Source organism: Microtus pennsylvanicus, chromosome 2 (assembly GCF_037038515.1).
Source record: "Microtus pennsylvanicus isolate mMicPen1 chromosome 2, mMicPen1.hap1, whole genome shotgun sequence".
Classification (NCBI taxonomy): Eukaryota; Metazoa; Chordata; class Mammalia; order Rodentia; family Cricetidae; genus Microtus; species Microtus pennsylvanicus.
In genome coordinates this window covers 70,218,424-70,361,880 of record NC_134580.1, presented here as the reverse complement: position 1 = coordinate 70,361,880, position 143,457 = coordinate 70,218,424, and the positions used below count along the sequence as shown (strand labels likewise).

Sequence of the window (143,457 nt, the reverse complement as noted above, 5' to 3'; positions counted from 1 at the left end):
TGGAGGAGGCCTTGGAAGGGGATTTAGTTCTGTCTGCAAAGGTAATGAATTAAACCCGACTCTGACAATTTAGCTGGAGTTTTTCATGTCAGATGTTTTGACGCAGGGAGACTTGCATGCTTCCAATTACTGGCAAGCTTCTTAGGGTTGGTGCGGGGGGGAGGGGTCATGACATATCCCTTGTAACCTCAGGACTTTTCTGAGTGTGTAGCCAACCTTGGTATAAATGTAAAAGACTTCTGATATGTCTTTTTGCTGTTTTAGATTGTTTTAACTAAAAATTCCTTCCATCTAATAAATGAAGCATCCGTGTGCAGTAAACCTTCGCTTCTCCCAGCTACTTGGTTAGTGACTGTGAGTCTCATAGGATTTCAGCGGAAACACACACATCTAAGTTAATTACTCAATTGCGTTTTAAATCAGAATAATTAGGTCTTCTCTGCAATAGGATAAAACATCTCCGCATCACCAGTGAGCCCATAGTGATAAAATAAGATCCTCCCAATTCAACTCCTACACACCCAGCCACAGAGAGCTCGGAATCTTCCTGGAGTGAGAAAGTGCACACTCCGCTAGGGAAACCCTGAACCTGGGAACGAGGGTCGCCTAGCTGTCTGAGGGGTGCTGTGAGATGAAGCACTGTGTTTGAGGCAGCTCAGAACAGTGTGGAGTGTAGGGGTGGCCTGGGGATCCCCCAGACCCTGTCTAACCGTTCTGACTCTTGGGCTCTGCACCGCAGGAAAGTATCTCCCTTCCAGCAGCTGCTCGGTCTCTGGCTACCGGTGAAGGGCATGGACCCTCATTCCATTATGCAGCATGCCCTGGCCTGTGAACTCTGACCTCAGGAACATGTGTTTGTTTTGGTTTTATGTCTCTGGGGTCAACCCCCAGGACCTATACACATTAGGCCAGTACTCTACCACCGACCCTTATGCCTCTTAATGTTTTTGAAAGCATGTCTCACAATGATGTCCTGGCTGGTCTGGAACTCGTGAACTCAATTGATCTTTCTCTCTCAGTTCCCCATGTATCAGCTCGTCATAAGACAAGCTGCCTTTTTGGGCTTTTGGGGAGAGTGGAATCCCGCACCCTTAGGAACTTGCAACTCGTGCAGGCTTTTAGGATCTGCTCTAAGTACACAGGGCACCCTTGCTGCTGCCAGATGGAGTCAATGAACTGGGAGGCCAGTGGAGAAGCAGAGAGCTCTACTAACAAGGACGCATGGAGCACAGACTCTGCCTTCTACCTTCTCACCCTCCCTACGGCCCAAGCCGTCTTTCATATGACTTTTCCAAGGGAGGTTTTGAGATGCCCAGACAGGTGGCCATCTCAGCTCTTCATTGGTTTTCAAAGTAGCCAGGTGTTGGGTTTAGTGACACACATCTATAAACCCAGCCCTTGGGAGGTAGAGGTGAGAGGAGCTTGAGTTTGTGGCTAGCCTGAGCTACATAGAGAGTTTTGGTTTAGCCTGGGCTACAAAGAAAACCATTTCTTTAAAAAAAATCAACAGTCAACAACAAAATGAGGAGGAAGAAGAAAAGAGAGGGATGAAGAAGGAGAAGGATCTCAGGTAACTTGGGACAGGGGAGTGTCCAGGAAGGAGGGCATTTGAATCCCAGGCTAACTTCAGTGTGAGGGAAACTTGTGAAGTCCTTAAGCAATGGCAGTTGAGAGCAAGGAGAACTTGTGGAATTGGGTCTGGGGAATAGAGGTGTTAGCATCAGATTGCATTTTCTCCAGTGCAGCCGGGGCTGGGGACAGCAGAGAAGACATTTAAGCCTTTCGAGGACCGGATATGTTTCCTCTGCTCTCCTCCTGAAGGCCAGTGTCCAGCTCAACCTGGAGTGGTCTAGAAGGGAGACTTACCTCTTCCCAGGGCCTTCCCTGCTCATCCCCACTCCCCACTGCCCAGCCCCACTGCCCAGACCCACTGCCCAGACCCACTGCCCAGACCCACTGCCCAGCCCCAGCTCTCTCATTGCACCAGGCTCCTAAAGCCCTGGAGTCCCAAACACAGACGATGGCTCAGCCAGCAGTGGCAAGTGGCCAAGTCCGTGACAACCTGTGGGCCCAGCACAGCTGAGTACTCCCAGGCAGGCTCTCCCTGGCAGCCTCCTCTCTTGCGTTTCCACCACAGGCAAGCCATGTCTGTTTGGAAGGCACACTCCCAAGGCTCCTCATCATTTGCTCCCACGGTTTCCAGAGAGACTGGCCCAGGCAGGGAGACAGAAGGCAAAGTGACTTCCAGCCAGCCTGGCTTTCACTTACACAGCAGCAGTGTGCTCGCTGAGCACCACTGTGGGCTCAGAGTTCCTCATGCATTTGCTCATTTCATCCTCGCAGGCGCTCTCAGAAGCGGGCCTGCTGGTCCTGTCTAAAGAGGAGGAAGCTGAAGCTCAGAGAGGCGAGGTAAAGTGTGCAAGATCCAATGAGCTGAGCTACAGGCTGAGATTGGTGTGCACCCTCTAGTTGCCAGACCAGTCCCTAGCCCCTAGCTGCAGCCCCACTGGCACCTCCACACCCCCACCATTCATTTCAGCAGACTGCAGATGTGCAGAAGCCCCTAGCTGCACCCCACTGGCACCCCCACACCCCCACCATCCATTTCAGCAGACTGCAGATGTGCAGAAGCCCCTAGCTGCACCCCACTGGCACCCCCACACCCCCACCATTCATTCCAGCAGACTGCAGATGTGCAGGAGCCACTAGCTGCAGCCCCACTGGCACCCCCACACCCCCACCATCTATTTCAGCAGACTGCAGATGTGCAGAAGCCCCTAGCTGCAGCCCCACTGGCACCTCCACACCCCCACCATTCATTCCAGCAGACTGCAGATGTGCAGAAGCCCCTAGCTGCACCCCACTGGCACCTCCCATTCATTCCAGCAGACTGCAAATTTGCAGTAGGAGCCGCTCAGCGGAACTGAAAACCTTCAGGCTTCAGGCTCATTCTCATTTATTACGCCAAGCTTTTCTCCTAATTGAAAAGGATAAACAAAGAAAGAGAACCGATGCTTCCACCTTACAAACAAGGACTTAATGTCTCCTGAGTACCAGGAACCCAGAATCCTCCCTTCAGGGCCTCTCTGCCAACCTGCTGCCTCTGCCAGTCACAGCAGGTGGCACGCCTCTCCACATGGGCTGTGGAACCAACAGATCAGTCAGGCCCCTGGATCTGGAGCCCTTGACAGCCTGGCCTCAAGGGTGGGGTGGGGTGAAACTGAAAACTACCCCTTTAGCCTCCAGGGACTTCCAGCTGATAAGCTGACTGGGGACAAAATGAGTCCACACCTGCAGGATCACCTAGCAGCACTGTGCTTGGAACCCCGGAGGGAGGAAGGGTCTAGGTGGGCCTGGCCAGACTGCCAGATGACTCTCGCCAGGGTCAGTAAGTTCTTCCTTCCCTAGGTTGGTTTTCTTCTGTGAGGGGCCTTGTGGTTAGAGCTATGGGGTGGGGGGGACAAGAAAGAAGGGCATTTGAGTGGCGGTCTAAGTCATATTTGGACAGCCCTGTCTGGAGCTTTGAGGTGATTATAGGTGTTTGTCACAGGCCACACCAGCCTAACACAGTTACAGAGCAGATGGATGGGGGAGGGGCAAGTGCCCGGAGCTGGAGCCAAGGTGGGAGCTGCAGGGTGCGCGGAGTCTCCCTGGGGAATTATCTTGAGCTCCCGCTCTTTGCACTTGGCATTTGATAATCCCAAGTTGTGTCTTCTCTTTCTTCTCCTCCTACTTCATCTTCCAACCTAGCACGGCACAACACTACACCTCCGCATACGCGCACACACAGACACACGCCCACATGTACCAGGAACACCCAGACAACTGCACACGCTCAGATCACATCAGCCTCCAGCCAACGCTGATGTACAGTAACTCTGTGCCCCTCCACAGCACACAGCATGCTTGCACATACAAACACAGAATTTACCTCCTCTGTGCTCGCATATGCACAACCCACCATACATCACGTGTAAACATGTGCTCACAGACATGCAGGCACCCCCATCACCCCAAGAACCTGCGCATGGAGCCTCTTATCTCTCCTGTCTAGAAGGATCTACTCCCTTCTCTTGTTTACACTGGTGATGGTTTTGCCTTTATATACAGCTGTAAATTTTCATTTCCTTTTTACATAGAAAGTGACCAACAGAGTCCAGCGCTGTGCCCCGTGATGCTGGGCCTAGGGACCCAGAGGTCAGAAAGGGCTAGTGGCTCTGGCCTCTGTGAACTTTCAGACATCAGAGGAAAGAGACAGGTGTAAGCTTCAGATCTTACGAATGCCCACAGAACAGGCCCCTTACAGTGCGCCTGAGACCAATTGGGCCATGCTTGGTGGTCTTTCAAAACAGGGTGCTGTCAAACAAAACAGCTGGCCGAGTTTGTCCACAAGGAGGGTCCAGTGTGACCTACGACCCACGCTTACCTCCATTTCCCAGACGGCTACATGCAGATTTTAATGGTGTCTGTTGATGAGGTGGTTGTCTAAGGGTAGAGACAAGCTGAAAGTCGCCGAAGTGGTTGGGGAAATTGAGGTTCGGAAATAGAAGTCACTGGCTGTGACCTCTGTTGGCCCTTCCCAGGCTCTCGGGCCATGGCATCCTCTCTTGCCACCCTTAGCTCTCCCACCTTCCCAGGATGCCATGGCACTACGGCTGTACCTTGAAGTCTAGCCCGTTGGGGCTTCTGCCTTGGGGCCCAGCCAAGGGGACTTGAGCTTTTGAGGCTGAGCCTTCCCACCTTGGCCTTGCTCCTACCCCGAAGCTGCTGGCAGACTTCTCCTGCCTAACGGTGGCCTTGCTACAGTACCCCAGGTCCCACCCCAGCTCTCCTGGAGGCTCTCCTTCCCTCTATCACAGATTAGCTGTCCTCAGGCAATGAAGGACCTGAATCCCAGTCTCCAGGCTTTTCCCCATTCGAGTCATTTTCCTCAAAGTAACATCCTCGGAGGAAGCAGCTGTGTGAACTTGGCCTCAGTTTCCCTGATGTGCTCAGGCACATAGGTCCACAGCCCTCTGTGGGCTGGCCTCCACTCCAGTCCCATCTGCACTTCCTTTTCTATCCCTCGGCAATGGAGCCACAGGGCTCACTCCAGTGGTTCCTTGAGACATACCTGCTCAGCTGTACTGCTTAACCAACCAACAGCCTCTTTTCTGAAGTATCCTCCCCCCCAGCCACACCCCAGTTTGTCTCAGGCCATACTGCCTCCTGCTGTCTGTCCCCCGCTACCTCATATGGCGTCTGAAGCATGTATAGCTTGCAGGGACTAGCTGGTCCAAAGCTATACTAAGTCTGTCACCCAGCTGGGGATAATGGGACAAGCCAGGGAGACAGCAGGGACACACACACACACACACACACGCGCGCGCACACACACACACACACACACACACACACACACACACACACACACACGGCTCACTTAGGGCCTTGCTTCGCAGTTGGCTTCCTTTCTGCAGTTGCTGGGCCAACCTGCCATTCAGTGTGTCAGCATACCCTCTGAAGCCACTAGCTTGGTGGGCTGGGCTTTTTTTGGCATCCAAAGACAACCCAGAGGCCAGAGCTGCAGGCAGCAGCCATGACCTCGACATTGTTCAGCCTCAGAGCCGAGAAAGGAAGCAGCTCAAGGTGCCTGGGAGAGGCTTCTTGTGGGAATAAACAGCGAGCAAGTGTGCTAATCTCATTCTCTCCTATCTGAACCCTCAGCTTACGCTGAGTCAGGAGGAGGGGGTCTCAGTTGCTGAGGGATAATGTTCTTGTACACTGTAAAGATTTGTCACTCGTATTGGTTTAATAAAACGCTGATTGGCCAGTACCCCAGTAGAAAGTATAGATGGGGCAACCAGACTAAAAGAATTCTGGGACGAGGGGAAGGCAGAGAGTCAGTCACCAGCCAGACACAGAGGAAGCAAGATGAGAATGTCTCACTGAGAAAGGTACCAAGCCATGTGGCTAAACACAGACAAGAATTATGAAAGTCAGAGAAGCAGATGACAACTCACTCCTCCTGGTGAACATGAAGAAACCAGAGACAGGTACCCCAGAAGGAGGGAGGTGGACCCACAGCCACAGAGCAGAGGGGCCAGGGTTTGGGCAGAAGCAGAGGTTCTGAGATCCCTGCTCCTCCAGACCTCCTTCCCACTCTGTAAGTGTTTGTGTGAGAGTGAGTGTGAACGAGTGTGTATACATGCATGAGTGTGTGTGTATGAGGCTTGTGTGAGTGTGTGAGCAAGTGTGTGTATGAGTGTGTGTGAGCGTGCATGTGTGTATGTTTGCAGACTGCCCACAGGAGTTGTGGACCAGGACTAGGACTTCTAGTAGTTTTTTCAGCAGTAAGACTGACAAAGAGAAGTCCTCCTTATGAGACTGAGTTTACTGAGTTTAGATGGAAGTTTCTCTGCTTTCTTCATATTCACCAGGAGGAGTGAGTTGTCATCTGCTTCTCTGACTCTCTTTTTCTCTCCCCATCCCTCTCTCATCCCCCACCCTGTCTTCCTCTGCTCAGATCTCTGTCCACTTCCTCTGCACTCAATCTCTGTCTCAAGCCTCTGCTGGCCATGGTGTGTGTGTTGGGGGTGGGGTGGGCCTCAGCTGAGGAAGAAACCTTTGTTGCTTCAGAAAATGAACCAATTAAAGCAATAATGCTGCTCAAGCCTCTGAACAAGAAAGAAGTAAAAGTAGCAGCAGGGGAGACTCCCAGGGAAAGCAAAAGGCAGAAAGAGTGAGTCATCCCCGAGGAGAGGCCAAAGCTGCAGGCTTTCTGACCAAGCCGCTGCTAGGCCCAGGCTCTTGGTTGGGCCCTGTAAGCACTTGGCAGGGTGTGCCTGCTTGCCAATCCCCCATTCCTCAGAGTCATATTGGAGCCAGCCTCATGCTAGCAGACTTGCCAGGAGTCCTGGGAGTCCCGGGTTCCTGGTCTCCTGACCTATCTCATGCTGTCCAGAGGGTGGAGGTGGGAGCTGCCAAGTACACAGGGCTCTCCCTACTGTGGAGTGTAGGGTAAGAGCACCCCACTCTCCAAAAGCCGGCTGTCACTCACCCTTTGATTTCACATGAGCTGGAGACAAAGGCAGCATCATGGTCAGCTGTGCAGACACCACGCTGGTGAGTTGTGCAGACACCACGCTGGTGAGCTGTGCACTCAGACACCACACTGGTGAGCTGTGTACTCAGACACCACGCTGGTGAGCTGTGCACTCAGACACCACGCTGGTGAACTGTGCACTCAGACACCACGCTGGTGAGCTGTGCACTCAGACACCACGCTGGTGAACTGTGCACTCAGACACCACGCTGGTGAGCTGTGCACTCAGACACCACGCTGGTGAGCTGTGCACTCAGACACCACGCTGGTGAGCTGTGCACTCAGACACCACGCTGGTGAGCTGTGCACTCAGACACCACGCTGGTGAGCTGTGCAGACACCATGCTGGTGAGCTGTGCAGACACTAGCTCCTGCTGAGCTCACAGCCCTGAATAATCTATAGAACAGGAGACGGCTACAGCCTGAGTGACTGGGGCGGGAATCTTATGTTGCTTGGGTATACTGGCCAGTTTTTTTGTCAACTTGACACAAGCTTAACTCATTTTATAAGAGGGAATATGAACTGAGAAAATGTCCCCACGAGACTGGTCTGTGGGCAAGATTGTGGTGCATTTGCTGGATGATGGACTACAAGTTGCAACATGAAATAAACCCCCTCCTTCCCAAGTCGCTCTTGATTGTGGTGTTCTATCACAGCAATAGAAACCCCAATAAGGCACTGGGTGTGGTTTGAATAGGAATGGCCCCATAGACTCATAGACTCCTGTGTTTGAATGCTTGGTCCATACTGTTAGGAGGTATGGCCTTGTTGGAGGAAGTGTGTCACTGTGGAGGCAGGCTTTGAGGTCTTACACGCTGAAGCTATGCCCAGTGGGACGCATAGTCTCATTTTGTTGCCTACGATCAAGATGTAGAACCCCCAGCTCCTTCTCCAGCACTCTGTCCGCCCGCACACTGCCATGCTTCTAGACATGATGATAACGGATGAAACCTCTGAACTGTAAGCCAGCCCCAATTAAATGTTTTCCTTTATAAGAATTGCCATGGTTGTGGTATCTCTTCAAAGCAATAGAAACCCTAGCTAAGACACTGGGGATCCAAGAAAGTGTTACCAGGAGCTAAAATCCATTCTCAATATAAAGCCTTGGTGTGAGCTTGATTAGAGTAGGGCAAAAGAAAACTCAGGACCCTTTGAGGACTTAGAAAACATGTCCCATGCGGCTTTGGGGAAGGGGTATGCATAATGGAGGGTCAGAGCCCTGGGGAACCAAGGAAGGTTTTGTGCAGAGCAAGAGCCTCACAGTGTGCTTCTCTCTGCTGTTTCCATTGCCCTCTGGTAGAGGAGGGAGTCTGAGGCTGGGGGGGGGGGAGCAGGTGGAGTGCTCTACAGACCTCCAGGGAAGGTGGTGACAGCTGTGGAGACTATCTGAGGTGGGGAATCCAGCCCATGTAACCAGGCTCCTCCTCAGCTCAGAGCCCTGTTGTGAGCCTTGTGTAGGAGTGATGGTGGCCTTGTTGCCCTCTGGCAACAGGTGTCCATCTTTCTCCTCTAACACTCCATTTATAGCCAGGCACTGACTTACTCAGGCACCCCTCACCCTATCCTTACTCACCCACTCCACCTCCTCCTCCCATCCCATTCTACCCTGTACCTGGGTTCACACTGTCCTGTGTCTTTTCTCCTTTAAGGCCCTCCTTCTAGAATGCTATCTCCTCATTCCACACATCCAGATCCCACCAGGCCATTCAGGTGGCCCTTCCTCCCTGCACTCTTCTTTCTTCTTTCTCGGGGAACGAAAGCACATTGCCAGAGCCTCTCTACTGCAATGCCTGTTTATTTTCTGGACTGTGCTCTATGCCAGTCCCAGAGCAAGTAGAGTCTGTGAAGCTAAAGTGCTCAGGATGGGGCTGAGCCTGGGAGAGGCCAGTAAGAGGACTCCATAGAGGAACAGTGTTGGGGGAGGGGGAGTGAGGGAGATGCTGTGGGCTGCAGCTTGAAGGGGAGGCTCAAAATGCCTCAGCTCCTGCAGATGACTCATCCCACCCTCCTCTCCACTCCCTGCCTCAGTGCCCACACGTGGCTCTGACTCTGGAGATTGATCTATCCCCTCACATCAAATCTGACATTCACACCAGAAATCCTGCTTTCCTTCTTTCTTGCTAAAACTGTAACTTCCTACTGCAAGTTCAATCTCATCGTTTCCTCTATGCCACAGAATTGGACGGACACAAATGGTTGGATGGGCACAGACATGTATGATGGTTGGAGGATGAGTGGATGGATGAGGGGGTGGGTGAGTGGGTAGATAGATGGGTGGAGAAATAGATGAGTTGGTGGAAAGATGAATGGATGGATGGACTAGCTAGGTGGATGAATGAGTGTATATATGTATGTGAGGATTGAGAGTGACTGGGTGGGTAGATGGGCTGGTAGATAGATGGTTGGTGGATATGGATAGATGTGAGAAGGAGGCAGATGAAAGAGTGGATGGATGGATGGATGAATGGATGGATGGATGGATGTGTAGGTGAGTGGGAAGGTGGCTAGAAAGATGAATGGGTGGGTAAAATTGTGGGTAGGTAGGTGGATGATGTATGGGTGGATGGATGGATGGATGGATGAATGGGGGTGGATGGATGGATGGGTGGATGGGTGGGCGGATGGGTGGATGGATGGGTAGGTGGGTGGATGGATGGGTGGATGAATGGGGGTAGATGGATGCATGGATGGATGAGTGAATGAATGGGTGAATGGATGGATGGATGGATGGATGGGGCATGGATAGATGGATGGATGGATGAGTGGATGAACGGATGGGTGGATGGATGGATGGGTGGATGGCTGGATGGGTGGATGTGTAGGTTAGTGGGAAGGTGGCTAGAAAGATGAAAGGGTTGGTAAAATTGTGGGTAGGTAGGTGGATGGATGGATGGATGGATGGATGGATGGATGGGTGGGTGGGTGGATGGATGGATGGGTGGACAGGTAGGTGGGTGGATGGATGGATGGATGGGTGAATGAATGGATGGATGGGTAGGTGGATGGATGGATGGGTGGACAGGTAGGTGGGTGGATGGATGGATGGATGGATGGATGGATGGATGGATGGGTGAATGAATGGATGGATGGGTGGGTGGATGGATGGATGTGTGGACGGGTAGGTGGGTAGATGGATGGATGGATGGATGGATGGATGGGTGGACAGGTAGGTGGGTGGATGGATGGATGGATGGATGGATGGATGGATGGATGGGTGAATGAATGGATGGATGGGTGGGTGGATGGATGGATGGATGGGTGGACGGGTAGGTGGGTAGATGGATGGATGGATAGACAAACGGATGGGCAGATATATTGGTGGACATGTGTGTAGATTGGTGAATATATGGCTGGCTGGGTGAGTGGTTGGATAGAAAGATGGGTGACTGGGTGGACAGATGGGCAGATGGGAGAGTAGATGCATGCAGGAATGAAGGAGTAGATGGATAGATGAATGGAGGAATAGGTAAATGAATGGATGAGTGAGCGGGTGAGGTGATGGATGGACAGATAAGAGGATACATGGATGGATTGATTGGCCAAGATAATAACTAAGAGAAATGCATCCTAGAAGTGACGGTGACAGACCATGAGTGACAGACTGTCAATGTTCTGCTGCAGGACCCGTCAGAGCTCAGCCACATTCTGCCTGTGCATTGCTTTGCTCTCCTGGCACAGCTGAGCACACATTACCCTTCTGACCTAGGATGACTGCAAGGGCCGCACATCAAGCAAGCACACAATCTCATCCAGGAGTTGGATAGGAAGAAAGGAAGTAGGTTTTCAACTTCCAATCATGGCCCAAGTATTCTGACAGACAAAAATGGTGGGCAGCTCCCAGGCAAGAAAGAACTTGGCTCCTCCTTCAGAAGCACAGGGGAAAGCTTTCTGGAGGAGGAGGGCCACATCCCACCGAGTCAGTGGAGAAGTAGGAGTCTAGTATAGCGCTGGAGGAGAAGCAAAAGGAGTTAATGATGGGCCTGGAGCTCCAGCATGAGTGTAGCAGCAGACAGGCCGGCAGGGAGCAGCAGACTCACACTGGAGGACCTGGGCTCCTGCCTCTTCCATGGTCCAGGTTTGGCCTGAGGGCCAAGGGTCCCTTGAGAGCCTTGAATAGGGAGAGAGCTGACTGCAACCTTGGGGACCTTTTAACTAAGTAACAGCTGTATAAATTTCTTCTGGGGATACAGAAAGATGTTTTTCTCTTGCCATCTCCTTGTAAATAGTGTCATGTTAAATCTATATGTCATCTCAGACATTAGACAGCATGCAGGGGGAACCCATGAACCACTGCTCTTGGTGATGGCAAAAGTAAGAAATTGTCAGCACAGTAATCCCACCCTGTATGCTCATGGTGACCAAGCTGAGATGCCCCTATTTCCATGTCGTCTAAAAGTGACTCCAGTTTTATTTATAAGCCCAAAAGTTACAGAGTCAGAAGTCAAAGCTCACGACTGTCAACTATTTCAAAACTTCATTGAGGAAAAGTAAGCAGAGTGTCAAAACTTAGTCTCCTGGGTAAAGAATACATTCTCTAGAAAGGTTCTCCAGTGCTCACTGGTGTTGCCGTGAACTCGATGAAGGATGGGCGGTTCACATGTCATATAAATGACAGTGTCAAACTGCTTCATCCAGGAGTCAGAGTTGCTTTTTCTGGTGCAGTTAAAAAGAAAACAGAGAGAAGGAATTTCTATGGAGAAGGAAGATGGAGTGTCCCAGGCATTGGCCATGCTGCCACTCTGAGGGTGAGCTGGACAGCACGCAGGGATCCACACTGTGGGTGCATCTCTTACCCCAAGGTTAGGAAAAGCCTGGCTTGGGAGGTGAGGAGAATATGGGCTGCTGGTCACTAGAGGGGCAAGGAAGTGTGTTCCTGCCAGGTGTGGTGGAGCCTGCTTTTAATCCCAGTGCTTGGGAAGTAAAATCAGGAAAATCTCCATGAGTTCAAGGCCAGCCTAGTCTACAAGGTAAGTTCCAGACCAGCCAGGGCTACACAGTGAGACCCTGTCTCAAACAAAACAATAAAAGAATTGTTTTTCCCCCTCTGGGAATCTGCCCTTCCCAACCCCTCCTGGCCAGTTTGTCTTCTTGGAGCCGTAGGCTCTGGATGTTGGGAAGCCTGCGGGTAGCTCAAGGCAAATATGTTTTTTAAAGCCTTCCATTTAAGGAGATTGTGTCCCTAAATAAACACTCAAAGCCACTGTATTTGTCCCCATGGCTAGGAGCACAGAGCTAGGGTCAGAGGTGGGCAAGTGTCCCCAACTTCCAAGTCCCATCAAGCCTCTGACTGTTCCTTGGCTGTCTGCCAAGCTGTGCCAGGAAGAAGGCCAGAGTGCCTCCTTGACTGGTCAGCAGGAATGTGGCTTCTATTTTCCTTCTTGGGCCTCATTTTGTTATTTTTACTTTTTATTAGGAAGGGAACATTAGGAAGAATGTGCCGACATAGGCACATTTTAAAGAATCTGTTGGTTCCTGAAATAGCAAACGAAGACGTGCACACTCCCCTCATCATGAGGAACATGACAAGCACCTTCCAAACACCCCATGACCTGCCCAGTGTGACACTGGGTTGCGTGTCCACTAATGGGAGCAGCCTGAAGACCCAGGGATGCCACTCCAGCGGGAAGAGCAGCCCGGCTGCACCAGTGTGTGGCTTCTACCGGGAGGTGCTGAAGTTCCAAGCAGTGTGTTGTGAACAGAGGCCAGTGAAGGGTTTTCCAGGCTTGGGGGACCCGAGATGCCAGTCCTCTGTATGGTGCTCCAGGTTGATCTAACAGGCTGAGGCTGTGGCAGCGAGGAGCGCAGTGTGTCTTCTGAGAAAGGGACTGGAGTCGGGGCATTCACTCAGTCACGGGGGGGGGGGGGGGGGAGCTGCGGGATGGCTGAATCTATCTCAGCAGGAGGCTGTTCGCCAGCTGCTCTCCTCTCGCTCAGTGTTAATGGTGCTGTTTCTTACAGCTTGCCTGGACATCTGTGTCAGCTGTGTCTACACTACGGGACAGTATGCTGGGTATCGCCACCCTCTCCCCAAACTGTGCCCAACCATCTCTGCTGCCTCTGCCAGACATCAACATGTCCATGTCCCCACACCCCCACAGCCTCGTGGGAGGTCACGTGCTCTGGGTGCTCCTCTGTAGGCGAGCGTCTGTGGGTGCAGGGCTGTGGTTGGGGAGCAACAGGAGGCTATTTAAAGAGTGAAGGTCTAGCAGCCCAAGAGCTGAGAAGCTGCAGAGCTGGGCTACAGGGGAGCGTGGTGAGACCTGTCTGCTAGGTCCTGCAGGAACTCCCAGCCTGGGCCACCCAAAGGTGGGGTATCCAGAGACCCAAGGGCCCAGGGACTCAGAGCCAGGGCAGGACAAAGACGAGCAGGACTAGTAGAGGCTGATCCTCAGGACCTCTCCCAGCCAGTTTCAGACAATCTTGCCTCTCCAGGCCTCAGCTTTCCCAACTGTAAAATGGCAATAAACAGTAGGTGACTCTGGATCTGGGAGAAGACCCAGACCTAATAAAGACAGGTGGCTGTGCGCAGCTGGAGCTTGGTAAGTCTCAGTCCCTTTGTTTCACTGGGGAGTGCTGGAGCCGTCCGTTGGCAGGAGGTAGGTGCTGATCCCATAGAGGTGTGCCATGATCTCGCCTGACCCCTAATGCTGAACATAAAATTAAAGAGACCAAGAAACAGGTGACCTGCCTAGGCTACCCCCCCCCCATTATCCTCTGACCCACCAGGGTTCCCAGACAGAGTAAGATCTGGACTGTGGCAGAACAGAAGGGTTGGGGGGCAGGAAAAGGGGTGAGCTGTTCAGGAAAGGGGGGGAAGGACAGAAGAGAGAATATAGGAAGGAGAGAGGAAGAGGTAGGACTGGGAAGGAGGCGACAGCAGGAAAGATAGACATTTGAAGAATCTGAGAGACTGGGACATGGGAGGGGGAGGATGAGAAGAGGCCCTCCCTGCTCAGTGCTGTCTAGGAGACAGAGTGACCAAGACAGAGCCACCGGAAATACTGCCCTTGTCTAGCTGACAGTACAGGGCTGGAGGGAGCCCTGGGGAAGAGCCCAGGCAGACCTCTCCAGCACTGGCATCCCCTGATCTCACCCTCTGCCACAGGGGGATCACATCAGCCTGCTCTTCCTTCCACTGGGAACAACGGGGAGCCATCCAGGGATAGGTGACTAGCCCCTGCCCAGGAGAAGGTAGCAATGATGAGCCCTGACCCAGTTCTCAGGCCAGCTGCCACCCTCCATGCCCACCTCCTTCCCCTGTTCTGTCAAACTCTCAACACTTTCAGGCCCTCTCCCCAGGGTTCCCTCTACATTGGCTCTCTCTACTTCCTGCAATTTGCTGACCACACTGGGACTGGGCAGTGAAAAGATCCAAACACATGGATTTCAGCCCAGATTTCCTCTCTATGGTGGGCATGGCCACTTGTCCCTCATTGTCTCTTCTCTCCTTCCTGATGAATGTCATGCCTGATTTTGGGTGAGGTACATAACTTGTCAGATTTAAAACTACATTTTCCAGACTCCTTCGAAGCTAAGTATAAGCATGTGACTAAATTCAGCCAACAGAAAATAACTACAATTCTGGGGACACGTCTCTTTCCAAAGGCCAGGCTTGATGGTTGCAGCTGGGGCAGACACCATGGGTCATGTGGTTAATGGTAAGCAAATTGAAGGAACTGGGGTCCCTGGTGATTGTGATACTTTCCCACTACCCCAAGACCCCGCCTCTCTTTGTGTCCTGGAGAGAAAAGCTAGTTTGTTTATGACACTGCCTTTGGGTATATTCATAACTTAACTGGCAGCATCTTGAGCTTGCTATTTTCTGTTTCTAGACCCCAGATGACCCTCCAAACAGTGGGCAGTACTCTCTTTAGGAACCTCCGAGGGCCCTGCCTGTTCTGATGTTTTAAGGCTGGGGATGGGGTTCTAGGTTGACTTCACAGATGAAGAAGAGTAAGTGCACTTCACAGGAGCTCAGAAGGCTCGGCCTGAAGGGGCCTGCTCCCCTCTACCACCCAGGCAGCCCCTCCTTCCCAGGGCCCTGGACTCCTGACCAGCACACGACTTCTATACCCTCCTTCCCCAGCTACCCCAGCTAGAATGTTCTTTCCTAACAGCACCCAGGTCCATGATCAGCCCCTTAGGAAGGTCCATCCCAACTCTCGTTGTCTCGGCTCCTCTTCCCTTCCCCACCATAAAGCTGGGTGCTGTTTTGAGACAGCCTCTCACCTTTTAAGTGAGGATCCTCTTGTGTCCACAAACCAAGTTCTGGGATTACAGATGTGTACCACTATGCTCAGTCGTGCATTGCTGGAGAGCCAGCCTGGGACTTCACAGATGTCAGGCGACCATGCTACCAACTGAGCTACATCACTAACCCTAGAAGGTTGCCTTTGCTTCTGTTTTATACTACTTGATGATAACTAAAATTCTCCCACCTGTTCATTGCTTCTCTTTTTGGACTTTTCTCAGTAAAATGAGACTGGGTACAATGATTTCCCACCTAGCCTTAAGAATCTGGTGCACACTGAGTCCACGGTAGCGTTTGTGACTAGGCCCAGGTGGCCTGGAAGGACTGGGCAAGCACCGGAACTGATAAAGCCAGAACTGGCACTGCAGAAGACTCACACTACCCTCATGCCCTCTGGCCTTGCTGCTCCCAGTTCTAGAATCCAGATACAGAGCCCTGATCACACCACCCCTGAGCTCTGAGCAGTGGGGCTGAGACCTGAATTCAGGGGGCCTGAAAGGAATCCAAGGGACCCCAGTGTTCCAGTTAGACCTGGAGAGGCTCTCAGATGTCCAAGAACCCCTACTCAGCCTTTTATTTGCCTACCACATCTCTGTAATGGTCCTCTCTTCCTGCTCCACCCTCACACCCCAGGACCCTGCTTTCTCCACACATCCCACACTGCCATGCCTCCCATGGTTTTGCTATCTCCCACAGCCCCCCCTAAACCTTTCTCCCCCCCTCCCGACTTCTCCATGGCCCTGCTCTCCCCCTCACCTCCCAAGCAATCAGTTCTTTGGTTCTAGTGTTCAGCATCATCCGTATCTCACAAGATGGTACTCAAAGCCTGCCAGAATCAGAGGAATCATGGGAATGGGGCTGGATTCTTCAGGAGGGAGAAGGGGACACTGCCATTTCCCAGCATGCCCCTGAGAAGCAAGCTTTTTAGCTATCTTCCCTCCCATGGCACTTGCCAAGCCTACAGGGAGACACTTGGGACCATACCCCAAACTCTAAGGTCTTCAAAGCATAGATTTCTCCTCAGGAAAGTGGGATATTGATGACAGAAGCCTGGCGGTGTGGTTGCAGAGAGAGGAGCAGAAGAAGAGATGGGAATTCAGGGTTCCAATCAAATGCGTGTCCTTCAGCAAGATGGAAAAGAGTGTGGCCCCCATGCCATGGGCAACCCCATGCTCCAGCCACATTAGATATCTTAGACTAGCTCTGTCTCCTGGACTCTAAGGCACCCCCATGCATCGGCTGTGTGGTAGTTAGCAAATCTCTTCTCCTGGCTGACCTCAGTTTTCCTGAACACAAACTTGGGTGTACACCAGATTATCTCAACATCTAAAGCTCTCCAGCTTTTATTTTTGGCAAAGGAAAATCTTCACTGAGCTTCACTTGAGAAACAGGCACTCTCCAACACCAATGCCATGAGGACTTTACTATAGTTCCATTTACCAGATGAGAAAACGGAAGTTCAGATGAAAAAAATTCACCTAAACTCACACAGGGGCGGTGGGACTTGAATTCAAGCAAGCACTTAAGCCAGTTAACTCCTATGAATACAGAAAGCCATAGTTTCTTTCCTCCTATCCATGGTCAGCATTCTGCTTGGCCTGAGATGGAGCCATGGTGACTTCCAGGGCTGCTTGTGGAGACTGCAGAGAGGGTGACAGGCAGTGGGGCTCATGGTCTGTGATACGGTCTCTCTCATCGCCAGCTCTGGAGGAAGCATTCAAGTGTGTGTGTGGTGGTGGGGGGGCGCCCACAGAGGTGGAAGGATAGGGGATTGGCAGGACAGCTGTTCAAGGGATTGGGCACGCAGGGGAAAGAGCTGTGCAGACAACGTCACATCACCGGCAGAGGGCCAGGAAAATGTCAGAACAAAATGTGCTGGCTGAGGCTGGAGATGAAAATTCATTCCTGGCTGCCCCAAGCAAATCTTTTTACTTCCCAGCGGCCAGCACAGGCGGAGGGATTAGTCACTGAGAGAGATCTTCAGCACCGCGGACAGCACCCACCTCCCTTCCCAGTGCTCACAGCTTCAGGCTCAGGGACCGGCACCTCAGCAAACACAACGCATGGCCTTGCTCCACTCCCTGACTCAGCCTCTGGTTCAACCAGGACAATAGTCAGTTCAGGGACTCTCACGCGGGTAGAAGAGTTGTTTCAGCCAGTGCTGAACTTGATACCCATTCACACTCTGGAGTGAGACGGAGGTGACCACTGTGTGTCTTCTCTCCCAAGCCACCATCCACGGAGGGTGCAGATACTAGAAGGTCTTTTTGAAAAGCTCTGTTGATGTCGGAGACTGGAAGGCAAAGGCTGAAAAGTTGCTCACTGGTTAGCAGTTGTCGGGCACTGGAAACATGGCCCAGCCCGGGGTGACAAAGGCTACTCCTTTGAGTCTCATTGTCTTAGATAGGAATTAACAGGTCACTGACCTGTCCAAGGTCCTGAATCCAGGAAGAGGAATAGCGGGGGTGGGGTGGGGGCTGTGTCTTGCAGCTGAACTCTGGGATTTTGTCACCACTACCAGGGTGAGAAGGTCAGAGCGGGATCCATGGGCCCAGCTCAGAAGGGGTTCTGAGGAGGTGGAAAGCAAGGCATTTGGAAAGAGCAGAGAATAACGGAAGTCCAAGGGACTTAGTACACCATGACAGGTATGGGACAGGGTTGGCGAAGGTGAGGCCAGAAGATCTTGAAAGGTGAAACCTTGGTGGTGTTGCATGAAGCTAGGGACTTTGAGCCTGAATCTGCCACTCCACAGAGGAGCGCTGAAGTATGTTCTTAGGGCTATCTGTTGAGAGGAGCCACTGTGTGGGAAAGGGACCACATGGGAGGTGCAACCAGCAGGGGCCCAGTGAAGGAGGAGCTGGGATATACTGGTGTGATGATATGTAAGAGATGACCATAGTCCTCTGGAAGCTGATGTCCCGGGGTGGGATTCCATCCTGGTCTCAGGGGAGACCCCAGAGTGCTCAGACCCCGTTTTACATATCATGCTTACAGAAACATGGTCTCAACCACAAACCTGAACAGGTAAAGGCAGCAGCTGCACCATGGCGCAGATTCGCTAGTGGGAGCAGCAAGGAGAGGAGCTGCCATCGAGAGACCAGGATCTTCTTTAAAAAAATAAAATAAAATGGCATCATTTGGCAGACTTTGAAATTATCAACACAGAATTTACAGAGTTATCCTGCTTAATAGAGTAAGGGATTGGTCATGTTTAAAAACTATTCCTATTCAGAGTGCAAACGAAGGGGGTGCAAGTGGGGCGACTCATTTAGTAAAGTGCTGTCCTCACAAGCACAGGACCCGAGTTTGGGTCACCAGAACCCATGCGAAAAGCTGGGTATGGCAGTGCCGTGTGTGGCTGTAATCACAGCAATGTGATTACAAGATGGAAGGAGACAGGTGGAGCATTGGAAGCTTGTGAGCCTATGGCAAAGCTCCAGGCCAATGAGACCGTGTGTGTGTGTGTGTGTGTGTGTGTGTGTGGTGTATTGTTTATATGTATATGAACAATGTCCCCTGTCCCCTGAGGACCAATACCCCAGGCTGTCTTTTGACCTCTCTACCTGTGTTCCATGTACACACACCAATGCTCACACACGCAGGTGTACGCACACACATACGACCACCTCCACACCAGCAGCAACAAGTTGCAAGTGAAGTCTGAGAGTCACTAAGAACTAGCATCAGCTGCCCAGATCTTGGCCTGCCTACTCCACAGGAAGACACTGGGGAGAACTTCCTGACAGGCAGGCCACACAGCATAGACTTGCAATCCTTGGGGCCCTGTATCTCCTGTGGGCCTTCTGCAGCCATGGGCTGAGATGAGAGACACTCTAACCAGGCTGGATGTGAGCCGTGGTCCCAGGGGCCTCCTTCTATCCTAGTTCTGCCCCAGGAGTGGTGGCGGCAGCTGCAACCTACACAGATGAGAATTCCCCAGCCCAGTCCCGCCACACTTTCCATGGGGTGATGTGGGCGTGAAGCACCACAGCTGGGGTCCATCCAGTCACTCTTGGGAGCCCCACTGTCTGCCTGGGAAGCTCTGATGTCTGAGGCAAGCCACAATCTCCCGGTCCATTCCTTCCATTCACTAGGTCTCATCAGACTGTTCCACACACGTAGGCATACAGCTCCATAGGAGCCCTGGCAGCTTCCCAAAGTGCAAAGTGGGCTCTGTCCACAGAAGCTCAGGGTGTCCCTAGGGTGAGTAAGAAGGTAACTAGAGAGTGTGGCAGAGTTAACCACGAACGCATGTCTGTTTCCCAGCTCAGAGTCCATTCCATGTCTGAGTCACAGCCTCAGTGTCTAATCTCACCTCCTATCTCGACAGATCTTGTCTACTGGACCAGACCCAGGGTGGCACCCACTGTTATTCCCTGCCCAGAAGCCAGGCCCTGTATCCCGCACTTGGTCCTTTGGCTCCATCTGGTGGTTGTTCTGTAAAATGACAACTGACCCACAAGGGAAACTATTCAAAGGGTAATTCAAAAATGAGGGACACAGGGAGAAAGAGGAGGGGAAAAGGCCCTTTGCTGATTTTGTGGGTTGCTTTGTGTTCTGAGAGAGGTAGAATTTGTGGGTCATAACCCTTATCAGCCATGGAACTATGGAGCTGTCACTACTTCTCAACTGAGCAGTGAACAATACCACTCTGAAGCGCCAACTCTGGGAGCAGCTGGGGACAATTATGTCCATATCAAATATGTCCTCAGTATTCCCAGAACACTATAGAGGGACAATTATCTTCAAAGCACATACATCATGTCGGGGGTTTTGTTATTTTCTTTTGTTTAGGGTTTTGTGTGTGAGTGTGTTCATGTATGCGCGCGTGTGCGTGCGTGCGTGCGTGCGTGCGTGCGTGCGTGTGTGTGTGTGTGTGTGTGTGTGTGTGTGTGTGTAGATGGTCTTTTGTAACCTAGGCTGTCCCAGAACTTACTCAGCAATGGAGGAAGACACCGAACTTCTCATGCTTGTCTCCAGAGTGCTTTGATTACGGACATGTGCCATCATGCCCCAGCCTGCTGTGTTGAGACAGTCTCAGTCTGTCAGCCAGGCTTTCCTGGAACTCACTCTGTGGCCCAGGCTGGCTTTTCACAGGCAGTACTCATGCCCTGGCCTCATGATTGCAGACTGTCATGTAACCCAGCTTGGCTTTGAACTTCTGATCTTCCTGCCTCCACCCCCCAGGTACTGGAACTCTACAATTTGATACAGAATCAGCATGGCATTTTGGGATACAATTTCACTGTAGCTAACTTGAAGCTAATTTATGTAGCCCAGGCTGGACTTGAGTCCTCTCGACCTCACATCCTGAATGCTGGGACTACAGGAGTGCCACACTTCCGGTTCATATTATGTATCATAAATAACCCAGCGATTATTAAAAATCTACAAAAGGACTTTCTAGAAAACACTGAATATGTACAGACTTTGGTATCCCAGGGGGTTTCCCAAAGACCCCTCTACCCTATCACTGAAGATTTAAAAAAAAAAACTCAAAAAAGTAGCCCATTCCCTTGTGTTATGCCAGGTTTTGTGAAATTTGAGGTTTGTAAGCAGGAGTTCTAGCTCAGACCCTGATACAAAGCCATAACATAAAGAGAGCCATGATTTCCCCAAGGTTGTCCAGCACTTTCCAATATAACCCCAGAGCTGGCAGTCTTTTACAGCAGGGGGATAGGACTCAGTGAGAGTTTGACCCTCTCGTCTTTCCCGGAACCAAGACTGGACTGAGCCAGGTCCAAGGCAGCGGAGCATAGGCGCCATTCTGATGGACGGCAGCATGGGAGTGTGGGGGAGGGGAGAAGTAGACAGAATTAGGCTTAGGCCCAGGTTCCTCTGTGTGATGGGGACAGTGCTTCTTACGTGTGTATCTGTCACACAGGGTGAGGATCTTTGTCCCTCCTGTAACTCAAGGTTTCCATGGAGACGAGTAAGGTATGAAGTGAGGACCCTCCATCTGCCTTCTGACCTTGCAAGAGAACAGGGGCCTCTCCATATTACAGGCAAAGGAAATGAGGCTCAGATATTACAGGCTAGCTCCAATTTACCTCCCGCCCAAGACCTCAGCCCAGAGAAAGAATAAACATAGCCCAGAAAAACATAAATTAAAGTATTTTATTTTGATAAAGAGGGACCTTGCAGCCAGACCAGAAACCTAGGATCACCACCGTGGGACACCCACCATGCCTTCGTCTCTTCGGTTGCTACAGTGAAGCTCAAGGTGGGGGTAGGTGCTTACAGATGGTCATCCATTTCCCATCTCTCTGGGTGCTGGGAGACCAAGATCAAGGCACAGTGGTTTTGATGTCTGGACAAACCCCACTTCCCTGTACCTGCATGGGGCCGTCTTGTAGTGCTTTCACAAGTTACAATGGGGACGGATCTCTGGGCCTGTTTCCGATCAACAAAGATTGACTTCAGGCCTCTATTCTCACCATCTAACCCACCCCCGAAGGCCCCACCTCCTGACCCCATCACGTCAGTGATCAGGATCTAAAATATCAGTCAGGCCACAGCATCCCATGACCTTCTGAGGCCACACAGCCACAGGCTACTACAGCAACTTCAAGTTCCAACTAATGCAAATCTTATTTTTCAGAGAAGGAAACTGGGTTCTTTGAGGCCACCAGCATCACTTATCCTGACACCAGCCCTCAGGGGCAGGGACTGTGGTTGCTCAGCACTTGTTCCTGTAAATGAGTACCCAGCCTCAGCCTCTAGGACTGCCTTGGAGCCTACCATCCGTCTCCCTCCCTCGCTTAGGACAGCCACGGGGCTGGAGGAAACTGGCGCTCCTGATCCGGGATCCTAGTCCGCCACCTAGAGGACATGTTGACAATTGTCAGGACAAGGCACCCTTCTCTGGTTTCATCCTTAAGTTTGGGGTGGAGCTGGGGGAGCTCATGGCTTTCCAGAAGTCCTTTATTCTGATATACAGAGCCCCACCCCCACCCCAGGGTCTAGGGTGAACTCCATAGAGACCTCTTTCAGAGTCAGGGTCATTCTTAGACAACCTCCTTTGGATGTCACCAAGTCTGGGGGCCTCGAAGAGAAATGTACCTGGAACCATACACTTTCTTTCACAGGTCCTTCCACGGTCTCTAGAGGGCGTCCTGGAACTGGGAGCCCTCATCTGGAGCTGCACAGATTAAAGAAGGTACTTCTAACCATGGGCCTCAGGGCCACTGCAGCCCTGCTGACCTCAGGCCGAGGTTGGCTGTGTCCACAGACCAGCAGTACTCCAGCTCCCTCCACGTGTCACTCTCAGGCCGTCATTCCCCTTGGAGATTCCCAGGGGTCCAGGGTTTCTGAAGCCCCCAGTGATGGTGTGATGTCTAAGTAACACAGTGGTGGCACCGCACACAGAGGAGATCATTTGGACAGGATGAACGGGTGCCAGGCCCAGGAGACGCTGGAGTGATGGGTGCCAGGCCCTGGAGACGCTAGAGCGGTGGGTTCCAGGCCCAGAAAATGCTAGGGCAGTGGGTGCCAGGCCCTGGAGATGCTAGAGCGGTGGATGCCAGGCCCCGGCTCAGTTGCTTCCAGACTTGGTGCTGGCTCCCACCGTCTCACCTGCATGGCCTTGGATAGGTGCTAGCCGAGTGCTACTTTCTGACAAAGGGGGGTTGGTTTTAGCTGAGAGAGTCTATTTCAGATGTGAAGAAAAACTTGCTGCAGACAAAAACTTCTCTTAAAAACCCCACGGGGAACTCCAATGGGGAACCCCAATGTGAAGACCCAAGGTTTTGTGCAAAGCACTGTGAAGAGGAAGTCCAGCCCACGCTTCCAGAGAAGGACATGGGGAGGCTGCAGCAGGTGTCTGCCTCTTAGGACACACCCACTTGCCATTGATGGGTGAGGAGAGAGGGAGGTTGGATCAGTGGGACTTGTCGACCGGCTGTCCACATCTGTTTGGTAGCAGTCCTCTATGTTCGTAATAGCAGGCATGATTGTGTGCAAATTACCTCGTGTAGAAGTTCTTGGCACGGTTTCAGGCTCCTAGTAGCTGCTCAGTAAACACAGGCTAAGTTTGAGTTTGGGTCTTGCTTGATCAGTTCAGATATGTGGCTTGTTTTCAGCGGGTGTGGTTCTTCTGGTCATTAACATTAGAATTCCAGCTACAGACTCAGTCTCCCGCCAGTGCTCCCAGTTACTCCCGTGTCCTGTGGGTGTTTCTTACAATGCTCCCCTATCCTTATATCCTATGAGTGCTCCCCATGATTCCGTGCTCTGTCCTCACACACAATGATGCTCTCTATCCCCCGTGCCTTATGAGTGCTCTCCACCACCGCTGTGCCTTGTGAGTGCTCTCTATCCCCCGTGCCCTGTGAGTGCTCTCTATCCCCCGTGCCTTGTGAGTGCTCCCCACCACCGCTGTGCCCTGTGAGTGCTCTCCACCACCGCTGTGCCTTGTGAGTGCTCTCTATCCCCGTGCCTTGTGAGTGCTCCCCACCACCGCTGTGCCCTGTGAGTGCTCTCCACCACCGCTGTGCCTTGTGAGTGCTCTCTATCCCCCGTGCCCTGTGAGTGCTCTCTATCCCCCGTGCCTTGTGAGTGCTCCCCACCACCGCTGTGCCTTGTGAGTGCTCTCCACCACCGCTGTGCCTTGTGAGTGCTCTCCACCACCGCTGTGCCTTGTGAGTGCTCTCTATCCCCCGTGCCCTGTGAGTGCTCTCTATCCCCCGTGCCTTGTGAGTGCTCCCCACCACCGCTGTGCCTTGTGAGTGCTCTCCACCACCGCTGTGCCTTGTGAGTGCTCTCTATCCCCCGTGCCCTGTGAGTGCTCTCTATCCCCCGTGCCTTGTGAGTGCTCTCCACCACCGCTGTGCCCTGTGAGTGCTCTCCACCACCGCTGTGCCCTGTGAGTGCTCTCCACCACCGCTGTGCCCTGTGAGTGCTCTCCACCACCGCTGTGCCCTGTGAGTGCTCTCCACCACCACTGAGTGCTCCCCACCACCACTGTGCCTTGTGAGTGCTCCCCACCACCGCTGTGCCCTGTGAGTGCTCCCCACCACCGCTGTGCCCTGTGAGTGCTCTCCACCACCACTGTGTGCTCCCCACCACCGCTGTGCCTTGTGAGTGCTCCCCACCACCGCTGTGCCCTGTGAGTGCTCCCCACCACCGCTGTGCCCTGTGAGTGCTCCCCACTGCCCTGGTACCCTGACCTCTCATCTTCCATGATCCAGCACCTCACGGGCACTCTGACTCAGGTGTATAACTGGCATTGTTTGTGGGCACTTGGCACAACTTCCCTTCTGTTGCCCTCGGGAGCATCTGGACTTCCGTATTTCCACAGTCATTCCCCAGCACACACCCACTGCTCCATGAAGAGATGGAGGAGCCAGCACGTGCCTCTTGCTCTTTTCAGTTCACATCTCCTGCAGGGACATGGTTGCCTTGTTCAGCCTGTGTCCATGCCTTGGCTGCAATCTGGGAAGGTTTCCTCCTTGCCATGCATTCCCGTACATGAGAGGATGTACTTGAAGAAGGCAGGGAGGGCCTGGGCACACCTGGTCCGCACAGGGGCTGTCTTTGGACCCCTAGGCCATGGGGTGCCCGTGACAAGTGGAGACCATCCTGGTGCCTCCCTACACTGCTTTCTCACTCTCCCAAGGCACCTGCTAGCACCAAGGAGGCTGAGCATGCTCACCGCAGGCCACCAGCCTGGAGCAACTGCCACAGGTGTGAGGTTCCTTTGAAGTCTTGTATTCTGTCTCAAAAATAGATCCATGTCTGCCTTCTACTCCAGTCTTGCTACTTTGTCCAAGGCTTAAAATAGCACTTTGAGTTTCTACTACTCACTACGCGGGTGCTCCGGGAAGGTGGGGGCTCATCCAGTGGCCTCATCTATATTGCAAGCTTGCAGCAGCAGCCATATTTTGAGAGGCATCTCTACTTTGGTTTTAAAGAAGGATTAGGTTTTGTGTGGTCAGGCTGGAAGTGCGGCAGGTATTAGACTTAAAATTGTGCCCATGGCCTTAGCAAAATGGATTTCACAAAGTCTGATGCCAACCTGAATGGGCTTGCCTGGGAACTGGACATGAGGAAAAGGGTAGGAAGTGGGCAACTCACGGCATTAAGATTTAAGGAGCCAAATGGGATTTGTTTTTCCCACAGGGTTTCACTATGTAGTTCTGGGTAGCCTGGAATTCTCTTTGTGGACCAGACTGACCTTGAAGTCATAGAGATCCATCTGCCTTTTCCTCCCCTGTCCTGGGTTTAAAGTCATGTGCTGGGTCCAGAGAGGATGTTGAGGAATTTCTTCTAACCATCCTCAGAGAGACCAGGTGGTAAAACACCATTAAGTTATACACATCTGGATCCCAAGTATATGACCAGGTATTCCCTGATCCATTGGCCACAGTGCTCAGGAGGATGGACCATGTTGCCCTGGACACAGGCATAGCTTCCTCACCTGAAGGGTGCACCAGGTAGGTAGCCTGGATTTGGGGAGGCTGTCCTCATAGTTGTAATATTGCTCCATTTTCCCAGCAGGGGGCAGCAAAGCACCCAAACAGGTCTTACTTAACTATTCGTGTGTGTGTGTGTGTGTGTGTGTGTGTGTGTGTGTGTGTGTGTGTGTGCGCGCATGCTGGTGTGTGTTTGTATCTCTCTGTGACTGTGTATGTATTCATGCCAGTGAATTTGTGTGAACAATGTCCAGGAATCAGTTCTGTCCACCACAGAGATACAGGGATCAAGCTCAGATCATCAGGCGAAGTCACACTGAGCCGTCTTGCCAGCCGGATACTTTATGTTTGGAGATAGGCTCTCAGTTTCTTTCCCAGGATTGCCTTGAACTCACTCTGCAGCTCATGTGGGACTTGGAGATGAGATCCTCTCCCTTCAAGCTTACTGAGTAGCCGGGATCTGCGTTTCTAGACCTGTGGACGTTTTTAAAAAGCACAGCCATATGCAGCATTAGCCTGGGGAATGGTTCACCAGAAGTCAGTAAACAAATAAGAGTGTAGGGAACCTGCGGGATGATGATTCGGATGGGTTCTGAGTCACAGCTGCCAGCACACTCTGACTTGGCTCCAGGTTCAATAACAGCAAATTGATTTAATTGACTTAAACTTTCCTATAGACAATAATTGCTCCCTTGGAACACAATATTTTTATACTATTTGACGACACCAGAGGGAAAATAAAAGTAACTAAAAACTCAGAAATTGGATTGGTATTGAGCAGAGGAGTACAGGAAGGGAGTCACTTGAGAAGCACATCGTTGGTCCCTAACCTGCGCAGTGGGAGAATGACCGCTGAGGTAGGATGCTCAAGGATGCTCGTGGAGCTGAGAGAGCAAACAGACCACAAGGCAGATTCCAGAAAGGATGGAACCATGAAAATAGATCTGACTACAAAATCCTCGGCTGACCTCAGAGAGGTCGAGGCCGCTAGCCAGCAGCAAGAACAAACACGGGAAAGGAGGGCCGTTTTGGTGGCTGTCCATGGAGAGGGTGGAGTCAGAAGGGTGCTACAGCAATTGTCAGTGCTTCATCTGAAGAGGCCAGAGAAAACCATAGAAGCCAGACTGTATGGCGCAGACCTTAGAATCAGCCAAAGATGAATAGAAGACATCACATATGCACCCAAAGACTCAGATGAAAGTGTTCACAGTGGAAAAAGCCCAGAACTCTGGAGAACAATGAAAATGTTAGACACGTACTGTATAGACAAAAACACATGGATGTGCGTAGCAGTGGATAGAATCCGACGAAAGGACTAGTGGCCTTGAAGCTCGGAACGTGTGTGGGAGGCGGGAAATAAATGGAACAGGTGTTCAAAGATCCGTGGGGCAGGATTAGTTGGCCCAGCATGTGTTAACATGGGTGGAAAGAGCAAATGGACACTGGAGATGAAAAGAGTATTTGGAGAACTACTGACTAAATATTCTAAACGTGCTTAAAAAATAATATGTGCACCCAACATGTTCCCTGTGTGCCAAGACGTATGTTATAAAGGGAACAGCTGTGTCTTGGCACACTGAGCACCTCAAACCATGATGAGGAGAAAACTCCAGGTGAACAGCAGCAAGAATGGCTTCCCAGCACACGTCACACACGAGGAGTGCCCTTAAAGACAGCTGGGACTTCCCAGCAGAGATGGCAAAGGACAGACTTCAAACATGGGACACAAAGACGTATCAAGTTAATGATAGCTGAGGTGGTTCATTTCAAGTAGACCTGTTGTCCCCCCTCCCAAAGGCCTAGACAGACGACTCAACAGTCATAGCAGTTGTAAGCACTGGATGAACCCCAGAGGACCCGAGTTATTTCCCAGCCAACTTCCTGAGTATATGCTGCCTTATTCCTCTGGCCACAGGCACCAGAATGCACTGCTGCATTAAACACCCATATGTACACATTTTTTTTTCTTTTTGAGTCAGGATCTCACTGTGTAGCTCTGGCTCTGCTGGAACTCTCTCTGTAGGCCAGGCTGGCTTTAAACTCGCAGAGATCCACTTGCCTCTGCCTTCTGAGTGCTGGGATAAAAGGGGTCTCGCACTACACCTGGCTAAAAAATAAATTTTTAAAAACTTTAAAAAGACAAAAAGTTTTAAAGAAAAAATAAAAGATTAAAAAGAAAAATGTCAAGTTTGAAGGGAAATTTAGGTCAGAAAGAAATTCCAACTTACAGGAAGGATTGAAGAAAACTAAAAATAGTAAATGTGTAAATAGTTATTACAGAAAACTCAATTTTCATTCTCTTTATTTAACAGATATATAATTGTTAGAAGCAGAAATTATAGCCTGATATTATGAAATTTATAAAGCATATGATTAAAGCTTTATACTTAATAAAAAGAGTGGAGAGATTATAAAGTTTGATATAAAAAGACAGAATGATAAGGGTATAAATAAATATTCCTACAGAAAATACTATAAAATAATGCACAGAGGCTGACCAAAAGTGTCAAAAGAGAAAACTGATTTTTAAAGTTTAACTCACAGGCTGGAGAGATGGCTCAGAGGTTAAGAGCACTGGCTGCTCTTCCAGAGGTCCTGAGTTCAATTCCCAGCAACTACACGGTGGCTCACAACCATATTAATCAGATCTGGTGCCCTTTCCTTGACTGTAGGCATACAAGCAGACAGAATACTGTATACATAATAAATAAATAAATCTTTAAAAAAATAAAGTTTAACTCACAAGAAGACAGGGAAGGAGTAACAGTGGAACAAAAGATGCATACGATATACAGAACGCAGACAGGAAAACTGGTAGACATAGACTTAACTACGTCAGCAGTTACATTAAATATAAACAGATTAAAAACTCCATTTAAAGGGCAGAGTTTATCAGATGGTGTAGCAGGAGCACTCTTCAATATAACAACAGGCTGAAAACAAAAGGCAGGACAAAGACATCCCACACCATCGTTAGGAAGCTGAAGTGGTGATGTCAGTATCAGTTCAATCATTTTACATCAGGGAGTAGCTGCCAATGATGAGCATGCCGTGAAGACCAATCTACCAAAAAGCACAGCACTTATGCACATGCATTTCTCCCTGCAGCTTTAATGTATGTGAAAATAAACCTAAAAAAACTAAAATGAGAAACTGACAAAATCTACAATGATGTTATATTTCTTTGTTTCTTTTCTGTTGTTGTGCTAAAATGCCCTGATAAAAGCAACCTAAAGAAGAAAGGTTAACTTTGACCCACAGTTCAAGGTGCATCACAACAGGGAAACCAAGACAAGAGGGTTTGGGGCAGCTGCTCACATGGCATTTGAGGTCAGGATGCAAAAGTGATGAATGCATGATGTTGCTCAGCTCCCTTTCTCCAGGACCTCAGCCAGGGGGATGGTGCCACCCACAGTGGGCAGGTCTCAACTCATGTGATCAAGACTGCCCTTCACAGTCATGCCCAGAAGGCTGTCTTCTGGATGATTTTAGATTTTTTTTTAATTTCTTGACAATTAATACTAACCATTATAAAACCCTTCTCAGAAGTGATGAAACAGACTAAAAATAAGCTAACATACAGAAGATCTGAACGGAACCACAAATATCCATCCAGTTGTTACAGACTCTTATACTGTATGACTGCACTAGATTATTTGTACATATGTACAGAACATTCTTATCTTTACTTAGTAACCTTACATTTTTTTAAATTGAAATCTTTCAGACTATGTTTTCTGGCAGTAATAGTTAAATTGAATTTTTATATGCTACTAATAAAAAATCAGAAGTTTAAATGTGAATGTTGAATTTTAGAATTGTTGAAAATTCTTCACACGATCTATTACTTTATATAAAATATATTTAATTATTTGTCTAGCTAATTACCAAAAGTATTTTTAACTATTCAACATTGATTGTTTGCATATTGTGCTATATTATACACTTTCTTATCTTGAAATTATTTTTTAAAAAAAAGCTTTTGGAAGAGGAGTTGGCACCATAGGTTTTGTGTGCTCTGCCGGTGCTGCGGCAGGGAGCTGAGCAGAAATCATGGGAGAATTTCAGCACCAGGGCACGGCAGAGATCCAGTTGAGGGTTGATTGTGTGAAGATGTGAGGATGAAGACTGGCTGCCTTTTGAGATGACACGATATTGATGTATGGGAAATATTAGAAGACAGTGAGCTATGATAATGTGCATGTAGACTTCACTCTGGAAGAGTGGGCTTTGCTGGGTCCTTCCCAGAAGAATCTGTACAAAGATGAGATGCTGGAGACCTACAGGAGCCTAACTGCTGGAGGCTACAAATGGGAAGACAAATATACTGAAGAACACTGTCAAAGCTCTAGAAGACATGGAAGACATGAAAGAAATAAAAGGGAAACTATCTGAAAATACTAAGGTGTTAAACTTTTCCATAGCACAGTCATCTTCAAATACATAAAAGAATACATGCTAGAGGGAAGCCCTATGAATGTAATCAATGTGGTAAAGCCATGCATATTACAGTCATCACCAAAGACATAAAAGAACACATACTGGAGAGAAACCTTTTGAATGTAATCAGTGTGGAAAAGCCTTGACATGTCACATTCATCTCAAAATACATAAAAGTATTGATTCTGGAGAGAACCCTCATGAATGGAAGCAGCGTGGTAAAGCCTTTCCATGTCATAGTCATCTTCTAATCCATCAAAGAAAACATGCTGGGAGAAACCCTATGAATGTAACCAGTGTGGTAAAGTCTTCTCACAACATGATTATCTCCAAAATGATAAAAGAACACATACTGGAGAGAAACCCTACGGTTGTAACCCGTGTAGTAAATCTTTAGCATATCACACTAGTCTCAAAGCACATGAAAGAACTCATGCTGGAGAGAAACCTTACAAATGTAATCAATGTGATAAAACCTTTGCATATTACAGTTATCACCAAAGACATAAAAGAACTCATACTGAAGAAAAACTTTATGAGTGTAATTACTGTGGTAAAATCTTTCAGTGCCATACTCATCTTCAACAACTTAAAAGAACACATTGTGGAGAGAAACCTACAAATGTAGTCAATGTGATAAAGCCTTTTAACAACGCAGTCATCTTCAGCCTCATAAAAGAACACACTGGAGAGAAACCGACAAATGTAATCAGTGTGATAAAACCTTTTCACAACACGCTCGTCTTCAGTCTCATTAAAGAACACACACTGGAGAGAAGCCCTACGGATGCAGGCAATGTGGTGAAGCCCTGGCCCAGCACAGTCGTGTTCACATGCTTGGAAGAACTCATACTGGATGGAAACCGTATGACTACAATCACTGTGACAAAGAATAAAGAACTCATATTCACACTGGAGAGGAACCTTATGCTTGTAAGCAGTGTGGTAAAGCCTTTGCATGTATCAGTAGTCTTCAAAAATCATAAGAAAAATCACACTGAAGAGAAACCCTATAAATTTAGTCAGTGTTGCAGAGTTATGCAATTCATGGTAGTCTTTATACAAGAGTAAACTTTTCCTTTTAAAGCCCGTACATATTACATAAATCTTTGGGGATTGGAAGAAGGCATACTAAAGCATATTGGCTGTAAAGGATTTGGTAAGACCTTTAGCTACATAGATACATTCCATCACATAAGGTTGTTTTTTTTTTTTTCTGGAGAAAAAAACCTGGAAAGTATCAGCAATTTGTTCAAATTTTGTGATTTTTAAAAATTTTGTTTGTACATGCACACTCAATAGACAGTCTATGAATTTAAATTTTAAAGCAATTCTTTTAGATTTCATACTTCTTTTTGATCACAGGAAACAAGAAATCCATGAATGAACTTTTTGGACATGCACTAGTGCATTTTCTGTTGTGGTAATGAAACAATGTCTCAGTCAGCTTATACAATGTCTCAGTCAGCTTACACAAGTCAGCTTACACAATGTCTCAGTCAGCTTACACAAGGCTTTCATTTCTCCCTTGGTCCAGAGAGATACAGGTTCACCATGAAAGTGGCTTGGCAACAACTGTCAGACATGGAAGGTAAAGCAAGAAGCTACACCCTTACAGCCTCAGCCTGCACCTTGAAGCAGAGAGTAGACACTGGAAAGGGTGTATGGATGGAAACTCAGGCCCATACCTAGTGACATATTTCTTCAGCAGGACAGCATTTCCTCAATCTTCCCAAGTGGTAACACCAACTGAGAAGGATTGATTTCTCTGACTTCAAGCCTACATGATAGCTTTTTTTTTTCACGATCAAGAAAAATTCTGCAAGCCTTTAACTATCTCAGTTCCTGTGTTACAGGAAGACTGCTTACAATAGAAAAACATTCATGAGAGAAAATTTGTGTAAAGATTTATTTAAATTTTAATAATGCAATATCAGTGTGTCTTGGTGTGGGTATGTCCATGTGCATTCTGTTTCCTAAGAAGGTTGGACCTTTATCTTTTAGCATGAATTACAAGAAGATATCAGAATTCTGATTTTGGTCCTTGGAATGAACTTGTATTAATTGCTCAGCCATGTCTCTAGCCCTTTAAGTTTCTTGATTTCAGGAAATAGGAAGAACTCATACAAGAGGAAAACCATATTTGTGTAAATGATATTGTAAAGAACTTAGATATCACAGTTTCTACAGGTTAAGGAAATAAACCTTATTTCATCTATGTTCATCATATCCCTGAAAAAAGCAAATTACACATCTTGTTGACTCAAGATTGATGATGGAGATCCCTGGTAACATATCAGCAGGTCAGACAGTCAGCAATCAACTGTACATGTTACAATATAGCTTAACATGCTTTAAAGCTTTTCACAAAACAAAAAATTTAAACTGGATGTCAATAACAATAAGAAATCTAGAAAAGCCCACAGATAGCTGAAAATTAAACAGTGCATCAGTCAAAGAAGCAATAAGAGAGACAATTATAAAATCTTTGAGGCTGAATGATGAGGTCAGTACAACATTTAAAATATGAGAGAAGCCGCTAAAAGCTCGGGACCTTCAGCCTTGGATTGTGAGAAAAGACACTGACCTGTCCCCCTGTGAGGAGGTAGCCCTGACACACTGTTACAGATGGTGGTCTAATTTAGGATCTTTTGGCAGTAAAATGTTGCCAAAGTGGCAGGACTTCAGTGGAAATCACACTTTGAGTCTGGAACTTTGCCTGGTGTAGAGATCTGAAAGAAAATGGCCCCTAAAGGGAATGGCACTGTTAGGAGGTGTAGCCTTGTTGGAGTAGGTGTGGTTTTGTTGGAGGAAGTGTGTCACTGTGGAGGTGGACTTTGAGGTCTCATATATGCTCAAGATACCACCCAGTGTCTCAGCTCACTTCCTGTTGCCTTTGGATCAGGATGTAAGAACTCTCAGCTCAAGCGCCATGTCTGCCCACATGCTGACTTGCTTCCTGCCATGATGATAATGGATTGGAAGTCACCCCAATTATATGTTTTCCTTTCTAAGAGTTGCTGTGGTCATGGTATCTCTTCACAGCAACAGAAATCCTAACTAAGAAACCTGGCTAACAGCATAAGAGGTAGAACATTCAGCAATGAGTCATAGCTCCAGACGGTCCCATGCTCTTGAGGGTGGACTCTTCTGCTGGAAGTTTTGGGTATAGACAACCAATAGCTTATAGGACATGCTCTAACTCTTTCCTACAAAACAGACTTTGTGGTAGAAAACTTGACCAATTGGAGACTAATGTCCTCTAAGCATGTATAAAGGAGGCTGAGCTAAGCCCTGGTGTCCAGTAGGGCAAGTTTATTAGATAGATAGACAGACAGACAGATAGACTCACTGTGTAGTCCAGTCTTGAACTTATATAGTTCAGGCTGTCCTCAAACTCTCAATCCTCCTGCCTCTACCTTCTGTGTACTGAGATTACAAATGAGTATCTACCACCATGTCAGTCCCATAAGTATATCTGTTTTATTTATTTTGGTATGTTTGTGTGTGTGTAAATTTGTTCATGTGTATGTGCACATGCGTGTTGAGGCCAAAGGCTGGCAACAGGTGCTTTCCTCAATCTTTCTCTACACTTATTTTTTTGAGACAGGGTTTCTCACAGAGCCTAGTGCTTACCAGTTTCGCTAGATTGGCTGAACTTCAGGGATCCATCTATGTCTGCGTGTCCCATGCCAGAGCAGGGCTGGGATTACAGACATGAGGAACAGTGCCTGGCTTGTACGGGTGGACGCTGAGAATTTGAACTCAGCACTTTACCAAATAAGCTGTCTTCCCAGATCCCTCAAATGTTATCTATTTCAAAATTAGTTTTTGAGAACAAGGCCTTGCTTGTAGCCAAATCTATCTCTAAACCAGTGATGCTCTAGCCCCAGGCTCCCAAGTGCTGGGATTACAGACATGTGCCAACACACACAGTGATCTACTATAGTTTCCGTTTATGAAGGGTTTATTTTACATAACCCCACCAGACGTCCAGATGCCCCTGCCCAGGGCACCACACTCCATGGATTCTTGATTCTAGGAAGGAAATATAAGATGTGAATCCACAGGAGGTTGTAGTTAAAAGAAAAAGAAATCTCACAAATTAGTCGGATACTAGGAACCAACTCAAAGAAACAGAAATGGTTAAAGCTGGAGCGATGCAACAATAAAGTCAATGAGGTCTCTTGATTTAAAATGAGAGCAAAGTGACATCCTTGGATCTACACGGGTACAATTGGTGATGTGATAAGTTAGGAGAGAGAAAGAGAGAGAGAGAGAGAGAGAGAGAGAGAGAGAGAGAGAGAGAGAGAGAGAGAGAGAGAGAGGGAGGGAGGGGAAGGGAGGGAGGGAGGGGTGTGGAGGGAGGGAGGGAGGAAGGGAGGGAGAGAGGGGAAGAGAGGGAGAGGTGTGGAGGGCACAACCTGATACCTTGCCAAATGCACTTTGGGAAATGAGCACTGGGTTTAGCAAGTACTGGCTACTGGTGACTGACACTACTTTCTCTTTATGCCATGACATGATTAACCAGTTTCGTCCACTTGGCATTTGTTCACCGCCATAGGCAACAACTACAGAAGGGGCAACTCCTTGTTGTCCCCTGGTACAAATATCAAACAGACTAGACTGACAACCAGCACGGGCCGTCCTAGCCCAGCAGCTAAGGAGCATTCCAAAGGCCTGGAATTCTGCAGGCTGTGCTTCCTCGGTGAAGGGGAATAAAGTGGTAAAGCTGTATGAATGGTTGCAGTGAGATCTCCAGAATGTTTGCAAATGAACCAGCATGTTGCTAAGTAGTCTATGGGTGCAAGAAGACGTCCTGCCATAGTGATAGGGAAATATTTTGAGTGAGAAGATAATGAGAACCATGAGATGCATATAAGGGAAAATTAGAGTCATTAAAAGAACAAATCATCAATATGCAGATTGTCTAACTGACTGTGAGGTCCTGGTGATTGACACAAGCCTCTCATATATCAGGACTCAGTTAAGACCTTTATGCTTGCAATCTAGTTCAGTCTGTAACAACTTCAGTTAAATGAACACATTCATTGAAAATATAACTTGACACATGAAAGGAAGTTAAAATGTGGCAGTGTGGTGTGCGTTGGAAAATAGAACCTGCATTTTAAAGTAAAATCTTCTTGTACAGAGAGGTCCACGGCCAGCTAGCTGTGCTGGGAGTTTTCAGCACTAACCTTGCATAAATTCTTTCAGAAAGTAGAGACAGAGGAAACAGCTCTGAACCCATTTTGCAAGGCCAGCTACCCCTTATGACAAAATATGACTCTTTATTATTATATTTTAAAGAAAAGGAAAATTACAGTTCCATATCTCTCATAAATATAAATACAGAAATCATAGGTAAAATAATTCCAAATCAAATATGAAAAAGAGGATAACATGTTATGACCAAATGTGACTGATTAAAAATATCTGTGTATGTGTGTGTGCTTGCTTATCTGCGTGTACACCTGTACTTGTGGGTATCCAAGGCCAGAAAAGGTCATCAATTACAAGTGACTGCGACCTGCCCAATGTGGCTGTTGAGAACCTAGTCCAGGTCCTCTGCAAGCACAGCTAACATCTGAGCCATATTTGTAGTCCTATCAAAATTTTTTTAGATTATTTTAACAATCTTTTGATGCAATTCACTACATTAACATAACAGGGGAGAAACATACATAACAAACTCAAGAGACACAGAAACATCATGAGCCAAAAATTCAACATTTATTCATTCACCAGCACACAGGAACAAAAGGAACTTCCCCCATCTACTCACAGATTTCTAGAGAAGCCTTTGGAGAACATATTTTAAAGTTTGAATAGCAAATGCTCTCTCCCTGGAGTTAAGGGAATACAAAGCTACTATCAGTACTTCTGTTCAGCATTGTACTGAGAATTGCAGCCAGTGAGACAGAGATTTTAAAAAAGCATATGGTTTGAAAGAAAAGCATAAAACCACTACCAGTTCACACATGGCATGATGGTGTATACAGGGACTCCAAAATGATCTAAAAACACTTAGAATTAAAAAGTAAACTCTAAGGTGTGGTTTAAACAAGGTGACCTCCAAATCAATTATATTTCTATAATGAAGCAAAACCAATGGGAAGGACTTTCATTTGCAATTGAATTGTTAAAATTAAATGCTTAAGAATAAATGGTAATATGTACACACCGGATACTATGAATATTACTAAGTAAAAATTATATGTTATCAATTGGAAGACTTGGTTTCTTGTCTTGTTCTTGGTGAACAAATCGAAGAGCTAATTCTAGAACATGCGCAGAAATGCAGAGAAGTCAAATTGTCACACCCACCAGACAGTCATGCTGTTTCAAGCTACAGCGATGAAGGGCAGGCAGCTTTGGTTAGGAGAATGATGAGTGGTGTCTTAGTTGGGCTTCCTTCCTTCCTTCCTTCCTTCCTTCCTTCCTTCCTTCCTTCCTTCCTTCCTTCCTTCCTCCCTCCCTCCCTTCCTCCCTCCCTCCCCCCTCCCTTCCCCTTCCTTCCTTCCTTCCTTCCTTCCTTCCTTCCTTCCTCCTTCCTTCCTTCTTCCTTCCTTCCTCCTTCCTTCTTTTCTCCTTCCTTCCTTCCTTCCTTCCTTCCTTCCTTCCTTCCTCCTTCCTTCCTCCTTCCTTCCTTCCTTCCTTCCTTCTTCCTTCCTTCTTTTCTCCTTCCTTCCTTCCTTCCTTTCTCCTTCCTTCTTCCTTCCTTCCTTCCTTCCTTCCTTCCTTCCTCCTTCCTTCCTTCCTTCTTCCTTTCTTCCCTCCTTCCCTTCTTTCCTCCCACCCTCCTCTCCCTCTCTACCTCCCTCCCCTTTCTTTCTCTTTTTCTTTCTCTCTCTCTCTCTCTTTCTTTCTTTCTTTCTTTCTCTTTCTGGGTTTTTGAGACAGGGTTTCTCTGAGTAGCCCTGAGTAGTACAAAACTCACTTTTGTAGTAAAGGATGACCTCAAATTCACATAGATCTACCTGCTTCTGTCTCCTGCATGCTGGGAATAAAGGTGTGCATCACCACACCCAGTTTAGAGTTTCTGCTGCTGTGATAAAACACCATGGCCAAAAGAAACCAGGGGAGAAAAGAATTTATTCCATCTTATACAGTGCCCCAACCCAGGGAAGTCAGGGTAGGAACTCAAGGCAGGAACTTGGAGGCAGGAACTGAAGCAGAGCCTGTGAAAGAACACTGTTGGTTTGCTCTACAGAGCTTGTTCAGCCTGCTTTCTTACACCACTCAGGACCACCAGGGCAGGGGTGGCACCACCCACAGAGAGCTTATTTCCCCTACATTAGTCACCAATCAAGAAAACACACTGTAGACTTGCCAACAGGCAAGTTATATGGAGGCATTTTCTCAATGTAAAATCCCTCTTCCCAAATGACTCTAGCTTGTGACAAGTTGACATAAAACTAGCCAGCACAGAGTAGGGTAGAATCCAAAAGACACACACACATAGTTGATTGATACAACGGAAGGGGCACCTCTACATAGTGGGTTGGTAGTATGGGAGGGGCGTGGCAGGCACCTGCATGAAGGTCAGAGGACCATCAGTCTGATTCTCCTGTCTCTGTTTTCCTTCTGGCCACTGGAGTGCTGGGGTTACAGGTGCATGCCATCACCTTAGCCTTGGGGGCAGCGACTGTGGCTCCAATAATCAAAAAGTGTTTTTACACACTAAGTCCTCTCCGTGGTCCTTTGACTTACTTTTTACAAAAAAAATTAGTGTGGAAACGATACCCTTTAAATATGTTCTAATACTCAGTTTTGATGGGATAGCTAATACCAATTATTCTAGAAAGCTGTTTAGAAGTTTAAAAATGAAGCTAACAAGGTATCTAGGCTACAATATGAGAAAGTCAATATGCATATATCTCTCGAAAACCATGTGTCAAATGCTCATAGTGTCTGTTTAAAGAGGTGGAAATAGGCACAACTCCAATGTTCACAAGTGGTAAACGGATCACTGTGTGTTCATACAATGGAATATCATACAGCAATGAAAGAAACATGTCTGCTATTCTCAAAATGGCGGCCGAATCACACACATGGCAATGAGCAGAAGGAGCAAACCTAGAAGTTTATGGATGTATGGTTTCTTATAGGAAATTCAAGATGGGCTGGAGTAGAGGCTCCTTCTGGGGTCCTGGCCCGGTGAAGTGCAAGTCCAGAGCCTGGAACTGCTCTGTTCCTAGTTCAGCGATGACCACATCAACGTGTTTAGGCTCCAAGGATTAGACATTACTTTCTAGTGAGCATAATCTAAACTCCTGATAAGAACGACTGGAGGGGAGGCTTCCTTTTGGCTGGCAGTTTGAGGGCATGCAGCCCATGGTGGAGGGAGTACTAGAGGTCAGGGACCAGCTCCTGCTGTGGCTGTGGAAATGTGAGGCCTCTTATCACATCTCAGCAGATCGGGAAGCCGGAGGAGTGCTCTGCCCAGACGCCATCTTCCTTTCCCTCTCCTTATGCAGTCCAGTACCCAGCCCACTGGATAGTGTCACCCACATTCACTAGGCCTGGCTGGAAACCCAAAGGTGTGTCCCAGCATCGCCTAAAGTATTTCTTAATCCAGTCAAGGTCACAGAGTTTACCATTCCGTCACCACAAATGGCATGCTCACAGAGCGAGCTGGGGATAGCAACGTGCACGCTCAGACTCTGCTGGCATCATTATAGATCAACGAGAAGTTCTCCAGAGAAACGTAAAGAAAAAGGCACAGATTATTTCCCCAGTAATTTCATTCCTAGGAAATTGTCCCTCAAACCAAATAATACATCATGCCACTATTTATAACGGCAAAAATTGGCAGCCTCCAAACACGTCACAACACGCTGTGCAGAACGCAGCCATTTGAAATCTTAGAGATAAAAGGCGCTCTTAAAGAGACTTGTAAAGACTTCCACAGTGTGTTGTGAAATGAACGGGCACGCGCAAAATGACCCATGCTATGCTGGCCTGCAACCTTAGAATGCTTTTACGGCAAATCACGAGAAGCAGAATAAAGGTGGCACTGATGCCCAGGACAGCTCCTCTCCAAGCACAGGGGCCTAAGAGAAGGAGGGGCGGTCCCCACGCACTCGTTGTGGGAGCCACTCCGTGGGGCCCGAGTGAGAGAAAGTGTGAGACTCCAGACTTTTAAAGCATGGGAATTGTAAAAAGGACAAGGTGTAGAAAGTCATGGCTTAAAAGTGATGTGTTTGGGTATCAAGTTGACAAGGAGCTGTGATAAGTTGCCAATTTGACAGATCCCAACTCACCTGGGAGTGGGCATGCTTGTGGACTATCATCTTGCTTGTATGAGTTGGTGTGGGGAGACCCCTCTAGATTACTGGTGAGGTCATTCCTGGACAAGGAATCCTGGACTGTATAAGACCATGAAAGCAAGCTGAGCTCTAGTGTGTTCATGCCCCTCTTCCTCTGGCTGTGGATTAAAGGTGGTCCACCACCTCGAGCTCCTGTTGCTCTGACCTCCAGCCTCAGTGAATTAGACCTTAAATCTCGAGCTAAAATAAGCCCTTTCTCCTGCAAGTCACTTCTTTCAGAACTCACAGGCGCCGTGGCAGCTAGGTGAGCTTGTACAAACACACATCACAGACTCAGTGGTTTCTCATGTTCTTCAAGCAAATCTAAGTGGAAAAGTTGGGTTTGGATCCTGCTGCTACCTTCATTATTTTCGCTGCTTCCCTACTGTGCAGTCTGTCCTACCTCAGTGTCTTTGCAGTGGCTGTGTCCCCTGCAGAGGACCCTGCCATTTTGCTCTTGACGAGACTGCCTCTTCTACCTAGCACAACCCCCTAACAGTGCATCTTCAGAGAGGTTTTCCCCTGTCCAAAGGCACTCTCCAGTACCCTGGTCCTCCCACCCCACCCTAGTCTCCTACCTGAACCGTGTTGCCTCCCCTGGCACATGGCCTGAATCCAGTGAGGACAGTGGCTCCTCCCAAGGGACAGGGCTGCCTCCTGCCATTTCTCAGTGGGATGGACCATTAGGGGACACTTGTGTTGTTGGGAGGGGGGTTGTACACCTAGGGAGTTAACAGAAGAGGGGTTAGCTGTTTCAGTAAGTACAAAATAGCACTGATGACCTGACCCTGACTGTTTGATCTTAGCCTTTGCCGGCAGCTGTGTGAGCAATCCCTTGGTCTTAAGCCAGCCTCTTCAGAGAAAGGTCCCTCAGCTGTTGGGCAAGCGGGAAGATCAGAATGGAGCCACGCCTGGCCGAGAACAGGCCCATGGGATCCAGGTCACTTCGGCAGCTCTTCCAATGTGGGCTCATTTGAATGATTTATTTCTTGCCATTCACAAAGGGAGACAGAGAAAACAAGGCTGAGCCAGTAGGATTAGAAGTGGAAGCAGAAACGAGAAGGAAGCAACTGCCAATGCGGTTGGGAATGAGGACGGAATTTGGCTCTGAGCTTCCTGGCAGCCCATGTGAAAAGGGAAGCCCGATCAGTTACAGAGTTCCTCTCATTAGCAAGGAAGATGCTTGCGTGTTCCTCGGGGGAGATGTAATTTGTTCCAGTTTTAGTTTTTCCAGGCAATAAATCCTGAATGAAATTTCTCCCTTGAGGTTGTTGACGATATGGCTAATTGATGGGATAAATAATATGCTTGTCTTACCCTAAGTGTGGAAATGACTCTCTAGAGACCTGGGAGCCACCTACCACATAGTTCACTGGGTATGGATTTTGTTTAGGAATCGTTATTTGTTATTATTATTAGTGATTTTATTTATTGAATTCGTATAGCATTTTCAGGCAGGGTCTCTCCATGTAGCCCTGGTTGTCCTGGACAGGCATCCTTATTATTAACGGATCTCACATTGACTTTCCCTCTGAAGAGCTAAAATCTACTCATAAATCACATCTTGACATCTTCATGGGGACATTTTTGCAAGGAGAGGGGAGGCAGAACCTGGCTTCCTCTCACAAGACACTGGCGAACTCTTTGTGTGCAATAGTTACAAAATAGAAGAAAACAAAGGAAATCCTTGGTCACATTGTGGGAAAGAGTGACTAAGGAGAAGTGGAGAAGACACTATTCAATGGAGGGAGGACATTTCAAGTCCTGCTTGGCTCCCCCTGCCTCTAACTAGCTTTATGATTTCAGGCAGGTTGGACCTCTCTGAGCAGGTTTCCCTATTGCCTCAGATGACTGAGAAGGAAAAGGGCTGCACTGTGCCTTTCATTTCAGCTCCTGTCCCTGAGGGATTCCCCCCCCACCCCCCGCCATGTCCAGTGAGCACTCTCGCACCGCATTTCTGGGATTCAGGCCCAGTTTACCCACAGAGGGAAGCTTGAGGCAAGGGGCTGGTCTTACATTGACCATTTGTCTGTAGGGGGTCCTATAAACCCTGTCCAATGGTTCCAATCAGAGAAAACCAGTCTCCAAAGACTGTTGAGTCTCTAAAGGGCCTTCTGGTGTGTGGCCACACCCTTTCTTTTCCTCTGTCTAAGCATCTTCATCCCATCTACTCTGCAACAGGCACTCACTAGTCAAAAAAAGAGCACATGGACATCTCCAGGTCATCACTTTGCCCTCCAGGCATGCCGTCCTGTGCATTCCTGGCCCCACCTTTGATGTTGTTTCATGTATGGGTTCTTCCCCACAGAAGAGACAAGTGGCTAATTCCTCCACCGTGTGTTAGTTAGGGCATGAACATGAGGTAGGCCTACAGACCTCTGGCTGGGCTGGACCCTCACTGGAAAACACTGTTCCCAGTCCCAATTATTACCTGCAATACTCAGAGCTTTAGAAAGCTACACTTGTTGACTGTCAAACAGCATAGCAGCTAGACATTTCTGTAGTATTATAGCCGATTCTGGACTCTTTATATACACCCTCAGGGCTCACACTGGAGCTGGCAGCTGGACCTTACAGCTATGCAAGATGAGGAAAGTCAAAGCTGTAGACACTCAAGGTCATAATGCAATTGACAGATGAGGGATTCCAAGCATCTGTGCTATCAAGGTCAAGAGAAATAAGCGGTCACGTCCCCTCCTCTGCTACTCCCCATCAGGTGTCCAGGGACTCACCACAGGAGTAGGTGTCCATTGGACACCCCTCTGGGACCTTCAGGACAACCTGACACTGGGCAGGTCTTCTAAGACCTCTTACTGAGGTAGAATCTTTTTGACAACTTCCAGCCTGAGGTGAACCCTCCTATATGCCTCCCACCCCACTCAGCCTTCCCTTGTGGTGGGGGCAGTACAAAAAAGGGGCTGCTTGGGGTATGGCTGTACTGGTTCCTCATCTCCGCAACCACAGCTTCTTCAAAAGATCCCAGCCTCACTACATCCCTTCAATATTTCTTCTTGCTGAGCCCCATTTCACAGACGGAGAAAATGAGGCACCGGGCAAAGAAGGGCTTCTTAAACATCTTTTCCAAACCAGCTAGGGAGCAGCAGCTCCCAGTTTTCTATTCTGTCTCGGTACTGTACTTTGATCTGAGCAGCAAGTGAGGTTCACCCTTTACGTATGCAGCCCCACATACTTTTTTCCTCATGCCCCAGGGCCCTTCTTGGTGTTCAGTGGGACACACATCACCCAACTTCGGTTGGTACTTCCAAACTGCTGAGCACCCAAAGGGTTAAAGGGGCCGGGAAGGGGACCCAGTAAGGGTTAAAATTATAAACGCATCTATCACCCTCTGACTATTTATTGGGTTCCAGACAGACAGCATCAAAGCTGGGCAGAGCCAGTGGGCACCCTCGGATAGACTTGCGCAAACGCCACAACTTTCCAGCACGACCCCCCGAAAGTATCCCGGGCGCAAAGTTGGCGCAGCCCGCTCCTCCTCCGCAGCGTCGCCCGCCCCGTGGGGCGCGCGGCGGGAACGCGCGAGCTCCCGCGCGGGGCCGGCTCGGGGGACGCGGGGCTCGGCGAGGCCCGGCTCCGGCCCCCTGAATTGGGGGGTCCGCGTCTGCCCCAAACGCCGCTTTCTTCCGTTTTCCATGTCATTTCCTGTACTAATAAGATGGTGGTCAAAGCAGGGGAGGAGAGCAGCAGCGAGTCGCCGCCGTGCTGCTGCCGGCGCTGAAACTTTGCCCGGCCGGGGACCCCGCGCGCGGCCGCCCTGTCCCGCCGCGCACCGCCGCCCCGGCCCCGGCCCGGCCCGCCGTCCCGCGTGGGAGCCCGCGAAGGTGAGTGGGCCCGGTGGCCACCGTGGCCATGAACGCGAACATGGCTTCGGAAGGCTCTGGGCGGCTCGCCAACCAGCGTGGGGACCGCGGCGACGCGCGCGCGGGGACACTGGGCAGCGGGGCGCGTGCGGACGACGGGGCACGGGCCGTAGCACCGGCAGCGGGGCGGGCCCCGAGGTGGCCCGGGCCCGCAGGTTGTCGCGGCCGCCCGTCGCGGGCCTCGGGCGGCCCAGCCTCCGCCTCCTTCCTCCGCGCACTCGCCCGCCTTGTTCCACTGTAGCCTTTTCCTCGGCTCCGCCGCGCGCTGACGGACGCGGCCGCCGGCCAATGGGAGCGGCTTCTCTGGCCCGGTGTTCGGAAAGAGAACGCGTAGACAGGGGGCAGGGCGGGGCGAGGGCGGGATGCGGCCGCTGGCCTAGTTGCAGGGACCGGGTAGCCAGGGCACCGGGACTGGGCTGGGGGCTTAGGGACCGCGTTCTTCTCTGCCACCCGCTGCGGGCCTGGGGCGGCAGAGGAAGGGCGTGGCTTTCATCTATTTTAAGTCTTGGTTGCGGCGTGGACTCTTCGGGAAATCGTTCCTGAGTGTCGTCTCCACCCCCACCTCCCCATTCTCGGTCCCCAAGGTACTACGTGATGCAAAAACTGCAGAAACTTGGTGGCCAATGACCTTCCTCCGTCAAGGCCAACGTGCCCTAGGCAGGTCGCTGCAGGGACTACGGAGCAGCCTTGGGCGAGGACGGGGGAAAAAGTTGCTGGTGTCTTGAGCACATCAGAGAAGGAGCTCAGACCCTTAGGATGAGTTGGCGACCTAGAGGAGGAAAGACTCCTATTTTGTTTTATTTTCTGGCCATGGCTTCTTGGAGGATAGCTGTGGTCTGTAATTTAGAGTGATCTAGAAAGAAGCACACCCGGTCCTTTGTGCTTGGGGACCGCGAGTGATGAAGGAAGATTGCGCTTCATCTTGGGGACGCTATAAACTTTGGGAGTTTTGTTCACCCTGAAGCAGACTAATTTCCCACGAAGTGTGATGCCCGTGGCACCCTAGCTTGCCTTGCCCACTTGTCCCCTATAGAGGAAGGCTGGGACGTTTCTGGGTCTTGGTTTGGTAGTCCACGGTGTATGGGATGTATGGGTCAGAAGCCCCAGCTTGTTTGCCTCATCCCTGGGGAGTGGGAACCTTCTGGGCACACACATATCCCAGGCCCCTTGATTTCTTTAGTTTCATGGGATCTTCAGGATCCTTGCCACAGGGCATTGGACTCTGCAGGGGGGCGCCTTTCCTCCCTACAGCGGGCTCGGTGCAGCCCTTGTAGGAGTCAGCCAGAAGAGCACTGAGATGGGAGCAGTCAAGTGATTGACCCAGGGTCTGGTTCATGGTTTCAGAAGCGAGAGCTCTGACCTGGGCAATGCTCCGTGAACCATCTTGGGTATCACAATTGCTTGCCAGACACAATTGCTTGCCTGTTACACCCAGCCTTTAACTGGCCGTGCCCCCAAGGAGCAGCTGTTCTTAGGGGTCTCTTCTGAGTGTCCTTCTCAGAGATGAGTTTTTTTTTTCATCCCAGGAACCCTTAGTCTGTCACCATAGTCATCACCTCCCGCCTGGATTGCTGGAGTTTTCCAGTCCACATGTTTCTCAGATTGGTTCTCCGAGTTGTCTGTCTGGTGAGCGTCTACCATCTGGCTAACTCTTCACTTAGATTCAACACCGGCTCAGTCAGCAAATGTAAAAGAGGGAAAGACCATAGAAGAGGAGCTGGAGGATCAGGCCTGTTTATTAAGTTGCCCCGAGGTCTCTCCCTTGAGGGTCTTAACGTATTCATAACTTTCCTCCACTGCTGATATCACTCAAGGGTGCAGAATGTCACAGGTCCTTATGGGAAACACACTTGTGTCTGCTTCCCTTAGCCAGTTCACCCATCTCCAGGCCCGGGAAGCTCTCTTCAGTCAATCCATCCTGGCTTCCTCTCCCCACAACCCACAACATGTTGGTGAAGCCACTGTTATAGAGCCCACGAGAACGCACCTGCTCTTGCCCAGCCCCCACTGCAATCAGGAGTGGTACAGTTAGGGCCACCACAGGCTCCTGCGCCCCCTTGAGTCTGCCCAGTACATTTCTATGAAGGACCAAATTGTCACTAGACCTAGATGTCTGCCTCCCTCAGCCTCATCTGCCCTCTCTGTGTCCAGCCCACTCTGCCCTGGTCAACCCCTCTTAGAATCCGCACCTAGAATTTGTAAGTGAGTGAAAGATAATGAGGGGCAGCATGGTGTGGAAGGATGGTCTTCATTGGTCTCCCAAAGGTATTACCAGCGAATCCAGGCAACCACAAGGTGGAGTTCAGGTCCTTTTATTCTATGATGAGGCCATGTGACTAGCTGGTGAGTTTGGAACCGCAGAGATGGGTTACTTGAGGCTTAAAGCATTTAACTGTCGATGGGAGGCTCTCCTAGCATCTCATCCTTGGTGGTGTGGCATCTAGTAGCAGGATGGGAGCTGCTTCATGTCCTAAGCAGTGTTCTTTGATGGTCCATAACCATGCAGCACAAGTGAGAGATAGACCTGAGATCTGGGCTTGTGGTCTCACATCATCACCAGACCACAGGTCCTGTTTAAGGTAGGTGGCTTGTGTCTGAGAGCAGCTAGATGCATGCCTTCTGTGAGTCCTTGACCCTGAGTGGGATTCGCCATGGGCAGAGGCGGGGTACAGGCAGTATGCTCCAGGGACCTGAATCCCAGCCGGAAGGTTTCAGACACAGCCTTGAGTAACTTGCAGAGGGCAAGTGTGAAGCTCATGGTCTTTGCAGATGCCTGGGCCCAGGAGAAAACTGTGATGGGCAGTTCCAGGAGCATAAGGGATAAGATTGGAGACCCCCAGGGTCTCCAGTGATGTAAGGGGATTTTCAGTGAACGAGCTGACAGGTGGGGAGGATGGCTGACAGCAGCTAGTGTTTCCCGAGGGCTTACGTCCATCGGACACTATGTCTGAGGCAAGGGCATTCATTTGGCTGACAGCAGCTAGTGTTTCCCGAGGGCTTACGTCCATCGGACACTATGTCTGAGGCAAGGGCATTCATTTGGCTGTTTTGGAATCTGAAGGTCCAAACAGCATGATTCCAGCTCTAGGAAGGGTCCCCTTGACAGTGTCTCACTATGGTGGATGGCACCGTAGAAGGTCACATGGTAAGACAGGAAGTCTGGAAGGACTGTCTTCAGAGACCTCATCAGGCTTCCACAAAGAACTGCTAGTTCCTTTCAGAATGGGGCCCTCAGTGACCTAGGGACTTCCTCGTGGGCCCCGGGTCCTCAAGTACTACCACCTCTGCACTGTCTCAGGGCCTTCACACGAACCACTAGGGACACACTCAAGAGCAAGCCACTCCATACCGCATCCTGTTGCAGGGAGCGCGGGGCCCTCTGTTCCATCCCGCCCAGCCTGCTTACACCCGAAATCACACTGAAACTGTATTCCTTTAAACACTGCCTGGCCCATTAGCTCTAGCCTCTTAATGGCTAACTCTCACATCTTGATTTAACCCATTTCTAATAATCTGTATTGCCACTGGACTGTGGCTTACCGGCATGAGTCTAACCAGTGTCCGTCTTGGGCAGGAGAACCATGGCGTCTGCCACTCTGCCTTTCTTCCCAGAATTCTGTTCTGAGTTCCGCCCTATCAATTAGGCCAACACAGTTTCTTTAATAACCAATGAAAACAACACAAATACAAAAGGGCCTCCTAGACACCCACAGGTGTTCCCAGATTGGTGTACTGAGACTCTGAGAGCGGGTGTGTGTGTGTGTGTGTGTGTGTGTGTGTGTGTGTGTGTGTGTGCAGAGCTAACGCATGATCAGCCTTGAAAAGAGGCAGTCTGACGTCACCTCCTGAGAGCAGCCTCTTGGAGCCAAGGCAGAGGGGTCCTGGGACCTCCTTGAGTAGGATAGGCAGGGTGTCGAGGGAGAGCACGACAGGAGAGGCGTGGATGTGGGAAGGGCCTGGGCCAGCCTCTGAGAGGCAGGAGTGACTTGGTGGCTGGTGAGTGTGTGGTGCTCTGTCAAAATGTCATGTGGGGTCAAATGACCCCCTGGGTTTGAGCAGAGGAGTGCCTGGCCTGGGAGTACCTGGGAGTGGGGCTTGAGGACTTGCTCTGAGGCTAGCTGGTAATCTCCACCTCTGACTGGAGCCTGCAAGTCTTTGGAGGCCCAGAGCCTTGTGTTCTCAGAGTGGGGCCAGGGAGGGGCTTCTCGGCAGCTGGCCCAGGGGCCATGCCGGAAAAACAAGCCATGCAGAAAGCCAGAAGACAAAAGAGGGGGAGAAAGAAGGAGGAAAAAAGTGTGCTGTTATTTTAAAAAGCGTATTTCCTAATGCAGATTTGTATCAGGTGAGACTGAGAGGGCCAGTATCTCACACACAGTATACTTAACACTGGTGGATCCCCCAACAAAAGGCTGCAGGAGAGGAAGCCTGGGGCCAGGGATTGGGTGTCATCCTGCCCTTCATTACTTCGTCATGTGTTCTTGCTGTGCCAGGCTTGGGCCACTCGGTCCCTGCCTTACACCGCTCACAAGCCAGTGGAAAGCTAAACACAATTAAATATCATAGGTTATGGTCGGTGAGAAAGGGGATAGCTGTGGAGTCCCAGTCAAGGAACAGTCTCCTCAGAAGAGGAAGTCTTCAGCCTGGGCTTTGAAGATGGGCAGGATGTCAAGAGGGGAGAGAGGAGAGACATCAGTGTCTGTGGACAGCCTTGGAAAGCATGGGTCTGTGGTTGATGAGTGGATGGATGGGTGCGAGAGGGTGGGACAGGTGGAGCAGAGCTGTGTCCTCCTCCTGCCCTCGGCCATCTCCCTGCCCTCCAGTTAGCTCTGTTGTGGCTCCATCTCCATCTCCAGGACTGCCACAATACTGCCTTCTGGGGCGCTTTCCTGTTGAGAGTTGTAACCCACACAGCTCCCTACGTCAGCTTCCCGCTTTCTCTCCTTAACTTGCCTTATGTCTTACTTACCTATTTTTTTTTTTATTTCTCCCTCTCTGTTAGTTCTCAGAGAGATAGAATTTCTGGGACCTGGTTCACTTCTGTGAGAGGAGTGTTGTGGCTTGCATGGTGTGTTGTGTGAGGTTGTGACTGGCATCTTAGGTCAAGTCCTCCCAGTCTGGCTGTTCCCTGAATGGAGAGGAGAGGTGATAACAGTTACCACCCAGCTTAGGGCTGCACAGACAGCTCCCGGCAAGCACTGGGCACCAGTGCCTGGTGTCAGCTTAACTTGGAGCTACCTTCCTGGATGTACAGTCACTGTGCACCAGGGAGGCATGTCCTGGGCATGGAGATAATCTTGTATCCCTTACTGAGAACAAGGTGCCCAAAAAGAGATGGATGGGAGGCCTCTGTGCTTGCCGGTGGTCTGGCTACACCCTCGGGCACTTGTTCCACACCCTGGCTGCTGTTTAGCCTGACTGGATTCAGTTTCCTCTTCTGGCCACCGAGATGAGGGAATCAATCCTGCCTCATATTCGTGAAAGAAAATCTTTCCCTCTTTGTTGTCAGTGCCAAACTGAGACACTGTTCCCAGGAGGGATCAGCTTCTGGGGGTGGGGGTGGGATTTATTGAGTATCAGGGACCTTGGCATCCATTTATGGAAGGAGAACTTGTGGCTCAGAGAGGTCCTGTGACTGACTGAAGGGCACACAGCTTGGACTCTTCCCGTTCACCCTGTGAAAGCTACATCACAAAGGAAGCCTTAGGGGCCACTTTCTATCTTATTTAATAATTCCCAACAGGTTTCTTGTGCTTTAAAACGGATTTGATTGGTAGGATCTTGGCTGATGCAGCTGTGTCCAGGACCTTCCCCACCCTGGGAATGCAGCGTCACACTTGGCTCGACCAAGAGTCTCAGATGAAGGAACAATGGGGGAGGGAACCAGACATGGACGGCTGGCGCTCTGCCTCCCGGCATCGTCCTCAGAGCAGGGTGACTGTGGAGGCGGTTCTTTCTTTTCCATGAGACACACCTGAACCTCTGGAGCTTTTTACTCTGCCCTCTGACACAGAAGGAGACTCAGAATTCCACCCCACCCCTGTTCTGCCTTCCCCCCAAAACCTTTATGCAGATCAAGGCAGGCAGGTAAGCTCACAGGACACCTCATTGTGCCTTTGAGGAAACTGAGGCTCAGAGGCTAGAAGTGAGTTATGGAAAGTCATGTGCGTTAGAGTGGCCAGACTCCAAACCTCACCTTCTCCTGTGCCCCAGGGTCTTGCTCCTGATACATTCGTAGTAAGCAGTTTCAATACTTGGAGAAGGGTTGTAAGTAAACACACGGCGAGCAGGCTACAGGGGTGGGAGTGAGGCTCTGGATATGATTTGACTCAACCCTGAGCTGAGTTGGTGTGGACATCACTGAGTAAGAAAATGTGGAGCCACTCCTACAGTGCCAGAGCTCACAGACTGTTGTCGCCTGTTTTCCCAGACTTTTCTGAAGGAAAAGAATGAGGGTCAAGAAAAGGTCCCACTGCCAGCATCCCTGGTGATGGAGTACCTGGCTTAGAATACAAGAGAGGTAGGAAAATGGCCAAGCAGACCCTCGGTTCCTGCAGAAGAAGTCTTGTTGTGAGGGAGCTTGTCATGGGGACGCATCCAGTGGAACCAATATTATCATGGCCTGAGGTAGGGTGTGACTCTGGAGGGTGGAGAACTGTTGGTGGGACCTAGCTCAAACCTCACAGCCCCACTACGGTCAGGGTGGCTTACTCTGTGTGTGCCCAAGTCTATCTATGTGCCTGTAAAGCCCCTCTGCAGGCCAGCTGGATTCCAGACTAGCCAGGGGACTTGGCATTTGCTGAAGACTCAGTGTCCAAGTGAGTGGCTGTGGTGAGGAGAGAGAAGCCCCTTGCCTTGGGAAGAGAAGAGGAAGTGCGCCCAAGAGACCCGTGGCTTAGCAGCTGGAACAAGACTTACTCCCAAAGGTGTAGTACAAAATCCCAAGAAATGTTGAGCTTCCTGTGAGTTCTAAGCCCCTGTATCAGCCATGCTTGCAGGAGGCACATGTGTGTGCACAGTCCTGCGAACCTCAGCCATCCCATAATGCTGATGATTTGGGATCCAGTTTGTAAGGTGAAATGTAGGTCCAGGGTCGCACAGCTGGTAAAGGCTGAGCCAAGATTACTTGCTCTGTGTTACTGCTGGTGGTGGCCTGACCTGAAGGATCTTTGCCCTGGGTGACTGGTGGCTTCCTCACCCCTCCCCTTGGCTGCCGGGTAGTGCAATGAAAACATAGGACACAAAGAATCATGACCCAGGTCAGTCTGGGAAATGGGGGCTCTTGGCACAAGTGCAGCTGTATTACGGGGTGTCCAGACCTTGCCACCGAATGTTTTGCCATCAGGTATTTGAGCAGTGCCCTTCTGGAATCTGGAAATGCAAACGCTACTGGATCTCCTTGGAACACTAGGCAAGCAACATCCTGGCCAGTGCTGTCTGGTGTGTGCTGGGTGGACCTCTGGCCTAGGTGAGCAGCTGTGAGTTACTGTTCTGCTAGAACTAATACCAGTACTCCTCAAATTGTTCCACACAATAGGAACAGAAGAAACATTGCCAAACTCTTTTTTTTTTTTGGTTTTTTTGAGACAGGGCTTCTCTGTGTTTTTGGAGCCTGTCCTGGAACTAGCTCTTGTAGACCAGGCTGGTCTCGAACTCACAGAGATCCTCCTGCCTCTGCCTCCCAAGTGCTGGGATTAAAGGAGTGTGCCACCACCGCCCGGCTTTACCAAACTCTTTTTATGAGACTAAAATTACTCTGATACTCAAACCACATAAAGACATTACTAAGAAAGAGAATTACAGACCAATCTCACTCATGATGCAAAAATACTCAATAAAATACTGACAAATCAAATCCAAGAAAAAACACATCAGAACCATCATCCACCATGATCAAGTTGGCTTCATCCCAGAGATGCAGAGATGGTTCAACATACGAAAATCTATCAATGTAATCCACCATATAAACAAACTGAAAAATATAAAACATATGATCATCTCATTATATGCCAAAAAAGCTTTTGACAAAATACAACATCCCTTCATGATAAAGTTCTAGGAGAGAGCAGGGGTACAAGGAACATATCTAAGCATAATAATATACAGCAAGCCAATAGCCAACATCAAACTAAATGGAGAGAAACTCACAACAATCCTACTGAAATTAGGAACAAGACAAGGTTGTCCACTCTCTCCATATCTATTCAATATAGTTTTTGAGGTCCTAGCTAGAACAATAAGACAACAAAAGGAGATCAAGGGGATACAAATCAGAAAAGAAGTCAAACTCTCACTATTTGCTGACTATATGATAGTTTATATAAGCAACCCTAAAAATTCTACCAAGGAACTCCTATAGCTTATAAACACTTTCATTAATGTAGCAGGATACCAGATTAACTTATAAAAAAATCAGTAGCCCTCCTGTACACAGATGATAAATGGACTGTGAAAGAAATCAGAGAAACATCACCCTTCACAGTAGCCACAAATAGCATAAAATATCTCGGGGTAACTCTAACCAAACAAGTGAAAGACTTGTATGACAAGAACTTTAAATCTTTGAAGTAAGACATTGAAGAAGACACCAGAAAGTGGAAAGATCTTCCATGCTCTTGGGTAGGTAGAATTAACTTAGTAAAAATGGCAATCTTACCAAAGTAATCTACAGATCCAACGCAATGCCCATCAAAATCCCAGCAAAATTCTCCACAGACCTTGAAAGAACAGTACTCAACTTCATATGGAAAAGCAAAAAAACCCAGGATAGCCAAAACAATCCTGTACAATAAAGGAATTTCTGGAGGCATCACAATTCCTGACTTCAAACACTACTATAGAGCTACAGTACTGAAAACAGCCTGGTCGTCCAGACGCTCGGAGGTGGAGAGGCGCAGCGTCCAGACACGGAGGAGAGGCTCAGCAATCAGGAATAGGCTTTGGGGGACCGGCGCAGCGGCAGCCGCAAGCGGCGGGGGGCTGGCGCCGCGGCAGACGCAAGCAGTGGGGACAGGCACGCAATAACAAGAGCAGATCACCCCACTACAATTAAATCAAAGAGGTAGGCCTTTTGTTGGCGAGGTCACTGGCAAATGGGGAGCCTGGTCCTGTCCTGAAGACCCTTCGGAGGGGTGAGAGGGTTCTTGGCCTGCGGCAGGAACCAGGAAACAGAGCGAGGGCATTATGTAAGCGGAGCCCTTGGCCAGCAGAGAAACCTGATCCGGTTTTAAAAGACCCATTAGATAGGATCAATAGGAGGAGATGGGCAGGCGCCAAGGCAAGAATTCACCCAATAAGCTGAAAAACAACATGAAAACACCAGAATCCAATGATCTTACAACGGAAGTATTTGAAACCCTAACACAGAAGAAGTGGAAAAAATTGACTTTATGAAAGCAATAGAGTCCCTTAAACAACATGTAAAAAATGCCCTTATAGAAATGGATGAGAAGTATAACAAAAAGTTTGAAGAAATGAGTAAATACGTACATGATACCCTGGAAAACTAAGAAAAAACAATCAAACAGGTAATGGAAACAGTTCAAGAATTGAAAACTGAAATGAAGGCAAGGAAGAAAATACAAACTGAGGACCAGCTGGATATGGAAAATCTAGGTCAACGAGCAGAGTCTACAGAAACAAGCATAATCAATAGAATACAAGAGATAGAAGAAAGAATCTCAGATTCTGAGGACACCATAGAGAAAATAAACGCACAGATCAAAGAAAACAGCAAAGTCAACAAATTCTCAACACAAAACATTCAGGAAATATGGGACACAATAAAAAGACCAAACCTAAGAATAATAGGAATAGAAGAAGGAGAAGAGTCACAGCTCAAAGGCCCAGAAAATATTTTTAACAAAATTTGGAAGAAAACTTTCCCAACATAAAGAAAGATATTCATTTAAATATCCAAGAAGCATACAAGACTGGATCAAAGAAAAACATCTCCTCGCCATACAATAATCAAAACACAAAATATACAGGTCAAAGAAAGAATATTAAGAGCCGCAAAGGAAAAAGGGCAAGTAACTTATAAAGGTAAACCGATCAGACTTACACCTGACTTCTCTATGGAAACCATGAAAGCCAGAAGGTCCTGGATAGATATACTGCAGAAACTAAGAGACCATGGATGCAAACCCAAACTACTATACCCAGCCAAGCTATCGTTCACTATCAATGGAGAAAACAAGACATTCCAGGATGAAAACAGTCTGGTATTGGCATAAAAACAAACAGGAGAACCCATGGAACCAAATCAAAGCCCCGGATATTAATTCATACACCTTCGAACACCTGATTTTTGACAAAGAGGCAAAAAATATCAAGTGGACAAAAGAAAGCATATTTAACAAATGGTGCTGGCATAATTGGATATTAACATGTAGAAGAATGAAAATAGAAACCATATCTATCACCATGCGCAAAACTCAAGTCCAAGTGATCAAAGACCTCAGCATAAAGTCAGCCACACCAAACTTCATAGGAGAAAGTGGGAAATATACTTGAATGCATTGGCAGAGGAGACCACTTCCTAAATATAACCTCAGTAGCACAGACACTGAGAGAAACAATTAATAAATGGGACCTCCTGAAACTGAAAAGCTTATGTAGAGCAAAGGACATGATCAATAAGACAAAACGACAGCCTTCAGAATGGGAAAAGATTGTCACCAACCCCACATCAGACAGAGGTCTGATCTCCAAAATATACAAAGAACTCAAGAAATTGATCATCAAAAGAACAAATAATCTAACAAAAAAATGGAGTACAGACATAAACAGAGAACTCTCAAAAGAGGAATCTAAAATGGATGAAAGACACTTAAGGAAATGCTTAACATCCTTAGTCATCGGAGAAATGCAAATCAAAACAACTCTGAGTGTCCATCTTACACCTGTAAGAATGGCCAAGATCAAAAACACTGATGACAACTTATGCTGGAGAGGTTGTGGGGAAAAGGGAACACTTCTGCATTGCTGGTGGGAGTGCAAACTGGTACAGCCCTTCAAATATATGTATGATGATTTCTCAGATAATTAGGAAGCAACCTTCCTCAAGACCCAGCAATACCACTTTTGGATATATATCCAAAGGATGCTCAATCATGCCACAAGGACATGTGCTCAACTATGTTCATAGCAGCATTGTTTGTCATAGCCAGAACCTGGAAACAACCTAAATGCCTCTTGACCAAAGAATGGATAAGGAAAATGTGATACATTTACACAATGGAGTGCTACACAGCAGAAAAAAATAATGATATCTTGAAATTTGCAGGCAAATGGATAAAGCTAGAAAACATCATATTGAATGAGGTAACCCAGACCCAGAAAGACAATTATCATATGTACTCACTCATAAGTGGTTTTTAAATATAAAGCAAAGAAAACCAGCCTACAATTCACAATCCCAGAGAACCTAGACAACAGTGAGTCCCCTAAGAGAGACATATATGGATCTATTGTACATGGGAAGTATAAAAAGACAAGATCTCCTGAGTAAATTGGGAGCATGGGTACCATGGGAGAGGGTTGAAGGGGAGGGGAGAGGCTGGGAGGGGAGCAGAGAAAAATGTAGATCTCAATAAAAATAAAACAAACAACCAAATAACCAAACAAAAAACCATGACCCAGGTCAGTCTGGGAAATGGGGGCTCTTGGCACAAGTGCAGCTGTATTACTGGGTGTCCAGATTTTGCCACCGAATGTTTTGCCATCAGGTATTTGAGCAGTGCCCTTCTGGAATCTGGAAATGCAAATGCTACTAGATCTATTTGGAATGCTAGGCAAGCAACATCCTGGCCAGTGCTGTCCGGTGTGTGCTGGGTGGACCTCTGGCCTAGGTGGGCAAGTGTTACAGGTTATCTGTAGGGAGAACGGTACAGACTTGGAGAACAAACTGGAGAAACTCTTACTGCAACATGTGGTCCCCATGCCATTTCCATCGTAGTTTACAAAGCCAACCATGGGTTGCTGTTTGAAAGCTGAAACAAAGTCTCTTGACCACAGATAGTTTGAGCAGCTCTGGTGTCTAGCTGGCTTTGAGTGAAGACAGGAAGTTTAAGGATTGGCTTTGGGCAGTGGGGAGGGAAGTGCAGGTTTACTTCCCAGAGGTAGGTAAGCAGCTGGACACCCCCCAGCAGAAGTGTGTCACGTGGAGGGAAGGAAAGGGCATTTGGGCACTGAGAACAATGTGCAAAGGTGAGCAGTGTGAAGGCCTGTGGTCCATTGAGTGACTTGGCATCTGGGAGAAGGAGGAGATGGCTCTGGACTGGAAGGAATTGCCCTGAAGTACTGAGGTGCTCTTGATGGTTCCTCAGGAGAGGTGAGATGCAGCCAGCTTTTAGGTTGAGAACTGCCCTGTGGTGGGAGGCTTGGAATAGGGATATGGGCGGTCCTGGTGATTTAAAGGAGGACAAGACCACCCTGGTTCACACTCCTTCTTTCTGCCTGTCAGGGAGGCTGCACTTGGGTCCAGGGAGTTGCCAGGGACGAGCTATCTGCCTATACTATGAGGCAGTTCTGGCTGGTGAGCCTGCAGGCCCCTGGGGTGAGGCCACAGCCTTCCAAGGCTGTCCTGAACATGGGCTGACATCTGTGGGGGAAGCTTCATTCCCCCCACCTCTAACACCAGAGCTTCAGGGGTGTGGCCTGGAGAGCAGCCAGTGGAGCATCCAGATTCTTTGGGCCTGATGGGACCATATTCAAGGAGGGAAGTTAGGGCTTGTTGTAGAGGTTGGGGTCACTGGGGCTTGTGGCCTGCTTTCTGGAGACCTGGGGCCTGGGGTAAGAAGGGACAATGGCCTGAAGTTGCCTCCTGTGTGGATCCTCTAATGGCCAGGTCTGGGGCCTGCATTCCTGCCACACCTGAAAGCTGGGCCAGTCCAAAGGACTGTTGCGTAGTGTTTTGAAGTTCCTCCCTCAGCTCTTCCCAGCCTCTTTCCTGAGTTGAGGGACCCACCTTGTCCTTGGGTTTCTGGGAACAACCCAAGGTGTGCCTGGGCCTGCATGTGGCCACAAGCCCAAGGAGGGGGCCTGCCCAGGAGGGAGCTGTAGGAGCACCCTTCCCACAAGCACCAGCCTCACCCGTCTCCGTGGGGCCCTGTTAAGGGTGCCCCTGGCTCTCTCTCTGTGTAACGCTTTCAGACCAGCTGGGTTCTGCAGCAGCCGGAGGCTGGGCAGCTGCTGTTCAGAGTCTCTGTACTCCTACAGAACAGGGTGGGACAGGGCAGGCCTTCCTCAGTGACCCAGCATGGGCTGCAGGCCAACCAGCCCAGAGTCACTGAGGTGCCTGGGTTTTGACAGTGGTTCCGGTCACACTGGCAGAGTGGCAGCCTGGGTGGGCACTGTTGGGGGTGGGGTGGGGAGAGAGCAGGTTCCAGGTCAGTGGCCCTGGCCTCAGGTTTCCTCCTGCTACCCACCCTCCCCCAAAGCTGGCAATTTCCCTGGTGAATGTCATGCAGGACTGCCTTGCTTCTTAGTGTCCTTTTTTCTCAAAGGACACTCCCAGCCTGTTTGGCAGGACACACACACACACACACACACAAACACACACACACTGTAATCCTCTAAGGCTGCACCCGGGAGTCAGGGTCAGGACACAGTCAACTACTTATTTTGTCTCAGCAGATCAATTAGTGCCTTCCAGTAACAGCCCCCCCTCCCCCACTTCTCTGTGCTGCTTTAGAGTCCAGGCATTGCCATTTATTTTCTTGGCACCTTGGGTGCACCTGGAGTGTGGCTGTGACCTCTTATGTTAATGGAGCCATTGTTTTTCACAAAAAGGCTTCATTAGCTCATCTTACCCACAGGCAGCCATCATTGGCCCAACTGACAGATGGATTAACTGAGGCTCTCACAGGGTCAATGGTGTTGGTAGGGTTGTGTGTGGTTCATGAAGGCAGAGCTGAGACTCAGGTCTATTCCTCCTGGCTCTTCTCTCCACACTGGAGCTGACTTGCAGTAGTGATGTCATTGGCATTTGATTGATACCTGGCCCCAACTTAGGGTTTAGCTGGAGCTGCCAGGTTCAACCTGTTTGGAGTTAGGGTTCACTGGGCAGTCAGGGCTCTTGCCTGGGTACAGTGTCACAGTTGGGTATTTGGTCCCATGAGCACTTGGTATGCGTACCTGCTTTCTCCTCTTTCCTTTCTGAGCTTCACTTCCCAGATGCACCCTTTACCCTGAAGCACCACAGAAGCTGGTCAGGGATGGAGGTTGGAGGTCACTGAGGAAGCTGGGTAGTGCAGGCAAGAGAAGGCTGCTCTTGATAGCCAAGCTGTTCACCTCTGACTAAGTCACAAGTGGACCCACATTGCTCAGCCTCCCCCTTCCTAGGATCTAATGTGTACAGCGCTTCTCCCTAATGACCCTATGTGTGGGTAGACACAGGCCATGGTCTTGGCTCCCATTTTCCTAACCAGACTCTGGTCCACCTGTGTACATGGGTATTAGAATTTTCTCTGATGCCTCCATCCCTATTGTGGGTGATTGTATCGCTCAAGGGGCCTAGTAACTGTTTTCCAAGGCAGATCTTTATGTCTTTTAAATTTTGTTGTGCTGAGTTTTAATCCTATAAAGAACATAACACATATATTTACTGTGAAAGTGGGATGTTGACAAACAAGGCTTTCTTTAGCAGCCACCACATTCCAGGCCCCACAAGGCTAGCTAGTGGCTGCCGGAGCCCTCCAGCATTCTTTCTGTACACAGATGCATAGCATACGACACATGGACAGCGATAGTTGTCTGAGTACTGCAGGACTGAGTCCTGGGTTCAGTAATCCTCACTTAACATTCTACCTACAAAATCTGGCTTTTGTGTAGTGTGTGTGCCTCTGTGTGTGCATGTTGGGTGTGTGCATGTCACGTGTGTGTGTGTGTGTGCTTGTGCATGCAGAGACGAGAGGTCAGATTCAGATGTCTTCTTCAGTCACACATCACCTGTGACTGTTATTCTCTATCTTACCAACCCTGGAGCTCATTGATTGTCTAGATGGGCTGGCCAGCAAGCCCCGGGACACCATCTGCACCCCCTCCCAGGTATACATTGGCGCACCTTGCTTTTTTACCTAGGAGGGGCAGCGGGTTTGAACTTATGTCCTCATGTTTGCAGAGCAAGCACTCTCCTGACTGGGCTTTCTCCCTGTCCACCTCCCACAAAAGCCACTTTTTCCAGGTTCTGGCTATCACAAACAATGCTGCTATGAACATTGTAGAGCATATACTTTTGTTGTATGATAAGGCCTCTCTTGGGTATATTCCCAAGAGTGGTATTGCTGGGTCCAAGGGTAAGTTGATCCCGAATTTCCTGAGAAACCGCCATACTGCCTTCCAAAGTGGTTGCACAAGTTTGCATTCCCACCAGCAATGGATGAGTGTACCCCTTTCTCCACAACCTCTCCAACAAAGGCTATCATAGGTATTTTTGATTTTAGCCATTCTGACAGGTGTAAGATGGTATCTTAAAGTTGTCTTGATTTGCATTTCCCTGATCGCTAAGGAAGTTGAGCATGACCTTAAGTGTCTTTTGGCCATTTGAAGTTCTTCTGTTGAGAATTCTCTGTTCAGCTCAATGCCCCATTTTATAATTGGGTTGATTAGCCTTTTGATCCTACTGCACGCACTGGCTTTGTGGGAGCCTAGGCAGGTTGGATGCTCAACTTACTAGACCTGGAGGGAGGTGGGAGTTCCTTGGACTTCCCACAGGACAGGGAACACTGATTGCTTTTCGGGCTGGGGGGAGACTTAATTGGGGGAGGGGGAGGGAAATGGGAGGCGGCGGCGGGGAAGAGACAGAAATCTTTAATAAATAAATAAATAAATAAAATAAAATAAAATAAATGCCACACTCTCTGGTGGAGAGGAGCCCATGCAAAAAAAAAAAAGCCACTTTTTGCTATGTAGACTAGCCTGGCTTCTAACTTGTTGATCCTCCCGCCTCTGTTCTGAGTACCGCTATTACGGGCCTGAGCCATGAGCATCAGTTTGATTATGTCTTCACATGCAGAACTATCATCATCACTGTGTATCCAGCCACTCCCCTACGGCTGGACATCTAAGTTAGCTACCATCTTATCCCAGAGCTTTCTTGGGGTGCTCTAGATTTGTTGTTGCTGGGCTATGGAAACCTGTTATGCTTTAAAAATGTATTAACTGATACTTAAATTTTCCCACTGAGACCTTGTGGAGAAACAAACACCTTCCATGATACCAGCTATCCTTCGGTCTCCTCTTTTGATCTGGGTAGAAATCTGCTTCCCTGTCCCCTGGCAACTCCTCTCCTTCTTCTCTCCTTTTCTGACCCTGTTCAGTGGCACAGTTCTGATGAGCTGGGAGCAGGACAGAGGGAGAGGTAGTTCAAAAGATCAGTGGCCGCTGGAATCAGAATGCCGTCCTTGGGATCCTGACCCAACTCCCCCAGAGCCACCATTTCCAGATCTGTGGCACCTCTTTCTGTGGCTTGGCCTTACCCACTACGAACCAGAAATAACAGCTCTCACGTCACCGAGCAACCTTAAGGGCAAAGGGCTGGCCAGGCGAAGGGTAGGTGCCTGGCAGTATCCCTGTCATAGAGTTCTGCCTTTGCCTTAGCTCGTCATCGCCCCACAGGGTGCTGATCCTGCATCCCTGGTGGGCAGACCGGGTTGGCTCTCGCCATCGTGACGCCTCCCATCCCCGGTCAACCGTGTCCCAGAGGACACTGCTGCCTGGGAATGCACTGGTGATCAGATTTCTACCCTGCTTGGCCAGGAAGGTTCTGGATAGGGGCCTGCAGAGGAAAGAGGCTGTCCTGGTCATTTGCTCTGAGGAGGTGGCCAGGAGCATAGTACCTAATGTAACCCCACACGTTGGACACACTGACCGATTTTTCAATGGGTCCATCGTGGATTTGATCTCTGTTGGACTGCTGGGTGGGCAGGAGAAGAAAGCAGCTTGGGGCCAGACTGTCCCCTGGGAACTGGGTGTCTTAGAACAGTGTTGGCCCAGGCAAGGGTTTGCCTCAGTCTCTGGGGCACGTTGTTCTCCCGGTTCCTCGTTGGTGCTGGGAGAACGACATCTGGCTTTACCTGCAGCCTTGCAAAAGGCAGAGCACCTGCGTGCCCCACCTGGCTCCTGACCAGCTTGCCCTGCAAAACAGGTCCCCTGGCTGTGGCCATTGCTCAGGTGGAGAAACCAAGATATTTTACGGATTCCTAAATGACATTCTCAACACCACCCACATGGTTGGCCTCTGGCAGAACTGGAGTGGTACTCACGCCATCTGGCTGTCCATCCACCTCTCTCTCACAAGGCCACCCAATGTGATCATCTTGGCAGTGGTTGCCAAGGCAGGCAGTCCGCTTGGCCTTGGCTTTCTGGGCAGTGGTGTGTGGTCAGAGAGTGTAGACAGCAGGGATTACATTCCAAAAGCAGAGGAGTGTGTGGCTGGCCCTGGCCCAGTCCTCCCCAGCATCAAGCCACATTCCCTCCTGGTAGTTGAAGTGCCAGCTGAGGAACCATTCCAAGGTCCCTCTGCCCTCTAAGAGAGAACTCTGGGACCCGTCTTCTGGGAAGGGAGCTGTGACAACAGTGGGGACTCCCAAGGAAACAGAGAACAGCCACCGTTGGTCCTGTTTCCCACTGGGGAGAGTACATCTCTGAAACACCAAGGGGCTGGTGTGTGCTGCTGGTGGCAAGGCACCTGCCGGCCCCTCAGTCCCAGCTGCTGGCACCTGCTCTTCTGCTGTTGCCTTGCTCTGAAGGTGCCGGCCTGACCTGGCTTGAAGTGAAGGTTGTGAGCATAATGTTAGAGGGATTTGCACAGTGGTCCGGTCTCACATCTATCGTGTGTACTGAGAGCTTACCCTAGCTAGGTGCCACTCAGTACCTCGTGATGCATCTTAACTCCATCCTCAGAATAACCCGAGATGGCTGCCATTGTTAGTTCTCATGCGCAGCTGGGGAAGCTGAGGCATGGGGAGATCGTCTCATCGTGTAGCCCAGAATGGCCTTAAGCTCATAGGGATCCTCCTGCCCCAGCCTCCCAAGTGCTGGAGTTACAGGTGTACCTGTCTAGCCGCATACCTGTATTACTTCTAGCATAAGCTACATAAGCAGGGGACCCATCAGACTAGAATACAGGCTGTCATGGGAGGCATTGAGGACTGGGGGCTTTGAGTGGGCCACTTGGTCTCATGGCACACCAGTTTTGGTGAGAAGAGGCCCACACAGTATAGCTGGGATGTTCTACAACCAGGGCCCTGGCCATGGCAGCTGTGCTCACTCCCAGAGACCGGCAGCTGAGCTGATTTGAACTACATCCCAGGGAGTAGGTGGTGCTCTTCCCAGCTGTCCACACAGCAGCTCAGCTGCCAGCCTTCAGGGATGGAAGTACATTCTCTCTGCATGGGTGGCTCTGGTGTTGGCTTCCTCTGGAAGGTGCCCACCTTCAGCAGGACACATGAGTTACCATTGAACTCTACGGTCTCCTCTACCTAGCTTACAATGCTCTCCCCTTCCCTGCCACCCATGAGCCCACCTGGGCTAATGAGTCTCAAGAAGGAGAGGTAACTTACCGGCTTCACCAGCCTCCAGACGAACCTCACTCCAGCAGCTCCTGTATTCCCCATGGGTCCTGCAGATAGGAACAGCTACCTGGACGAAGACTAGAGTAGGGTCTCTGTCGGGCTTGTAAGTGACCCTGCATGCAGCGAGTCTTCCACCCCACCTAGATTTGCCCTATGCACAAAGCCCAGCAGCAGGATCTCTCCTAAGGACTCACGCTGTTGTCTCTGTGAGCCCCTCGCTCTGGGTTCGAAGAACCCGCCACCTTGCCAGTGGATGGAATGGGCCTGGAAAACACATAGTAGGCCTGGGGTGGGGGTTCCCGGTGTCCTCCTGTCTCACTCACCTGAGGACTGGAGACCAGGGGAAGTGCCAAGCGTGGGAAAGCATTGCAACCTATGGAAAGCAGGAGTCTGGCTTCGAATCCAGTTTTGTTACTTCTCTATAGTGCCCAAGCAGCCTCTCTGAGCCTTATTTTTCTCACCCACGGAATGAGGGCAGTAAGATGGAAGGATAGGTACCTACCAGGAGCCCAGGCATGTGTCCCGTTTGCTGCAGGTCTGCTGCCAGGGAGGGCACAAGGAGGGACTTAAGAAAGCTCTAGAGTCTGTGCCAGCAGCCCAGGAAGCTGAGGGCAAAAATAGACGAGTCCGGAGACAAGGGCTCCAGATGGCCAGGCTACCCTCTGCCAACCCCAAGCCTGCGTAAGTCCTCCCTCCTGGTCCTTGCATAAATTACCCCTTGGCAGGGTGGGCTAATTTTATCTTTTTGGTTTTTGTGATTCATTTCTCATCCGGAAACCTTTGAGAAACATGGGAAGGGCTCTGCAGGTTGGGTGCGGGGTGCCAGCTGCAGTGGAGTGCCGTGTCCACGGGGGTGCCAACTGCGGTGGAGTGCCGTGTCCACGCGGGGTGCCAGCTGCACTAGAGTGTCATGCCCATGCGGGTTACCAGCTTCAGTGGAGTGCCGTGTCCATGCGGGGTGCCATTGGTGCCAGCTGCAGTGGAGTGCCGTATCCACGCGGGGTGCCAGCTGCGGTGGATCCCAGGGGTGGAATACAGCGGTTTCGCCACAGTCTGTTTTGGCCTCTGTGGTAGAGTAGGTTGGCAGGAAGATGTTTGTCGCCTGCTGGTCCAGTGGTGGAGTTGGCTTAAGGCCGGTTTTCCCTCCGCTGTGGTCACAGAATGCCAGAGCAAATGAGTGCTACAGGAAACCAAGCCCTGCTGCCTCACTGTACAGACAGGTAAACTGAGGCTCAGTGCCCACGTGGAAGAGGTCAGGCTCACCGCAGCCCGGCTTGACTGTGTCTTTTCATTTCATAAGGGGACAGAGGGAGGCTAACTGTGATCACACCAGGGGCTCTCCCTGGCACCTGCCCTCCCAGCTTCTGTCTGAGCTGCTTCTGGCAGGGATCTGGCTGCTTCTCTTGCACTCTGGGAGCATGCGATTGCATCGGCTTCACCTCAGCATATGCAGGGTTCAGTGTGGGGGAGCAGTCTAAAGGAAGATGAGCTGTCAGGCTGCACAATTCCCAGGTCATTATCTGGAGCTGCCACAGAGGTCACCAGCTCGGATGCATCGCACAGCACAGGGGACACAGGAGGTTGACTGCCTTTGGAGCTGGGCAGCCGCGCTGACCCATCTGAGCAGGGCTCCTATTTACCCCCAGCATACTGCCACCATGTGGAGCCACATGCCCAGTGTGACTGGCCCTTGTGACTGTGGAGAAGCAGACTGTCCACACTTTCCTATGGCAGAAATAAAAGTCGAGAAAGCGGAGCAGCTGCCAGTTTTCCACCTACACTTCCTTCTTGTCGCCTCAGGGTGGAGCTGGTTCCATGGTAATTACCTTGGGGGACCTCTCAGGAACCCCTGTCCTCCCTGTGCAGGATCCCTGTCTTACTAGATTGCCACCTGGAAACAGTGGCAAGAGGGTAGGTGGGCTTTGGGCCGATTAGACTCCACGCAGCTGCTGTGCAGCTTTGTTCAAACCACTTAACCTCTCTGAACTTCTATCAGAAAAGCAGAGGAAAACTGCCTCCAGGGTCACGGACTTTATGAAGTACAACCTGCCAGAAACTCAGCTGTTGTGCAAACATAGAATGCATGTGGCTCCGTTCAAGGTCCAAGAGGGTCCTGAGAGCTTCCGGCACCATGGGATCCAGCGGCTCACACAATGTCTTCAGGACTCTGTCCAGCCTTCTCGGCTTTCTTCTGTGCTGACTCCATTTATAGGCAGCTGCTGGGGTGGGGTGGGGGTGGAGCAGGGGTGGAGCACAAGCCTGGCAGCAGGCACCTCTGTTCTTGCATCCTCTGAAACTCCATTGCTTCATCAATGGGCTGGGCCTCCTACCCTTCCTTGCAGCAACCATTGGGTATTGCTGATCCAGTATGCAGATCCAGGATCTCATTGGTTGGTTTTCACAATCAATCGCACACCAAGCTGGAGAAGAGACAGGGCGAGTCCCGTCCACAGGCATGGTTGCTGAGCCATGAGGATGGGAACCTTGTTCCCAGCACGTCCGATAGTGCTGGCCTTCAGTACTGGTGCTGCAGGAGTACAGGTCAAGAGGGAATGAATGGGCGCCCTCCACTGGGTTTGGAAGACCCCAGGCCAGGGCACTGACATATTAGAGCTTCCCCCTCCCACCTCCTTCCTGGAGGCCTGTGAGGAAGGTCACCTTTCTGGCAGTGTTACAGCTCTGCAGAGCCTCTTTCTTCTAAGCCTGTCAGCTCACCAACGCCCAGTTTGCCCCACAGGTGTGTGACAGACAGTCATGAAGTGTTAGTGACCGTGTCACCATGCACACTCAGGCATCTTACCTGACATTGGTCTCCTTCATCTGTGAGCCTCAGCAGCTGACACTGCTTTTCCCCTTTTGAAGCAGAGCTCCTGTCCCATCATCTGTAAGGAAGGGCACAGTGAGGAGTGAGAGCGGTGGGAGTAAGCCCAGGCACACAGTGTCAGTAGTAAAGTACAATATTTTTCACAAGCAGCTCAAGTGGTCATCTGCACGGTAGACTGGTCTCCCTGGTCTCAAATCGCTCGGAGGATGAGGTGAGGCAGCAACCCTGCATACAGTGGGCTGCTGTGTAGGGGATGAACCCAGGACTGAGGGCTCTGCACCTTTCACAGTAGTCTTCAGGAAGCCAGCACATGTATACTCAGAGTCCCCTTGACCTACTTTATTACTGTGTGACCAGTGGCAGAAATGGTTTTGGGGTCAAAGGACAGGAAGTCCTTCCAGCCAGAGGTGCTCAGTGGAGAAGTTACAAGGGTGCTCAGATTCAGGCAGGAATCCTTCCCCTTGAACATGCACTCGTACAATCTCCTGAACAAGTCATGTTAGGCAGACTTTGACTCAGGAAGTTGGGGTGGAGCCTACACTTCTGTTTTATCAGCAAGCTCCGTGTGATGTCAACACTTGAGAGCTGTGGGCTCATCCTTTGGGAAAGAGGATGGAGACACACTGGAGGTGTTTTTAATTGTAAGAATTCAGACCATGGCAATAAATACGGAGCCAGTGAGAGCGGAGAGGGCGGAGCCAGTGAGAGCGGAGAGGGCGGAGCCAGTGGGCGCGGCGAGGGCGGAGCCAGTGAGGGCGGAGCCAGTGAGAGGATAGAGCCAGTGAGAACGGCGAGGGCGGAGCCAGTGAGAGGATAGAGCCAGTGAGAGCGGCGAGGGCGGAACCAGTGAGTACGGCGGGGATGGCTGGGCTGCACACAGGAGGAGACTGGGGAGGCAAGGCCGGGCCTCCAGTGGTCTGTATGTAACTGCGCCGTTCTTCTCCCACAGTGTGCAGGTTGCAGGAGCATGTTTGAGAGATCACTGTTAGTCAGGGTTCCAGGTTCAGCACTGCCCTGTGAAGGAACTAACATGATTTACAAGGTCCCTTGCTCAGACGTCGTGGGACTCTTTATTAGCAGTGTGTGGGGAAGAGTTGGTGAGACCAGAGGCCATGGTGTGGCCCTAGCACTTGCTCATTAAGGCAAGTTAGTGGTCTATGTGGGAAGTCATTGGTTATCCTCCAGAGAGCCCATGTCTAGTCCTGGGCCCACCTTCTCTTTCCATCGGTGACTGTAGCTTTTCTGGACCCTAGACAGCCAGCCCAGGCACCCTCACTCCTTGCATCCTGCTGACTTCTCAGCCTTTAATGGGCCCTGGATGGCCCACATTTAGGACTCTGGAGGCCTGGAGTCTTGGGGAATTTATTGGGACACCAGGGTTCTCCTCTATAGAGTGGCTGGGGAGAACCCCCACTACATCCTTTCGCCCATGTGTTGCTAGCATTCTGGGATAGTCATGGAGGAGAAGCCTGGGATTTATTTTTAAAACTCTCTTTGAAAATTTATTTTTATTTCACATACATTGGTATTTCTGCCTGCATGTATGTCTGTGTGAGGGTGTTGGGTCCCCTGGAACTGGAGTTACAGACAGTTGTGAGCTGCCATGTGTGTGGGTGCACGTGTGCCATGGTGATGTGTGTATGTGTGTGGATACATGTGTGCCATGGTGATGTGTGTATATGTGTGTGGGTGCACGTGTGCCATGGTGATGTGTGTGTATGTGTGTGGATACATGTGTGCCATGGTGATGTGTGTATATGTGTGTGGGTGCACGTGTGCCATGGTGATGTGTGTATATGTGTGCGGATACACGTGTGCCATGGCGATGTGTGTATATGTGTGTGGATACATGTGTGCCATGGTGATGTGTGTATATGTGTGTGGGTGCATGTGTGCCATGGTGATGTGTGTATATGTGTGCGGATACACGTGTGCCATGGTGATGTGTGTATATGTGTGTGGCTACATGTGTGCCATGGTGCATGTGTGTATATGTGTGCGGATACACGTGTGCCATGGTGATGTGTGTATATGTGTGTGGATACATGTATGCCATGGTGATGTGTGTATATGTGTGCGGATACACGTGTGCCATGGTGATGTGTGTATATGTGTGTGGATACATGTGTGCCATGGTGATGTGTGTATATGTGTGTGGATGCACGTGTGCCATGGTGATGTGTGTATATGTGTGTGGGTGCATGTGTGCCATGGTGATGTGTGTATATGTGTGCGGATACACGTGTGCCATGGTGATGTGTGTATATGTGTGTGGGTGCATGTGTGCCATGGTGATGTGTGTATATGTGTGCGGATACACGTGTGCCATGGTGATGTGTGTATATGTGTGTGGGTGCATGTGTGTCATGGTGATGTGTGTATATGTGTGTGGGTGCATGTGTGCCATGGTGATGTGTGTATATGTGTGCGGATACACGTGTGCCATGGTGATGTGTGTATATGTGTGTGGGTGCATGTGTGCCATGGTGATGTGTGTATATGTGTGTGGATACATGTGTGCCATGGTGATGTGTGTATATGTGTGTGGATGCACGTGTGCCATGGTGATGTGTGTATATGTGTGTGGGTGCCTGTGTGCCATGGTGATGTGTGTATATGTGTGCGGATACACGTGTGCCATGGTGATGTGTGTATATGTGTGCGGATACACGTGTGCCATGGTGATGTGTGTATATGTGTGTGGGTGCCTGTGTGCCATGGTGATGTGTGTATATGTGTGTGGGTGCATGTGTGCCATGGTGATGTGTGTATATGTGTGTGGATACACGTGTGCCATGGTGCATGGGTGTATATGTGTGTGGGTGCCTGTGTGCCATGGTGATGTGTGTATATGTGTGTGGGTGCATGTGTGCCATGGTGATGTGTGTATATGTGTGCGGATACACGTGTGCCATGGTGATGTGTGTATATGTGTGTGGGTGCATGTGTGTCATGGTGATGTGTGTATATGTGTGTGGGTGCATGTGTGCCATGGTGATGTGTGTATATGTGTGCGGATACACGTGTGCCATGGTGATGTGTGTATATGTGTGTGGGTGCATGTGTGCCATGGTGATGTGTGTATATGTGTGTGGATACATGTGTGCCATGGTGATGTGTGTATATGTGTGTGGGTGCACGTGTGCCATGGTGATGTGTGTATATGTGTGTGGGTGCCTGTGTGCCATGGTGATGTGTGTATATGTGTGCGGATACACGTGTGCCATGGTGATGTGTGTATATGTGTGCGGATACACGTGTGCCATGGTGATGTGTGTATATGTGTGTGGGTGCCTGTGTGCCATGGTGATGTGTGTATATGTGTGTGGGTGCATGTGTGCCATGGTGATGTGTGTATATGTGTGTGGATACACGTGTGCCATGGTGCATGGGTGTATATGTGTGTGGGTGCCTGTGTGCCATGGTGCATGTGTGTATATGTGTGTGGGTGCCTGTGTGCCATGGTGATGTGTGTATATGTGTGTGGGTGCCTGTGTGCCATGGTGCATGTGTGTATATGTGTGTGGATACTCGTGTGCCATGGTGATGTGTGTATATGTGTGTGGATACACGTGTGCCATGGTGCATGGGTGTATATGTGTGTGGGTGCCTGTGTGCCATGGTGCATGTGTGTATATGTGTGTGGGTGCCTGTGTGCCATGGTGCATATGTGTATATGTGTGTGGGTGCCTGTGTGCCATGGTGATGTGTGTATATGTGTACAGGTGCACGTGTGCCATGGTGATGTGTGTATATGTGTTTGGGTGCACGTGTGCCATGGTGCATGTGTGTATATGTGTGTGGGTGCCTGTGTGCCATGGTGCATGTGTGTATATGTGCCTGTGTGCCATGGTGATGTATGTATATGTGTTTGGGTGCACGTGTGCCATGGTGATGTGTGTATATGTGTGTGGATACACATGTGCCATGGTGATGGAGGAAGGTCATTGGCTAATAAAGGAACTGCCTTGGCCCATTTTATTGGTTAGAACATAGGTAGGTGGAGTAAACAGAACAGAACACTGGGAGGAAGAGGAAGTGAGCTCAGACTCCACAGCTCTCCTCTCGGGAGCAGTCGCCTCAGAGAGACACCATGCTCCCAGCTCCCAGGCAGACGCAAGCAATGAAGCTCCGACCCAGGATGGACATAGGCTAGAATCTTCCCAGTAAGCGCACCTAGGGGCGCTACACAGATGATTAGAAATGGGCTAAATTAATATGTGAGAATTAGCCTAGAAGAGGTTAGATAGAAATGGGCCAAGCAGTGATTAAATGAATACAGGTTGTGTTGTTATTTCGGGCATAAGCTAGCCAGGCAGCCGGGGTGCTGGGGACGCAGCCCCGCTGCCCAAATTACTACAAATGGCGCCCGACGTGATGGACTAAACCCACTTAAAAAACCTGAGAAGGCTTAAAAATAAGGGAGAGAGAGTTTAACACAGATTTTTGCTGTTTGTTGGTGGCGTGCTGTAGAGAGATTTCCTGATTCGGTAACAGCAGCAGAAAAAACACTGTGTCATTTTAAAGCACAGCTTCTTGGGGCTGTGCTGCCAGCGTGAACTCTGGCTTTAAAGCATTTGTGGCACTCTGCTTGCTAGAGGCAAGCAAGCGCTCTCATCTAAGAGAAGCTTCCTGACTCAGCTTTAGCTGCAAAACCCTGCAGCTCATTAAGAGGTCCTGCCACGAAACACTTAAATGGTGTTGACGAAAAGCTGAACGCATGCTTTTCGAATTCAGCCGTAGCAGGAAAAAAGCTGCACCGTTTAAAAATGCTGGCTTTCTGGGCTGTCCTGCCAGGGCAAACTCTGACTCTTTTACGCAGGCGGTTCGTGCGGTTTGCAAGCACAGGCTGCTGAAGCTCGCTTGCTGGCAGGGACCTTGAAATGCCATAGAGTTGTGGCAGTAAATGTGGCTACAGCCAGTACCTCAGCCATGAGGCTGGAAAGCTAAGGAATGGGTTGGACCCAGCCGTGAAATCCACGCCTTTAGTCCTACTGAGATTGCTTGGTAAATTAAAGACTCATGTGGTCAGAAAAAGAGAGATATACAGTAAAGAGAGATTCAAAGACAGAGAAAATTTCTGAATGGTTTAAAGTGTGTTAAAAATATATGCAGACTAAAAGTTGAAGTTCTTAAAGTAAAAAACAAAAAAAGGAAGAGAGTTGTTGTGTGTGGTAGTACATACCTTTAATCCCAACACTTGAAAGGCAGAGGGAGATTGACCTCTGTGAGTTCAAGGTGTGGTAGCACATGCCTTTAATCCCAATGCCTGGAAGGCAGAGACAGGCAGATCTCTGAGAGTTCAAGGACAGCCTGGTCTACAGAGTTATTCTAGGTTAAAGATACAGAGAACCTGTCTCAAAAAGCAAAAAGTTAAAAGTAAAAATAAACGAAATAGAGGTTAAAACAAAGCTGTACAAAGATAGAAAATAGACAGAGAATTTTGATACTGTATGCTATTATGCTCTCTTTGAATTGTTTGAATGCTGAGGAAGGAGCAACAGCTGCTAAAAGATATTTGTTTATAAATGCTGCTGAACTAATCCAACATAGATATTTTGATGCCTTGACTTTGAAATTTGGATCTAAGGACATAATGCTTTGGAAAGGAGTTTCTTATTTTGTTTTCACAGAGGATGAGACCCTGTTCATTTCTTCTATTTCGATTTGGTATGATAGACCACGACTTCCCGAAAGGTTCCTGTGAACACCCTCAAAAAATTACTTCACTCAACTGCCAACTGAGATAAACCTGGCACATAGGTTACACCCTAAATGATTTGATTAACAGCGCCCCCATTCAGCAGGAAGCAGTTTGGAGAGAAAAAACTGTGCCCATGTTCCCAAATATGGTTTATAAATGTTCTTTTACATTTAAAGGGGGACATGATATAGATATGAATAATTTGCATTGATATGGATTTTGCTTTAGTAATTTAAATTTAAGGTCAATTTTGTTATATGTATATGTGTTTCTGATCTTGATTAAGATATTGTGATTGTGTAGTTCATTTTAAAATGTACCATATAATTAAGAAATATAGGTTGTTAATGGATAATCATCGATAATAGTAAAGCTTGTAGTCATGTTAGTTAGATTTTCTAGATATATAGAGATATATTTCAGTTAGATCGGCATTCTTCATATCTTTCAAAGACTATGGAATATGTTATTAAATGTTTTAATAACTTAGGACTTTTCATGACAAGGAGACACTCTGCTCCTGGCAGCACCAATGTACTTCAAGAGGAAGATGGGCATCGAAGAGGCACCTTATGGAGTTTGATAGCCATTTGGGCAAGAAACTGCTCTTGCCTGGACTACTGCATAAACTGGACACAGAGAACCCGCAGAGAGAGGACTACTGAACTTGCCTAAGGTGAGATGATCTTTCAGGGTTCCTGATTCATGAAAGAGTCTGCGAGACATTCTGCAGACTCAACAGAGACAACAGATAGTGACTGAACTGACTTTGAATTTTCCTGCTTTATGGAAATGTCTGCTGGATACCATGGGCCTGAAGGCTGAAGATGGATGCCCCAACGGTACAGAGGAACTTTGGGTGACTGTCCAGGCAGTGAGATGTCTCTGTCATTTCTAGAGTTTAAAAGTTGCTTTTTTCTTGTTTGCTTAGGTCATATTGTATCTTTTTGGAGTCTTTGATGGAGTTAAGAATAGTTAGTTATAGTTATAGTTTTCCTAGTTATGATAAAGATTATTATAATTTTTACTTGATAACTGTTTTGTTATATGTAATTTTGCTATGTTAAAGTTAAAGCCTTCTTTTTTTTTGTTTAAACAGAAAAAGGGGAAATGATGGAGGAAGGTCATTGGCTAATAAAGGAACTGCCTTGGCCCATTTTATTGGTTAGAACATAGGTAGGTGGAGTAAACAGAACAGAACACTGGGAGGAAGAGGAAGTGAGCTCAGACTCCACAGCTCTCCTCTCGGGAGCAGTCGCCTCAGAGAGACACCATGCTCCCAGCTCCCAGGCAGACGCAAGCAATGAAGCTCCGACCCAGGATGGACATAGGCTAGAATCTTCCCAGTAAGCGCACCTAGGGGCGCTACACAGATGATTAGAAATGGGCTAAATTAATATGTGAGAATTAGCCTAGAAGAGGTTAGATAGAAATGGGCCAAGCAGTGATTAAATGAATACAGTTTGTGTTGTTATTTCGGGCATAAGCTAGCCAGGCAGCCGGGGTGCTGGGGACGCAGCCCTGCCGCCCAAATTACTACACCATGGTGCATGTGTGTATATGTGTGTGGATGCACGTGTGCCATGGTGATATGTGTATATGTGTGTGGGTACATGTGTGCCATGGTGATATGTGCATATGTGTGTGGGTGCATGTGTGCCATGGTGATATGTGCATATGTGTGTGGGTACATGTGTGCCATGGTAATGTGTGTATATGTGTGTGGGTGCACGTGTGTCACGGTGCCTGTGGAGGTCAGAGGTAACTTTAAGAGGTCAGTCCACTCCTTCCACTATGTGGGATTGAACTCACCAGGCTTGGCAATGAGGCCTTTCCTCACTGAGCTCCACATATATTTTGTATAACAACCTTACTAAGTAGAGACTGCCTGTATCCACAGACCTAGCGAGGTTCAGGCACTCTCCCAGCCACACAAGAACTTGAAGCATCATGTCAAGCACCTCTCACCAGCCTTTCTGTTTCTTACTCAGATCCCACTGTCACCAGAGATCGTGCATCCGTGAGTCCATTGTGCGTCCACTTTGCACCAGGCTGTTCTGGCTGCAGAGGACAGAGCAAGAAACAGAATAGATAAGATCTGCTCTTCCTGGAGTCTCCATTCTAGCTGGAGAGACCGGGACCAATCTTATAAATAAATACTGTGCAGGTTGGATAGACGTCCAGCAGGCGGGGGTGGGGGGAGCAAAGGGCGCTGCTGTTGCAGAGGATGCCCAGAGATTTGACATCAGTCAAAGCCTGGAGGGCTGGGAAATCTGCCGGAGAGAACTCTGCATAGAGAACAGCACGTGCAAAGGCCCGTGCGGAGGCTGGGCAGGACTTGGAGCTGTGCTAGGGGTGATGGGAGAACCAGGAGAGACAAGGTTCCAGGAAATGGGGACAGTGTCCTGGTCACTTTGCAGGGTCTGAAGCAAGGTGCCCCTTGTGACAGATTCTCCTTGACTGTAGGACAGGGGTTGGACACTTTCGTTTTGTGAGATCAGATCTCACTATGTAGAGGAGGCTGTCGTTGCATTCAAGGTTTGGGTTACAGGTGTGAGGCACACATCCAGCTTCTGTGCATCTTGTAAGGCCCCAGAACCGGGTCCCTCCCCACAGAGGATGCGCCAGGGCAGGAGATAGTTTATGAGGCCCAGGTGGAGTGCTAGTGCCATCGGGAGCAAGCCTATCCAGAGGGTCCCCATACTGCAGTGGGGGCGGACGAGGCAAGGATGACTGACAGCTGCTCAGAACAGAAACCTTGTCTGGGCAGGCTGGAGAGAGTAAAGCAGACTTCCAGGAAATGCAGAGTGGCTGGCTTTCGGACATGCTGACAGGCACCCTGGCCATGCCCACTGAACTCCCCCCTTGACTGTGTCCAGCATCAGCCAGCTCTCTGAACCTCCAGCCTCATTTGTGTCCGCTCGTCCACCCCCCTCTGACGCTGGCTTCCCAGACTTGGCCCAGTCCCCACAGGACTAGGACTCAGTGGGAGAGCCACCTCAGAGTCCTATTGCAGATCCTAGCTGTCTAAGCCTCTGGTACTAAGGATTCTGACCTCTATCTGCATAGCAGAGGCTCCAGGTCCCTTTCTCCATTTCCAACACCCACTGGATTGGCTCGTGGGACTCAGGAAATGGTGTTTCCCACCATTCCTGGCTTATAGGAAGAGCCCAGCCCAGACACTGCAGGTGGAAGGGCTGCATAGGGGATGGCGTGTGGGAGGCCAAGGAGCTACTGAGCCTTTTCCTATGTCACCCGGGCTAGTGAACCCCAGTGTGTTCACTAGTCTGACAGGTCTCTGAGCTAAGGCTGTGTGTATTGTGTGTGTGTGTGTGTGTGTGTTCAGTATATACATGCCGCACACTAGCAAGCACATGGGAAGGCTGGAGGCTGACGTCTGGTGTCTTCCTCTGTTTCTCTCCACCTTATTTTTTGAGCAGGGTTTGTTGCTGAATTTGGAGTTCGGTATTTCAGCTAGACTGGGTAGCCAGCGAGCCCCCAGGAGCCGTCTGTGCCCTCCGTGTCTACAACACTGGCATCAGAGGTGCATGGCCCCATGCCCAGATTGTATGTGGTGCTGGGAGCTGAACTCAGGTCCTTGTGCTCACACAGTGAACACTTCACTCGCTGGACATCCCACCCCTCCCCCATCTTAAAGTTCATTTTAATATTCTGGTTCTGGTCTCAGTATTCAGTGCCCCACAGAATCACACCCTAGTCCTCTTGCAGAGGACAGTGGGCGAAGCTGGAGACGTGGGCTTTTGGGAGACCAGCCCCTCCCTGAAGCTCTCTGGAGTCCCCACGGTCACTTCATTAGCAGAAACTCAGGTGCTGGCCAAAGGGCTTCTTATGAATACCAGGAGACAATCTAGTTACAGAGTGTGCCAGAAGAGATATTTCTTATTATACCCATGTCCTTCTGGCTCTGACAACTGGCTGTATGGAAAGAATGTGTCCTGTGAAGTCTTCAGGCTTGGCTGTCTTAGCAACGGTGGCTGTGAACTTTCTCACCAAAGTCACAAAATAAACACCTTTCATTCCCTTTGACCCCAAAGTGGGTCAGGAGTCTGCTGCCGAGGGGAATGTCCTGTATGGTGATAGACCTAAGGCCCAGCTCCGGTTGGCAGTGATGGCTCACACCTTTAATCCCAGCACTCAGGAAGCAGAGGCGAGCCTGGTCTACAGAGCAAATTCTAGGACAGCCAGGGCTACACAAGCGTGCGTTCTCTCTCTCTCTCTCTCTCTCTCTCTCTCTCTCTCTCTCTCTCTCTCTCTCTCTCTCTCTCTCTCACACACACACACACACACACACACACACGATGCCAATCTGAGTCACCATCTCCAAGTCTTGCTCCAACCTCTACCGCTCCAATTCCTACCAGCTGAGCAGTACACGTAGTACATTTTAGAAGTCCTGCAGGAGGGACCACCCTGGAAGGACACAGTGTCCTACCAGACCCACCCAGCTGTGCTCCACCAATGCTCCTTGGAGGGAGCCCGCATCTGGCCGGAGCTCAGTTCCACAGCTGTCAGTGGGTTTTTTTTTTTTTGTCTTGGGGCCCCTGTAGATATTTTGGCTCTGTTCTTATTAACATATTAGTTCACACACACAAAAATTACACATCTTACAAAAGCATGGCCTAAGATGTTTCTACAGACATACCCATGGAACCAGCACCCAGGCCAAGAAATGGAGCCCAATTTTAGCCCTAGGATGCTGTTTTCTGCCTATTTTGGTTGGTTCCAAGCAAACTCTGAACTTACCCTTGGTACCACTTACTCTTCACGTAGATGCGACTGCATACCTGATAGAGGCAGTTGGAGGGAAAAAGGCTTTCTTTTGGCTCATGGTCCAAGGGATACAGGCCATCATATTGGAGAAGGTATAGCGGCTGGTGCTCCATCTATGGCAGCTGGAGTGAATCCTGCTCACATCTCAGTGACAGACCATGTTGTAGAGAGCCCTCAATGGGAACGGGTAAGCCTCTGGTTTTAGGCTCTCCCCTGCACTGCAAAAAGTTCCACACTTTCTCCGAACAGCGCCACTACCTAGGGACTAACTGTCCAAAGCCATGAGCCTGCGAGGGTGCGGGCCTCAGGGGCATTGCAAGTTCAACCATAACTGCTTCACACCACAGATATATCTAGTTATCAAGTTCAACCATAGCTGCTTCACACCACAGCTGTATCTAGTTGTTTAGTTTCTTAACTTTCTATAAACCTCTCTGGGTGTCTAGTTGCTCTTCTCAGTGTTATGATTCAGCCATAGTGTACATGTGGCTGTGGTTAGATACCTCTCCTTCTGTGTGGTATTCCATTCACTAATTGATTTTATTTCATACACTGGCACATGATTGTCACCTCAGCTTTCAGGAGACTGAGGGAGGAGGGTTGAGGATTCAAGGTAGACTATCTCAAAACAAACAAAAACCAGGCAAACTCAGCGAACAGCGTGCACTCCAGGAGATAGCAGGGCAGAGTGAGTGAGCACGGTCCTACAAAGTCTTTGCTTAGGATGCTTACAGCTAACCAGCGTTGATCTGATTGGCACACAGCAATGTGATGGGAGGGGATGGTTAGAGCAAGCAGGCAAGTCTTTCGAAGTAGGCTCATAAAATAAAGCCAGGAATGCTTCATGGGGGAAATACTAGCCCTCATTGCCCCTTTAGTGCATCCCTTGTCCATCAAAAGCACCCCTTTTGTGCTCACTTCTAATCTGGACCCCCCCCCCTTATTTTTGCCAGCCTAGGATTGAATCTAAGAGTCTATTGATAAACGAAGAATTCCTTTAAAGCAGCAGTTCTCAACCTGTGGGTCTTGACCCCTTTTAGGGCCAGATATCTTGTCTGTCAGTTAGTTACATTACGATTCGTTACAGTAGCAAAATTACAGTCATGAAGTAGCAGCTATTGTTGGGGTCACCACAGCATGGGGGGCTGTATTAAGGGTTGCAGCATTAAGAAGGTGAGAACCCCTGCTGTAAAGGTTTCTCCTGGCCCTTCCTTTTTTCCCTCCCTTTTGCCTTCCCTCCTCCTCTTCCTCATCTTTTTTCTCCTCCTCTTCTTTCTCTTTCTCTTCTTCTTCTTCATGCTGAGGTCAAATTCAAGTCCGTTTCCACATCTTCAGATGGGCTTACTTTGTTTGTATCTTTTCATATTGCTCCTGGGCTCATTTCCCACTCCACGGAGGTTTAGACTCACCCCAAAACTGAGTGGAGAGTACAGAGTTCCCATATGTCTCCTTATCCACCACAAGGGCGCGCGTGCTTGCTTGTTTCAGTTGATGACCTCACAGTGACGTCATCGCCGAAGTCCACAGCTAGCGTGAGAGAGTTCCCTCTTGGTACTGGTGTTCTATGGTTCACACAGACGGGTGACTGGATGTTGATCTGTATCTATTAGAGTCACTTCATGAGCAGTCAAGTGTTCCGCCACCTTGTCCCTTCCTCCATATTACTGTCTCCCCAGATTCCCTCTCAGAATGTCACATGGTGGCAATTGTACAACATGTAGCTGTTCCTCAGTGACCTTTCCCACTTAGTAGTAACTTCCATTTTCCTTCCACATGTAGAACATGTTTTTCATGTCAGTAATTGCCCATGTTAGCTGCCGCCCAGCGTTCCATCCCATGGTCTGAGTGAGGTTTTAAATCACTTCTGTGTTTGCTATCGTGGATTACAGTGTAGAGAATAGGTCTGCAGATTCACGTGTGCTGGATCCCAAGATAGGGATTTCTTGTGCAGAGAGCTGGCCTTTGGGTTGCCGAACACCATCTTGGAACGCTGCTTCACTTCATACTCCAACCCATAATATTTGAGCAGCTATCTCTCCTGACTCATGGCAATCCTCAGTATCACTAAGATTTTAGGATTTTTGTCAGTTTACTAATGGAGATATGATACCGGAAAGGGCTGCCTAGTACCGAGAAAGATGCTGATCAGAGGCCAAGTTCAAGCCAAGAAGGGAAGAGAACTCTGATCGATTAGTGATGTTTGCCGTGGCTGCTGCTACATCAGAGAGTGTGGGAGCCGTACGCTTGTCATCTCGGACACCCAGAGCCTGAGTGTTAATAAGCTTTCAAACTTTTCCACTGAGCATTTTAGCCGTTTGTCACCTCTTTTACAAATTGTTCATTACTTTTCTGTTGGGCGGAGCATCAGTATAGACTGATGAGAAGTGTTTTCTGTTGGGTATAGTAACTTCTGGGAAGCCCCTCCCCCAAGTGCTAGGGCTTCACCCATGATTGACAAATGGTCTACCTCTGACCTATAGCCCCAGCCCAACCCATTTTTTTTTACTTTGTAAGCTAATAAAAAGAAATTTTAAAATATTTTTTAAACTTTTTATTGATTTTTTTGTGACTTTCACATCATGCACCCAATGCCACTCATCTCCCTGCACCCCCATATCTGCCCTCCGCCCTTGCAACCTCCCCCGAAAGAAAACAAAAAAAAATAAGAAAAAGAATCTTGCCATGGTAGCTGTGGTGTGTCACCATTTTGCGCAGTTTTGCTTCAAGTGTTCGTTGCAATGAGTCACTGAGCCGTGTCGCTGTCTCTGGCTTCTGCTACACTGTCGATACTGGATCCTCTCTGGAACAACTCTCGGATATCCTATTGTTGCCCGGTGTCATGGAGATCCTATAACTTTGGTTCTGCGGGACTGGCTGCATCACCTACTCTAATATTTCTAAGACGGGGTAGGTGTTAGGGGTGGGTCAACTGAAAGCCCTGGATCTGGGCCTGAGTTGGTCAGCCCATCCATTCTCCCACACCTATCACCAGGACCAGCTCTCCTGCCTGAGGCAACTGTCAAGGGGCAGAACTCAACCCCATTTTTAAACACCAGAAAACTTACCAACTTCCTTTTAATGTCCAACACACACACACACACACACACACAAACTTACTATGTTTCTTTGAACTCATGATTTTTCTATCTGTTGAAGGAGCTGTGGGCTGCATTCCTGCCACCCAGCTCCGGCCGCCTGGCTAGCTTATGCCCCAAAATAACAACACACAAATTGTATTCATTTAAACACTGCCTGGCCCATTAGCTCTAGCTTCTTACTGGCTAATTCTTACATCTTGATTGCCTATTTCTATTAATGTGTGTTGCACCTCAAGGTGCGCTTACCGGGAAGATTCTAGCCTACGTCCATCTTGGGTCGGAGCTTCATAGCATCTGCCCCAGAGAGGAGAGGAAATGGCGTCTTGCATCTGAGCTCACTTCCTCTTCCTCCCAGCATTCTGTTCTGTTTACTCCACCCACCTAAAGGCTGGCCTATCAAATGGGCCAAGGCAGTTTCTTTATTAGCCAATGACCTTCCTCCATCACCTATCAACCTCCCAAATAGCTGGATTTACTCTTAAATGATACTAACATTTAAAGAAGAACAGCTAATGTTAATAAAGTGATTATAATGGGCTAAACATTAGTGTGTAGACCTGACCTGTGAAACAGAAATGTGTGGACGATCAGTCATTTGTCACTTGTCAGAGTTACACAGCCTAGGTGTGGCTATGCTGGTAACAGTAGCAGAAGGTGTGCCGGTGTAAGACTTCCATGAATTTAGCCAGATGTGGTGGCATACGCCTTTAATCCTGGCACTTGAGAGGCAGAAGCAGGAGGATCTCTGAGTTTGAGGCCAGCCTGATTTACACAGCAAATTTCAGGACAGCCAGGACTATGTAGAGAGACCTTGTCTTAAAAAAAATGCTTCCATGAATTCAGTAGTATCTTTTAATAAATTTATCTTATAGTGATTGGTATTCTCTAGTAATCCTGGCACACAGAGACAGGATTGTTAAATTGGAAGCTTACCTGTGCTACATAGCCAGACTATTTTGTTTGATTGCTTGTTTTTTGAGACAGGTCTCACTGCAGCTCTGACTGTCCTGGAACTCACTATGTAGATCAGGCTGGCCTAGTGATGGAGGAAGGTCATTGGCTAATAAAGGAACTGCCTTGGCCCATATTATTGGTTAGGACATAGGTAGGTGGAGTAAACAGAACAGAATGCCGGGAGGAAGAGGAAGTGAGGTCAGACTAGACAGCTCTCCTCTCAGGAGCAGACGCCTCAGGATAGACGCCATACTCCCGGCTCCTGGGCAGACACACGCGATGAAGCTCTGAACTAGAATCTTCCCGGTAAGACCGGTGCTCACAGATTGTTAGAGATGGGTTGATCGGGATGTGAGAATTAGCCTAGAAGAGGCTAGATAGGAATGGGCCAAAGCAGTGTTTAAAAGAATACAGTGTCTGTATAATTATTTCGGGGCATAAGCTAGCCGAGCAGGCGGTTGGGGTGTTGGGGACTCAGCCCCGCCGCCGCTCCATATTACTACAGCCTAGAACTCACCATGTAGATCAGGCTGGCCTAGAACTCACCAAGTAGATCAGGCTGGCCTAGAACTCACAGAGATACTCTGTGATACCTCTGCCTGCACAGTGCCAGCTGGGATTAAAGGTATAGTCTACCACACCTGGCTTAATCTCTCTCTCTCTCTCTCTCTCTCTCTCTCTCTCTCTCTCTCTCTCTGATAAATAGGTTTTAAAAATTGCCTTTTGCAATTGAGCAGCTGCCTGCATTTGCAGGCTTATGTTACATGTAAATTCAAGGAATAGTAATCATTCTCCCCACAGATAACTATTCAGGGGCTGGAGAGATGGTTCAGGGGTTAAGAGCACCTGCTTCTCTTACAGAGGATCTGAGTGTAATTCCCAGGAAGCACATCAGGTGACCCACAACTGCCTGAAACTCCAGCTCCAGGATAAATAAATAAAATATTCCACACATAAACATAACATTTTTAATTTAACTCTTTCCTTTAATAATTCCAAAATGTCTCCATTCCTGCTCCTTTGGTCCACTATTTACCATCCTTCGTTAATGTGTTGTGGGGGTGCACACCAGTATGGGAGATTACATCCAGAGGATTGCCACAGGCTTGAGGCCTGCTTGCTTTACACAGCAAGTATCAGTTCAGCGAGACCACGTAGTAAAACCCTGTCTCCAAAAACAACTTAGGTTGGAGAGTTGACTCAACAGTTAAGAGCACTTGTTGCTCTTGCAGAGGACCAGAGTTCAAGTCTCAGCACCCACATGGTGGCTCTCAGTCTCCTGTAACTTCCATCCCAGAGGCTCTGACACCTTCCTCTGGCTTTCATGAGCACACGTGGTATGCACATCTTCACGCTGGCCAAACATTCACACATAAATTAATAAAGTAAAATAAAAAATTTAGCTCCCCACAAAACAACATCAAAATGGCTTGGGATCGCTAGCCCAGGTATATAACTGACCTTAAGTCCTTTTGTTATTCAAGGGGACATTGGAAGATGCAGGGTGGATAGCAAACAGAACTGCAGGTTCTCATGGTGCCAGGCGTGAAGGAAGCCGAACGGGCACAGCCTCCTGATGCTCCAGCCCCCTGGCTGCCAGGCACTCAGGGATCCTGGCTCTCTGCCAGAGGTGAAAATGGAGCTGCAGGCCTCTGGCCACTCTCGCCCCCTCCTCTTGGGTCTGCATCTCATTGCTGAAGGTTGCAGCAGGCTTAATCTCTGTAAGAGCAGACTCCAAGGAGCCAGGCTGCAGGGAGCAGTGCCAGCAGCTTGGAGTGCTCTGCGAGGGTGCTCTGTGCTTGGGCACAGAGGCCAGAGCCATATGCAGAAATGGCTTTTAGAGCTCCCCCCAGCCCGTGCCTTCCGGTGCCTGCTGAGACTAATATGAAGGACCTGGTGAAGGTCACCAGCCTGTGCTCTCTCTCCATGTAGGTTCATTTAGTCACATCCTATTCTCATCCCTGTCCCTATAAGCCTGCAGCTGGGACAGAGTTTATTTCAAAGTAAAGGTGCCTGTGGCCCACTTCAGGGCTTAAATGTGCAGCACTCATACAAGTGAGGCTTGATCATGGCTTCCAGGCCGCTGGGCTTTTCCAAGAATGGAGATAATAGGCAGTAAGTAGATGTAATGAGAACAGGGGCACCCTTTTCGATTTGTTTACCAGGGAGCCCAGAGTTGAATGGATGCTCCATCACTAAGCATCTAACAATAGATTGTTATAATTGGTGTCTCATGGGTGCACATGGGAGAGCATGACAGACACAGGATGGTCTTGTCATCTCTGACACCCAGAATCTGAGAGCTGACACTCTGTTTCCTAGCCATCCTATTTTGTGCAAGTTGAGTATTTCTGGTCTGAAAATCCCAAATGCAACGCAAGTCAAAATCTGACACATCCAACAAATGATCAAATTTTGGAGCATCGGGATCTGGTAAGGAGTATGCCAGCATTCCAGTGTTGGTACACTCCCAGGTCTGAAACACTTTGGGTCGAGCATCTCAGACAGTGACATCTAACCTGGGTGTGACTCTGTAAGATGCAAGCAAAGGTCACAGGCCTCTCTATTGGGAGGTGAGGACGCTGTCTGATGACCATTTCAATTGGCCTGTCTGTGTACCTCTTGTCCTGCGAGGTCACTCTGTCCCTTTCCCTCTGCCCCTGACCCCTGCCTTCACCTCCAAGCACCAGTGAAACAAGCCCTTATAAAGTGCTACTAGACTCTTTCCAAGGCCTCCCCTCAGTCTGTATCCCATTATTTCCTCGTGGGATGCCCTAGCAGTTATGATTATCCCTGGCTGGCCTATGAAGACTTCTTAAGGCTTAAATTGCAGGCATGTCCAACCTTTTGATGTTCCTACTGACGTTGTCTTCTACAAAATTCACACTCCAGAGCCTTGCAAATCAGTTCAAACAGACAGACAAAAAAAAAAAAAAAAAAAAACACGGGCTGGAGAGATGGCTCAGTGGCTCACACTGAACTTTCATAGCAAATCCAGCTCCAGGGAGATTTCATAACCTCTTCTAGTCTCCATGGGTACCTACACTCACATGTACAGCTTCCTTCTCCCTCCCTCCCTCCCTCCCTCCCTCCCTCCCTCCCTCCCTACCTCTCTCCCTCCCTTCCTCCCTCCCCTCCTTCCTCCCTCCCCCCTCCCTTTGTCTCTGACCCAACTAAAATCCATAAAACGATTTTTAAAAGATATATTTATTTTTATTTTATGTGCATGTGTGTTTTGCATGCTTGTATGTCTGTGTACCAAATGCATGCCTGGTGCCCATGGAGGCCATAAGAGGGCACTGGATTCCCTGAAACTGAAGCTACAAATGGTTATGAGCTGCGAGTGCTGGAATCAAACTTGGGTCCTCTGGAAGAGCAACAGGTACTCTTAACTGCTAAGCCATCTCTCCAACCCCTACAAAATTTTTAATAAGGAAGGAAAATCTCAGGATGTTCTAAGTGAGTCTATCGCTTTGTGTGGGCATCCTGGGGCACATGCCCAGTAGAAGGACACAATGACTCGAGTGCTCATACTTTAGGACTTACCGTAAGAACGGCTCCCATGCTCACGAATCTGATTCAGCTGTGCCTCTCACTGCCCAGTCCTCAGTGCCAGCCTTGTCATTTCCTTTACCACCCTCTAGTCTGGCTGCATGGGGAAGGAGAGTCAAAAACAACAACAACAACAACAAAAACCTCCCCAAACTTTCTTTCCTTGAAATCTCTTGAGGTGAGTCGCTATGGGGCAGCGAGGACAGAGAAGGCCGTGCATTTTGACCTGGGTCATTTGATCATGAATTCGTTTGGCAGATGTGAACCCTGCCTGGGGTGGGGTAGGGCTGAGACTAGGGTGCAGAATTAAAGGCGGTCCACTCGCATGCCCCACAGATTCCCTGGGAATGGAAGTCCCCTGTCCCCTTGTGCCCTAATCCCTGGTGTATGTTTTCCCAGCCTCCACATAGTTCCTAGCATATTTTTCTGGCACCTGTTACAGGTGTTAGGAAGGCATTGACAAGCCACAGAGCCTGTGAAGCCATTTGTAAAGCCTGCCCTCAGGGAACTAGCCAGAGGCCATTACACATAAGACAGCTATTATCAGATACGACCAAGAGTAGTGGGGGCATTCCTAGGGTCAGTGGGCAGTGAGGAGATGGGCAGGGACACACCTAGGTCCCTAGGAGCCAGAGCAAGGGAGCACTGTGCAAAATGGTCCTAGGCTGTGTGCTCTCAGAAAGCTCTAGAGTTTGTCAGTGATTGGCTAAAAAGAGAAATTCAATAGTGGAGACTATTCTAAGCTGCCCTTGTTGGGGTTGCCCAGTTATGTTCCTGATCAGCTTCCTTTTCTTCCTCCGTCTCTCCTTCCTTCCCTTCTTTCCTTCCTGTCTGTTGTTCTTGTTTGTCTGTCTGTCTGTCTGTTTGTTTGTTTGTGTTAGGGTCTCACTATGTAGCCCTGGCTATCCTGGAAGGCGCTAAGTAGTCCAGGCTGATCTCGAACTCACAGCTCTCCGTCCTCTGCCTCCTGAGTACTAGGATTAAAGGCTTGTGTTACTATGTGCAGCTCTTGATCCGCTTTCTCTCCTGGAACTGTAGCGTCCCCCAAAGCTATTTGTCCCTGTCGTTTGCCACATCTGTGATGGAATCTATCATTAACCACACTTTGTTGGAAGGAGAGGACTGACTCCTGCAAGTTTTCCTCTGACCTCCACACACGTGTCTGAGGCATGACCCCACTCCAGATTAAATTAAATAAATAGATTTACTAAAAGAAATGGGAATGCAGGGAAGTCAGACAATCCTCATTCATCATCATTCAGTTTGGCAGCCGTGGCCAAGTACCACAGACATTACCACGTGGCTTCAGTCTCTGAAGGTTGAGAGGTTAAAAGTCAAGGTGCACCTATTCAGTTTCACTGGGATGAGTGATCTCTACCTTGCAGATGGGACCTTCCTGCTGTATCCTCACAGGCAACACCTTATCCAGTCTGTGTCCTCTCCAAAAAGTCACAGTGGGATTTAGGACTTTAACGTAGCCGAGTGTCAAAGGGCAAATGTTTAGCCCCTAACACCTGCCCCATAACTGCATAATGTGTTCTGGAGACTTGAACTCTGGAGTTTCTCCGGAGTTTAGGCTGCTTCCAAACTAAGGGCCTGTGGGACTCCTACCCGTGCAACTGCAGCCCGCCTGACCTAGGGACAGTCCCTACTCAGCTTCCAGCCCTTGGCACCCTTTTTCTCCGCGGGTGACTGGGGAACCATAGCCCAGGCTCGGAGGTGGAGCAAAACCCGCGCTCGCACCCCGGGCGGTGCAGGTGGCGCAGGTGGCGCAGGGCGTGGGCTGCGGTGGCCGAGGTGGGTGTCCGCGGTGGCGCTGCGGAGGCTGCTGCGGGCCGCGCGCGACCGTCCGCGCGTGAACCAGGGACTGTCCCCCTCGGCGGCCGCCCCTCCCGCTGCTCATGTCCTGCGCTCCCCGCGCCCCTCCCGGCCGCCAGCCAACTGCGTGCCCCCGGGGCCGGCAAGAAGCCACATGCCCCCGCAAGGAATGCCGGGCTGCCGGGCGGGCGGGGGGCGGGCCGGACCGCGGCGCCCCGCCGCGAAGGTGGGTGACGGCCGGGGCGCCGCCCCCGCGCACACTTTCCCGGTGAACCACACTCACAGCCCGAACGGCGGCCCTTGGGCTGAGGGCAGGGAGCCCTGTCCCCTACGGTCCCCTGCGCGCGCCCCCCGCGTCCCGGCTCGCAGGAGGGGCAGGCCGTGCGGCTCCCCCACCCCTCCCGCCGCCGCGGGCTTTGGGGCCCCCGGTGGGGAGCAGGGGGCTGGTGAGCCGAGGAGCAGGGGTGTGGCCAGCGGGGGCCCCGGGGAGTGAGTCACACACACACTCTGCTCGCCCAGTCCCGGGGCCCAGCACGGTCCCAAGGCCGAGCTACTGCACAGCCCGCCGAAGAAGAGTGTCCGGGGGTCTGGCATGAGGACCGTGGGGAGGGGCTGCAGCCGGGTTCTGTGGTGAGGGCGGTAAGCATGCTCTGGGGACACTCCCCCCCCTAGAGAGAGGGGTGGGCATGGAGTCAGGGCTAGCCCTGGCTGGCACACAATCAGCTCCCCAGCCCTGCCTGTACCTGCTATGAGCTGCCCAAGGGGCCCGGCTTCTTCCTCCTGGCAGCCCCTCACTCGGGGCCTCACAGCCAGCCATGCAGAGCTCATTTCAGCTTTCCACTCCCTCGGTCCCCCCTTGGCAGAGTTTGTCAGGTTCTTGGGGGTCCCTTGTGTCCTTCGAACTTAGTATCCAGGCTGTGCTTCCCAGGCCTGCCTCCTGGCCTGAGCTGCCCCTGGGCCCTGACCCCATGGGGCTGGTGGCTCCAGTCCTCCCCAGGACCAGCCCGGGATAGAAATGGCATTTCCTCTTGGCCAGGCTACAGCTGTTTTTGTTGTCTGAGTTCTCAAGGGCTTCCTCTGGGGATGGCAGGGAGGGTAACCAGACTCCTAGGGACCCCTGCTCTCCCTCCTAGCCACTCACCCCTCTTCCCCTGTCTCTTTGATCTTCTTCCTGTGCTGGTTCGGCCTCCCGTTGCCTGTTCCCCAGGACAGAATGACTGAGAACATGAAGGAGTGCTTGGCCCACACCAAGGCTGCTGTAGGGGACATGGTGACAGTAGTGAAGACAGAGGTCTGCTCACCACTCCGGGACCAGGAGTATGGCCAGCCCTGGTGAGGCCTGTGGGTGGTGACTTGAGGATGGGAGGGGGGTGGCTGGACTGGATTGGTTGGGGACCCAGGGAATGGCCACCTTCCTTACTGGGCAGCTCCTGGGGTCAGAGGTGAGCAGGAGTTAGAACTTGGGCAGAGTTTCCCAGGGCCCAGCTCTCAGGAATTCACATGCCCCACCACTCCTGCAGCAAATGACCAGCGTGTTGGAGCTTTGCCCTTCTGCAACGCCCCCCTGCCTCCTGGACAGGTGTCCAGCCTGTCTTCCCCCTGGGCTGGCTATCTCTGATGGCTTCTTGCTTTTCTTCTGTGGACCCTTGCCCTGGCCAGCTCTAGGAGACCGGAGCCCTCTTCTGTGGACGCTGAACCCAAGAAGCTGAAGGGAAAGCGTGAGCTCTTCGTGACCAAAAGCTTCCAGCAAGTGGACTTCTGGTGTAAGTGGAGTGGAGGCTCTGGGCAACTCCTTCCTTCTCCACGTGCCCCACCTGCCACTGGCTTGGGAATATTGTGCCAGAGCTCCAGTGAGAGGCGTTCAACGGGCAAACAGGGTTCAGCCTCTCTTAGGTCTTAAAGCCCACAGATGTGCAGTTCCAGCTCAGGCCCGTGGCCCCAGAGCCTTATTTTACTTGAGACAAAAGCCCCAACATTGGCAGTATGTCCTTCACCCCCCAGGGAGGATCATAGGTTATTGCTGCTGAGGGCCCTGGCCTTCAGCTGGCTGGGCAGGTCTAGGGCTAGAAAGTCTGAACCACATGCAGTGTGTTTATTGCTCTAAGTGTGGTCCCTAGGGATTTCCTCAGCCACTGTGTGGAGTCTGTCACACCGCCACTGAACTTTCCCTCTTCTTCACATTCCTCCAGTCTGTGAGTCCTGCCAAGAGTACTTCGTGGATGAGTGCCCGAACCATGGTCCCCCCGTGTTTGTGTCTGACACGCCAGTGCCTGTGGGCATCCCAGATCGGGCAGCCCTCACCATCCCACAGGGCATGGAGGTGGTAAAGGAAGCCGGTGGGGAAAGTGATGTGCGGTGTATAAACGAGGTCGTCCCCAAGGGCCACATCTTTGGCCCCTATGAGGGGCAGATCTCTACCCAGGACAAGTCAGCTGGCTTCTTCTCGTGGTTGGTGAGTGTCCCCTGTGCTATTCCTTGGGAGAGGTTAATAAGGGACTTTGAGAGAAACCAGCAGGGGATAATTTATGCACGGACAACTGCTCTTTTTGTTACCCCTTTGGCTTATGGATGATGGATCTTGCAATTCTCTTGTCCCAGCCATGTGGCCTTTGTCCTTGGTGTCCAAGGGCCATGCTAAGGGATCCCAGTTCAGCAGCAAGCAGATTAGTCATCACCAGGTACCCAAGTATCCTCATATGTGTATGTGCACGTGGGTGAGCCTGTGTATGTGCACATGCGCAGGCGTGTGCACGTTCATGAACCCAACTGTCCATTCAGTAGTATTTACAAAGACCTCAGCTAGCTGCTCCTTCAAAGGGGAAGGTTTGTAGCTGAGGACTGCAGGACCACAGAATGTGGTATTTGGCTCAGGAAATGGGCATGCCAGGTACTGGAGGGAAAGTTTCCACAAGACCAACATGGTTCCCATGCTTGGGAACAAATGGTCTCCTGAGAAGACAGGCATTGAACAAGCATGTACAACTGATTCTTGCCACCCGAGAGGGAGCACAGCACAGTTTGGCGTACGGAGCTTGTGGTACCTGGAACCTGCGTTGGAAGTGTCAGCAAGCTTTGCTGTTTGCTGTCTAATGACTTTGAATGTGCCGCTTTCTTCTCTGGGCCTGTTGGCGACACAAGGCCAATGCGAGCTGCTGGTGAAGATTCTCATTGGCTTTGCACCGTTCTTGGGGTGTCATTGCTGTAATTGCTAAGTCACTAAGGTGGTCGTCATTGCTTGATATTACTGCTGTTGGTTTGAGTAGGAATGGCCCCCATAGACTAATGTGCTTGAATGCTTGGCCCATAGGGAGTGGCAATATTAGGAGGTGTGGCTTTGTTGGAGGAGGTGTGTCACTATGGGGACAGGCTTTGAGGTCTCCTGTGCTCCCTGTGTGGCATGGTCTCCCGTTGTGTGGGGATCAAGATGCAGAACTCTCAGCTCCTTCTCCAGCAGCGTATCTGTCTGCATGTTACCATGCTACTCAGCATGTTAATAAACTAACCCTCTGAAACTGTAAGTCAGCCCCAGTTAAATGCTTTCTTTATAAGAGGTGGTCAGGGGTGTCTCTTCACAGCAATAGAAACCCCAACTAGCGCAGCCTGGTTGGGTGTTTTCAGTCTTGAGGCTTGGAGAATCTTGGAAGGGGGCTAGAACTTGGTTCTATGCACTCACGAGATGGGGAAGAAGACGGCTGTGGTGGCAGTGGAGGTTAGCCGAGAGATGGTGGGGCGGTGTATGATACATTTCCCAAGCCTGAGGACTGAGGGAAGCTGGTGATGTGGCCAAGCAGCAATGTGGCTAGGTCAGGCTGTGGCACAGAAAGTCTTGGTCTCAGGGAGGATGCTGGGGAGAGGGTCCATGCCAGCTGAGAACAGTAATGGCTGGAATTAAGGTCCAGAGGTGGGCAAATCTGAGACTCAAGAGGGAGAGCCCTGAGGTTGGTGCAATGGGCAGAGTGCCAAAGTGAGGAGTAGGGACTTTGAAAACCATAAGGAAGGATTCCTAAGACTGCTCATGGGAGAAGAGGCAGACAGTGGGGGTAGGGCATAGGATGGTAGAAGAAAGCAGCGGGGTCATTCATACCACATCTGTGCCTCTGCCTGGGCATCCCCTTGGTGCCAGCGTCTGTGTCAGGACAGTTCAGATGTAAATCCTGCCCGCATAGGCAGGAGATGGAACTAACCAAAAAATCATAAAAATACACATAAAACTATTGGCAGATGTCGGTGAGATAAAAAGCTAGGAGAAAGTAAAGAACCAGGGGAACCCATGTGACCAGAGGTCAGAGGAGGTCTCCTGACAGTGAACTGGGGCTAAGGAGGAGCACAGTCACCTGTGTTATGGTTCTCCAGAGTAACAGAATTTATAGAATGAATATATTTATCTGTCCATCCATCTACCCACCCACCCATCCTTCCACCCACCCATCCGTCCATCCATCCTTCCACCCACCCATCCATCCACCCACCCATCCACCCATCCATCCATCCATCCATCCATCCATCCATCCATCATCTATCCATCCACCTATCCATCCATCCATCCACCCATCCATCCATCCCTCCATCTATCCACCTATCCGTCCATCCATCTATCCATCCACCCATCCATCCCTCAATCTATCCACCTATCCATCCATCCATTTATCCATTCATCTATCCACCCACCCACCCACCCATCCATCCACCCGTCCATCCATCTACCCATCCATCCACCCATCCGTCCATCTGTCCATCCGTCCCTCCTTCCATCCGTCCATCCGTTCATTCATCAATCCATCCATCCATCATCTATCTATCCACCTATCCATCTATTCACCCATCCATCTATCACCCATCCATCCATCCATCCATCCATCATCTATCTATCCACCCATCCATCCATCCATCCATCCATCCATCCATCCATCCGTGAAGCTGATGTCTCAGCTGTTCTTCAGTATACACCAGAACCCTGAAGAAGTAGGCTCTAATGCCAGTGAAGGAACAGACTTGCTAGCAAGGCAAGGACAAGCAGGAAAAGAGCAAAAGCTTCCTTCTTCCATGTCCTTATATTGGCTTCCAGCAGAAGGTGTAGCCCAGATTAGAGGTGGGTTTTCCCATCTCAAAGATCCTGATAAAGCTATGTTTTCCCACTACAAATTAAACAAAAATCCCCCACAGGTGTTCCCTTCCATATTTCGATTTTAGTTAATCCCTGATGTAATCAGTTGACAATCGAGAATAGCCATCACGCCACCAAAGTACAGGTTGGTGGTGGGGGTATCAGATGGGTGGACTTGCGCAAGCAAAGACCCTGTGGCAGGAAGGGGCACACAGTATGTCCGAGTAGCCAACCTGGGGCTGGAGAAGGTATAGACATGTACCATGTGGGGTCCAGATTGTTTCAAGAAATGAGGAATGACCAGATCACATTTCCATGTGTGTTTGTTTTGCTGTGTATGTGTGTGTTCAGGGTTGTGGTTGTGTGCGTTTATGTGTGTACCTGTGTGGAGTCAGGTCATTGTCTATTGACTGTTCTGCACCTTATTTTTGATCTGGAGCTCACCAGTTCAGCCAGACTGGAAGGCCAGTGGATCCCCCAAGGGTCCTCCTGTCTCTACTTCCCCAGCACTGGGATTACAGGCGCATCCCACAGCATTGGGTTTTTACCTGGATCCCAGGGATCAGCTCAGGTCTTAATGTTCACACAGCAAACCCTGTCCACTGAGCCATGTTCCCAATCCTACGTTAATGTTTTGACAGCAACTTTTGCTGCAGCCTACGGATCTGATTGGGGCGGAGATGTGGCATTGGCCAGGAAGCAGGTAGAAAGTCAGTGTGATTTCAGGCCTGCAGTGGAGGTGGCGTGGGTGGAGATGGGGAAAAGACGTGGTGAAGGGAAGACTGGCTTAGGCCTGGATGGGGGGTGAGCTCCAGTGAGGATAGGATGGCTTAAGTAAGGGAACCAAGTGTCAGGGACAGCAGGTGGGTAGAGATGCCTTCACTTCTGAGGACTTCCGGGGGAGAGAAGGTTGAGAACGATTGCGACTCCGGTGAATGTCTTGTTGAATGGTGATGTAGCAGGCAGGTGGATGTCCAGTTCTGTAACCTGCAGAGGAAGTACGGAGATGTTACTTCTGTTTGCGGGTGGCTAGGAGAGGTGGAGGAGACCCAGCCTCAATGTCAAGGGACTTCAACAGTTAACAGTCCAAAAGGAAGCATGGGTGATTGTCACTGCAGGAGAAGCAGACCACGGGAACGGCCTGTCTGCAAAGCAAGAAGAGAACTCCACGAAGGCTGCGGGGGCAGTGGCTCTCATGCTCAAGCCCGTGATGACAGGGCTCAGGAGCGCCTGTTGGATCTTGTGCCCGCAAGAGCACTGTGACGTGAGCAGGAGTGGTAGGCTCAACCTGAGAGTTTGTGCCCACATGGTATTTGGCAAATGTTGACAGCTCAGGGTGGGGTGCGCTGCTGGTACCTACAGACAGAGCCTGGGTCGGTGCTAAGTGCCATGCGATGCCTAGGACTGCATCCTGCAACAGAGGCTTATGAGTTACCCACTGTGGGAGAGCGCTGGAGCAGGGCACCTGATTAGCAGAGAGGTGGCCAGCAGAACAACTTCTCAGAAATTAGGTTAGAGCTCAAAAGTGGAAGAGAGAGATAGACAGGGGATGGTGATTGGAGGAGGCCACTAGGCTCAGTGGAGCTGCTACTGCAGAGAAGTTAGCATTAGCATCCTTAGGGTCAGCAGGAGGAGCGCTTGGCAAAGAAACCGGAGCCATATGCACCTGTAGCGCCTCTGGAAGGCTCTGGAGAAGCAACTGGGCATGGAAAGGAGCAAGTCAGCATATTTTCCTTCGTCTAAGGGACTGCCCAGGGTAGGGAGGTGTGGTAGCCAAATAATGGCTCTGGGAAGACTAGTGTTAACTGCCAACTTGGCAGGATCTGGAGTCACCTAGGAGACAAGTTGTCATGCCTGTGGGGGGATTATCTTGATGGGTTGATTGATGTGGGAAGACCCATCTTAACTGTGGATGGCAGCATTCCTTAGGCAGGGATCCTGGACTCTATAAAGTGGAATGGGTGGAGTGCAGGTGTTCGCTCCTCTTTGCTTCCAGGCTGTGACACAATGCAGCTAGCTGCCTCGCTCTTGCCCGTGGGACTTCCCCATCATGATAGACCCTGGGATCGTGAGCCGGAGTGACTCTTCCTTCCTTCAATTGGCTTTGTCAGAGAATTTTATGGCAGAAACGAGAGTAAGATAGGTCCCGTAGTGCCTCATTCTCGTCCCCGGAACTCGTGGCTTTTTTGGTGGTAGAAGGTGCTAGCATCCGTGGTTATGGTGAGCGTTTTGAGTCAGGGAGATGATCTTAGGTTTTCTGACTGGGTTCAAGGTAATTACAAAATTCTTCCATGAAGGGAGACAGGAGGGTCAGGGTCAAATCAGATGTGGGGACGTGGTCCCTACTGGCCTTCCAGAAGTAGAAGAGGCTGGGAGATAGATGTTAGGTCACAGCTCACCGAGGTGTCTATTAACACATCAGAGCAGACTCGGCTGCTGTCTCCCTCAGTCCCTACCTGTTACAGGGTCCTCCTAGCTGGTATATCCTACCCTCTACTCTGAACTATCCAGCCCCAGGCCTGGGCTGGCCTCCTTTCCCCTGCTTCTCTTCTCTATAAAACCCAGCGATTTTGACTAAGTGCTCCTTTTGGTCTCTTGGTCTCCAGGCTCGCTCCTGGCCTCTTGGTTCCTGATTCCTCTCTCTTCCTCTCTTGGCCTACCCCTTCAGTCCGGACCCTTCTAGATGCCTCTGCCTGTGATCCCCCTTCTATCTGTAATAAAAACTTCGACCCCTTCAGAGCAGTCATGCCCTCCTTTTATCTATTTCTCCATTTGGGAGGCAGGGATGCTGGTGGCCTATAGATGTGGAGAAAATAGGACAGGCTCTTGATGGAGGAGTTCTGAGCTTTAGAATTGTAAAAGAATATATTCGCTTTGTTCAAAGTGTGTGCATGCGTGTTTATGTGTGGGTGTTTGTTTTCCTGCAGCAATAGGAAACGTAGACTAATGGTGGATGCCTGTGGGTCAGGGACATCTGCTAAAATATGCAAGGTGGTAGGTGGCTGGGCCGCATGGCAGGGATATGCAGGGTGGTAGATGGCTGGGCCGCATGGCAGGGATATGCAGGGTGGTAGATGGCTGGGCCGCATGGCAGGGATATGCAGGGTGGTAGATGGCTGGGCCTCATGGCAGGGATATGCAGGGTGGTAGATGGCTGGGCCGCATGGCAGGGATATGCAGGGTGGTAGATGGCTGGGCCGCATGGCAGGGATACACAAGGTGGTAGATGGCTGGGCCTCATGGCAGGGATATGCAGGGTGGTAGATGGCTGGGCCGCATGGCAGGGATATGCAGGGTGGTAGATGGCTGGGCTGCATGGCAGGGATATGCGGGGTGGTAGATGGCTGGGCCGCATGGCAGGAATGTGCAGGGTGGTAGGTGGCTGGGCCTCATGGCAGGGATATGCAGGGTGGTAGATGGCTGGGCCTCATGGCAGGGATATGCAGGGTGGTAGATGGCTGGGCCGCATGGCAGGGATATGCAGGGTGGTAGATGGCTGGGCCTCATGGCAGGGATATGCAGGGTGGTAGATGGCTGGGCCGCATGGCAGGGATACACAAGGTGGTAGATGGCTGGGCCGCACGGCAGGAATTTGACCTTCAGAATCTCAAGAAGTGAGTGATACCAAATCTGGAAGAGAAGAGATGGTCAGAAAGGCTCAAGAAAGCAAGAATGTGTGTGTGTGTGTGTGTGTGTGTGTGTGTGTGTGTATGTGTGTGTGTCCCACATATGCCAGGGGCTGAAGCCCAGGGAGCAGCTCGGCCTACTTAGATGGTAAATCAGAAAGGAAAGAGAAGATCTGAACCGTGATACTGATTTGGGGCTGGATTCTGGAAACCCTGCATCGTAAATAAACTGCACTCATTCATCAACTCTGGTTCCCAAGCGTTCCTTGCTGTTATCTTTTTCTTGACCTTTTTCCTGGTTTTCGAAGACCTGCCCCCATGTTTGCAGTTGCAGAGATGGCTCTATTGCTAAATTCTTACTGCACGGGCATAAGGACCTGAGTTTGATCCCCAGAACTCATGTAAGAAAGCACGCTGTGGTGGCTCCCTCTTGTAATCCCAGCATTGGAGAGGTGGAAGCAGGAAAGTTCCTGGGCTTTCCTGGTTAGCCACTCTAGTCAATGAGTGAGCACTGGGCCAGTGAGGAACTCTGTCTCAAAAAACAAAACAAAACAAAGGTGGAGTGGTCTTGTATAACAACACTCCTATGGGAATGGAGCCTGATCATAGCAAACACAACCCTTAGTGTTCAGTGAGCCACTCATACCTAGCCAGGTGTGGACTCAGCACTGCGAACACTGCTCATGCCTCTGCAGTGTGCTTCCTGCAGCACAAGGCATGGCCATTCTGCTGGGTGTGAGATATGGGCCACTGCATACCAAACTAAGCAGCTAGGTGGGGCTGCACTGGGCTTTAGGTCTGTTACTGTCTGGCTACAGAACCTGCCTCATCTCTCCCTTCTTGGTCCTCTCCACTTCCCTGCCTTCTGTGCCTTTTTCTTCCTGCTTCTCTGATTGGATCTTTTCTCCTCTTTCTTGCTCAGCATCAGTTCCCTCTCAGAGTCTTCTCAACTGGAGAACTGGCTTCACTGTGTGCTGACGACAAGTGAGGCCCTGGGTTCACAGGGATGGAAGGCCACTCTCCACTGCCGTGCTGTCCTGGCATGAGTTGTACACTCAGTTCTGACTGCTTTGACAAGATATGCCCCTTTCTCTGCTCTCTCAGCCCAATGGAATTTATCCTGCTATAAATGATGGATCAAACTCCCCCCACTCCCAGATTCTGCAGGCCAGGACAATGCTGCAGGCACAAGGTGCTTAGAGACACTGTGTAGTCCTGTGGTTTGGAAAAGAGGCAGAAGAAAGAGGAGCCAGCAAAAAACTATTTTAAGTTTTGTTTTTTTTTTGTTCAGTCCATGTTTTGTTCCAGAGAGGATTTAGGGCAGCCTAGCAAGGTGTGTAAAATAGACCCCAGTGGGGTATTACAACTGAGAGAGAGAGAAAAAAATGAAAAGAGGGGTCTCATGATGGTGCCAGGAGCTAGCAGGCGAGGCCTCGGGGCTCAGAGAAGCACAGAGCTTCAGGCTTGTCCAGTGAGTAAGGAGGGAACATTTGAGACAAACTGGAGTGTGTGTGTAGGAGCATGTAAAGGTGAACAAGTGATACACATGTGAGTGTGTGTGAGTGCGTGTGCGTGTGGGTGTGTGCCTGCGGAGGCCAGAGCTTGACTTGGCTGTTTTCCTCGGCCTTATATTGCATGAACCATTCTTAGTTCACAGGGGTATACGAAAATGGGGTGGGGGCATACCACACATGATCTGCCGTCAGTAGTTGCCTGGCCTCTCTCATATGCCACTCCGGGTTATTACTCCAGGCGTGTCTCCCGTGTGCAGTGCTGTCTGTCACCTCTCCGGGTTATTACTCCAGGCGTGTCTCCCGTGTGCAGTGCTGTCTGTCACCTCTCCAGGCGTGTCTCACGTGTGCCGTGTTGTCTGTCACCTCTCCAGGCGTGTCTCTCGTGTGCAGTGCTGTCTGTCACCTCTCCGGGTTATTACTCCAGGCGTGTCTCCCGTGTGCAGTGCTGTCTGTCACCTCTCCGGGTTATTACTCCAGGCGTGTCTCCCGTGTGCCGTGTTGTCTGTCACCCCTCCGGGTTATTACTCCAGGCGTGTCTCCCGTGTGCAGTGTTGTCTGTCACCTCTCCGGGTTATTACTCCAGGCGTGTCTCCCGTGTGCAGTGCTGTCTGTCACCCCTCCGGGTTATTACTCCAGGCGTGTCTCCCGTGTGCCGTGTTGTCTGTCACCCCTCCGGGTTATTACTCCAGGCGTGTCTCCCGTGTGCAGTGTTGTCTGTCACCTCTCCGGGTTATTACTCCAGGCGTGTCTCCCGTGTGCAGTGCTGTCTGTCACCTCTCCAGGCGTGTCTCACGTGTGCCGTGTTGTCTGTCACCTCTCCAGGCGTGTCTCTCGTGTGCAGTGCTGTCTGTCACCTCTCCGGGTTATTACTCCAGGCGTGTCTCCCGTGTGCAGTGCTGTCTGTCACCTCTCCGGGTTATTACTCCAGGCGTGTCTCCCGTGTGCCGTGTTGTCTGTCACCCCTCCGGGTTATTACTCCAGGCGTGTCTCCCGTGTGCAGTGTTGTCTGTCACCTCTCCGGGTTATTACTCCAGGCGTGTCTCCCGTGTGCAGTGCTGTCTGTCACCTCTCCAGGCGTGTCTCACGTGTGCCGTGTTGTCTGTCACCTCTCCAGGCGTGTCTCTCGTGTGCAGTGCTGTCTGTCACCTCTCCGGGTTATTACTCCAGGCGTGTCTCCCGTGTGCAGTGCTGTCTGTCACCTCTCCGGGTTATTACTCCAGGCGTGTCTCCCGTGTGCCGTGTTGTCTGTCACCCCTCCGGGTGATTACTCCAGGCGTGTCTCCCGTGTGCAGTGCTGTCTGTCACCTCTCCAGGCGTGTCTCCCGTGTGCAGTGCTGTCTGTCACCTCTCCGGGTTATTACTCCAGGCGTGTCTCCCGTGTGCAGTGCTGTCTTATCGCTACTTCATACTCAGATTTCCCCAGCTGCATGAGTATACCCTTAAGGAAGGCCCTTGCCTGGAGACCATGCATTTTGCCAATAGCAGTGTCGCATCTTTCTCATTGCAGGGTATTGGGAGGGAAAGGCAGCATCAGAAAGAGATTTGCCGGTAGAGTGACTAGAGCGAGGAACCCTTGCTCCACACAGTTGAAACCAACAAAATCATTTGAATGTGACACACTGTAGCTTCTTAGGTAGTGTTTCTGGTAGAATCTCTAAATACCCAGGTTCTCTGGGGTTGGAATACTCACAACTTTGCACACCTTTGCTTGCCATACTTGAGCACTCTCTCTCTTTCCCCTCTCTGTCTTTCCCTCTCTGTGTGTCTTTCTGTGTGTGTCTTTCCCTCTCTATCTCCCAACCCCTTCTGTCTTTCTCTCACACGCATATGTACAATGTGCATGTGTATTTATGCAGTATTGTGCATGCCTGTGGAAGCCTGCAGCAGACATACACTGTTTTCTGCACTAGCTTTCTACTTCATTTAATGAGACAGGGTCTCTTGCTAAATCTACAGCTAGCTTCACCTGGGATTCCCTGTCTGCTTCCTGAGTACTGCCATGCCTGCCCAGTTTTTACACTCTTCGAATCTGTGCTGCAAGCACTTTGTCTACTGAGCCAATTCCCTGGCCCCGATGACCTCTCTGTTCCACCCGTGTTTGTGTCTGGCTTTGAGGGGACATTGTTGGTTACTATTGCCATTACTTTTTGGAGTTTTGTCGGGAAGGAGTATTTGTATACTTAGACAGTGTGCATCTGTCCTTTGGTCACTGTGTAGTAACAAGCCGTAGGAACTGATGGTGCAAAGTCAAATCCTCTGTGACACCAGCTACCTCAGTGTTATGACACATGGCCAGTTAGTATTTTGTAAAGGGCCAGATGGGCAACGCCCCCTTTGTGGGTCACAGTGTCTCTTGCAAGGACAGATGTCCTTAGGATGGTGCCCTGTCCTGATTAACCCAGAATGTACTCAGGTCACCTCTCCCCAGCACCTCAGCTTTGTGACACAGTATCTGTGCAGACTGCAGAGGTGCCAGGATGTGGCTCACTGCTGTTGCTCTGTCTGGGAAACCCTTCTCTGCTGCAGCATGGTGCCCACATTCACTTTTGCTTTTCCTCTTCTGTTACTTCTAGGACAGGCAGCTTCTTCTAGATCTCTTTCCATCCTTGCTCAAGGTCCTTCCTGCTCCAAACCATCTTTGCCAGTCCTCAGGTCAACTGTAGGAACTTGCTTCCCCAGGAGCCCACTCCTCACCCTGAAGAAGGGGTGGATAGTTGGCCCTGAGACTGATTCAGTGGGGTCGGGTGCCTTTCCCTGGCAGAACCATGGGTCTCTCAAGGGGACGTTCTGTGTAGAGTGGCCAGAGGGCTCAGAACAGTTCAGGTCCTGGCTCTTCATCTGGATGGAAGTGTGGCTTCGAGTCTGTCGTCCTTTCTGTCTGTGTCGAGCTTCCATGTATGAAACAAGCACACAGCCTTGTAGATACCCTGAAGTTATGAGTATTGAAGCCCAGTGGGCCGGGTGATAGGTGACTGTCTTCGGCCAACTTCACATGGTTTGGGGAAGGGCTAGAGAGTGTGAATATATTGGACTTGGTTGTAAGATCTAGGTGCAAACAGGCTTCATTTGCCACCTCTCCAGGGCTTTTATTATTATTATTTAATTTTTGATTATTCTCTCATATATTACATCCTAGGTGCACCACATTCTCAGTAACCAAGAGATGAGGGACACCATAATCCTCATCTTTGCCAACAAGAAGGATCTGCCTGGGCACCTGTAAACAGAGACTACTCTTTCATTTCCTGGCCATCCAAACCCGAATTATAACACAAAACTATATTAATTACAACACTATTTGGCCGATGGCTCAGGCATACCTCTAGCTAGCTCTCACATCTTAAATTAATCCATTTCTATTAGTCTATGTATTACCACGTAGCTGTGGTGTTACCTCATTTTCTACATGTCTTCTTTCCTCAGTGACTGGCTGGTGTCTGCTTGACTCCACCTACTTTCTCTATTTCCTGCCTGACTTTACTCTGATAAGCCATTGGCCAAAACAGTTTTATTCATCAACCAATAAATCAACACATATAAAGAAGGACATCCCACATCACATCCTGTCCACAGTTTTTCCTCCCTCCCCTCCTCCTCCCTTCTTCTCCCTCTCTCCCCTTCCCCCTAGATCTATGCCCCCTCTGCCTCCCCTCAGAAAAGAGCAGCCTCCCAGGGACATCAACCAAACATGGCACAATGTGCTACAATAAGATGAGATGCATACCATCAAATCAAGGCTGGACCAGACAAACCTGTAGGAGGAAAAGAGTGTCATAAACAGGCAAAAGTGTCAGCAACTGCCCCCACTCTCCCTGTAGAAATCCCACAAGAACACCAAGCTACTCAGCCATAACATATACGTAGAGAACCATGCAGGTTCTCCGAACTCTGCAAACCCCCATGAGTTCTGGTCATTTGATTCTGTGGGCCATGTTTTCATGGTGGCTCTGGCCTTCTGGTCCCTCTGATCCTTCCTCCCCCCCTACAGGACTCCCCAAGTGCCACCTAATATTTGGCTATGGTTCTCTGGGCCTGCTCCCATCAGTTGCTGGATGAAGTCTCTCTGGTCTCTGATGATTCTGCTAGGCTCCAGTCCTAGAGCACTCTGCAGCAGGGCAAACTAGGTTGAAGGTTTTATGGCTGGGTTGATGTTGCAATCCCTCAACTTGAGGCCTTGCGTGGTTACAGAAGCTGTCCAATTCAGGGTCTGTGTCCCCCATTACTAGGAGCATTTCATAGGGTTACTCTGTGTCCCCCATTACTAGGAGTATTTCATAGGGTTACTCTGTGTCCCCCATTACTAGGAGTATTTCATAGGGTTACTCTGTGTCCCCCATTACTAGGAGTATTTCATAGGGTTACTCTGTGTTCCCCATTACTAGGAGTATTTCATAGGGTTACTCTCGTAGATTCCATGGAGTTTCCATCACACTAGATTTCCACCTCGCCCCCAAATGCCTCCCAGTTCCAGTAGTTTCTCCCAATATTTTCTCCCCCCAGTTCATTCCTCCTGTTCCCAACCTCACCCACCTCAAGTCCATCCACAAAACTATTTTGTTTTCTCTTCCCAAGGAGATCCATGCACCCACCCTTTAATCCCTCCTTGTTACTTAGATTCTCTAGGTGTATGGATTATAGCCTGATTTTCTTTTACTTTATGGCTAAGGTCCACTTACAAGTGAGTGCATACCATGTTTGTCTTTCTGGGTCTGAGTTACCTCACTCAGAATGATTTTATCTAATTCTATCAATTTGCCTGCAAATTTCATGATGTCATTGTTTTTAGGAGCTGAATAATACTCATTGTGTAAATGTACAATTTTTTCTTTATCCATTCTTTGGTAGAAGGACATCTAGGTTGTTTCCAGTTTCTGTTTTTTATGAATAAAGCTTCTGTGAACATAGTTGAGCAAGTGCCCTTGTGATAGGATGGAGCATCCTTTGGGTATAAGCCCAAAGTGGCATAGCTGGATCTTGAGGTATGTCCCTATTAAGTATTTTTTTAAAAAGGGCATACTGTTGTTTATGGCAGTGAATGCACAGAAGCAAAGAAACTGGTGGCAGTTCTAGGAAGAATCTGAAATCACCAAACTCCCAGAGGCAGAGACAGAAAGGCAGACAGTTGCTGAGAGCTGGAACCCAGGGAAGCAAAGCACTGTCAGAGTGTGCCAGGTGCTTATCATATAAGACCTTGAGTTATCACAGGTGCTTATCATATAAGGTCCTTGAGTTATCACAGAGCTCAGAGCCTGAACTACACAGTGCTGTGTCAGAGCTGCCGAGGGCAGTGTGGACACTTGGTGGAGTCACAGTAACAATGACCATTAAGGCAGAAGCAGCAAGAACCCTAGGCAATGGGCACGGGCTGTGCTGATGTCTTGTGGTATGTCCTTCTTCCCAGATGCATCAAGAGCTGTCTTTTAGACATGCACACCAGTGGGTGTGCCAGTCAGGCTTTAGTAAGACGTTTTTATAAAAAGGAATCTGATAAGCAGCAGATTTAGAGCAGTAAAAGGAAGTACTCATTGCTTATTGGAATGATGACAGTGGACTAAACTGAAACTGTAAGCAAGTCCCCAATTAAATGCTCCCTATTATAAGAGCTGCGTTAGTCATGGTGTCTCTAGAGCTACAGCACAGTGACTAAGACAGAAGTTGGTACCAGAGACTGGGGCATTGCTGTGACAGGCCTGATGATACTGTTTGTTGGAGGAATATAGAAGACTTTGGGACTTTGGACTAGGAGGGCCGTTGGATGCTTTAAGTGGAGTTGGGGGAACTTAAAGGGCCATCCTAGGAGGAGCATAGAAGACAGTGCTGGGAGTAATTTGTACTGTGGAGCCCCAAATCGAGAGGTTTCAGAGATGAAGAGCATCAGTAAGCAGTCTAGAGACTATTCCTGTGGTATTTTGGCAAGACTGTGGCTACTTTTTATTCTTGTCCTGAAAATCTGCCTGAGGCTAAGTTGAAGAGTTTTGGATCAGTGGACCTGGCAGAGGAGGTTTTAAGACAGCCTAGTCTTGATTGTGTTGTAGCTATTAGTAGTCATTTATTTAGACCTGTTATGAGAAGAAGCAAGCTGGACAAAAAGCAACACAAATGTAATGTTGGAGTCAAATCCTGTGCTCAGGGAGATAAAAATAAAGAAAAGCCTGTTGTCAGAAGTAAAGTCAGCCTCAGAACGAGACTCCACCCAGCTAAGGTTCTAACCTGTGATAAGGATTAAAGAAAGCTTTAGCAGTGAAGGAAGCCATCAACAACAGACTCCAAGATGTTGGACGGGATACTTGCCGAGGAAAACTGCAGACCGCATGTGGACCAGCCTAAGAGAGAAAAGTGTGTGGTAGTCAACATTTGAAGAGTGCTTTAATATCAGACACAGAGATACAGAATTTGTAGTTTGTCCTGCTGGGTTTTGGTCTTTCTTTGGTCCAGCATTTTTTTACTATGCTCCCTTTCCTGCCCTTTGGAATGGCAATGTATATCATGTGTCGTTGTATGTTGGAAGTTCGTGATCTTTTTGATTTTGATTTTATGGGGCATTACAATTAAGAAATTGTCGTAAGTCTCAGAAGAGCTTTGGACTTTTAAACAGTGTTGAGACTGATAGGTTGTGGGGACTTTAGAAGTTGGACTGAGTGTATTCCTGCATTATGATATGACTACAAGCATGTGGGGGATGGGGAGTAGAATGTGGTGGTTTGAAAAAGAATGGCCCCTATAGGCTCATATATTTGAATGCTTAGTCCCCAGGAGTGGCACTGTTTGAAAGGACTAGATTGATTAGGAAGTGTGTTTTGTTGCAGGAAAGAGGTGGACTTTGGGGTTTCAAAAGGCCACGCCAAGCCCACTGTTTCTCTCTCTCTCTCTCTCTCTCTCTCTCTCTCTCTCTCTCTCTCTTCCCCTCTGCCTGTGAATCAGGACATAGCTGTCATCTACTGCTCCAGCACGTGCCTGCATGCCACCATGCTCCCTATCATGATGATAATGGATTAAACTTCTGAAACAATAAGCCCCCAGTTAAATGCGTCCCATTTATAAGAATTGCCTTGGTTGTGGTGTCTCTTCATATCAGTAGAACAGTGACTGAGACCACCGTCCTCATCACTTTATCCCTAGAGTTTGGTACTTTAGCTGCTCTCCTGATGGAATTTGCTGAATGATTGAGTTCTTGAATCAAGAAAATCCTGAATTGTTGTAAAGCTAAATGAAGGAAAACCTTGAGGCCTGAACCAGCCATGGAGGCTTCACCACTTTGGTCCCAGCCCAGCTATATCCTTCTGCTCTGTTGACGCTGTAAGGGACAGAAAGGTCATTAGTACCACTCTGTGTTGTCCAGCAGACGCCACCCCCTTGTCGTTAATTCCTTTTTGAATTAACAAGGACCATTTAGTTTTTTCCTTAATGGCAGTGACAGTCATGATGCTGACAGCCACTGACCTCATGCCTTCTGTGTGCTCAAGGCTGCAAGGCTGCAGGCTGCAGGCTGGGTTTTCACTGGTTGTCCAGAGAAGACTGAGGTCTGCCCAGTGAAACACCTGTTCGAGGCCACACACGAAGCTCCTAAACTGTGAGCTGAGATTTCATACCACTGGGATCTGTGATGTAAGCATGCAGTGTTGGCATAAGGACCGGACTTCGTGCCACTCCATGGAGGTCCCTGCATGCTAGGGCATCTGCCATCTGGGGAGATTGTGGAGGAGAGGAAGTCTGAGCTGCAACGTGTCTGGCCTTTTTGTCTTAAATTGTGTGTGTTTGCACGTGTCCCTGTGTGCAGGTAAATATGTTCATGTGTGTAGGGGTCAGAATTCAACCTTGGGTGTCATTCATTAGAGGTCCATTTGATTTTTGTTGGTTTGTTTTTAAAGCAAGGTTTCTTGCTGGCCTGAGGCTTGTGGATTGGCTAGACTGGCTGGCCAGCAAGCCCCACAGATTCTCTCGTGTCCATCTCTGCAGTGTCAGGACTACAAGGTTACATCACTGTGGCCAGCTTTTTTTATTTGGATTCTGAAGATTGAACTCGGGTCTTCATGTTGTTTCATCTTCCCAGCGTCCTGTTTCTGAGATTGTTAAAACACAGTGACTGGTTAGGCTTATATGCAGACCAAGGAGAAACACCCCCACTTCTCTCTCCTTCAATAGCGGTACAGCTGCCTTGAATGTTTACAGAATGTCGCTCGGGTCCTCTGATCCTGTAAGCACAGCCATAGCTGTGTGCTCGTGCCCACCTGCTGGTGATGGTGGGGCATGCATACTGGTTTCTGGAGTGACAAAGCTCCTGACTTGCCTTGCTCCCAGCTTTTCCATCTTGAATGCTGAGTTGGGAAGGATGCTTCAAATGTGGTACTTCTCTGCACAGAGAGTTCGTGACAGTTAGTTTTGATTACTCCAGCAAAGTCCGAGTGTGTGAGTGTGTGGTACTGGGAACGGAACCCAAGGCCTTACATGTGTTAGTTAAGGGACCCGCTGCAGTGCTGCATCCCCAGTGCCTCCTGCTGGAATAGAATGTGTGAGCCAGTTAAGTGTTGGGAACGGGCTCATAGTTTCAGCTGTTTAATCCCCAGCACTTGACTGCTTTGCTTTGGGGCTCCATTATAAATGGGGAGCACGGGGAGGGGGAGGAGTAAGCTGTTACATAGCAAGCCCCTGGGAAGAGACTAGTGTTCCAGAGCACCTTGAAGGGGAATCTGCAGGACCCTAGACCTCCCACTAGGCCCCGCCTCTTAAAGGTTCCATTGCCTTCCAGTAGTTCTGAGCTGAGAACCAAGTTACTAACTCAAGGGCTTTGGGGGAACATTCCAGGTTCAAGCTGTAGCCACACAGATAACAGTCAAATGTAGTAAAAGAGCTGGGGAGTTGTAAGTTCTGAGTGTTACCTTTGGAAAATGTGAAATTTGATGTCTTGTGAGTGTGAGGATGTCTGTGTCTCAGCTGGTTGAGGAAAGCTCAGCAAGCTAACAGCGGGCCCTGGTTAGTGCAGGCTGGCGCGGCGCCGTCACTCGTTGCTTCCTTACTAACCTATCAACGCTGTCAGATTTTTGGGTTTTGTCTTGTTTTTTACTTAAGAGGTTCTTTGTTCCATCATCCACCAAGATTCCACCATGTTAACTACCATGTTAACTTAGCATGTTACATGCTAAGGAAGACAGCAGGGCTGCCGCTGGGCATGGCAGAGCCCTGGGCCTTGCCTCCGTCCCTTTAGACCTGGTGAGGGAGGCCCTCCCTCATCCGACTCACAGCTGGCAGACATACCATCAACAGAAATGATCTTTGTCACTGGGGTCTTGAAAGAAGTAATGGGATGTCATGAAGCGAATGCTAGGGGAGACCACAACTGTGGCAGCAGAGAGTTTCCTAGATCAGGAAGGCCTACAAAGGTGGCAGGCATAGTCTGAGACCCACAGATCAGATGGGAGCAGATGTCACAGCTCATCGCAGAAACCTTTTACGAGGACATGGTCATTTGGGGGCCATTTCTGTGAGTCCCAACATTAACTGCTGTTTCTCAGTATTAGTGACTATAATCAAGTACCCAACAGGAAAGAGGAAAGGAAGACACATTTATTTTAGCCCAGGGTTTCAGGGGGATTTCAGACCATCATAGTAGGGAAGGGCTGGCAGAGTTTGTGGTGGTGGGAGCGTGTGGTGAAGATGCCTCACATAAAAGCAGAGTTGGAGAGGGCTGGAGAGATGGCTCAGAGGTTAAGAGCACTGGCTGCTCTCCCAGAGGTCCTGAGTTTAATTCCCAGCAACTACATGGTGGCTCACAACCATCTATAATGAGATCTAGTGCCCTCTTCTAGTGTACAGGCAGAACACTGTATACATAGTAAATAAATAAAGTTCTTAAAAAAATAAAGCAGGGGAGGGGGGAAGCCAGAGTCTGCCAGCCAGGCCCCACCTCCACAAGTCTTCACACCCTACAATATAGTGCTACAGCAGGGTACCACACCATCAAAGCGTGAGCCTGAAGGGAACATTCTAGACCAGACTATTGTATTGTTTAGATTTTTTGCAAAACAATGTTGCTTGTTGTTTATAGAAGAGGAAAGTGTGTGTGGCAAAAAAGGGGTGAGGGGGTAATCCCTGCTAGCTTCAGAATGTGGTTACCCTGGCAGGGAGGAAGTGGAGGAGTTTGAGGAAGAGATGATTTGTATGTGGGATTTATAATTTAATTTTTATTTATTTGGTGTATATGTTGTATTCATGTGGCAATGTGTGTGCACATGCATGTATGTGTACATATGTGCATGCCTGTGAGTGTGCATGTGTGTGCGTATGTGTATGTGTGTGTGCAGACGTTTGGTCAGAGGGCAGCTCTCAGAGCTGGTTCTTTCCTGTCTTCATTTGTGATCCGGGCTTTAACTCAGTTGTCAGGCCCATGTCCTAGTACATACACCCACTGAGTCACCTTCCTATCCCAGCAAAGGGAAAGATCTGAGATGAACACGACTAGCGGACATTCTGCTGGTTCTTGCTGCCAGCTACGTTTCCCGCTTACCATTTCTGAGTGTGTGAAGTACTCTGTAAGTATGATCCTTTTCAGGGTATGGAAAAGGGGTTCTGGCCGTGGGTGAAAGCTGGACTGAGCGCACCTCAGAACAGGCTGCAGCAAAGCGAGGGGCGGAGGGGGGCAGTTAGTGATTTTTCTTCTTACTATGAAAAAATGCCTGACATAAACAACTAGCCAAAGGAAAATTTATTTGGGCTCATAGTCTTGAAGGTTCCAGTTCATAGTCTTTGGCTCCATTAATTCTGGGCCTGACGTGAGGCAGAACACGGCAGTCAGAGCTGTGAAGAAGAATGTTCACCTTGGGGTGGACAGGAAGTGGAGAGAAATGAAGGAATCACGTGGTGCACCCTTCCTAGCTCTCTCCAAGCAGATCTTCCTCTCGGAGTTCTCTGCACCTCTTAAAACAGCACTGCCAGCCAGAGACCGTGTGCTCAGCACCGGAGCCTGATGAGGCCACTTCGTGTTCAAACCATAGGCTGAGGCTAGTCAGACAGGTGGGCAGACTCGGGTGCACAGGCTTGTGAGGTTATAACCACATGCGTGTGGATGTCATCATAAGCTCAGTGGATAGCACTAGAAGTGGAGAGTGACATGGTCTGATTTCTGTTGACAGACACGTGGTCTTCTGTTTCGAGGACAATGGGTAGAATGTTAATACTGGTGTCAGGGGATTTGGGAGGCTGCTCTGCTCCACTGAGACCTCAGGGAACTAGCCTTGATCTAGCATATTTTTCCACAATTAGAAAATTTTGTGTTATATGCTAATTATACCTTATCTAAGGTGTGGAAACAAGAAAGAAGGAACATGTCACTGTGAAATCCAAAAGACAAATGGAAAAAAGACAGATCTTCAAAAGAATCAATAATATGGAAAGTGAAAAACTATTTATTAAATGAAAGGTTAATCATTAAAAACGAAGCAAAGACACTGGGGCTTGGTGGTGAATGCCTGTAATTCCAGCACTCGGGAGACTGAGTAGGAGGATTGAGAGTTCAAGACCAGTCTGAGCTACATTAGAGAAGCTTTGTCTCAAAAATGTTACAAATTAAAATTAAAATAAAACATCAAAAAAGTAAGTGCAGTAAGATAGGAAAACTCTGATAGATGGAAGAAACTTGAGTAAGCACAGAGAGACAGTTAGTGAGTTGGAATAGAGTTCTGAGAAGTTTTCCTTGAAGACAGACTAGACTATGAAGAGTTAAAGACACCAAGGATTGAAGGAGCTATTCTGTGTTTATTTAATAGAAATTCTACCAGAAGAGATTGGAGAGAGTAAGAGGCTTACTCAAAATGTAAAAGCTGAGAATTTTCCAGGACTGAAATGTGGAAGTGATCATTAAGTGAAGAGAATTTTATAATCTCAGCTTCAAAAACCCCGATGCAAAATGGTAGCAGGCATTGAGTAAAGTGGAAGATTGTAGAGTACAGTAGACCCATAGTAGACCAACAGTAGACCCATAGTAGACCAACAGTAGACCCATAGTAGACCAGCAGTAGACCAGCAGTAGACCCATAGTAGACCAACAGTAGACCCATAGTAGACCGACATAGGCCCATAGTAGACCGACATAGACCCATAGTAGACCGACAGTAGACCCATAGTAGACCAACAGTAGACCCATAGTAGACCGACAGTAGGTCCATAGTAGACCAACAACAGTAGGCCCATAGTAGACCAACGACAGTAGACCTATAGTAGACCAACAGTAGACCCATAGTAGACCGACAGTAGGCCCATAGTAGACCAACAGTAGACCCATAGTAGACCAGCAGTAGACCAGCAGTAGACCCATAGTAGACCAACAGTAGACCCATAGTAGACCAGCAGTAGACCCATAGTAGACCAACAGTAGACCCATAGTAGACCAGCAGTAGACCAGCAGTAGACCCATAGTAGACCAACAGTAGACCCATAGTAGACCGACATAGGCCCATAGTAGACCAACATAGACCCATAGTAGACCGACAGTAGACCCATAGTAGACCAACAGTAGACCCATAGTAGACCGACAGTAGGCACATAGTAGACCAACAACAGTAGGCCCATAGTAGACCAACAACAGTAGACCCATAGTAGACCAACGACAGTAGACCTATAGTAGACCAACAGTAGACCCATAGTAGACCGACAGTAGGCCCATAGTAGACCAACAACAGTAGGCCCATGGTAGACCAAAGACAATAGACCCATAGTAGACCAATAGTAGATCCATAGTAGACCAACAGTGGACCCATAGTAGACCAACAGTGGACCCATAGTAGACCAATAGTAGATCCATAGTAGACCAACAGTAGACCAACAGTAGAGCAACAGTAGGCTGCTTTAAAAGTGGGTCAAGAAAGAACCAGAAACATTTTTAGAGAAGCTAACACCCATGCTCTTTGGTGAATCTTCCTTTCTGAGTGTCTTTCTTTCTGTCTTCACCTTCAAGCTTCAGATCTATATTAGAAATGTCTTTTAAGGACCCCTGCCCTCCAATAGGAAAGCCAAAGACAGCCTAGAATCCCATGTCTTAGTGGATCTTGATAGTCAGAGTGATTGTGGAGTACAGACATTTGGACACAACCCTACCCCAAATTCCAAGGGTCTTGAATATTTGAATTTTGGGGAAAAGAGGAACCCTTTCAGATCACAAGGCCTGGGGCCCAGTGATGACACTGCAGAGAGAGAGGGCAGCATTCAGCTTTGGTCACCTGTGGAGACTGGTGCTCCTGGGCCATGCTGCCCAGAATTCCATCAGTATAGTGCACATGGGATGTGACTATTTCCTCTCAGGCCTTCTCGGTCTCTAAGAGTTTCAGAGTATAGTGCATACTCTGAAATGGGATGTGACTATTTCCTCTCAGGCCTTCTCAGGGTCTCTAAGAGAATGAGTGTTGGTGGAGAGAAGACAACAAGGATTCTTGACCCCATCTGGGGTGGTTTTGGGGACAGTGTAGGAGAACGGGAAGAGGTGAAGCTGAGGATGGAGCTGGACCCTGGCCTGGGTAAGAAGGAACCCAGGCATGTAAGAGCCCCTTCCCTAATGGCACAGTCTAGACAGTCTCTCTGTTTTCCAGATTGTGGACAAGAACAACCGCTACAAGTCCATAGATGGATCAGATGAGACCAAGGCCAACTGGATGAGGTGAGTCCCAGCCCTGCTGGCTCCAGGGGGCCTCGCCTGCCTCTGGGATGAGCCAAGGGAGCATCTTGGGCTTTCATGCCTCAGAGCTCTCCAGGCTGCTCCAGAACTGCTGCGGGCAGTGTGTGAGAGGATTGCCCGTTCCCCCAGGATTCCATCAGAGGCTCTCGTGGAGGGCCTGTTGCCAGGCCAGTGGGCTGCAGACATCCTAGAGGCTACAGAGGCTCTGGGCTCTTGGTAGAATTCCTGCAGAAGAGGAGAATGGCCCCACCCTAGGATGGACCTGGGGCAGATTTCTGCTGCTTGCATGGCATCTCTCCAGGGAAGACCCCAAAGCCATCGCATGGTTGTGTGGGGGTGAAGCCTCCTGCCATCTCTAGCTCCTGTTCCCACAGGACTCACACAGGATTGACTGCTGACAAGAGTGGTCCTATTCTGACCCCAGGATGTGGCCTGGAAGTTTATATCAGAAGGGTCCTAAGAGTCTAACCAGAGAGAACAGAGAACTGAACAGGGGTCACTCCTCAGATAGCTACACTGAGTTGGGATCCAGGCTCAGAGCTGGCCTGTATGCTGCGTGTGGGTGTGTGTTAGGAAAAGGGTCAGTACCACTTGGTGGTGATGGGATTTGAATGTGGTAGGGAAATCAGAGAGGCCTTCACAGACCCGGGGGCCCAGTCACATCATGGGTCGGAGGCCTCGCCACTGTGTAGTTCTATAGGGACTGATGGGACAGCAGGAGATGTCTCAGAGACATGAGGAGGAGGTGGTTAGAAGTTGAGAGTCACGAGGAGATCCCTGTGTCCCTCTTGGTGGCCTCACTGCCACCTGCATGCCCTCAGAGCTGCAGCTAGCATCTAGGGCAGTTTGAGGGTGCAGCCGTTCCCACTGCCATTGAACAGGTGTAGAATCAGCACCCCTCCTTCTCTACACACTGGCCAGTTATCCCTGAAAGTGGCACAGGAAGTTGGGCTGGACATTCCTATCCACCTTCTCCCCCTGTCCAAAGGCCCCTTAACCACGGTCAGCTCAACAGCATCTTGTATCCCTGGTGCTGAGCACTGCTTCTGTCCGATACAGGATGGGTACTTGAGAACAGGCCAGTCCAGCCCTGCCCAACCTTGCCCTCTTCATCCTTGCCAGGCTCACACCTGCCACCGCGTAAAACGGTAGAGAAGCACAGACATGTGCACTGAGGGTCCAGATGGAATAGGAAGGAGCCTTTGACACGAACCTTCAGAGGGGCTTTGTCGAGGGCACCTGGGGCAAGTAGTACAAGCCTTGGAGAAATGCTGTCAGTGGACAGCACAGACCAGACCCTGTCTGGGTTTTTGCGTGGATCATTACAGTCAGGTCCAGGCCAGCTGAAGGAGCGTGTCTGAACATCCTGGTGTCACTTGCAGAAATCCAGGAACTATTGCTTAGAGAACTGAACTATTCCATGTTTCCCCCATTTCTGAGCTTTCCCACAGCCCCTTAGGAGATGCTGCCTCATCTCAACCAACTAAGCCATTGTTTACCATACCAGGGATGCAGATATAACTTGGTTGGGGATGGATCTGGAACATCAAAATTTTGCATTATAGTGATTATTGTGGCCCCTCAGGCTGACAGCCATTGCTCTGTGCTGATAGCCATGCCCCAATGATGAACTGAGACCAGAGCAGGGCAAAGTCTTGCTCGACGTCATGTCACCCATGGAAAAGTGAGGACCGTGGCCCTGTGTCTCTGGACCTACAAGCCAGGGTTCTTTACCTGCAAGCCAGGATTTTTCTTTAACACACAAGGAACCAGGCAGAGCTGTGGGTGGGTGCAGTGGGCCGGAGTCCACTCCTCCCACCTTATTAGCATGACTGTCCTGATGCCCCTAGCGTGTCCTGACTCCAAGTGGCTCCTTGGTGGTCTTAGCACTGTATCCCGTCTTGGAAAGGTTCCAGGATCTAGTGGCTGTGTTTGTGTGTGGCCTTGCCTTTGGTAGCTCTTATTTCTAGACTCTCTTAGTTGTGCTCTCACGGATCAGGGGTTTGGGGGTGATGCAATGGATAGATGTCTTTAGTAAGTTAGTGGTGGGCCAGGCAAGGGCTAGGTATTCATGTTCTGAGTGGTAACCTATGCAAGCTCTGTGTTAGGTGCTCCACGTGCGGTAATAAGGCCTGTTTTGTGCCTCCGGGGGTTACTTGAGACATGTGTGCCTTTGGCAGTGCTTTCAGACATTCTAGATGGGCAGAGCTTCATGCATGGGTACTCCTGGTTTGCACTGAGGTAAAAGGTAAGCATATTATTGGAATTCCACAGTAATCTCATCTCCTAACACAGACTCTGTGAGTGCCCATGGAGACTTAATTAGGGCCCTGCAGGGTTCACCCTAGCTTTATAGAGGCCCTGTGGTCCACAGGGATAGTCACAAGTCTGTCTGAGTGCAAGACTTTGTCCTGAGCGGGTTCCCGAAGCCCCCAGTTTTCCTTTACCTGAGTATACCCTTGACTGGGGGGAGAAAAAGAAGGCTGGAGGAACCGAGCACCTCTGATCTCCTGCTGTGGGCTTGGGAAGCCTATGGGTTGGGATCCAGGTTTCCCCTGGGTGGAACTTTCAAAGCTATAGTGACGGGTAGGTAGAACCACAATGTGAAAAGATTGGGTTCCAAAGCCAGAGCAGGTACCAGGTCGGGTTGAAGAGCCTTGGCAAAATCAAGGCTATCTTAGTGTCCTTCCAGGGGTAACATGTCTCTTGGAGGATGTGCATGGGTACCTCACATCTTACCCAGAATGCCACTTGAGGAGGAGCTGGTGGAGCAGCTGGTGGAGGGAGAAGGGCTTGTTTTGCTCTGTACATATACAGGGACAGGGATGTGGGGGACACTGGGAAAGGGAAATGAGCCACAAGTACAGAATAAGCTTTCTGTGATTACAACGTGGTGGGCGCTAGCAGCCAACGCCACAGGCCACTGCAGTTCACTGTAGGGCTATTTTTTTGATTCTCAAAATTTTTGTATTTATATGTGTGTGTGTATGCACACATGTACAGATTCCCACAGAGTCCAGAGGTGGCAACAGATCCATTGGAGCTTGAATGAGAGGCATTTGTGAACTTTCTGATGTGGTCGCTGGGATACAAACTCTAAATCCGCTGTCAGTGTTAACCACTGAGCCATTTTTCCAGTCCCTTAAGTTGTTAAGGCTCTTGTACGTAGATGGAGTCTTCAGAAACTACTGTGGTTGGCATCCCTACTCTGGATGGGAGAATGAGGCAGCAAAGTTCCAATGAACTTGAACTTCCTGTGCAGTTCAAGGTGCTGTAGGGTAGCCCTGCCCAGCAGTCAGTCGCTGGGCTCCTTCTGCCTCATTTTCCTGCCTCCCCTTTGAGGAGGGAGGAGGAGGCATCACTGTAGGAGGGTGTGGTGTTCCCTGGCTCCCCAGATGGGGCCTGTGATTAGGAAGGAGGACCACCCTCACTGACGGTCATTTACCCAATTATGCTTTGTGGGATATTCAACCCAAGGAACATGCTGCCCCTGGCGGAGCGTAAGAGGAAGCCTAAATTCTCCAAGGAGGAGCTGGACATTCTGGTCACAGAGGTGACCCGTCACGAAGCGGTTCTCTTTGGAAGAGAGACCATGCGACTGTCCCATGCCGACAGGGACAAGATTTGGGAAGGCATAGCTCGGAAGGTCACCTCCGTCAGCCAGGTTCCCCGCTCCGTCAAGGACATTAAGCACAGATGGGATGACATGAAGCGCAGGACCAAGGACAAGCTTGCCTTCATGCAGCAGTCACTGTCGGGCCCAGGGGCCGGGGGCCACGCCCATCCCATCATGCTCACTGTCCACGAGAGGGCCATCGAGTCAGCACTGCTCACTGCCCCGGCTGGGCACAGCTTCCCCAGTGCAGAACTGGATGGTACCGACAGCCCTTCTACCAGCTGTGAGTATCGTTGCCTGTCCGCGGCCTGAGTGTGGGGGCTTGCTTCCTCACCCCTTCCCTTCAGTCCCAGTCCTCCCTGTCTCCCCAGCTCTCTACACGCCTGCACCCTACTTCTGTCCCCACTTCTTGTGCATCCTGTCTGTGTTAGAAGCTGCCTTAGGAACAGGAAGGACAGGGCTGCATCGAAAACCCACACAGACACTTGTAGGACTAAAAAGCTTCAGATGCGTCCAACTTTTGGGCTGAGGGCTGCATGCACATAGCTATGAATGTGGCCTAACCCAAAGCATAAGCTTGTTTAAAACATTACAATCTATTTATTCGTTTATTTGTTTTGTACCTTGAGCAGGAACTTGTAGGTGACCTCATTGTGTTGCGGTGTCAAAGGTTAGACATGGCTGCTTGAATTAGATTATTGCACATTCTTAGAGGACAGATAAGGGTTGACCCAGTCCAGGACATCCCCAGTTTCCAGCCTTAGACTTAGGGGATACCCAGGGCCCATGCGGGGCCTGCTGTTCTGCAGTCAGCAGGGTCCAGTGTCTTCTGTGTTGGGTCTGCAAAGCACATGGCAGGAGGTGCTGAAGCTGTTAAATAGATCAGGCCAAGCCTGGCTGAGGACGGATTGGAAGGGTGAGGAAGAGTTAACCAGGCCTGGTGTGAGGCGCAGAGAAGGGGAGGGGAGGGCGAGCAGGCTGGGAACAGCATGTACAAAGCCCACATCAGGAAGGTGCTTGGCACGTTCCAGGAACTGCAGAAGCCAGGGAAGCCCCAGCATAGCCAGCCAGGGGAGGGGCACTATCACAGCAGCCAAGTGAAGGGCTGGGCCAAAGAAAGGCCTTTCTCTGTGCTTGCTGGTGACTGTCTGCCTTGTCCTCCGCACCCCAGTCTTCTGCGTTGGGTCTACTTTTCTGCCGTCCGTGCCTCTGGTGCTCACCTGAGACTGGCTGGGCTCCCCCATGGTCTCTCTGGCGCCCCTGTCCCACCCCGTTCTCTTTCCCTGTTTCCCCACCTTCTTGCTTCCTGGGACTTTCGTACAGTCTTTCTACTTGACCAGAAGGGGGAGCCATTGGTGTCCCTCTGTGAAGAAAGAACGCCACCCCTTCCTTTCCTCCTCTTCACACATCCACACCCACCCTCATCTGCTCTCCTCCCTGGAGGCCCTTGAGCAGGCTGTGGGGGCCGGCACGCAGCCCGCAGGAAGGTGCTTCACAGAGTCTGCCTTCCTCCCTGGCCCCTTGCCATGGGTTCTGCTCATTTCCTGTTTGGCTGGGGCCTCGGACAGGTGGCCACTCTCAGAGTCAGCATCAGGAGTAGGAAAGAGTGCTCCCGATGAGGCAGGCTTCCTTGTTAGTCAGCTGAGGAAAACAGTCTTCCAGAAAACAGAGGTGCCCCTGAGACTGAGCCAGACTTGAGCCTTGGTCTGCCAGGGTTTGCTGAAGCCTCAGGGGGCGGCATCCAGAAAAGCCTGCTTCCTGAATCCTGCCCTACTCACCCCTCCATTCCCTAGAGATCAAAGATGATGAGGTTAGCAGAGGTAGCCTGGGTACAGGAGCCCCCATATTTACTAATAGTCACCATTGTCAGCCTGGCTAGGGCCTCAGTGGCCTGAGGGCTTGGGAAGGGAGTAGTGGCAGCTCAGAGTGCTTATTCCCACCCTTTGTGGCATCTGCTTGCTGGGCATGCTCAAGAAGCAATAGGTTCTCAGTGTGCCAGTCCCATGAGACCCCAGGGACCTTAGGAAGGAGGAAACCACCTAGAAGAGTAATTTCTTGGGAGGTAACTCTGACTTTTAGCCCCACACCACAGACAGGGAGACCCCCTTTCAGCAAGATGAGTCGGCCACAATTTTTATTTCTGCTATGGGAATCTACCCATAGCGTGGCCACCTGAAAGTATATGTTCAGGGTCTAGGGCTTGCTGCTGTATCCCTTATTGAGGAGGACTAGCAGTCTGTCTCACAAGTTCTACACAATCAAGCATTCATGATGGGTCATGATGTCCCACCTTGGGGGACGGCAGGGTTGGTAGCTTGCCCCACATAACCCTGCTCATTCCCTCACCAGCCCTTCCCTCCCACCTACAGCCATTTGGCATCACCTTGCAGTGGTTTTAGGTTAGGATTCCAGCGAGGTTTCAAGGTGGCCCCAGGCAACTTTGAAAATGCCTCCACTATGGAGGCTGAGCTCACAGAGAGAGGAGGCTGAGCTCACAGAGAGAGGAGGCTGAACTCACAGAGAAGAAGCTGAGCTCACAGAGAGGGAGGCTGAGCTCACAGAGAGTGGAGGCTCAGCTCACAGAGAGTGGAGGCTCAGCTCACTGAGAGGGGAGGCTCAGCTCACAGAGAGGGGAGGCTCAGCTCACTGAGAGGGGAGGCTGAGCTCACATAGAGTGGAGGCTCAGCTCACAGAGAGGGGAGGCTGAGCTCACTGAGAGGGGAGGCTGAGCTCACAGAGAGGGGAGGCTGAGCTCACAGAGAGGGGAGGCTCAGCTCACTGAGAGGGGAGGCTCAGCTCACAGAGAGTGGAGGCTGAGCTCACATAGAGGGGAGGCTCAGCTCACAGAGAGGGGAGGCTGAGCTCACAGAGAGGGGAGGCTGAGCTCACAGAGAGGGGAGGCTCAGCTCACTGAGAGGGGAGGCTTCTGACAGGGCAGTGCTTTCAGCTCTCCTTGTGCTGTAAGGTCCGGGGGGGGGGTGTCTCATAGCCCAACTAACTGCCCAGCCAGAGGCCCCGGAGGTTCAACAGAGTAGTCATTAGTTTTCCTTTGAGTGGAATGCAATGACACGTCAAGGTCACGAGCCTTTAGATGGCAGCCTGCCACTGCAACTAGGACCTCCAAGTCCTTGGACTGGACTTTTCCCCTGGAATGTAGCTGCTGCTGGGGGAAGAAGGGGACCAGCTTGCGCTCACCCTTCTCCCAGTGTCTGCCCCCCATACCTCAGGCTCTTAGGAGCTGGCATTTCTCCGTGGGCATCACCACTGTAGGCTAAGGGCTGGCAGGCGTGGGCCCATGACCAGGGCTGCCCTGGTCCTGTTGTAATCATCTGTCCTTCTCTCCTTGTATGCTCCAAGATGATGAAGATGAGGAGGCTCCTGGGCCCTCACAGCAGCCTCTTCGGACGCCCCTCCTACGTCCTCCAGAGGAAGAGGCCCACCTGGCCAGGCCCACGCTGCTCTGTTCACCTTCTTCCTCAAGTCAGACCCAGATGTTGGGCCCTAAGCCAGAGGTCCTGTCCCATCCCTCACCCCAGGCCCAGGCCTGCAGGACCCCAGAGCCTCATCCCAACTCTGCCACCATGGACCTGGACTGGCATCTCCTCCATGCCCATGCCCACCAGATTGAAATGTTCCAGCAGTTCTGCCAGGAGCTGGTGACCGTGCACCAGGACATGGCCGACAGCATGCATGTCATCAGCCAGGCTGTGGCTGAACTGAACAGCCGTGTTGGTCAGATGTACCAGACGCTGATGGAGATCCGGGATGCAGCTCAGGCATCTCAGCGGGGGCCAGAAAGGGCAGCCCCCATGGGCTCTACTCCCCAGGCTCAGGCACCCTTGCCGGCCCCTACACCAGATCCCCCAGAACCAGCCCCCACACGGACTACCAGGTCTCGGAAGAGAAAGCACAATTTATAACCTGGCCAGTTTGCACAAGGAGGCGCAATGGCAGTGGTGTCTGGCTTTGAGATGGGGGAATCTCTTGGGTCCAGAACCAAGACTGATAACCCTGGGGCATGGTCATCTCCTCACCTGGTGCAGTCCAGCTTCCTGTGCCATAACAGCAACAGCGGGTGTACAGGTCCGCCCTTACCTCAGGAAGATGCTCAAGATACAAGAGAAGCTGCCTGCTTGATGCTTGCTTGGCCTAGAGGGTTGCTCTCCTCATGGCCTGTATCCTGTGGAGCAGGCTTTGCTGGGGCAGGGGGCATCATCCCAAAGAATCTTGCTTCCAACTCAGGGCTGCAGCAGAGTTGACCTCCCAGGTCCTGATTCTGCTTTCTCAGGTGGTTCGGCCTATGGGTGGGCGGGGCTAGCTCAGCCGGGTGGGTGGAGCCTGGCCTTGGCCCTGTGCTTGCCCTGCCTTGCTCAGCTGCTGTGCTTGCCATTTGTGGAGGGAAGGAGCAAGAGCGTGGGGTGTGCTGATGAGGGGAAGGAGACTGTCTTGCATTCTTAGCACACTGTGAGCTTTTCCCCAAGCCTGTACCTGCAGGCCATCTCAGGGAGCCGTCTGAACAGTGAAGAGGCAGCCAGAACAGTCTTTACAATCACCGATTGCTGGTCATTCCAATCATGCATTGTCATGCATCTCAGGGGTCAACAATGGCACAATCGTGTAGTGGGGGACAGTGCTGTGGACCTGGCCAGCTTCCTTCAAGAGGCCAATTCTAGAGTGCTCCTAGATTCTTCTCACCTAAGCTCTTCCCCTGCCTCAGCTTCTGCACTTGGGAGAGGGAACAGAACCAGCATGGAGATAGATGAGTCTACCAGCCTACCATGGCCCCAAGCCTCCAGCCAGTGGTGGGGAAATCAGGGCCCAGGCCTCAGGAGCCAGCAGGCAGACTCTCTACTCACTGGCTCCTAAGGAGGCCAAAGCCCAGTAAGGCTGTGCCCAGTCCACCTCCCAGCATGCCTTGCCTCTGCTTGCTTGGGCTGTGTAGTTACTTAGCTGTATACACTTCCAGCTTTATATTTTGTTTGGGGGCATGGTCAGAGAGTTAGGGAGGGAGACCGAGTGAAAGCTTAGGTCTGATTGAGGCGCGGCATTGTCTTCGCTCCTTGGCCTGAGGCTGACCCCAACAGACCTTTTGCACCCTCTTTCCCCTAAGAGCCTAAGTGGGGCTGGAAGCCTTCTGGACCCAGTGCCTGCTGAGGCTATTGCTAGAGCTGTTTAGGAACACACCCCATAGTTTGTCCTCCATGAGGCGAATGGATGGATGGTACCTGCCGTGTCCCTGGGCCCTGGGCTCCATCATCCCAATTTGTGGTTCTTTGGGGGTTCCTGCCTCCTCAAACTGAACATTGCCTTGTCCAGTAATAGCCCAGTGCCTGGAATTGCCCTGCCTACCCATGCTGGAACCCAAGATAGCCCTCTCAAATATTTTTGTTAAGATGGCAATAAAACTAAATGGATGTCACACTTTGAACACAGCCAGGCTCCAGGATCTTTTTGTTTTGGTGTGTATTCTCTTTCTTCACATCCCAAGGAAACTTACAACCCCCCAGAACAGGGATTAGTGCTTAAGGGAAAGTGTGTGGGGAGAAGGGCTCTGTGCCCCTTGCATTCCCTGGATTTCATAAGCTCCCCATGGGCATGCCTAGACCCATGCTTGGCCCTCACAAAGCAAAGACAGGGACTTGTAGGCCAAAGGCAGTTAAGCATCCATGGATGCTAGGTCAGCTGTTCTTTGTTTTCCTGCACATCAAAAGTGACGTAGTACTCAGTGGATTCAACCTGATACTCCCCAAAGTGTTAGTGTTTCAAGGGAGAGAAATGATTTCTGGATGGAGACTAGAGAGGCTCCTGGCTGTCCAGCGGGGGGCATCCTGAATGAGACATCCTTCTTAGTAGCTGCAGCCCTATTGATCTTGATAGCCGTTTATGAAGGGCAGGGCCCTGCCTGTTGAGCCCCAAGACTTCTCGGAGGACAAGAACGGCTTCCTCTGCCATTCACTATAGTGTGCCCACACAAAACAGTCTTCTCATTTGCCATCAGCCTGGCTTACCTCCAACTACGGAGAGAACTTCCTTGAAGCAGGGACCCTCAAATTGTACCCTATAATATCCTTGCTAGATGGTTCTTAGCTACATGTGGCTGTAGAATCCAGACCATTCTCTAAGTTCCTGGCCAGAATGTATAACTTGGAAATGGAGATCGCAGTTTGTAGGAGATACAAGGAACGCTGCAGCTGACCTGGGTCTCCACTGTCAAAATCCGTGTGACTGATTGGCCTCTACTTCTGGTCTCAGGGAAGAATAGGCCAAATTAGAGGCTGTAAACCAGAAACGAGGTCAGAGTCCAAGGGACGGTAAGCCATTTGAGATGGAAATTTCTGCTTTCGTTTTTTGGTAGCAGTGGGGACTAAGAGGCCAGCATATTCAATAGGAAGAGGAAATACATGGGAAGCTTATGCCAGCTTCCCAAAGGGAAACCTTGAAGGAAGCCCATAGCATATAAGGACAGTGTTTTCCAGAGGCTGAGTGACCAGAGGCTGGACCTAGTCCAGAGACATCACAGAGCCCGGGCTCTTCTCAGCCACTCTTCCCATTTCTGTCTCCCCGAGCAACTTCCTTTCTGCTGGGAAGTTGTACTCGCCTAGCCTGGCCTGTGTTGGTACTATTAAACAAAGTGGATGCCTCTATGGATCAGAACCCACAGTTATTTCCTGACCCAGCTAGAAAATGTGGTACACTTGATAAGACCCAGTGGGTGAGGCCTGAGCATTGTCCCCCCGGCTTATCTGTCCAATACCCAAGGCCGTGAGGAGGCAGGACTGAAAACAATGTGTTATCTTCTGGAAAGAGTCAGTCCAGAGCCCCTGCGCTCACCACCACTGCCTGCCACCGTTCAGTTGCTTCTAGGGTGCCCAGGTCTGAAGCAGACAGCAGCGCCCTCTGCCCTGGTCTCCCACCAAGAGAGTGAGCTGGGAACTCAGACCCTCTTGCAGCCAGCTGAACTTGGCCACAAGGAGGAGATGGTTCCTGAGGACCTTGGGGTCCTCAGCCATGTGATCAGGACAACAGGGCTGTAAGAATGGGCCAAGCTCTGAGTGCTGCTGAGAGAAGGTATCAAATTAGAGGTGACGGGTGCTGAGCCTTGAAAGTTCTGTCACGTAAACATGTCTCGCCAGAGGACTGGGTGGCTGTGACTCGCCCACAGTTGCCATGTGTATCTCATTTCAAAAGCCAAGTTTAAAACAACCCAGTGCAAGATGCTCAACACATTTTGATCCGATGTTGAAATACTTTGTGATCTGTATCAAGCCTGAGGGTGCTCCTTCTAAATGCCAGCTCTTGTTGGGTACATCAGCCGTGAGTGTGTGTGTGTGTGTGTGTGTGTGTGTGTGTGTGTGTGTGTGCAAATAGAGATGGACGCAAACAGGTTGAGATGTTTAGACCCATCCCAGACATTGCTGTTTTGATTTAACAAGCCTTGATAGTGACTTGTTCCTCGTTTGCCTTCTCATCTAGCATTTAGTATTTGATGGCTGTCCTGAAACCAAAGGGGGAAAAGAAGAGGGTACACTTAATATGTTGTATGAGCCCAGAGAGAGAACACAGGAATGGTGTTTCTGCCTTCCCAATGTGTCTGGAACAGAGACACTAGGCACTACCTCTGCTCTGTGCCCTGCTGACCAGTAAGCTGGTGATATCTGGACACCAATCTCAGATTCTTGCTGGATTAGAAGCTTGGAATTATTTTGCACATACAAAAAGAAATCTCAGGAGTGGAGCTGAGGCTGGTCCTTTGGAGAGATGAAGCTGAGGATGGCTGCTTGCGTCTTGGGGGCCTGTCTTTTGTCTTGGCTAGCTGTACCTAGGTGCATAGAGACCCCCATGACATTTCCACAGCTCAGGGGAGCTCTCTGGTGCACATGTAAGATACTGATGTGAACGCAGGTCTACTGAGGTTAAGGTCTGGACATGATGTCTGACCCAGGGCTGTAGGCACCATTGACCTTATCCAGATTGGAGCTTGGTGTTTGCTCTCTGGTTGCTTTGGCCTTCACTCCTACGGCCTATGATATGTTCTGTCACCAGAGTGGATTGTTTCTTGAGCATCAGGGGATGTGTTGGTAAGGTGCCAGCCTCCTCCAAGGTTAAGTCAGGCTGACTCTGCAGGGACCTGTCCAGATAGGAGCAGGGTGGATATGAGGACCTTAGGCACGGCCCTAGGGTTGGAGAGGTCTTCTTGGAGCTGCTGGCCCCCATTGTCACCTTGCAAAGGGACTGACATCTGTGTGAGTACTTTGATAAACAGCACAAACGTTGTTGAGCAAACCTGGAAGGTGCATTCAGTTCCAGAGATGATCATCTCAGAATGACGGTCATGGTTAAAACGTGGGCATGCTTATCCCAAGCTCTTCTTGCGGGCTCGAAGCGTTGTTGAAACACAGAATGAGTGGCTTTGGCTCTGAGCTCTCTCACTTTCCATCACAGCAGCGCTGCTGTGGAGATGGGTAAGGTATTGCCAGGATGTGGAAAGTGTCGTTTGAGGGACACTGGGTGAGGGGTGTGGATCCTGGATTGGATGGACCTACACTGGTGTCTTGGGCATGGCTGGGCTGGTGCTTTCCATGCCCACATGGAAGCCATGAGTTGCAGTTGTGGAAAGAATAGGCTGCCAAGCTGCATCACCCCTTAATTAGCGGGGTCCTTGGGGGAGTTGCTCAGCCTCTCTGAGTCCTTCTGTCCTTATCTTAAACTATGCTGCGGGTCTTCTGTTGTCTCTCGTTTACCGTTCTCGCTTGTCCTCTTTGGACCGGCGTAAGGATGCTGCTCTTTATCCTGATTGAGCTATCACCAGTCACTCTTAGAGGGTGGATATTTCTGATAAGCCTAGTGGAATATGAAAACAGCCCAAAGCATCCCCTGCGCCAGCTGCCACCAGAGGCCTGAGGTTAAAATGCAGTGAAACTGGAGCTGGAGCAATGGCTCAGTGCTTCAGAGTATTGGCTGCTCTTTCATAGGAGCCAGGTTTGATTCCCAGCACCCACATGGTGGCTCACCGGCCTCTGTAACCCAGTTCCAGGGGAACTAATGCCATCGTCTGGCCTATGAGAGCAAGATACACAGACATACATGTAGACAAAACATCCCTACACATCAAATATTAAAATAAAATACATTTTTTTAAAAAACACAGTGATGAGAGAAAGGGATGGGCACCTGCTGTTGAGTCTAGTGTTGACTGTGACCCATGAGGTTGCCAGGACAGGTACCATTTTTGGTCTCAGATAAACAGATTCTTAAGGTTCAAAGAAAGATGTGAGGAGGACCAACTCCAGTTAGCTGTCTCTGGGCGGGGCAGCAGCTTTGCTTACATGCCCACAGACTTTAACCAGTGTTGCCCTGCGCTGGAGGCACTGCACCAGGTGTGACCCATGGTTCTCACCTGTCCCCTCCCCACCAGGTACGTGGTCATTTCCCGGGAGGAGAGGGAGCAGAACCTCCTGGCATTCCAGCACAGCGAGCGCATCTACTTCCGGGCATGCCGAGACATCCGGCCTGGAGAGCGGCTGCGGGTCTGGTACAGCGAGGACTACATGAAGCGCCTGCACAGCATGTCCCAGGAGACCATCCACCGCAATCTGACCCGGGGTAAGTAAGGGCGAGGGAAGGCGCATTCCCTCAGGGCCAGGGCTACACCTACAAGGCTAAGCCCATAGGGCTAGGCTGGTACTTGTGAAGGGGCATGCCCACAAAGCCAAGACCATATGCACCAGGGAGGGTTGCACCACCAAAGCCCAGAAAGCTCCTCTGGAAACCTTCCAAGGAAACCACTGAGGAATGCAGTATCCAACAGGCAGGCCAGACAAGTAAGGCACAGTAAGTCAGTTGTTACCCCAGGGAACTGTCCTCCCTAGGAGGCAGTCCTGAGGAGATCAAGGAAACCCAGTCAAGTAAATCATTGACCGAAAACCAGTCCTGTTCCGCTAACTCTAACTGGTGCAAAGACACTTCTCACTCAATACCTCTGCAGTTACTTCCTGTGTGCTAGCTGAGTTTCCAACACATTGCCACGTGATCACAGTAATGGGAACTAACCCACTAAGATGCTCTGAGAATTCGTGGAACAATATAATCACTACCATTAGTGCAATCTCTACCTCGATGGTAATTAAGTGCTTGGTTGTAAAATTCTAGTCCGGTGATTCCCGTGGCATCAGCTCCATCATCGTACAGATGACCACACTGGGCGTTACAGAAATTCAGTGGCTTACCCAAGGTCACATGACTCATGAGGTCAGAGCTAGGTTTCCAACTGAGACATATGAAGTCAGGATCTAAGTTGTAGCCAACAGTGGCCACTAGATAAAGCCAGCCTCGGTATGACGTTGCTGGACTTGTTCTTGTCAGTCCAAGCATAAAAAAGCATAAAAGAATGGTTTCTACCAGGAGAAGACTGAAGGACATGAGAAGATGACCCCAGGCTCCATTGAAATGAGCTGTTTGACAGGATCTTGCTGCCGTCCTCAGCCTGGCACACCCAGGCCCTTCTTTTGAGAATCTCTTCTTTGCACGGAAGCCACACATCCACATGCCCAGAGTCCATTTGGTCCTCAGAGCCAAAGCCAGGCCAAGCCCTACTTTACCGTATATTTGCCTGACCTCTTGGCTGGAGCCAGCCTTGTTTGGAAGAGGAGTGGAGGAGACAGAAGCAGGTGACGCCTTGAAATGAAGCTGACTTGGAAGACAAAAGGTGCCCAAGAGCCATCTGGCATAGTTCAAAGCATCTGGCAACTGCAGGAGAGGTGATAGACCTGTGGGAACTCATCTCCTGTCCCCTTTGGAGCTGAGTTTGGGCTGTGCTGGCTTCATTAGGAAGGCGTGCTTCTGTGGTGAGAGGTGGCTGCCATTTGGCCTCTTCCTGAAACTCGACGTGTTTGGTGAACCTTGGCTGCATGGATAAAAGCAGAAGTGACTGAAGCAGCCAGGCAGTTCCCAGGAGAATCACAGCACCCAAGGAGAAGAAAACCGAGAGAAGTCTCAGCCGTGCACAGATTTCCGTACTTGGATTTTTCTGGAGCATTTCTTCTTTTATCTTCTCCAAAGCACCCGCCTCATCCCCAAGTCCTGAGACCCAGGGACAGCTTAGAGAAAGGAGGGAGGCTGGGGAAGTGGAGGCTCACAAGAGGCCTGGCACACAAACTTGAGATAGAGCAAGCCTTACAAGAGACAGGATTGAGGTATGGACCAGGCTGAACTGTAGGGTGCAGGAGGAAACCAGCAACCACAGCAGGCCGGCTGGAACTGTGAAGAAAGTGCTCCTTGAGAGTGACTGTGGGGCTTGGTGGATGATTGATGTATGCTGATGTTAGGCACAGAGTCCCAATCCTTTAGTGTGCCTTCAGCGGCCTGTCAGCTCTGCTTTGGACAGTCCCCTTTGCCCAGTCACTTAGGGTATCAGAGGGGTGTGTGTGTGTGTGTGTGTGTGCGTGTGTGTGCACGTGCGCATATGAGTATGCGTGTGTGCAGGTGATGTATGAGTGAGTACATCTGCGGACCAGATGTCAACCTCAAGTGTCATTGCTCAGCAGTCATTCACTTTGCTTTCTGAGACAGCTCTCACTGACCTGGATTGCCCATAGGCTGTCTAACTTGTGAACCCAGGGAGCCAGCTGTCTCCACCTTCTCAGCGCTGGGATTACAAGTGCCTGCCACCACACCTGGCTTTTTTCTTTCGTATTTATTTTTTGTTTTTACATCACAACTGCAGTTTCCCCTCCCTTCTCTCTTCCCAGTCTCTCCCCACACCTTCCTTCTTTCTCCCTAACCCCCATCCATTCCTCCTTTGTTTATCTTCAGAAAAGGTCAGGACTCCTGTGGATATCAGCCAGTCGTGGTATATCAAGTTGAGTGAAATTAGGCACCTCCTCTCCTACTAAGGCTGGGTGAGGCAACTCAGTAAGAAGAAAGGGTCCCAAAAGCAGGCAGTGGAGTCAGAGACAGCCGCTGCTCTCTGTATTCGGAGTCCCACAAGAACACCAAGCTACACAACTGTAGCATATATGCAGAGGGCCTAGGTCAGTGCCCTGCAGGCACTCTGGTTGTCGGTTCAGTTCTGTGAGCCCTTATGAGCTCAGGTTAGTTGATCCTGTGGGTTTTCTTGTGTTCTTGACCCCTCTGGCTCCTACAATCCTTCCTCCCCTTCTTCCACAGGATTCCCTGAGCTCCTCCTAAAGGTTCGGCTGTGGGTCTCTGCATCTGTTTCCTTAAGTTGCTGGGTGAAGCCTCTCTGATGACCTGGCTATTTTTTAACATTAATTCTGGGCATTGAACTCAGGTCCTCATACTTGAAAATCAAACCACCCCAGTCCCCACCCCCTTTTTGAGATGAGGTCTCCTGTATCCCAGGCTGGCCTTGAATTCGATTTGTAGCTGAAGCTGGCTTTGAACTCCAGAGCCTCCTGCCTCCACCTCCCAAACGCTGAGGTTACTGGGGCAGCACTGTACCTGGCTTTTAGTGAAACAGAGGCTACTTAAGCAGATTATGGTCGTCTGTTTTCTGGAAGAGTGTGGTGTGGAGCCCAGAGCTTCCAGAGAGAATGTCAGTTATTCGTTTGTGGTTCTTTGAATGGTAGGCATCAACACATGTAGGTGATGTGCGTGATGTATGTGGAGATTTTCTTATTTGCTCTGGTTTGATCCCTGAATGCTCTGGAAGATTTGGAATAGAATTCATGGTGACCTTTATTAAAGGTCATCTGTGGACCAGGGAGCCTACATGGAAGCCTTGAGTCTAGAAGGGTTTCCCGTTTGTCTTAGGAAACATGAATGACTTTGTCTTAGAACCCAGAGACAGTGGCAGTCTGCTATGCTTGCCGCCCTGGCCTCCCTGCATCTCCAGCTGCCCGATGTCTGAGGAGTCTATAAAAACCTGAACAGTCACCCTTGATTTCCAGAGGTTCAGCTTGGTGAACGCCTCACCTGCTCGGTGACACAAACACATCTTAAATGTGTTTAAATTTAATTTTATTTATGTATTTTATACGTATGGATATTTTGTCTGCATGTCTGTCTGTGTATCACATGTGTGCTGGTGCCCTCTGAGGCCAGAAGATGTCTTCTGGGTACCCTAGAACTAGAGTCCCAGAGTGGGTGCTGGGAATTGAACTCTGGTCCTTTGGGAGACCTGCAGTGCTCCCAACCTCTGAGCCATCTCTCCAGCCCACACACTGCGTTTTTAAAATGTTCTCACCTCATCATCACTGACTGAGCTTTCTGTGGTTCTGCTTGTGTGGAAACCCAGGCTCCTGGAAGCTGGCTGAGTGCCAGGAGCCTGGTGAGTCTGATACTTAGGCAGATCCTGTGAGGATAGAATAGAGACCTGAGCGACTTAGCCCTGCTGTGCTGTCATCTGTGCGAGTCTGGAGCCTTGAGGAAAGTAGCTAAGGGAAGCCAAACCTGGAATCTCCTGACCTTCACCTAGGGCTACGGAATAAATCCTTTCACCAGAAGCCTGAACACTGTGCATTCAGAGCAATCTCTGCCCAAGGTTACAGAGCCAGGGACCTGACCTTGACCCTGGCTCAGGCAGCCTTTGAGATTGCCCAACCAATTCTGCTGCCAGAACTTTCTGAGAGCTGGAAGACTCCTCTGCTTTCTCAGCATTTTTCCCCCTGGGGAAACCAGCACCCTGTAGCAGTCTGTGCTATTCTGCTGGCTGTGTTAAAGAATCTAAAATAGCTTATTTTGGTGAGCTCACCAACATTTCAAGGTAACTAAAAATGATAGAAAAAGAAACATCTTTTCGCAGGTGGGGAAACAGTTATATTTGAGAACGCTTTGGGTCTCGTGACTGCCTTGTTCTTACCTTGAAGAAGGCTGACGTTTGGCATTTTTAGAAAGCTCTCTTCCTTTTTAAATTTCAGACATGGCTGAGAACCACAGGACTTTGTGTATTTTTTTGTCTCCACACTGCTGGGAGAACAGAAAGACAGCAACTCTAGGGTGGCTGTTTCTCCCGTTCTCTAAAACTGGGCACGGAGGAGGGTGGAGCCTATGCTCTCCCCATACCCTTCACTGGGCACGGCAGCCATCCCGTAGTCTAGGTCTGGAGAGCAATTTTCCCAGGGTGGGTGGAGATTTACTCAGCTCTGAAGTTTGTTGCTTTATTCAGATGGGGAGGGATGCTGTCTCTTAGGGTCATAGTATGGGGGTCCCATTCCCTTAGGATGGGCACTTCTTGTTATTCTCCCCTTCAGGCACATCCCAGCTCATAGGTGTAGCATTTATCCATGCAAGGGCTCTTCAGAACTAACTGCCTCCTTGTAAAGGTCTTGTCCTGTGACCCTCATGACTTCCCATGGCATGCTCCCCTCTCCATCTGGGTCTCACCTGACCCAGACGGTTAGAACCAGGAGGATGTGTCAGGCGACTCCCTAGCAGAAGGCCCATTCTGTTTCCTGTTGGTTCCTCCACTTGGGGCTTTTCCCCACATCCTCACACCCTGGTTTTCCTTCCTAGGAGAGAAGAGGTTGCAGAGGGAGAAGGCTGAGCAAGCCCTGGATAGTCCGGAAGACCTAAGGGGTTCCACTCAGTTCCCTGTGTTGAAACAAAGCAGAAGTCCCTACAAGCGCAGCTTTGATGAGGGGGACATCCACCCTCAGGCCAAGAAGAAGAAAATAGATCTCATCTTCAAGGATGTACTAGAAGCCTCACTGGAGTCTGCTAATGTGGAAGCCCGCCAGCTGGCTCTGAGCACCTCTCTGGTCATCCGGAAAGTCCCCAAGTACCAGGATGATGACTACGGTCAGAGCGCCGCTGCCATGACCCAGGGCATACAGAATATCCGCCGGACCCAGGGGGAAGGGGACTGGAAGGTCCCCCAAAGGGTGGAGGATGAAGAGGAGGAGCCTTCGTCGTTCAGGGCTGACAGTCCTGCCGAGGCCTCTCTGGCATCCGACCCGCACGAACTGCCCACCACCTCCTTCTGCCCTAATTGCATTCGCCTGAAGAAGAAAGTGCGGGAATTGCAGGCAGAGCTCGACACGCTTAAGTCTGGAAAGCCACCTGAGCCCTCCGTTCTGCCTCCGCAGGTACTGGAGCTCCCTGAGTTCTCAGATCCTGCAGGTAAGTTGGTGTTAGAGGGAAGAGCGCATGGCACGCTGTGTGGAGGGTGGCCCAGAGCTCTCTGTCACAGCTGCCTGCCAGGAGACCCGAGAAGTGCAACGCAGAGGCAGCCACCTCCAGGGCTGGGAACCCTGTCCCTCAGGTGCCAGAGGCAGGCTGGCTTGAAGCTCTGGGGGTATTGCATGTGCCAACCTGTATCTTGCTTGTCAATAAAGGATGTCCCATTGCAGGAGGGCTGTGTGTTGTGTTCTTGACCTGTTGCTTTCCTCTGGGGACCCCACTGTTTTCTTCTCCCCAGCCTGACTTCTCTCTCCCCCGGTCCTGAACAGGTTGTCTGCTGGGAGCTCTCACAGCTCCCCAAACTCAGGCCAGGAGCACAGCCTAGTCCTCTTCTTCCAGACTCTGTCCTGCCTATATGGTGCTAGGTTCCCAGCCCAGAGTTCTAGAAGGATAAGGAACCGGAGGACCGGGAGTCAACAGCTGTGCAACTTTGTCCTGCGTTGCTGGCTTCCTGGGTCTCTTCAAGTTTTGAACCAGGGGGACCTGGGGATTGGTTCCGTGCAGATCTGCAGCTAAGCCGGGTTGTTTCCCTCAGCTTTCCTACTCAGCTACCCTCAGAATGGAATGGAGTAGATATAAAAATACATTTGCCTCAGCATCCATGCTACCTTCAGTTAAAAACCACACGCCTCCCCTGACCGTATCGGTATTGGGCATTCCAGTGCCTGGTCCTCCAGTGTAACCTGAGTATGTGACATCAAACATTCTAGAACATTCCACCCCAGAAGCACCCACAAGTCAAGACTGAGCTCAGGTACAGGGAGCCTGGAGCATGGAGCATGGGTAGCGACCAGAGGCCACCATGGGCAATCCCTGGGGAGGAAACCTCCGTGTGGAGAGCAAGCTGGGGTTCTAGCCCCGTGGGGCCTGCTTTCCAGCAGTATACCTTGTTAAATCTGTGTTGTCAACAGCACATGTGAATGTTTCCATCCCCTCTTATTTTCCAGCCTCAGAGAGCATGGTCTCTGGCCCTGCCATCATGGAGGATGACGACCAGGAAGTGGATTCTGCAGATGAGTCTGTCTCCAATGATGTGATGACAGCAACCGATGAACCCTCCAAGATGTCCTCCGCCGCTGGGCGCCGCATCCGGCGCTTCAAGCAGGAATGGCTGAAGAAGTTCTGGTTCCTCCGATATTCCCCCACCCTCAATGAGATGTGGTGCCACGTGTGCCGCCAGTACACGGTGCAGTCCTCGCGCACCTCCGCCTTCATCATCGGCTCCAAGCAGTTTAAGATCCACACCATCAAGCTGCACAGCCAGAGCAATCTGCATAAGAAGTGTCTGCAGCTGTACAAGCTTCGCATGCACCCGGAGAAGACCGAGGAGATGTGCCGCAACATGACCCTGCTCTTCAACACCGCCTACCACCTGGCACTGGAGGGCAGGCCCTACCTGGACTTCAGGCCGCTGGCAGAGCTACTGCGCAAGTGTGAGCTCAAGGTGGTAGACCAGTACATGAACGAGGGCGACTGCCAGATCCTCATCCATCACATCGCGCGGGCGCTGAGGGAGGATCTGGTGGAGCGCCTGCGTCAGTCACCCTGCCTCAGCATCATCCTGGATGGGCAGAGCGACGACCTCCTGGCTGACACGGTGGCCGTGTACGTGCAGTATACCAGCAGTGATGGGCCCCCGGCCACAGAATTCCTATCCCTGCAGGAGCTAGGCTTCTCCAGCACAGAGAGCTACCTCCAGGCACTCGACCGGGCCTTCTCTGCCCTTGGCATCCGCTTACAGGATGAGAAGCCAACTGTCGGCCTGGGAGTGGATGGGGCCAACATCACCGCCAGCTTGCGTGCCAGCATGTTCATGACCATCCGCAAGACGCTGCCCTGGCTTCTATGCTTGCCCTTCATGGTGCACCGGCCCCACCTGGAGATCCTGGATGCCATCAGTGGGAAGGAGCTGCCTTGTCTGGAGGAGTTGGAGAACAACCTCAAGCAGCTACTGAGTTTCTACCGCTACTCTCCGCGTCTCATGTGTGAGCTGCGCTCCACAGCCTCCACCCTGTGCGAGGAGACGGAGTTCTTGGGGGACATCCGTGCGGTGAGGTGGATCATCGGCGAGCAGAATGTCCTGAACGCCCTCATCAAGGACTACCTGGAAGTGGTGGCCCACCTCAAGGATGTTAGCAGCCAGACACAGCGGGCAGACGCTTCCGCCATCGCGCTGGCCCTGCTGCAGTTCCTCATGGACTACCAGTCCATCAAGCTCATCTACTTCCTGCTGGACGTGATCGCCGTGCTCTCACGCCTGGCCTACATCTTCCAGGGAGAGTATCTCCTGGTGTCGCAGGTGGACGACAAGATCGAAGAGGCCATCCAGGAGATCAGCCGGCTGGCAGACTCCCCGGGGGAGTACCTGCAGGAATTTGAGGAGAATTTCCGAGAGAGCTTCAATGGGATCGCCGTGAAGAACCTCAGGGTGGCTGAGGCTAAGTTCCAGGCTATCAGGGAGAAAATCTGCCAGAAGACACAGGTCATTCTGGCACAGAGGTTCGATTCCCGAAGCCGGGTCTTTGTGAAGGCCTGCCAAGTGTTCGACCTAGCCGCCTGGCCCAGGAACAGTGAAGAGCTCCTGAGCTTCGGCAAGGAGGACATGGTCCAGATCTTCGACCACCTGGAAGCCATTCCTACCTTCTCCCGGGATGTGTGCCGCGAAGGGGTGGACCCCCGGGGAAGCCTGCTGATCGAGTGGAGAGACCTCAAGGCTGATTATTACACCAAAAATGGCTTCAAAGACCTCATCAGTCACATCTGCAAGTATAAGCAAAGGTTTCCGCTCTTGAACAAGGTCATTCAGGTACTCAAAGTCCTCCCCACCTCCACTGCCTGCTGTGAGAAAGGCCGCAGTGCCCTCCAGCGGGTCCGCAAAAACCACCGCTCCCGCCTGACCCTGGAGCAGCTCAGTGACCTGTTGACAATTGCTGTGAATGGACCACCCATCGCCAACTTTGATGCCAAGCGAGCCCTGGACAGCTGGTTTGAGGAGAAGTCTGGCAACAGCTACACACTGTCAGCGGAGGTCCTCAGTAGGATGTCTGCCCTGGAGCAGAAGCCCATGCTGCAGGCTGTGGACCATGGCTCTGAGTTCTACCCAGACATGTAGGGGCCTGCACAGCAGAGGTCACAAAGCCGGTGAATATTTTTTTAATCTATACTCATAAGCTTTGATATATTATATAAATATATATTATATTATATTATATATATATAAATCCACACTGAAAATTTTTTAAAAACTAAGGTGATGTGTCCACCGGAAGCTACTGACGGCTTTCAGAAAGGAGCAGCGTCGGCAACTGACTCTTGTCTCCACACTTGGCAGCTGCAGCCTACGAGGCACCCCTTCACTCACACAGCGTGTTCCGGGCCACACGTGTTCCTACCAAACAGTCAAAGCAGCATAAGCTAAATGACGATTCTCTTCGTCATTCTTGGGTGGCTTGTTCTGTTTCTGCTCTCATGTATTGGTCACGGGGCTGGGGGTTGGGGTGACGCTCTCACCTTCTCTTTGGTATGGTTTTATGACTGGGGGGCAAGGTGTGGTTTCCTCGTTGGCATTCTGTTCCCGTCGCATTGTGTCAGGGTTTCCATAGGGTGGATTGGATTTCTGGATGTCTTTCTCCCATCACTTGACCTCAGCTTGGGAGAGCTTTCTTTGTTCATTTTTTGAGTGATTCCTTCACTTGTCCCCCTCGACTGTGAGCCCACCACACTCAACCACGCCACCCTCCCATCCCGAGGCTGTCAGTTCCCTCCTCAGACCTCTGGAGTTAGAGATATTAGGTGTCATACTGAAGGCAACATCCTTTCACATTTGAGCTTGAAATCTAGGGACCATGGGGAGGGTGAGCTTTGTGCCCCAGCAGAGGATAAAACATTATTCTTCCATTCAGAGCTAGGACTGTTGGGGAGACAGTGAGCCAAGAAATCTAAACCCCAACAGGACCGCAATTTGGGCTTAAAACAAGTAAAATGCAAAGTGTGTAGATTCAACTTCCACAAATTGCTTGTATGTTCTTTCTAACTATGAAATATGGGGGATTTGGGTTTCTCTTAGTAATCAAGTAGCAGCTGTTTTATAGTTCAGGGTCAGAATCCGCCAATGCAAGTCATGTCCTGAGCTACGCAGAACTCAGGTGAGAGTCCGCAGAGAGGTTGTTCCTTTCGCAACAGGCTGACGATATGCTCCGCAGCCTGGCAGGACAGTCACAGGATGCCAGGCAGAGTTTCTCTGCCCGTGAGCTCCTCCTAATTTGAATAGGGTTGAAATGTCCTAAAGAAAAGGAGAAAACAGGAAGTGAGGTGGGATTCTCAAGATAAAAACATGTATGCACATCTACACACACGCGCACATGCACGTGTGTGCACACGCACACACAGACACACACTCTACAGCCACAATATAAGCTTTAGAAATGGCCGCTTGCCTGTCCCCACCCCGGGGGCAGACAGTGGTTTACGCTAGAGGAGTCTGACCAATGTTCATATATCTACCAGTATACCTCACAAACCATTGTCAACAATGTTCAAACCTCCCTCTTGTTTCCATGTCTGAACTGTGCAGTTTTTGCCGTCCCAGAATGTGGATACGGGTTGTGTGGGGGGAAGGGCAGAAGATCTGTAGTACCTGCCGCAGTCAGTTCTTCAGAGAACTGTCCCTCTCCTTCAGTGGGGTATTAGAGATTCAACCACAGGCAAGGCCCCCATGCCCTCAGCCTGCCTAGCTGGGCTTACAGCTATGTGGTGGCTTCCTTCCTTCTGGGTTCGGCTCGTCTCTGAGGCCTCATGGAAATGTCATTAACACTGAACATGTTGCTACCCTTTTCTGGTTCTTCAGTCTGTCCGTCCTCCCTCAGATCCTCCCTTTGCCTCCATGGTCTTGGTGCTAAGATAACTTTAGAATCATTGCTGCTAGCCAATAGTTTTCATGATATAAATATATATATATATATTATATATTTTTTTTTCGAAATGTTTTTGTTTTCAAGAGTGATGTAGCATGTTAAAACAAGAAACAAAAGTAAACCATCAAAGCTGGGTCTTTCCACCTGCCCCACTGCCAGGCCTCTTCTGCTGCCTTCTTCACCTTACCTGGTGACTGTCAGCCCTCCCTTCACTCTGCTCCCCATCTTAACCCCCTGCCCTCTGAGCAGGGGGAGTTAGCAGGAACTAGGGAAGGAAACCCACAGTCCCTTTCAGAGGCTTGGAATCCGGGTCTCGTCCACTTGCCGGCTCTGAACTGGTGTCTCCCTCCATATGCCCTGAAGCACAAGGTCTCCCACTTGCCCAGCTCCTGCCCTGGAACCTCATCTCCTCACAGACACTTTGGTCTGGGGAGTTTCCGTTGAGAACTGCATGGACCAAGGTGTGTTCAGAGTAGGGATGGCTGGCAAGGCAGGTCCCTCACAGGCAGCCTGTAGGCATAAATGATGGCCTGGGCCTTTTCTTCTTGCCCCGAAGTTGCCTTACACCTCTCCTCCCCAGTGCAGGGGCTTCCTCGCCCGCGAAGGGTCATCTCTTGGATGGCCCTAGGCCAGACATAAGAACGAGGACTGTTCCTTCCCAAGAGGTCGTGGCTACGCAAACTCAAGTCCTTAGCTAGAGACACAGGTTCTAATATTCCAAGCCAGTGTTACCTGAGTTTCCTTAAGACACCAGGAGCAAGGGACCTGCCTTGAGGCCTAGAATGTTCTGGCAGCATGTGGCTGTAAGCAGTCACCTGTTCCCTGGTCCCCCGTTTCCCCGACCCCACCCCTTCGGCTAGGTGCCTCTGAAACGCTGGGTGCTGGTGAGGCTGGTTCACCCAGGCAGGGCTGTGACAGATGCTGTCTAGGCCACTCTGCCTCAGGATGGCGGGTGACTGAGGAACCATGTGGATGAACCCCACACATGCTCCCTGGGAGGGCCGGGGCTTCTGCCCAGTGAATTCCCATTTGGGATGCCCTGTGATTTTGGGCCTAGGCATTTCTCATGTTTCCCCTTAGAGAAGAGCCTGGGTGGCCCACACTTCCAGTCTGGCCGGAGAACCATGACTCGTCTCATATCTTAGTTGGTTTAACAGACTGGAGAGGCCTTGCAGCATAAATGCAGTTGTTTTTGATGGGACAGGGCCCTGTAACTCAGTCCCTGGTATAGAAGCGTCGAACGAATGTGTCTGTGCGGCTGACAAGTATTCGCGCTGGGCTGACTAAAGTGACTTTCATTGGCTCTTACCAAGAGTAGGAACTGAGGTGGTGTTGAAGACTAAGGCTTGTGGCTGTTATGCCAGCCGGGTACCTCGCAGGCCCCTGTGGTTGAAATGTTCTCCTACGCGAAGGGAAACAATGACCACTTAGCATGTATGAGACAGGAGGATTACTCAGCCCCGAAGGCAGCTCCTGCCCAGTTAGAATCCCTGCATGCATCAGAACTCAGCGCTTTTGTAATGTCTGCTTGTGGGTCTCGTGGAGGCAGCTCCATCCACCCTGCCCCACCCTCGCTGGGGAATGAGAGACCACTGGGCTCCAGGACCCTCGGTAGCCAAGCCCCACTCAGGCTGTGTGTTCCCAACTTGAGTTATTTTGCTGAGGTTTCTTGTTGGCTTGTTCATTCTAGACCTTTGATTTTGTGCAAGGACCTTGGAGAGACTTAAAACACATCTTAAGTGTTTTCCATTTGTCTGGAGGAAGGGCAGTGGGAGAAAGAAATAAAGGTGGACATGGCCATAGAGAGTGGAAATAGACTTGAGATGTTACCCAGCCTGATCTTGAGCAATGCTTCCCATTGCTGCCTGCCGGGAGCTCAATGGGGACCAGGAGAGGCCACCTGGCCTGAAGTCTAATTTCTGTCTTCTAGAACACTCCTTTGTTTTTCACTTCTGTCTCTATGGAAACAGGAGTTTGGCATCCTTACCTGTTTTCAGTGTGTGATCTGTGTTAAATTACAAGTCAGATTTGTGCTGATTTGTGCTTTTTTTTTTTGTGGTCCACGCACCCAATTTGGGCATAGGCCCCAGGTTCACTGGAGCTCATGTGTGCCCGGGTGCCCTTTAAGAGGCAGCCCAGTCAGACTGGGCTAGCTAGCAACTGAAGCAGGGAGAGTGGTCCTCTGGGATGAGGAAAGGCGGGCACAGCAGGCAGTTAAGGTGGGGTTGCTCCTTTACAAGCTGCCTTGGAGTCTAGTCTGGCCATTCCTCCAATCCTTGAGGGAGAAAGTGCATCAGATGTGCATGGCCCCTCCCCTCAGAGGAATGCTCTTCTCTAGTCCTCTGTCGGGGCAGTTGTGAGAGTCTTTGAGGTAATCTTTGCATGTTAGTCAGAGGGAGAAAAGGTGCCCTTTGGAGAGGAAAATAGTATGGCCCTCCTCTTCCTTCTAGCACGCTCTCCCCTTCCCCAATCCCTTCAGATGGTATCACCCTAGAAATACCTATGCAATGCAGTCTCCCTGGGAGGCTGTGCATGGAGGCAGGGGTATGTGCAGTGTATCATACTGATGCTAAGGCATATCAATTGTATATACAGACATATACAGTACGTATACACGCAGAGTAAGAGTAAATCACGTCTATATATCTATAAATATATCCTATATATTTATACATTTCTATGTTTAAAATAGATATAAAAGTAGTCTATAGAGCTGGAATGGTGGTGAGGAAGCCGAGTGCTGGGTTGGGTAAGGAGGAAGAGACTGCTCTGGAAGGGAGGTGGGAGTGCTCAGCCGGCTGGATCGCTGGCCACTGTGGGGGCATCTTCCTTGGGGTACTGGAGGGGAGAGCTGGTCCCACCTCTCTCCATGCACTTTCTCTCCTTTCCAGCCAGTTCAGGCTGAGGTTGGAAGGAGATACCCCTGAGGTCAGGCTGCAGTGGCCCCTACTTCCCCCTACCACTGGCCTTCACTTAGCTGGTCATTGCTGCTTAGCAGTAGGGGCTCGGACTTGGTCCCTGACCCCTAGGGGAGGGACCTCTGCACAAACTTCCCAGTGCCCTCCCCTATCAGGAATGAGCAGCACTGCTGGCGATAGAAAAGGAGTACCTGGGCTGAACAGATGTCCAGAAAGATGTCATCCCCTCTTCCCAGATGCTTCTGTCCGCCCCCTGGAGGCCAAGGCTCTGAAGTACAGCCGTCCTGGCCTCCTTCACTCATTCACCCACTGTCTCTAGAGCACCAGGAGTTGAGGAAGGCAGCCTGAGCTTCAGGTAGCACTGCCTCTCCTAATTCAGAAGCCCCACCTGGTGGAAGAGATATATCTGCACACTGACATTTTCAATGGCAACTCAAGTTCAGGATCTGGGCCTTGGCCCAGCTCACTCTGCGCAGCCACAGCTGCTGGCTGTACTCAGGACAATGCTGTCCCCTTTTCCCAAACCAACCAAGCAGTCCACCCACCTCTGCTGTGGCAGCAGGTTTAGGCTTAGTTCACGACACTGTTCTCATTCTCTCACTGGATGCCCAAGCCCACTTTCTCTGGGAAGGGTATTTTCTTCAGCTTGTCCCCAGACAATGTCTCCACGCTGGGTGGGGATGCCTGGGACTCCAAGGAGTCCGGCAGGCTGGCAGGATGGCAGAGGGTTTGTGCAGTCCACATGGGAGTCAGAAGCCTATGCTCCCAGCATCCTGTTTCCTCTCTCTCCGGGAGCAGAAAGGATCTGATGACAGGAACCCTCCCTGCCCTCCAGCCCAGTCGGCCTTTGGGCTCCACACACACACTCACTTCCCATACCGAGCCTTTGCAGGTCTCCCCTGCTCTTCCTCACCATACTACCAACGGACCTCAGTCTCTAGCAGACCAGTCCTGTACCACAGTTGAGACCAGGTCTGCTCTGCCAATGCCCACTTCCTTGAACCACAGCTAGCTGCCAACCGGCTGAACACCCTGTAGTGCCTGGCTCAGTGGAGTTCAGGACCAATGGCCCGAGCCTTCCACCCACTACAGTGGGTCAGAGCCTGGCCAGGGGATAGGCATTCCCAGTAGCAATCCCACAATGCACTGTACCTCAGAGAGAGAGAACATGCCACAGGGCACCGAGGGGACCAGCCTCCGTGCAGAGGGGGCAACTGCTCACAATACTATTCATAAGACAAAGGCCAGGCTGTCCTAGGGCATCCCTCAGTGTACCCTTTGGCCTCTGGAAGAGCCAGTAGTCTTTTTCAGCCCTGGTCTCTCTCTTCCTCTCCACCCCTAAGCTGCTGAACCGTTTTCATGTCAATCACAAAGAAAAAAAAAGTGGGGGTGGGGGGAATTCCTAGGAGCCTATTACCACACACATATTAATATGTTAATACTTTCTTTTTTAAAGACAACTCTCAATGTTAGTATTTGGCAGACTGTGCTTTATAGTACCTGTGTGTCGGGGGCTAGAACACTGGATACAAATAGAGCTATGCTGGTTTATAATCTGTATGCAGAGTCTTTCCTTTCGTCACATTATCTTCATAATGTAAGAAGATTATTAATAAAAGCATTTAAATTGATGCACCAAGCTTGGCTCCTTGCCTCTGTGACGGGCCTCAGTGAGTCGTGTGGACCCCATCAAAGGCTGAAGTGTGGGATTGGAAGGAACTCCAGTCCTCTTTCGCTGATCTCTGCTGCTCTTCCTGTTCCTGTCGCAGTGCACCGCTGGCAGGAAGCCCCTGCACCCATCAATCAGGCCGAAGAAGGGGTGCCTGAAGCCGAGTGAAACACCTACCCAGACACACTGGCCTTACAAGAATCTCTCTTGGGGCGCGGGGAGGGGGCTCTGCAGATCAGCTGGTTCCAGCTCTCCTGCTTAATGCCCTCAGTGGCTCTCCACTTCCTGGCCTGGTCCCCACTTAGAAAGGTCTTTTCTGAGTACTTTGCCGATGGCACTGAGGGACTGAGATTTTTTCCCACATTTTTTGAGGAAGGAATTAGACAAACTATAGTCAATAATGACATTGCTCTACATACAGGTTTTTCCTCTTGAGATGCTTGGTCCCTCTCCCATCCGCCTTCCTCACAGAGGTCTTACCTCTTCCTTTTTCCTTACTTCTGTCTTCTTAGCATTAGACACTTTCTTTTCAGTCAAGAAGCACCATCACCTCCACGTTGGTCACCTAGCAACTGCTGTGTGACAGTTGCTGGGGAGATGTGAATAAAGTCTTCTCAATCCGGTGACATACTAAGGATTGTACCCAAATCCAACTTGGTGAGCCAGTGAGTTTTGAGGGTTACTTAGGGGAGTGTGAGTGAAGGTTTATTTGCAGAGCATTGACGACTCACAGGCAGCTATGTCACCAAAGCCATTTCCAGCATGGCTCATGAAAACTGGAACCCTAGAGATACCTTGGCAGTTTGCAGCAACTTAACAGGTAGGAGATTCTGCCATTGCTACTTATATAACATTGGAGAGGAAGGCCTTGGAAGTCTGTTAAGTTTCAGGGACTTCCCGAGACTTATGAGTTAGTTCCAGTCTTAGGAAGCCTCCCTTTAGGACTTCTCAAGTTCTAATGATGCTGAATGGACGTGTGTTCAGGATACAGTGTTTCAGTGCAGAGGAAATTGCTACACAGTACTCTACCCTTCTCTCTTGTTCTTTTATTCTTTCTGCTCCCTTTCCGTGGTGTTCTCTTGGCCTTGGAGGGGTGATGTATATGTTTAACCCTTGGGCTACTCTCCCACAGCAATGCCTCTTGTTCTTGGGCCTTGTTTTTGGGTGGTTATTTGGTTCTCCCAGTCCACCATTGCTTATAAAGGAAACCTCCTTGTAGGTCCAGTTGCAATTGGCAGAAGTGTCCTATAAATTATCCCAAGCACACAAATGTTTAGAGAAAAGTTTAACAAAGCCAGAAGGTTGCTGTTGAACCTGAAACAGTCCATGCTGCTTCTGCACAGGCAGTTGCATCTCTGGGCACTATGATAGCAGAGCTTCAGGGTCCACAGCCAAGGGAGACTGTTGTAACAACTGTGCCCTAGCAGGCTGCACATGCTATACCTTCCAACATTATCAAAACAAGCAGCAGCGAGTCAGCAGTTCAGTCCCAGCCTTACTTCTTCACGAGAGATGGCTCAGCAGTTAAGACCACTGCCTGTTCTTCCAAAGGTCCTGAGTTCAATTCCCAGCAACCACATGGTGGCCCACAACCATCTGTAATGAGATCTTCCTCCTGAGGAAGACCTGGTCAGTCATCCTCATCAACTTAGACCATGAAACCCAACATGGACAAGTTCAACAGAACCGCCATATACGGGCTGCCCATGCCTGCTTCAGCATTGCCACAGCATACATTTCATCTTTTTTTTTTCATTTTTATAATCAGAATATGCATTGCCTTCACCCATAGGGCATAAGCCAACAGCAGTGGCAATGACATTATTTTAGGGGACCTTTGGGGCCTCCCTGACCAAAAACTACCCACTCTAAGCTTTTTATCCGACTCCTGTAAGTGCTACATTCCCATTATATGACACGTCTGTGTCTTTGTTTAAATTCAACAATTACCTCTATTCCATGTTTTTACAAATCAAAAAATGCTCAAGTATTAGCATCATGCAACAAAAGTTTTTTTTGTTTTGTTTTATTTTGTTTATTTTGTTTTATTTTGTTTGTTTTGTTTTGTTTTAACAGAAAATGGGTAGGATCTCTAAAAGCCCACTGTCATCTCTCCTAGATCAGAAGTCCTAGTTAGGGCCCAAGGCAGTGACCTCCACAGGGGCAGGCCTCACCAGCCACGTCTCCCAGAGCAGGCCTGAGGCAGAAACCTCCACAGGAACAGGTACAAAGGAAGCAACTGCTGAGGGAGCAGACCCAAGCCAGAGATCTCTATAGGACTGGAGTAGGAGTCAGGGACTTTTGAGGGAGGCCCAAGCCAGGGACATCTGTGGAAACTGGCCTGAGCCAGCGACCTCTGCCAGAGCAACTTCCCCAGGAGCAGGCTGGAGCCAGCCACCTTAGCTGGAGCAGGCCTGAGGTAGCAACCTCCACAGGAGCAGGTAGGTATAAGGAAGTAGGCCTGAGACAGAGACCTCTGCTGGAGCAGGCCTGAGCTAGCAACTTCTGCCGGAGTAGATCCAAGGCAGCCACCTCGGCGGAACAACCCCAAGCAAGCAAACTCTATGGGAACAGGGCCGAATGACTCCCAAGATTGCAGAGTGACCCCCAGGGAGCGCTGAATGACCTCACCTCTGGGAACACCGAGTGACCTCTGAGATGACTGGAACTGTGGCCCACCTGCACCATGAGGAGCAACCATCTGGGCCTTGGATCTACTGGCACCTGGAAGATTGATCTCTAGAGTCACAGACAGCCCCAACTACACCGATCAGGGGAAAAGATGGGTAGGCAAGGTAAGAACACACTCAACACCACAAAGAGCAACATAAAGCCAACAAAAACTAGTGGTCCTACAACAGCAAGACCTGGACACCCCAATATAGATGAAGCAGAAGAAAATGACCTAAAAAATAACTTTAAGAGAATGCTTGAGGCCCTTAAAGAGGAAATGAAAAATTCTGTCAAAGAAATGGAGGCAAAGACAAATAAAAATTGGAATAAATCAACAAATCCCTTTTTTAAAAAAAAGCAATTAAAACATATGAAAGAAACGATTCAAGACTTGAAAACCAAAATAGAGACAATAAAGGAAACACAAACTGAGGGAATTATAGAAACAGAAATTATGAGAAAATGATCAGGAACCACAAATGCAAGCATGAACAGCAGAATACAGCACAATACAAGAGGATCTCAAGCACTGAAGATGCAATAGTGGAAATAAACTCATTGGTCAAAGAAAACATTAAATCTAACAAAAGCTTAACACAAAATATCTAGAAAATATGGGACACCATGAAAAGACCAAACCTAAGAATAATAAGGATAGAAGAAGGAGAAGACACAACTCAAAAGCACAGAAAATATATTCTACAAAATCATAGAAGGAAACTTTCCCAACCTAAAGAAAGATATGATTATGAAGATACAAGAAACTTACAGAACACCAAACAGACTGGATCAAGAGAAAAAGTCCCCTCGTCACATAATAATCAAAACATTAAACATACAAAATATGGAAAGAATATTAAGACCTGCAAAGGAAAAAGGCCATGGAACATATAAAGGTAGACCTATCAGAAAACTATACCTGACTTCTCAATTGAAACAATGAAAGCCAGACGGTCCTGGTCAAGTGTTATGCAGACATTAAGAGACCATGGATGCCAGCCCAGACCACTATACCCAGTAAAACTTTCAGTCACCATAGACAGACAAAACAAGATATTCAAGACATCCAAAATTTAAGATATTCAAAACAAGATATGACAGAACCAGATTTAACCAATACTTACCCACAGACCCAGCCCTACACAAAGTACTAGAAGGAAAACTCCAACCCAAGGAAGTTATTTACAGCCACAAAAATACAGACAATAGATGATCTCACAACAGCAAATACCGAAGAAGGGAAAAACACACACAATAGCATCATGAACAATGAAAACTAAAATAACAGGAACTAGCAATCACTGGTTATTAATATCCCTTAATATAAATGGACTCAACTCACCTATAAAATGTTGGATATGAAAACAGAATCCATTCTTCTGCTTCATAGAAGAAACACACATCAACCTCAAAGACAGACATCGCCTCAGAGTAAAGGGTTGGGAAAAAAAATTCCAATCAAATGGACCTAGGAAACAATTTTGTGTAGCTGTCCTAATATCTACCAAAATAGACTTCAAACTAAAATCAATCAAAAGAGACAAAGAAGGACATTTCATATTAGTCACAGAAAAAAAATTCATCAAGAAAAAATCTCAATTCTGAAAATCTATGCCCCAAATACAAGGGCACCCTCATACATAAAAGAAACACTTCTAAAGCTTAAATCACACATTAAACCCCACACATTAATAGTGGGAGACTTCAACACCCCACTCTCACCACTGGAAAGGTCTATCAGACAGAAAATTAACAGAATTAAGGGAATTAACAGATGTTATGAATCAAATGGATTTAACAGACTTCTATAGAATAGTCCATCCAAACATAAAAGAATATACTGTCCTCTCAGCACCTCGTGGAACCGTCTCAAAAACTGACCACATACTAGGTAACAAAGAAAATCTCCATAGATACAAAAAAAAGGAACAATTGCATGTATCTTATCGGATCATCATGGCTTAAAATCAGAATTCAACAACAACACTAATTTCAGAAAGCCCACAAACACATGAAAATTAAATAATGCTCACTTGAATCATCAATGGGTCAAAGAAGAAATCAAAGACGTCCTCAAATTTAATGAAAATAATTATACAACATACCCAAATTTATGGGACACAATGAAAGTAGTCTTAAGAGGAAAGATCATAGCAGTAAATGCTGAAAAATCCCACACTAGTGAATTAACAGAACATTTGAAAACTCTAGGAGAAAAAGAAGCAAACTCACCCAGGAGGACTAGACAGTAGAAAATAATAAAATTGAGAGCTGAACTCAACAAAATAAAAAAACCTTTATCCAAACTAACCAAAAGGCAGAGAGAGAATATCCAAATTAACAAAATCAGAAATGAAAAGGGGGACATAAAAAGACATGGAGGAAATCCAGAGAATCATTGGGTCATATTTCAAAATATGTACTCCAAAAAAATGGAAAGCTTAAAGGAAATGGACAACTTTCTGGTTAAATATCACTTACTAAAATTAAATCAAGACCATATAAGCAAATTAAATAGACCAATAACTGCTAAAGAAATAGAAACAGTCATCAAAGGTCTCCCAACCAAAAAAAGGCCAGGGCCAGATCATTTCAGTGCAGAATTCTACAAGATTTACAAAGAAGAGCTAATACCAATACTCCTCAAATTATTCCACACAATAGAAACAGAAGGAACATTGCCAAACTATTTTTATGATGTTTCAATTACCCTGATACCCAAACCACAGAAAGACATAATTAAGAAAGAGAATTACAGACCAGTCTCACTCATGATCATTGATGCAAAAATACTTAATAAAATACTGACAATTTAAATCCAAAAACACATCTGAAAAATCGTCCACCATGATCAAGTCAGCTTTATCTCAGAGATGTAGAAATGGTTCAACACATGAAAATCTGTCAATGTAATCCATCACATGAACAAACTGAAATAAAAAGTATAATCATCTCATTAGATGCTGAAAAAGCCTTCGGTAAAATACAACATCCCTTCATGATAAAGGTCTTGGAGAGAGCAGGGATACAAGGAACATACTTAAACATAATAAAAGCAGTATACAGCAAGCCAACAGCCAACATCAAACTAAATGGAGAGAAACTCACAGCGATCCTACTGAAATCAGGAACAAGAAAAGGTTGTCTACTCTCTCCATATCTATTCAATATAGTATTTGAGGTTCCAACTAGAACAATAAGACAACAAAAGGAGATCAAGGGGATACAAATCAGAAAAGAAGAAGTCAAACTCTCACTATTTGATGGTGATATAATAGTTTACAGAAGGGACCCCCAAAATTCTAACAAGGAACTTCTACAACTCATAAGCACCTTCAGTAATGTAGCAGGATGCAAGATTAAGTCGAAAAATCAGTAGCCCTCCTGTACACAGATGATAAATGTGCTGAGAAAGAAACCACCCTTTACAGTAGTCACAAATAACATAAAATTTCTCGGAGTAACTCTAACCAAACAAGTGGAAGACCTGTATGACAAGAACTTTAAACCTTTGAAGAAAGAAATTAAAGAAGACACCAGAAAATGGAAAGATCTCCCATGCTTTTGTGTGGGTAGAATCAGCATAGTAAATATGGCAGTCTTACCAAAAGCAACCTACAGATTCAATGCAGTGCCCATCAAAATCCCACTAAAATTCTTCACAGACCTGGACTGAACAATACTCAACTTCATATGGAAAAACAAAAAACCTAGGATAGTCAAAACAATCCTGTACAATAAAGGAACTTCTGGAGGCATCACAATCCCTGACTTCAAACTCTACTACAGAGCTATAGAACTAAAAACAGCCTGATATTGGCATAAAAACAGACAGGAGGACCAATGGAACCAAATCCAAGACCTGGTTATCAATTCACATACCTCCAAACACCTGATTTTTGACAAAGAAGCAAAAAATATAAAATGGAAAAA

At 49.6% G+C, this 143,457-nt stretch overlaps 1 protein-coding gene across 5 annotated transcripts; it reads left to right on the top strand.

The window, feature by feature from the left end:
- Positions 1–43,013: 43,013 nt before the first annotated feature.
- Positions 43,014–136,813, top strand: Prdm11 (PR/SET domain 11). Of its 5 annotated transcripts, none has more exons than XM_075961476.1 (8): positions 43,014–43,338; positions 85,901–86,025; positions 86,353–86,456; positions 86,883–87,145; positions 108,512–108,579; positions 121,629–121,816; positions 126,686–127,291; positions 128,299–136,813. In XM_075961476.1, exons 1-8 carry the CDS (start codon positions 43,150–43,152, stop codon positions 130,461–130,463), a joined length of 3,708 nt encoding a protein of 1,235 aa, XP_075817591.1. In that variant the 5' UTR covers positions 43,014–43,149; the 3' UTR covers positions 130,464–136,813. The 5 variants fall into 5 exon arrangements, with proteins under 5 accessions (XP_075817591.1, XP_075817595.1, XP_075817597.1 ...); XM_075961481.1 differs by having other exon boundaries at positions 43,173–43,338; positions 85,906–86,025; XM_075961479.1 differs by lacking the exon at positions 43,014–43,338 and adding an exon at positions 85,200–85,332.
- The last annotated feature ends 6,644 nt before the right edge of the window (positions 136,814–143,457 follow it).

Coding starts and splice junctions, on each gene's coding strand:
- Prdm11 (XM_075961476.1), top strand. CDS start 43,150: ATGTCATTTCCTGTACTAATAAGATGGTGGTCAAAGCAGGGGAGGAGA. Junction 108,580..121,628: donor ACCAAGGCCAACTGGATGAG/GTGAGTCCCAGC, acceptor CCTCCCCACCAG/GTACGTGGTCATTTCCCGGG. Junction 121,817..126,685: donor CCACCGCAATCTGACCCGGG/GTAAGTAAGGGC, acceptor TTTCCTTCCTAG/GAGAGAAGAGGTTGCAGAGG.